The sequence below is a fragment of the Artemia sp. Qi Xiang Cuo genome, chromosome 4, assembly GCF_049724085.1.
Source record: "Artemia sp. Qi Xiang Cuo chromosome 4, ASM4972408v1, whole genome shotgun sequence".
NCBI classification, from domain to species: Eukaryota; Metazoa; Arthropoda; class Branchiopoda; order Anostraca; family Artemiidae; genus Artemia; species Artemia sp. Qi Xiang Cuo.
This window is the reverse complement of record NC_142797.1, coordinates 17,964,851-18,109,029: the sequence shown is the minus strand read 5'-3', so window position 1 is coordinate 18,109,029 and position 144,179 is coordinate 17,964,851. Positions and strand designations below refer to the sequence as shown.

At 35.1% G+C, this 144,179-nt stretch overlaps 1 protein-coding gene across 1 annotated transcript; it reads left to right on the top strand.

The window, feature by feature from the left end:
• The first annotated feature begins 29,944 nt into the window (after positions 1–29,944).
• LOC148952842 (monocarboxylate transporter 12-like) lies at positions 29,945–135,550 on the top strand. The gene is made up of 9 exons (XM_089088127.1): positions 29,945–30,167; positions 33,703–33,829; positions 35,314–35,457; positions 41,360–41,606; positions 86,426–86,597; positions 106,051–106,255; positions 121,206–121,424; positions 129,470–129,661; positions 135,327–135,550. The coding sequence occupies exons 1-9, from the start codon at positions 30,042–30,044 to the stop codon at positions 135,458–135,460; spliced, it is 1,566 nt and encodes a 521-aa protein (XP_088944253.1). The 5' UTR covers positions 29,945–30,041; the 3' UTR covers positions 135,461–135,550.
• The last annotated feature ends 8,629 nt before the right edge of the window (positions 135,551–144,179 follow it).

The window sequence follows — 144,179 nt, the reverse complement described above, 5'->3', positions numbered from 1 at the left end:
GATAGACCTAGGGTGGGTTAATTTTCCTAAATTTAGGGGAGGGGGCGTGAATCCGTGATTTTTGATGAGGACGGGGTTAGCACTTTTAATAGTGACAAAATAGAAATGAAAAGATAATTGTTTCTTGCTTCAGTGTCTAACCATTTCTCTTCAAAATTTAGCGATTTTAGCTATAACAATTTTCCTAAATTTAGGGGAGGGGGCGTGAATCCGTGATGTTTGTTGAGGAGGGGGTTAGCACTTTTAATAGTGACAAAATAGAAATGAAAAGATAAGTGTTTCTTACTTCAGTGTCTAAACATTTCTCTTCAAAATTTAGCGATTTTAGCTATAACAATTTTCCTAAATTTAGGGGAGGGAGCGTGAATCCGTGATTTTTGTTGTGGAGGGGGTTAGCACTTTTAATAGTGACAAAAGAGAAATGAAAAGATAAGTGGTTATTACTTCAGTGTCTAACCATGTCTCTTCAAAATTTATCAAATTTAGCTATAACAATTTTCCTAAATTTAGGGGAGTGAGCATGAATCCGTGACTTTTGTTGGGGACTGGGTTAACGCTTTTAATGGCGACAAAATAGAAATAAAAGATTGTTTTTATCATAATTGTTTTCTACTTCGTTGTGTTAACCATTTCTCTGTGACATTTTAGCGATTTTAACTATAGCATTTAAATAAAAGGCACTAAGATATTTTCTTTATTGATCTGGCATGCGCTAGAATAAAAAACTGAACGTTTGTATAATAATTCTTTTATTTATTTCTGAGAAAAATTGAATTTAATATAATCAAACTATGATTTTCAGAGTTTAGGTTGCTTTCGACAAAGATTTCTCTTTACATACGGCAAATTTCCACATGGTGACTGATCCATGGCCCTTCTAAATATGATAGAAGCTACTACACCCTGCTTCAATCTCTTTCTACGTATTCAAACTGAATGTTCGTATAACAATGTTTTGAGTTATTCCTCAGAAAATTGACCCCTCCAAATATTTACTCAGAGGAGCGGGTGCTGAAATGTAAAACGTTACTTATTTGACAATCATTTTCACAGTTTTCAAGTTGGGATCTTTGAACACACTCCCTCCTTCTCAGTTTATTCTATGAAAGTGAGCTGTATTTGTTAGAGTTTCAGAAACATTACATATTTATTTAATTTAAACACTTTTTTTTCAGATATAATAATGTTTGGTGTGATTGACATAGAATATATTGGTCTGAAATATTCCTCAACTGGTATTATTTTCGAAGCAGCTTTCTTACTCATAGACAATCAACGACGTGAAATTCATTGCTATAAATGGAACACCAGATACAATATGTATAAGTACGAGAAAAACAGATGGAGTCCAACACTGAATTTTATAAATCGAAATGGCTTTTACGCTAAAACCATACGACCACATAATGAAAATAGCTATGAAATAAAACATGTACAAAAGGAAATTCAAGAAATATGCAGTTTTTTCGATGTGCAAGCTGTTTATGTTAAGGGAAACGTGCCAACTGATAAACTCTTACTAGAAAAATGTGATAAAAACATAGCATTATTCAATTTAGAAGACTTCAAATGTTAGAAATACCTGCATTCAGTACATGACCCAGAAGATGAAGTTAGATATTTCGCTCAATGGATACCGGAAAAGATACCTGACATGGAAAAATGCATCAGATATCCAAAGTCCTAAACTTGCTCCTCGTCATATCAAATGGATTAAGCTTCTTTTTTTTAAATATGTCATTATTTTTTTTTCAAATGTTTTAAATATGTTTAAGCAATAAATATCTTAAGCCTCAACCGTTTTATTCTTTAGAATAGTCCATCGCCATGAAAATTATACTTTCAGATTCAACATGTCAGTGAACACACTTTCAAGTTCAGCATCTTGGAGAACCCTAAATAGTCACCCCCTAAAAAGGTAAGTTAACCCTAAAAGGTTAAAGAATTTCCCTGAAATAACACTTTCAGATTCAGCATGTAGGAGAACCCTAAATGCTCACCCCTAAAAAGGTAAGTTAACCCTAAACGCTTAAAGAATTTCTCTGAAATCACACTTTCAGATTCAGCATGCAGGAGAACCCTAAATGTTCATCCCTAAAAAGGTAAGTTAACCCTAAACGCTTAAAGAATTGCACTGAAATCACACTTTCAGGTTAGGTTAGGTAGGACCCCGACCCACACTACCACAACCCCGAAGTAACCCCCGGCCCCAAAGCCCCCCGGGCCCCCAAACACCCTCCCGACCCCCCAAAACATTTCAAAAGGCGTTATTATATCTTTTCAGAACAAGTTATTTTCTTAATATCCTTTCTAAACCCATTTTACAAGTTTAAGTACCCATATTTTTCACCCACAACTTTACTTTACAGCTTTTGAATGCTCCAACACCAAGCAATACTTTTCAAATGGCATTTCAGAACAAGTTATTTTTTTAATGTCCTTCCTAAACCCATTTTACAAGTTGAAGTTCCCATCCTTTTCACCCACAACTTTACTTTACAGCTTTTTGAATGCCTCAACACCAAGCAATACTTTTCAAAAGGCATTTCAGAACAAGTTATTTTCTTAATGTCCTTCCTAAACCCATTTTACAAGTTGAAGTTCCCATCCTTTTCACCCACAACTTCACTTTACAGCTTTTTGGATAGCTCAACACCAAGCAATACTTCTCAAAAGGCATTTCAGAGCAAGTTCCTATCTCAATGTCCCTCCTAAACCCATTTTCCAACTTGAAGTACCCACCCGTTTCACCCACAACTTTACTTTACGACTTTTTTTTCTTAATGTCCCTCCTAAACCCATTTTCCAACTTGAAGTACTTATCTTTTTCATCCACAACTTTACTTTACAGCTTTTAGGATACCTCAACATCAAGAAATACCTTTCAAAAGGCATTTCAGAACAAGTTCCTTTTCTTATAGTCTTTCCTAAACCCATTTTACAAGTTGGAGTACCAATCCTTTTCACCCAAAAATTTACTTTACAGCTTTTTGGATACCTCAACATCAAGAAATACTTTCCAAAGACCATTTCAGAACAAGTTACTTTCTTATTGTCCCTCCTAAACCCATTTTCCAACTTGAAGCACTTATCCTTTTCACCCACAACTAAACTTTACAGCTTTTAGGATACCCCAACACCAAGAAATACTTTTCAAAGACCATTTCAGAGTAAGTTCCTTTCTTAATGTCCCTCCTAAACCCATTTTACAAATTGAAGTACCCATCCTTTTCACACACAACTTTACTTTACAGCTTTTTGAATGCGCCAACATCAAGAAATACTTTTCAAAAGACATTTCAGAGCAAGTTCCTTTCTTAATGTCCCTTCTAAAACCATTTTCCAAGTTGAAATACCAATCCTTTTCACCCACAACTTTACTTTACAGCTTTTTGGATATCTCAACACCAAGAAATACCGTTCAAAAGGCATTTCAGAGCAACTTCCTTTCTTAATGTCCCTTCTAAACCCATTTTCCAACTTGAAGTACCCATCCTTCTCACCCACAACTTTACTTTACAGCTTTTTGGATAACTCAAAACCAATAAATACTTTTCAAAAGGCATTTCAGAGCAAGTTCCTTTCTTAAAGTCCCTTCTAAACCCATTTTCCAACTTGAAGTAACCATCAGTTTCACCCACAACTTTACTTTAAAGCTTTTTGGATACCTCAACACCAAGAAATACCTTTCAAAAGGCATTTCAGAGCAATTTCCTTTCTTAATGTCCCTTCTAAACCCATTTTCCAACTTGAAGTACCCATCCTTCTCATCCACAACTTTACTTTACAGCTTTTTCGATACCTCAACACCAAGAAATACTTTTCAAAAGGCATTTCAGAGCAAGTTCCTTTCTTAAAGTCCCTTCTAAACCCATTTTCCAACTTGAAGTAGCCATCCGTTTCACCCACAAATTTACTTTACAGCTTTTTGGATACCTCAACACCAAGAAATACATTTCAAAAGGCATTTCAGAGCAAGTTCCTTTCTTAATGTCCCTTCTAATCCCATTTTCAAACTTGAAGCATCCATTCTTTTCACCCACAACTTTACTTTTAAGCTTTTTGGATACCTCAACACCAAGAAATACTTTTCAAAAGACATTTCAGAGCAATTTCTTTTCTTAATGTCCCTTCTAAACCCATTTTCCAACTTGAAGCATTCATCCTTTTCACCCACAACTTTACTTTACAGCTTTTTGGTTACCTCAACACAAAGCAATACTTTTCAAAAGATATTTCAGAGCAAGTTCCTTTCTTAATGTCTCTTCTAAACCCATTTTCCAACTTGAAGTACCCATCCGTTTCACCCACAACTTTACTTTACAGCTTTTTGGATATCTCAACACCAAGAAATACCTTTTAAAAAGACATTTCAGAGCAAGTTTCTTTCTTAATGTCCCTTCTAAACCCATTTTCTAACTTGAAGTACCCATTCTTTTCACCCACAACTTTACTTTACAGCTTTTTTGGATACCTCAACACCAAGAAATACTTTTCAAAAGGCATTTCAGAGCAAGTTCCTTTCTTAATGTCCCTTCTAAACCCATTTTCCAACTTGAAGTACCTGTCCTTTTCACCCACAACTTTACTTTAGAGCTTTTTGGATATCTCAACACCAAGAAATACCTTTCAAAAGACATTTCAGATCAAGTTCCTTTCTTAATACCTCTTCTAAACCCATTTTACAAGTTGAAGCATCAATTCTTTTCATCCCCCAACTTTACTTTACAGCTTTTTGGATACCTCAACATCAAGAAGTCCCTTTCAAAAGGCATTTCAGAGCAATTTTTTCTTAATTTCACTCCTAAACTCATTTTACAAGTTAAAGTATCCATCCTTTTCACCCACAACTTTACATTACAGCTTTTTGGATACCTCAACACCAAGAAATACTTTCAAACGACATTTCAGAGCAAGTTACTTCTTAATGATACTTCTAAACCCATTTTACAAGTTGAAGTACTTATCTTTTTCACACAAAACTATACTTTACAGCTTTTAGGATACCTCAACATCAAGAAATACTTTTCAAAGACCATTTCAGAGCAAGTTACTTTCTTAATGTCTCTACTAAACCCATTTTACAAGTTGAAGTACTTATCTTTTTTCATCCAAAACTTTACTTTACAGCTTTTAGGATACCTCAACATCAAGAAATACTTTTCAAAGACCATTTCAGAGCAAGTTACTTTCTTAATGTCCTTTCTAAACCCATCTTAAAAGTTTATGTACTTATGATTCTCTCCCTAATCTATACATTACTGCTTTTAGTATGAATCTACCCCAAGAAATAAAATCATAAGACTCTTTCAGATCAAGTTACTTGAGTATTATCCATCCGAAGCCCAAGTTACAAGTTTGACCTCCTTATCTTTTTCTCCCACATCTTAAATTTATAGCGTTTTGGATACCTCAACACCAAGAAATACTTTTCAAAGACCATTTCAGAGCAAGTTACTTTCTTAATGTTCCCTCCTAAACCCATTATCCAACTTGAAGTACCTATCTTTTTCACCCACAACTATACTTTACAGCTTTTAGGATATCTCAACACCAAGACATATTTAGTCTAGGCTCGATTAAATTCGATTGTGTTAGGTTAGGTTAGGTTATCCTAACTTCGGTTCACCTAGGTTAGGTTAGGTGAAAGATATGCAAAAATTTAGGAGTCTTGTTAGGTTCGGATAAAACCGAGTACTTTAGGTTCAGTTTAGTTATGCTGGACTAGGTTAGCCTAGGTAACCTAGCCTAACCTAACTTAACCTAACCTAACTTAATCTAGTCTATCCTAACCTAACCATTCACCTAACTTTTTAGTTAGGTTAAGTTAGGTTAGGCTAGGTTAGCCTACGTACGCGCGCGTACGTATGCTAACCTAGCCTAACCTAACTTAACTTAATCTAGTTTATCCTAACCTAACCATTCACCTAACTTTTTGCCTGTCTTTCACCTATCCTAACCGAAGTGAAGCGTACGTAGGATAACCTAACCTAATCTAACCTAATTTAATCTAGCCTAACCTAAGTATTTCTTGGGGTTGAGGTATCCTAAAAGCTGTATAGTAGAGTTGTGGGTGAAAAAGATAGGTACTTCAAGTTGGAAAATGGGTTTAGGAGGGAACATTAAGAAAGTAACTTGCTCTGAAATGGTCTTTGAAAAGTATGTCTTGGTGTTGAGGTATCACCAAAGCTGTAAAGTATAGTTTTTGGTGAAAAAGATAAGTACTTCAACTTGTAAAAAGGGTTTAGGAGGGATATTAAGAAAGTAACTTGCTCTGAATTGGTCTTTGAAAAGTATTTCTTGGTGTTGAGGTATCCTAAAAGCTGTAAAGTATAGTTTTGGGTGAAAAAGATAAGTACTTCAACTTGTAAAATGGGTTTAGGAGGGACAATAAGAAAGTAACTTGTTCTGAAATGGTCTTTGAAAAGTATTTCTTGATGTTGAGGTATCCTAAAAGCTGTAAAGTATAGTTTTGGATGAAAAAAGATAAGTACTTCAACTTGTAAAATGGGTTTAGGAGCGACATTAAGCAAGTAACTTTGTCTGAAATGGTAATTGACAAGTATTTCTTGAGGTTTAGGTATTCTAAAAGCTGTAAAGTAGAGTTGTGTATGAAAAAAATAATTAATTCAAATTGTAAAATGGGTTTAGAAGGAACATTAAGAAGTAACTTGCTCTGAAATGTCTTTTGAAAGTATTTCTTGGTGTTGAGGTATCCAAAAAGCTGTAATGTAAAGTTGTTTGGGTGAAAAGGATGGATGCTTCAACTTGTAAAATGAGTTTAGGTGGGACATTAAGAAAAAATTGCTCTGAAATTCCTTTTGAAAGGTTTTCATGGTGTTGAGGCATCCAAAAAGCTGTAAAGTAAAGTTGAGGGGGTGAAAAGGATTGATGCTTCAACTTGTAAAATGGGTTTAGAAGAGGTATTAAGAAAGTAACTTGCTCTGAAATGTCTTTTGAAAGGTATTTCCTGGTGTTGTGGTATCCAAAAAGCTGTATTGTAAAGTGGCTGATTAGACTGATGGTTAATTTAAGTTTTAAATCGTTATTATCATGGAAAATTATTAATCTACGTTCTATTAAATATAATTTTTAAGGTTTTTAGATGTTTTTTTATATGCAAAAAAGCATTAGTGAACTGATGTGGTGGTCACGGAGTTGTACTAAAGGTTGTTCTCTTTGGGTTTGTTTTATCTGTAGACAGATTCGTTTTATTAATATTAGTTTGAAAAGGTATGAATCTTTGTATTGAGATCCAAAAAGCTTTTAATTAAAAGTGTGGATGAAACAGATGTTTGCCTCAATTTGGTAAATGGGCTTCAAAGGTGCCTTAAGACAGTAACTCGATCTGGCGTATCGTTTGAAAAGTTTTTATTTGTGTTGAGGTAGCAAAAAAGCATTAAAGTAAAGTTGTGGGTGAAAAGGATGAATGCTTCAAGTTGGAAAATGGGTTTAGAAGGGACATTAAGAAAGGAAATTGCTCTGAAATGCCTTTTGAAAAGTATTTCTTGGTGTTGAGTTATCCAAAAAGCTGAAAAGTAAAGTTGTGGGTGAAAAGGGTGTGTACTTCAAGTTGGAAAATGGGTTTAGAAGGGACATTAGGAAAGGAACTTGCTCTGAAATGCCTTTTGAAAGGTATTTCTTGGTGTTGAGGTATCCAAAAAGCTGTAAAGTAAAGTTGTGGGTGAAACATATTTGTACTTCATGATGGAATATGGGGTTAGAATGGACATTAAGTAAGTAACTTGCTCTGAAATGACTTTTGAAATGTATTTCTTGGTGTTGAGGTATCCAAACAGCTGTAAAGTAAAGTAGTGGATGAGAAGAATGAGTATATCAAGTTGAAAAATGGGTTTAGAAGGGACATTAAGAAAGGAACTTGCTCTGAAATGCCTTTTGAAAAGTATTTCTTGGTGTTGAGATATCCAAAAAGCTGTATAGTAAAGTTGTGGGTGAGAAGGATGGGTACTTCAAGTTGGAAAATGGGTTTAGAAGGGACATTAAGAAAGGAAGTTGCTCTGAAATGCCTTTTGAACGGTATTTCTTGGTGTTGAGGCATCCAAAAAGCTGTAAAGTAAAGTTGTGGGTGAAAAGGATTGGTACTTCAACTTGGAAAATGGTTTTAGAAGGGACATTAAGAAAGGAACTTGCTCTGAAATGTCTTTTGAAAAGTATTTCTTGATGTTGGCGCATTCAAAAAGCTGTAAAGTAAAGTTGTGTGTGAAAAGGATGGGTACTTCAATTTGTAAAATGGGTTTAGGAGGGACATTAAGAAAGTAACTTGCTCTGAAATGGTATTTGAAAAGTATGTCTTGGTGTTGGGGTATCCTAAAAGCTTTAAATTATAGTTTTGGGTGAAAAAGGTAAGTACTTAAACTTGTAAAATGGGTTTAGGAGGGATAAAATGAAAGTAACTTGCTCTGAACTGGTCTTTGGAAAGTATTTCTTGATGTTGAGGTATCCTAAAAGCTGTAAAGTAAAGTTGTGGGTGAGACGGATGGGTACTTCAAGTTGGGATATGGGTTTAGGAGGGACATTAAGAAAGTAACTTGCTCTGAAATGCCTTTTGAAAAGTATTTCTTGGTGTCGAGGTATCCAAAAAGCTGTAAAGTAAAGTTGTGGGTGAAAATGATAAGTACTTCAAGTTGGAAAATGGGTTTAGAAGGGACATTAAGAAAAAAAAGTCGTAAAGTAAAGTTGTGGGTGAAACGGATGGGTACTTCAAGTTGGAAAATGGGTTTAGGAGGGACATTAAGAAAGGAGCTTGCTCTGAAATGCCTTTTGAAAAGTATTGCTTGGTGTTGAGGTATCCAAAAAGCTGTAAAGTAAAGTTGTGGGTGAAAAGTATGGGAACTTCAACTTGTAAAATGGGTTTAGGAAGGACATTAAGCAAATAACTTGTTCGGAAATGCCATTTGAAAAGTATTTCTTGGTGTTGAGGTATCCAAAAAGCTGTAAAGTAAAGTTGTGGGTGAAAAGGATGGGAACTTCAACTTGTAAAATGGGTTTAGGAAGGAAATTAAGAAAAGAAGTTGCTCTGAAATGTCATTTGAAAAGTATTGCTTGGTGTTGGAGCATTCAAAAGCTGTAAAGTAAAGTTGTGGGTGAAAAGTATGGGTACTTAAACTTGTAAAATGGGTTTAGGAAATATATTAAGAAAAGAACTTGTTCTTAAAATATATAATAACGCCTTTTGAAATGTTTTGGGGGGTCGGGGGGGTCTTGGGGGGCCGGGGGGGCTTTGGGGCCGGGGGGTACTTCGGGGTTGTGGTAGTGTGGGTCGGGGTCCTACCTAACCTAACCTGAAAGTGTGATTTCAGTGCAATTCTTTAAGCGTTTAGGGTTAACTTACCTTTTTTAGGGATGAACATTTAGGGTTCTCCTACATGCTGAATCTGAAAGTGTGATTTCAGAGAAATTCTTTAAGCGTTTAGGGTTAACTTACCTTTTTTAGGGATGAGCATTTAGGGTTCTCCTACATGCTGAATCTGAAAGTGTGATTGCAGAGAAATTCTTTAAGCTTTTACGGTTAACTTACCTTTTTAGGGGTGACTATTTAGGGTTCTCCAACATGCTGAACTTGAAAGTGTGTTCCCTGACATGTTGAATCTGAAAGTATAATTTTCATGGCGATAGACTATTCTAAAGAATAAAACGGTTGAGGCTTAATATATTTATTGCTTAAACATATTTAAAAACATTTGAAAAAAAATAATGACATATTTAAAAAAAAAAAGAAGCTTAATCCATTTGATATGAGGAGGAGCAAGTTTAGGTCTTTGGATATGTGATGCATTTTTCCATCTCAGGTATCTTTTCCGGTATCCATTGAGAGAAATATCTAACTTCATATTCTGGGTCATGTACTGAATGCAGGTATTTCTCACATTTGAAGTCTTCTAAATTGAATATTGCTAAGTTTTAATCACATTTTTCTAGTACGAGTTTATCAGTTGGCACGTTTCCCTTAACATAAACAGCTTGCACATCGAAAAAACTGCATATTTCCTGAATTTCCTCTTGTACACGTTTTATTTCATAGCCATTTTCATTATGTGGTCGTATGGTTTTAGCGTAAAAGCCATTTCGATTTATAAAATTCAGTGTTGGACTCCATCTGTTTTTCTCGTACTTATACATATTGTATCTGATGTTCCATTTATAGCAATGAATTTGACGTCGTTGATTGTCTATGAGTAAGAAAGCTGCTTCGAAAATAATGCCAGTTGAGGAATATTTCAGACCAATATATTCTATGTCAATCACACCAAACATTATTATATCTGAAAAAAAAGTGTTTCAATTAAATAAATATGTAATGTTTCTGAAACTCTAACAAATACAGCTCACTTTCATAGAATAAACTGAGAAGAAGGGAGTGTGTTCAAAGATCCCAACTTGAAAACTGTGAAAATGATTGTCAAATAAGTAACGTTTTACATTTCAGCACCCGCTCCTCTGAGTAAATATTTGGATGGGTCAATTTTCTGAGGAATAACTCAAAGCATTGTTATACGAACATTCAGTTTGAATACGTAAAAAGAGATTGAAGCAGGGTGTAGTAGCTACTATCACATTTAGAAGGGCCATGGATCAATCACCATGTGGAAATTTGCCGTATGTAAAGAGAAATCTTTGTCGAAAGCAACCTAAACTCTGAAAATCATAGTTTGATTATAATAAATTCAACTTTTCTCAGAAATAACTCGAAGCATTATTATACGAAATTTCAGTTTTTTATTCAAGCGCATGCCAGATCAATAAAGAATATATCTTACTACCTTTTATTCAAATGCTATAGTTAAAATCTCTAAAATGTCGAAGAGAAATGGTTCGCACAACGAAGTAGAAAACAATTATGATAAAAACAATTTTTTATTTCTATTTTGTCACCATTAAAAGTGTTAACCTATTCCCCAACAAACGTTACGGATTCATGCCCCCTCCCCTAAATTTAGGAAACTTGCTATATCTAAAATTGCTAAATTTTTAAGAGATATGGTCAGACACTGAAGTAAGAAACACTTATATTTTCATTTCTATTTTGTCACTATTAAAAGTGATACACCCCTCCTCAACCCAATTCACGGCTTCATTCTCCCTCCCATAAATTTAGGAACATTGTTATAGCTAAAATCGCTAAATTTCGAAGAGAAATGTTTAGACACTGAAGTAAGAAACAATTATCTTTTCATTTCTATTTTGTCACTATTAAAAGTGCTAACCCCCTCCTCAACAAAAATCACGGATTCACGCCCCTCCCCTAAATTTAGGAAAATTGTTATAGCTAAAATCGCTAAATTTCGAAGAGAAATGGTTAGACACTGAAGTAAGAAACAATTATCTTTTCATTTTTATTTTGTCACTATTAAAAGTGCTAACCCCCTCCCCATCAAATATAACGGATTCACGCCCCCTCCCCTAAATTTAGGAAAATTAACCCAACCTAGGTCTATCGCTAATTTGCAGACAAAATTAGCTGACCGCTATTTTCAGACAAACACTGAATTACGTAAAAGCACTGAAAACCTCGATTGCCTATCTTTCTAGCCTTGCACAGTTTGTTTTCATTTTATACTGATGGCGGTAGAATTGAGACATTGCCCCCTCCCTTTTACATAATTTACTTACAACGAAGCTGTTAGAATTGAGACATTGCCCCCTCTCCTCCCTTTTACATAATTTACTTACAACGAAGCTGTTAGAAGCAAGGCTTTGCCCCCTCTCCTCCCTTTTACATAATTTCCTAAATATATTGTTAGACCTTACTTTGAAAATAATCCATTTCACTCCCCCAAAATAGAGCATTACGTCTGTGCTTAATTATTGCATCATTGTGTTATAATTTTGACGGAAGAATAGTTCCTTTGACTTTGGCCGCTGCGTTTGTAAACACAGGGAAAAGGGGTGATAGCTAATTTTAACCACGCACTGGAGTCTTGTGTCAAAACAGAACGGCATTTTCATTAAAAATTGAGAGAAGTCAGTTGTCGCTTTAGCTGGAAATATAGAAGGAAGGAATTTAACGAAATGAGAATTATTTCATTTTGCGAGAATTTGATTGTAAAAACAATGGGGGGGGGGGGTAGGTTTCGAGGGTATATAGAATATATTTTACGTTTTCCATCGAGTATAAAGATTGCAAGGTGGTTAGGTTTGAGGGGGGGGGGTACTTACCTAAATATACTGGAGGGTGACCAAGGAAAATAATTTTATTTTTAAAATAAAAACGGAGCTTACATTGTAAATTTAAGTTGCCATGGCTTCTAATTCATCAAATTTATCCATTGTGTCAAAATACTTTCTGATAATTGAATTACATTGCATGCCCGTTATATACGAAATCTCAAGGTCGAATTGTTATGTAAACACGCCCTCTGATTGGCTGAGAAGGAAACACGTGATCCAACTGTTTCCTGGAAACTCATAACATTCGCTGAGAGCAGCAACATGAAGGACCTGTCATTGACCTGCTCCCATTAGACTCAATAATCCATGAAAGTGAGAAAGTTTCTGTTTTTCCATTCTCACTGACAACAAACAGACATAAATGTGACAAAGTTCCTGTTTTTTCATTCTCACTGACAAAAACCATAAAACATCCATGAAAAAAATCAAATAAATCGACCAACACACATAAGCATCCAAGAAAACAGACATAAATGTGACAAAGTTCCTGTTTTTTCATTCTCACTGACAAAAACCATAAACCACGTGGTTCTATGCCCATGTATGGTGTAGGGTCACGAGTAGAACCCCCCTCTCTACTTCTGGCTCGACTGTTCATTTTTTACCCTCTTTAGACTTTTCATTATTTTTATCTGTATCCTGGGGAGATTTTAAGCCTAAGAGTGTATTTTCTAATCTTATTATTTCATCAATTGCCACCTTAATTTCAGGGTCTTCTAATTGAAATCCCCTCATCTCTTCTTTACCAATCCCAAAAAAATCAATCGGTTACTCGTCTCCTAATAGGGCTAAATATTCTACTTCTACTTCATCAATATTAATTGATCTATTTACTCTAACAAATTGTGAGCTAGGGTGACCCTAATAGTATACTGGGTTTCTGATAGTACTAATATGACGATGTGTAAACAAATCGTTGTCTAATAGAACTACGCGTCTATATATTTTAAATGAAGATGCTTTGATGTTTTAAGACATGTTTGCGCTGCGCAATCTAAAAATATGTGAGCTCTCGCAGCCCATTAATATCCCTTTTGGAAGTGCTTTAGACTTTGTACTAAGGCAAAAAGTTCCCTGTTGTGGTTATCAAACCTTGAGGCTGTACCACTAAGAACCTTTGAATAGGTTGCTACAATTCAAAATCTAGCTGTTGTTTAGCATTGCTGCATTAAAATTGAAGCAATACTTTTTTCCGAGGTATCCGTGACAAGGTAAACTTCTTAGTCTTTATCTGGAAATTCTAAAAAAATACTATTTGGATTTAATAATTCTATTTTTAACTTCTTAAGGACTATACTTTGTTCTTGGCCAAAAATAAAAGGAATATTTTTTCTAGTTGGTCGAATTAAGGGTTCGTCTCATTTTGTGTAATTATGATAGAATCCCCTGTAATAACCTATTAAGCCTAGAAATGACCTAATTCCTGTGACGTTACTTGGTCGTTCTAATTTCTTTATAGCTGGTATTTTTTGTGCTTGCGGTTTCACTACTTTTGTGGCGACTCGAAACCCTAACAAGTCACACTCTTCCGAAACAAATTGAGATTTGTCAATATTAAGCCTTAGATTAAATTATATAGCCTGTTTTAAAGTTAGTTCAATATGTTTAAAATTTTCTTCAAAGTTCCCTGACGTATGTATTGTCAAGTCATCTACATAACTTGATAAAAATGAAGAAAATTTGGGTCCATAAACCTGATTTAAAAATTCATCAAAAGCGCAGGGCGAGAAACCTGACCCTTGTGGCACGCGCTTAAATACATAAGGAATCCCCTTATCTGAGAAACTAAAATATTTTTTGCTTTCTTCAGCTAAGTTTAAGTGACTAAATCCGTTTCTAATATAAATAGTTGAAATGAATTTGGTTTTATTAAATAAATCAGAGACGACCTCTGAAATTCTTCGAATACCCCACTGTGAGTCCTTTATCCCCTTGTGTATTGCTCTTAAATCGATGAGGAACCGACTATTACTTTCATCTCACAAGTTTTTTGGTGGAATTTTCCCATCCTTTTCTGGTTTTCCTATGCAAAATATTGTAGCTGTATATTCAGAACGTCTTTTTTCAATTATTCCTACCCTCACCATTTCGTTTATGTGTTTTTGTAAGCATTCTGTCATTAAAAATGGTAAAGGGAATTGTTTGACACACTTAATAGGTATATCTGGGTCTATTTTTACCTTATATCCTGGAAGGTCATTTTGCCCTACATCATAAGGTCCAGTTGCAAAGGCTCGTTTCAATTTTAATAAGACTGTCTCTACTATTTGTTTTCTTTCTGAACTTAATGGACCTGTTTTAATTCTCTTTAAAAATTTGCTGTCTTCCTATCCTATTTTATCCTCCTCTATAGAGAGGGATCCCTCTTTATTTTCTATTACTCCTGCTGCTAAGAGAGTCGCATCCGTAAAATATTCATTGTTTATCACCTCATATGAACCAACGGTTTTACCTCGTGGTAAGTTTAGAGGTTCATCGCTAGTAACAAAATAAATTATTTTTATTCCATCGTTATAAGTTTGACATAGTGACGGAGATATGCATCATTGTGTCTGAATATTCAGGGTAAACATTATAGTTTCCCCGTGAGCTGCAAAGGGTGCTGAGTGATTCGAAAGATTTACCTTAATGATTTCGAGACAATTGGCCAGAATACAGAGCTGTTTCACTATATATGCCAATCCCCGTCCCAAAATTTCTTCCGTGAAAAACGCAAGGGAATTTATTTCCTCTGTACTTGTATTTCCTAAAGAGATTTTATTATATTTTAAATTTAACGAACAATCAAGTTTGTTTAAATATCATGTCCTATAACTACATTAAATTTCAAATCTTGGGCGACTGAAAATATCCAAAATAATCTTTCATTCCGTTTTGCCTCATTTGTAATGCAGAATGCTACATTTATTTCTCTTATTAGTGGTAAAGTCTCTCCACTTAAAGATTTTACATTTCGGGAGGATGGTTTGAGGCGTTTAAGGACCTCTATTGGGAATTTTTCAAATATTTCCTCCTTTAACAAACTTCTTTGACACCCGCTATCTACAAAACATTTTACAAAATTTTGGTCTGCTATTTTAGCAGTCCACATAAATGGGAAAGAACTTGGTTCAGTTTTATTTTCCTGCAATGTACTAAAACAAATATATTAATTTTTGTTTGAAAGAGGGTTTGTGATTCTATTTTCAGGGTTGGAACGTACCTGCTCTAAGTCCTGTGTGATTAGTTTTTTTTCAATAGGATTTGGTGCCATACATTTGTCTGCACTATGCCCGAATTCTTGGCACCTTATACATGCTAGACTTTGCCAACAGTCTTTACGATAATGTCCGGGTTTTCCACAATTCATACCCTTTGGGGCTTTGCAATCCACTTTCATGTGTCACAGTCTCCCACAATTAAAACATTTTCCCTTATAATTGCCCTTGTTTTTATATTCTACTCTGTGGTTAACTCCAGGTTCTTTAGCGGAATTTCTGTCTCTTGAGTCTACTACCGCTGCACCCAGGGACATATCTAGTGGAGTCCCTATATATTAAATCTATTGCTTCGAATCTTTTTGCCAGTGTTAATAATTCATCTTGGTCGTCCGAGGCCTTAGATTGTTTTAATGCTCTCCTTCCAATGGAAGGGAGCATGCCACCCTTGAAAATTCTTAGCGTAATATCATTTCGCCTTATAGTAAGATAATTTTTTGCATAATCTATCGTTTTACCCCTGACCTGGGAGAAAAATCGATTTGCTATCTCAGATGGCTTTTGCTTCTCAAAGAGCAGCTCTTTTGGTATTTGTGCGGCTGGTTTTTCATGTAAAAAGGCTTCTTTTAGAAGTTTTTCTAAATGGTTTGAATCTCTTATCTTAGTAATGTTTAAACTTGTAGTGAATCTTTGTATCTCTCCTCTTGTATAACAGATAGCTTGATTTATCATAACAGTATCATCGTTCCCTGAACTCCTTTGTCTTGGTTCAAGTGTGATAATGCATGAATGGATTTAATTTGGATATGTTAGTAACGAGATGAGGGGTACTCGCTCCACAAATAGATTTTGAAGCCTGCTTGTGACTGGGGCGTCCCCATATTGTTCTTGTAGAGCATTTATTCTGGCTTGTGTGATCTCTTCTACTCTTATTCTCTCCTCTTGCGCTTGTCGTAGTGCAATTGATAATTCTTTAATTTTGTTTTCATTGGAACTCATGATTGATCTGTTCTTTTCAATTATTAGCGTTGGAAATGTTTTGATCCCTTATAGTATTTTAAGTCACTTAATTGGGTCTATTTATAAATTGTATGAGAATTTTCTCAGTACCTTGATTTAAATTTTCCCTCAAGTTTAGTATTATAATTACACACTCTTGAGGATGATTAATCTATGACCCTATTTAAGTAAATTATAGACGCGGATACTAGAACTCGTAGCAAAGAGAAAGAAAAGGAGAAGAAAGAAAGAATCTCAGGAAGATAAAAGATAACAGTCTGTCTGATCTTCTCTTTTAGGTTAAAATTTCATCTAATGAGCATTTTTTCAAACTTTTCTGTATTTGATAGGTTTGGAAAATTGAACACCCTCTTTCTAGTGAGTAAAAGGACTAAATTGTACTAGAGGATTTTTATTTAATTAATACTCACCCAATTAAACGAAAGTTCTACCGATCTTGAGTACCATTGCTACCAGTTGTACTGAACTCGAATACCACTGTGACCAGTTGTACCGAACCTGAGTACCGCTGCGAGCAGTTGTACCGAAACTGAGTACCGCTGCGACCAGTTGTAAGGTTGCCCCTACTAACAGGGCTAATAAATTTGGTAGCGATATACAAACTAAGGTTTTGTGTAAGAAATTGGTACTCAGAATTCAGTGAAAAATGATTGAAATTACAAAAGAATAGAAAAGGGAAAATATTCTAATTCTATTTATGTTGAATATTTCCAAACCACTTCTAAGTCTTAGGTCTAATGATTTACTTGTTCAGTCCACCAATGTTTACCAAACAAAAAAGGCTAAGTTAATCTTAGGCTAAGCATTGTTTCTACTTAAAAAGGTTACACTTGAACAGCTAGTCAAGGCTTGAGTTCTGGGTTATTAAAATCCTTTAGTTCAAGCTATTGTTGAGCTAAGCTAAGAATAACCGTACTTGCTTTTAATTCATTTTTCATCAACCCAAACCAAGAGATTCTCTTATTATTTCTTGAAAGGGCTGTGTATTGTTTGGACCTTTATTAAGCTTTAACTTTAGCAGGGAAAGCTTAATTGAAAATATCTGGACATAAAGGTTTGGAAATTCTTACGCTGATAATATTGTTCCCTTTTTCCCTTAACCTACCTGTATAAACATTAAGGTCACCTTTGTATAAACATGCAGTACAGGGTTAACGAAATGAAAGAATGATTAAAAAGGGAACAGTGTTCCTCTCAGTATAAACGTCTGGGGATTGCACAAAGGGGGGGTTAATTAATGTTAGTGTCCGATAATTCTAGTTTTTGGATATGAGATCTCTATAAAGTCAAGCTACGTCTCAGGAGACTCTAGGCTGACAAAGGGAAGCACAAATGACTCTTCTAGCTTTCTCCTCTGGGGTCATTTATCCTGTCCTCTTGACACACCCAGTTATTCAAAGATCAAATGTCGTGAACAATATTTAATTTGTCTAATTCTACCCTTAAAATTCTGTTTTGTCCAAATGGTTCAAACCTTGTCTAGTTGGATATACTCCCGAAGCTATAAGCACAAAATCATTAACTCAGATTTAATCGCTAGTTGTAATTAATTTCTTTTATTTACGTATTAAAGTTATTTCTAAATGACAAAAATCTTTGGAGATTTTCTTTTTATTTTAATCTTATCTTCAAACTTTCATTCCTAAAGGGAAATTCAGACAGGCAGTGGTATCTTATCGTAATTACAAAGTAAAAAACTTACTCTTTGTTTCATCCAAAAAAGGACTACCTTGTTTTCGTTCCTCAATCCCTATTTTAAGTTCTCACTATTTTGTTCTTCTTTCCTGTCATTAGCCAGAGACCAGTTTGGCGTAATTCTAATGATGGTTCTTTGTTCAAAAGACTAGTTTCCGCTTTTTCTATAAAAATCCTGTTTTTGTCATGTGATAAAATTCGCATAATGCTTCTTGCCATTGACCCCCTTCAGTTTGAAACGGAGGTCTGGTATTTTCATTTTATGGCCCTTGATTGATCAAAGGTATTCTTATTCAAATGTAATGTTGTTTCCTTACTCAAAGAAAATTAATACTTCGTTTCCTTTATAATTACTCAAAAGTCATACTTTGCTATTTTTACAATTTAGTCAGGTTATGATGGCTTTCCCACATTCTCACACTGCTTTATCTACTATTTCCGTTATCTTTTCTGTTATTTTTTCCAGGTCTTCTAACATTCTATAGTTTTCTAACTCTAGCCATTTTAAACATATATCTTTCAATTTGTACCCGTATTCTTTATTAGTTTTGTTGTCTCGTTTCCTTTCGCATCTAAACCTTCTTTGAAGGTGCTCGAGAGATATTTGAAACGTTTCAAAAATGGCATTTTTTAGTCTTTCAAAATCGTTTGAGTAGTGCGTTGGTAATGCTTTATATGCAATTTGTGATTTGTAGTTAAGGAGGGGCTGTATTCTTGTCACCCAATTTTCTCTCGGCAATCCGCTTAATTCCACCATTTTTTCAAAATTGTATATGTATAAATGTACATCTTCATTTTCTTTCATTGGTTGAAGGTTTACTGCCTGCATTACCTCTACTGCAGACGATTTCCTAGGCTCTTGGGAATTTCTCCCTGCAATCATGTGTTTTCTTTCCTCTCTGTCTGCCTCCTCCTTTTTTTCATTGGCTACTCTATCTCTTTCTCTTTCTTCTCTATCGTCATTCTCCTTTCGTTCTCTAGCTATTTTAATGTTCTTTTCACTATGCTCTCTAACTATCCTCTCTTTCTCTCTTTCTTGTCTATCTCTCTCTCTTTCTTTTCTATCTGCCTCCTCTTTTCTTTCTCTGGCTATTCTATCTTTCTCCTCCTTTCGTTCTCTGGCTAATCTATCTTTCTCCTCCTTTCGTTCTATAGCTAATGTGTCCTTCTCCATGAAATTTAATAGTTGTTGTGTCATATCTATTTGAGGGCTTTTTCGCGAGCCCCTGCTGGAAATTGAGCTTCTACTACTCCTGCTACTTGGCCTACTATGATTCTCACTGTCTTTATTTTCTCTTAATTCGTTTTCTGAGTCTGCTCATTCTATAATATTTTCTCTTACCCGCAACTCCCCAACTTTTTGTACCTCCTCTGAAAAGTTGGTTGGTTTTGTTTTACCCGTATTTTCATATAATGATTTTTCTTAATGTATTATCGCCACTGTTTCTTTTGTCTGGGTTTCTCTATCTGGGAATAATTATTTCTGAATCTACCTTAAACTCTTTTCTTCTTCCATTGTTTGCACCGGAGATCGCTCTATTACTGATTTTGTTTTGAATATTTGCCCTTCACACGTGTCAGAAATGTCTATTTCACCCCTTGAGTGATATATGGTTCTATCTGATGGTGTTTTTCTTAGGGTATTTCCAGCGGGAGTCGCATACAATTGTGTGTCTGAATTCGATTTTTGTTTTACTGCAGTAGATCTTGTCTAAATTCTCCGTTTGTCCGCCATTACTTCAAGGTTTACTTAACGTCTTCTGTCCAAATGAAAATCCTTTTACCAATGTCTCTTTTTATCTTTTCGTGAAAAATTGTTGCGTTTTAATTTGCCGATTCTACGTGGGTAGCGCAGCCTTCCTTGTCTCACAAGTTAATTAATCGCATGGTCTATTGATTCTTACAATTTATTACTTATTATAATCTAACTAGGCACAGCCCAGATAAAAAAATTTCTCTTTGCGATTTTTTTTATATGTAACCATAATAGGCTACTAACAATAGGCTACTATGTAGGCTAACTCAACTTGTCTCTTTGAAAAAGCGGAATTCTTTTACTATCAGGTTTACTGATAGGACCTTTTCTTGCTGCCACCAATGTTCGCGTTGATAGCCACCAATATTATACCGGTAGGCCACGATGCCACCAGTTTTATAGTGGTAAGCTACAATGCCATCAGTATTGGCGTGGTAATGTACGGGTGTCACCACTTATTGGAGGGGAAAGCCCCGGCCCCAAATTATAATGTGATGCCTGTGTCTACCATCCTGGTTCTGCAAATATCGGGTTTGGTACTACCCTATTTACAGTATACCCTGTCCCAGGGTATGATAACGTGATCAAATGACCACTTTCTAAATCAAAGTGTACCCGCCCTGGGTTACCACTAAAAATCTCTAACTCTCTCCTTGGAGGTAACAAACCCCCCTGTCAATATAATAATGACGGTATCTCGTAACTCTGTTCCTACCCTGCCTGGGTTCCGGGAAAATTAGTAGACAGTTTGTAGAAAATACCTTACTTGTATTCTTCCAAACGATCACATATAATAACAAAAAATATGCTTCCCCAAATGGGGTCTAAATGCAGACTAACTCAAAAATAATATTCTGTACACAAACTTTGCATAGGGGTGGACCTTCACTTGGCCCAGCCAATCCTCAATCCCCATTCAAAACTCATTCTACTTTTTCTTAACTTTATCTTTCAATGACTCAAACCAGGAAGTCTAAAATAGAATTTACTTCAAAGCTTACTTATTGCAAAACAAATATAGCTTAGCAAAAAGACTTTAAATTGTCATTATACTATAGGCAAATCTAAGCAAATGTAATTACGGAACGAAAACAGGTCATTTATCTGAAAAGAAAAGAAACAGGGGTAGAACCCCAACACTAATCTTCATCTGCTAATAAAAAATGGCTTAGCTGCTGTTAGTGGCGGGATTTTGGTGATCCAACCTTTTTGAAGATTTGATAAGATAAAGTACTATTTGTTTGAATTCCATCATTTCTTTTGGTTTCTCTGGGTCCGGGTCTATTTGATCATTGATCTAGATGGAATTTTTTATCTTAAAAAGATATGGGACATACTCCTGTCTTGAGACAATCAATTTTTTTGCTATTTGGTGCATACTATTATTGATTATAGCGAATACTCCAATTTAACCTTGTAATGAAGCTATTATCTACGTTTCAGTTTTTGTTTTTTTGCCAGAACTAGAGGTGAAATAAAACTTTTTACATATTAGCATCATGTTTTTTATTATTTATGGCACTAGGCTTCACTAGGTTAAATTTCGGTTGTATATTTATCTGTATGACTTTGGAGTAAGACCTACAATATTCTGAAAGAGAATGAAAAATAGCGGAAACAGTAGTTTTGAAATATGAAATTTGAAGACGTAAGGGAATATTGCAGTTTCTGAACGTTCAGATAGCCCGAAGGCTAAATTACTTACAAACAAAGAATCAGTTTTGCATAAAAAAAATAGTATATATTTGTCTAATCCTAATTTAATTTTTTTTTCAGTCACGAGCGATAATCAGCATTGCAAGTTTCTAAAAGCCACTACCCCTCTGGGTCACCTCAAGTTTATCTATATGGTTACAGTCTACTTGGTAGCTGCAGAAGTGACCACTATAGGCGATGATTATCCCTTTTTACTCAGCAAGTTAGCAAAAGAAATAAATCCTGTACAGTTGCAGCATGAAGCGCCGCTATTTTACTGAGACCCGGCTGATTTCACTGTGGCTTTACCAACTTTACCATGAGTTTACTGTGAATAAAAGGTAAAACAATAGGCAATATAAACTACTGCCCTTAAAATCAATTAGCTCACCATCCTCCAACCTTCTTTTTTAAGGCTAGTAACCCCTCTGTCCAAGTATTTTTCACGTAAATCAGCATTTCAGGAATACTGGCTAAATTCTAGAGGATTTTACTGGTTTACTCATTACATACATATATTCTTACCGCAAATATTGTGGTTCAGAGATAAAATGAAAACCAAAGTTTGGTCTGTGACTTGATGACTTTACAATCCTACACCCATTTGATGCATATCATGGCTCAGAGTTTTGCGGAAACATAATGTGACTAAAACCCCATTATTTTTCTTGTTTCCCATGCAAAGCTTCACAAGTTAAGTCAGAACCAAGGACCAAGTAACCCATGCTTTATGCATAACCCAAGTTTATCTATATGGTTACAGTCTACTTGGTAGCTGCAGAAGTGACCACTATAGGCGATGATTATCCCTTTTTACTCAGCAAGTTAGCAAAAGAAATAAATCCTGTACAGTTGCAGCATGAAGCGCCGCTATTTTACTGAGACCCGGCTGATTTCACTGTGGCTTTACCAACTTTACCATGAGTTTACTGTGAATAAAAGGTAAAACAATAGGCAATATAAACTACTGCCCTTAAAATCAATTAGCTCACCATCCTCCAACCTTCTTTTTTAAGGCTAGTAACCCCTCTGTCCAAGTATTTTTCACGTAAATCAGCATTTCAGGAATACTGGCTAAATTCTAGAGGATTTGACTGGTTTACTCTTTACATACATATATTCTTACCGCAAATATTGTGGTTCAGAGATAAAATGAAAACCAAAGTTTGGTCTGTGACTTGATGACTTTACAATCCTACACCCATTTGATGCATATCATGGCTCAGAGTTTTGCGGAAACATAATGTGACTAAAACCCCATTATTTTTCTTGTTTCCCATGCAAAGCTTCACAAGTTAAGTCAGAACCAAGGACCAAGTAACCCATGCTTTGACAGAGTGGGACTATCAATGCCCTAATTTGGAGCACCCTGATTTGTTATCCATGTCATCTTTACTTTGCCGACTTCGCCTAAAAAGCCAATTGAATTCACAGCCTTGTTTGAATCTCAACACTTTGGCAAGTTAGAATCTTAAACGGTCAAGGAGGGTTTTACATTATTACTGGGGTTTAAAAGTGCTTTAATATTTGTGCTTCCCTGTATTTGAACTTGTACATTTTTGCGATCTTTATCACTAAGCATGGTGTCCTATTTTGGCCTTGGTGGCCTATCAGTAAGCTTGTGGCCTATTTATTTATCATGCTTTTTTGTTGCAGTGTAAGTAATTTACCGCCCATTGGACAAGTTTTTTACTTCTCAGGGTGGCCATTAAACTAACATTGTATCTATTTCATTTGTAATTAATCTCTTTCTCTTTCTCTCTCTCTCTCTCTCTCTCTCTCTCTCTCTCTCTCTCTCTCTCTCTCTCTCTATCTCTCTCTCTCTCTCTCTCGCTCTCTCTCTCTCTCTCTCTCTCTCTCTCTCTCTTTCCCTCTCTCTCTACAAATAAAAATGTCAGCGTTTAATAATGAGTATGCCTACAGTTTTGATAATGATTACTAACGGGTTTTCCCTATATTAATAGACTATAATTTGATTTTTATGCTGATTTCAAAAATATAACAGTCATTAAGTTTAATGCTACCCATTGAAAGCTAGGAGCCTAAGAAAATTTGAGTGATTTTCGAAAATGGGGGGAAACACTCACCAAAAGTCAATTTTTTCAAAAGATCTCAATGAAAATCACACCATTAGAATGCACAAAAAATGCGGAATTTTTCATTTTTTCCAAAAAGAAAGATTGCGGATGCGTGTTTATTTGTTTGCTTTTCCAGGGGCAATCGTATAGAATCAACGGTCCTAGAAGGTCGGGAGAGGGCTTTTTCTGAGTCCTCTCTTTTTATTTGAGTTGCGTTTTCTCTCTTGTTATTGCACCCAATTACGGTTTTGCCCCAAACAGGACCAATTGGCTATCGATTAAAAATTCTGAGAAAGAAAATCCATTTAGAAACTATATATTGAGCTTCCCAGTTGTATAGGAAAAAATGTCGCACGGTAGCGCATTCGTTCCTGAAAAGTCATGTAATCCATTCAAGATAAATGATTAATATGGACATTTATCTTAATTTTGATTCAACCAAGTTGATTCACAAGATTTTACATGCAATTATGTTTAATAATGAATAATTGCGCATTAGCTATTGTGAAGGATGGGTGGTGGTTTATTGTGGCGACGGGAGGGGGGGGGGGAGATGCCTAAGAAACCATATTTCAAGGCCAAAATTTTCTAATTCTCCATGGTCCTTCAGACAAATATAGAAAGAGATATGGGAGAGGACTTAATCTCTTGTCTTCTTTAATTTAGACTAAGGCTGAATAATGGTGCTGCAGGGTGACACCTCCCTTCTTATTGGAGAAAAGTGTTTCTGTCATCTAATTTAATACTTCATTTCACTAGACTGATATTCTTCATATTTTATATAATTAAAGGCGTGCTCAGTGATGCGTAAGTGCATATCAACTATTATGAAAGAGTGGCGGTGGGTTACTTTGTAGGCGCGTAGGGGCAGATGCCTCAAAGAGTGGTATAAATTGATACATAATCCTTCTGGATTTCCGGGGATGTTTTTGCCCAACTCCTTTATTATTGGTGCTAGGGGTGGGGGGTAATAATGCCTTTCCGAGTGCGACAATCCTTTTCCATGTAACATAAAATATTTCATTTATCTGCCTACAGGCACGGGGATGGAAAAGGCGAGGCGGGTCATCATTAGCATGACCAAGAAATTCCTTGGGGGAGGGGGTGCCAAATCCTACAGAGTCTGGTTTTTAGTGATTTTAAAGGGTAATATTTCTCTTTTCCTATTTATATATTAATTAAAAAACTTTTTCCAAAAAATCATTTTTTAAAAAAAAAGTAAAGAATTCCATTAAACGAAAATTGAACAAAACTCAAATAAAATATTCTACCAACCTTAAAACTACCACAAATCAGAATCGATAAATAAACGAAACCCAAAACAAACATAAATTACAATAATTAAACGAATCAAACTCAAATCGAGCAGAAATTAATATAAGTTGGGCGCAAAACCCCTATGCCTTCATAAGGCCCTAACAAAATTTCCACTTTACTGAAAAAAATATAAATGTTTTTACTTTTATGACTTTAATAAATCAAATAATATTAACATTTTGATTACTAAATACCAGTATATGTATATTAAACTGAAAATGCACATTCATTGTATTTTTTCAGGAAAGTGCAAATTTTGTTCTGGCCTCTGGAAGGCATAGGGGTTTTGCGCCCAAATTATGTTAATTTCTGCTCGTTTTGAGTTTGACTCGGTTAATTATTGTAATTTCTGTTCGTTTTGGGTTTCATTTATTTATCGATGCTGAATTGTGGTAGTTTCACGCTTGGTAGATTATTTGATTTGATTTTATTTTTGCTCAATTTTTGTTTAATGGAGTTCTTTATCTTTCTTTGAAAAACTTATTTTCTGGAAAAAGTTTTTTAAATTAATTTCTGTTCGTTTTATATTGACATAGTCTTTTAGGGAAAAAGAAAATAATACTTTAAATCTTTTCGTTTTTTAAGACTTTATAGTTTGGCCTGCTATTTGTATACTGGAGAAAAATTTTCAGCATTTTTTAACATACACCCTTTTTAAAAATCTAGACACAAATCGTACTGTTTAATTTAGTTTCATACCTCCTCTAGTTGACCTGAAATGGAAAACTTGATACCATTCGCAAAAAAAATATGTTTACTTTCTTTGATAGCTTGGATACACTTACGCTATTTTGATTTGGTCAAATTTTAAGAGCAAAAATGGGAGGGCTGGCGTGGGAGGTGGGGCGTGGGAGGGTGGGAGTGGAAGGGGGGGTTAGTTGCCCTCAAATCACTTTTGACTATTATAAAGGGCATCAGCCCTTTCTATTTTCAATTGAATGAGCCCTTTTCGAAGTTCCTCCGACAACTCCTTCGATACGAAGTGCCCTGGTCTAAACAACTGCAACAACAAAAATAATACATTATATCCACTTCGATCTTTACCATAAAAATGTCAAGCCTTCCAATCACTTTTGACTATTAAAAAGAGCACTAGGCCTTTCAATTTCCAATCGAATGAGCCCTTTTGGAAACGACAACGCTTTCTATAAATACCTTAAATGTCCCCAGGGCATAAATTACAACCCTTACCCTAAGGTCTTTTAGGGTGGTTGTCATCCTCTAAGACCGAACTTCCAGAACTTTCAACTACGTTAAACAACATGGATATCTCAAAATTTTGATAGGACGTGTTTGGGTATATGGTGGGCGTGAAAGGGGTGTTAGTCGCCCTCCAATCACTTTCGACTATTAAAGAGGGCACAAGTCCCACCACTTACCAATTGAATGAGCGCTTTTCGAAGTTTCTACGACAACTTCTTCGATACAAAGTTCCCTGCTCTAAAGGAAAACATAAATAAATAATACTTTGTGCCAATATCGTTCTTATATGCCCCCAGGGCATAAATTAAAACCCTTGCCCAGAGGTTTGTGGGGGAGTGTCCTCCTCTTTACTTAGTCCCAGTTTCTTGTCTCGTTCTTGAGTGTCCCCGTTCTTTACTTAGGCAGCGCGATCCTGCTGCCTATGATTTATGCAACAACTTTCTGTATAAACCTTATATACCCCCATGGCATAGCTTACAACCCTTGCGCTGAGATCTCTGAGGAGGTTATCATCCTAAAAGACCTAATTTGCAGGACGCTCCTCTATGTTGAACAAAATGAATATCTCAAAATTTGATCGGATATGTTTGGGAAAATGGTGGGCGTGAGAGGGGCATTAGTCACTATCCAATCACTTTCAACTATTAAAAAAGGCACTAGCCCTTTCAATTTCTAATTGAATGAGCCCTTTTGAAGAGCCCTTTTCTACGACAACGCTTTCAATAAAACCTTCAATAAACAACGCTTTCAATAAAGCCCTGAGGGATGGGGGGGGGGAGGAGTCATCCTTAAAGACCTAATTTCCAAAACTTTTAACTCCGTTGAATAAAATGGCGGTCTAAAAATATCGATTGGATGTGTTTGGGGAAAAGGCGGGCGTGAGAGGGGGGTTAGTTGCCCTCAAATCACTTTCGACTATTAAAAAGAGTACTAGCCCTTTGAATTTCCAATCGAATGAGCCCTTTTTCAAGTTTCTACAACAACGTATTCAATAAAAACCTTATATGTCCCCAGGACATGACTTATAATCCTTGCCCTGAGGGTTGTGGGGGAGTGTCCTCCTCAAAAATATTTTTTCTATCTGGAAATCAACTACGCTGAACACAATGGCTATTTCAAAATTTTCATTGGATGTGTTTGGGGAAATGATGGGCGTGGGGGCGTACTAGTGACCCTCCAATCACTTTCGACTATTGAAAAGGGTACTAGTCCTTGGGAGTTTCGATCGAATGGGTATGTTTCAAAGTTTCTATGGCCACGCCTGCTATAAACACCGTACGTTCCTAAAGAGCATAGCTTAAAACCCTTCTCTTGAGGGTTCTGAGGGAGTGTCTTCCTTGAAAACATATTTTCTATTTGGAAATCAACTACCCTGAACAAAATGGTTATCTCAAAATTTTGATTGGATGTGTTTGGGGGAATGATGAGTGTGAGGGGGGGGGGGAAGTTGCCCTCCAGCGACTTTAGAATATTAAAAAGGGCACTAGAACTCCCAATTTCCAATCGAATCAGCCCCTTTTGAAGTTTCCTGCTCTAAAGTAAAAAAATAATACATAGTACATTGTGCCAACGTCGTTCTTATATGTCCTCAGGGCATAACTTAAAACCCTTTCCCCTAGGGTTATGAGGGAGTGTCCTCCTCAAAAGCATATTTTCTATCTGGAAATCCACTACGCTGAATAAAATGGCTATCTCAAAATTTTGACTGGATGTGTTTGGGGGAATAATGGGCGTGGGGAGGGGCTAGTTGGCCTCCAATCACTTTCGACTATTATAAAGGGCACTAACCACTCCAATTACCAATTGAATGAGCCCTTTTCGAAGTTTTTACGACAACTCCTTCGATACGAAGTGCCCGGCTGAAGAAAAAAAAAACACATTGTGCCAACATCGTCCTTTACTTAGGCAGTGTTAGCGCGCTGCCTATGATAGTGCTTCAATGCATTTAAAAATATGAGCGCAGTGTACCGTATTTAAACATCAGATGGCTTCTGCCGCGTAGAAGATCAAAAGTCACGTAGAATGTCCATCCATATGAACAATATTATTGTTCAATAATATGAAAAGGGGTGTTATTGTCACAATAATACTCCTTTTCGTCAACTTGAAATTCTGCAGTAAAAAAAATAATAATAAGACCTTATTCAACAAAACTAGTGTTTATCAAAACTTTTGACTAAACATTCAAATTTTGTCCAAAATTTTAATTACGGTCTAACATTGTAATCCTCTGTCAGAAACACTGAAAAAGTGGGACGCTTACAATATATTTATGAATACTGAAATATACAATTAATCAGCAAGAAACCAGGGGCTTATGGGGTCGATACCCCATATCATATCTTGGTTAGGCCTGGGTATGATTTGAAAAATGACTAGAGACTAAGTCTGAAAAAAAAGTTTTTTCAACTGAAGGTATGGAGCAACATTAAAACTTGAAACGAACAGAAATTATTCTTTCTATGAGGGGAACTGCCCCCTCTTCAACTCTCGCTCTTTACGCTATAGTTTGAATTTGTGTCCCAATTCTTTAAGAACGACTGCTGAAACACAAGGACTGTTTAAAGTAGGCCTACTGTAAAATAGAGCGTCATGAACGAGGGTCTTGGGAGGTGGCAGCCCCCTTCATAAACGGAGTGATTTATTTTCTTTCTTCAGTTGTACTTACTTTGGTATAAACTTAGTTGAAAAAAACTTGTTTTTTATTTAATCCCTTTAAGAAACCTTTATTATAGAAATAGGCTGCTTGAAAACCCTTTACCTTATACGTACTTTAACCTTATTACGGCATTACAAATAAAAGTGGTAGATTGTAATATTTAGTAAGCCTACAGTTTAGATATCCAATTGATATTCCCATAATAATAGGCTACTACCAGTAGGTAATCATCAATAAAAACACGATAAATAGATTAGTACTTGTTTTATGTCAGTGCAGTCAATCCATGTAAATATTGGAGAAGGTGGGAATATGTATTTTTCAAAATTTAGGGAGGTGGGGTATATTTGTCTTTTTTCATTGAAAACACAAAAAGGGTGTTTTCAATGAAAATAGCCCTAGACGGTACTTTCCTATGTCTTAAGGGGCTAATTTCCCTCAGTTTTCCCCCCGCCCTATTTACTCCACTGTTCTATGCAAAAAACATTTTATATACTTTTATTGTGTTTAAGACCTTTATCACAAGAACTAGCTTGCCTTAAAACCCTTTAGCTCATAAGCAATTTTACCTTTGCACGGCTGTAGAAATAAAAGTGGTAGACTTGAGTATTTAGTTAGCCTACAGTTTAAAGTGCTAATTAATGTTTTCCCATATAAATAGGTTATTATCATTAAATAAACATTAATAAACATACTTTAAATTGGTACATACGTGCATAAAGGGAAAGTATATTCCAAATTCCAAAACTTAGGCATTTATACGAAAATTCAGTTTTAATACTTTTTATTATCAATACGACTTAAGAATTTTATTGCAAAAGCACCTTTACTTCATTTTTGATAACATACCACTTAGGGAAAAACTAAGGGTTCAAATGAAATATATCTTATCAGTTGATTCCAAAAATTTACGATTTTTGGTTTTTATTTCGATTTGAATGTTTCTGTAAAATAAAAGAGTCATTCCTATATTTAATGATTTAATGACTTGAGGTTTTTTTGTCGAATTTATTTCCTCTTCTATAGGATTAGCAGTTTATTGCTACATTATCGACGAAAGCCATAAACTAGTGATATCAGTTCTTTTCTTAAGAAAAGTATGTCTAATTACAGTTGGAAATACTAGTATGCAATGGCCTTAGATTTGTGATAGTTACTAGGATATTATCAGACACTTTCAAAAATTATAAACTGTTTTCACCTGTTTAGATTTAATAAATTAGTTTCGAATTATGAATAAGGTATCAAATGGTGAAAAAGGAAAAACAGAGTTTGAAAAGGACTTTGAGGAGGAGAAGCCCGTCCCACCAGACGGAGGATGGGGTTGGCTTGTTTTGATTGCTGCTACGATGACTATGGTAAAATCACATTCTTTATATTCATCAATAGCTTATTATTTAACAGGCTTATAGGCTTTTACACTAGCAGTGTTAGATTCATGAGTGAGTTAAGTGGGGTTAGAATTTAGCTTGAGTTTAGAATTTATATCTCTATATTTGGAAGTTTGATTTGTGAATTTGTGTAATGGTTGTGACTTATTTTAGGAATAGACTCGCCGAATATAATTTAAAACTGCACGATAGTAGATTGGTCCTAAGCCAAGTGGGTGGTAGTTGACCCCCTCCTCCCGTCTAGATCCATAACTGCATAGCAACGATACAAACAAACAAAGACACCTGGCTTCTTTTTTGTGACAACAATAAGCCTAATTGCGAGCTTCAAGGACCGCCATTCTCATTTTCGCAAAAACAAAATTTTTAGTCTCCAATTCCAAAGCTTTCCACGACATTTCATCTTCATTTCCAAATTGACATTTCATGTCAATGAAATGTCTTCTTTCCATTTCATGTCTTCTTTCCAAATTGACATTTCATCTTCTTCATTTTAAATTGTAGATTAATTTTGTTGCATGGAAGCTTTTTGCAATCTGGGCTACAGCATTCAAGCTAATGATGACGAGTAAATGCCACTTGACATTTAGTTCCTGGGAGCAGTTTGAGGCTAAAATTGCTATAACTTTTCTTATTCTAGGGAGATCACAACATTAGAAACATTAAACATGAGAAACATTATGAACATTCTATTAAATATCCTGAGTAGAAAAAAAAGTACTTTTCGAAACTATTTTGGCAATGCTGTTATACAAAATGTGTCACTAATTGTGATGATTTTCTTATGAAAAATTTACAGATAAAAAGATTCAAAATCAATATAATAGCTTTCACTAAAAATTTTATAAATCCAAAACTAAATTTAATTTCCAAATATATATTTTATTTTAATTTGTGTTTAAGCATACTCCAATTCAAACCAGTTTTGGATGCCGATATTTTTTGCAACAATTACAATAAAAACGTCATTAAATAGCAAAACTTCATTGCAAAGTCGGCGAAAGATAATTTCTGATTAAACAAAATATAAACGCTAGTTAAACAAAATTGATTACCGATGTTTTCACTCTTTTTTAGTTTTACAATTAATTTTGTGTCACACCAATTCTGAACGGAAGAGTGACGCTGTATGGCAATTTTTTTATTCCAATTTACCATAGTATTTCATATAATCTTTGTTAAAACCTTTCAATGCAGTAATATTTATTTGATTTTTCAATGATTTTTCAATGCTCGTATGATTTTTCAATGCTTTAATTCAACAGTTTAATTGGACTTACCAATACTTTTATTGCAACTTATTGTTGAACTATTTATTAACGAAGAGGCTCTTATTGAAGTCTCTGGTGGATATTTCGAAGATTCATGATTTCTAAGTCAGCATTGAACATTTGAGTCTCAAAGATTTGGTCAGACTTTGGCCTGATACTGCACAAAATGTACAAATGTAGCAGGCTACTGTGAGAAGGTCAGTTTTGGGTTAAGATGCTAACTAGAATTTAGGTGGGCCTGATTTTGTTTTTTGATTAATTTAGTAGGAAAAGCCTCTTCACTGGATGGTAGACATAGCAAAGTCTATCGTCTCCAGAAAAAGACGTTTTATTCATAAGATTAGGAGTGTTCAAAGGACATAATTCTCATTATTAGTGGGGGTACTAGTAAGCCTCATAAAAGGGCCTGGAATTGGTTCCAGAGATGACCCACCACATTCACCCTACGCGGGATAGGCGATCAACCGCTTTTTAGCTAATTAGGATGTATCATATTAATAGTGGTTCTGGTAGAATTACCAATACCTCTGCATTCAGCTTAGGTCAATTACAGCAACCAGAGTCAGTTAGGTTATATAAACCAAAAGTTGGTGTCTACAGTTTTCGGAATCTGCTCTTCATAATTTCACACTGTTTACAATATCTCAAAGAACAAGGAACAACAGCACTTACACTTCACACAAAAGCATCCCAAAAGCATCCCTGTTTCGAGAAATTTGCATTTCCTCCTAGAGTCTGCTCTGTGTTAAGGCTAAAGTAGTACAAGGGATTTAGCTTAGGTGCTGACTGAATCTGCAAGAGAAGATGAAAATAGCCTCATAGTCTCTACAATTAAAGACAGCCTCAGTTAGTGGGGTTCACATGAGAAAACGAGGGGTATGTTTTAACCACTGCAAAACTGATCATAGCTTTAAAGTTAAAATAATTCAAAGCCGAAAGATGAAAAAAATTACACTTGTGGATAACAAAACTAACAAGCAAAGTCGAAATAGGTTACTAGCTAATAAAATGAATAACACACAACTTGTGACTTCACCATGCGAACGAAAATGTGATGTTTTAAGTACTCTTTAAGGCAGTTCATTTTCCATAAAATTGTCTTTATTTATTATAAAGTCTTTATAATATTATTGTCTTTATTTTATATATATATATATATATATATATATATATATATATATATATATATATATATATATATATATATATATATATATATATATATATATATATATATATATATATATATATATATATATATATATATATATATATATATATATATATATATATATATATATATATATATATATATATATATATATATATATATATATATATATATATATATATATATATATATATATATATATATAAATAAATAATATATATATATATATATATATATAGTTTGGTTACCCTTTCACCGTTACTAGGAAAGGGTCATCCAATTTTAGTTTTGCGTTTTTATTTTAAGGTTTGGTTTTTTATATTTTTATCAGTTTTATTCTGCACTGAGGGCGGTCAAGCGGAGGTCTTGACCGAAATATTTGCATAATTTTTCAATTTTTTTCACTGGCTGTTAATTGTCCTCGTTTTCTTCCTTTCTTCGCGGTTTTATGTTTATATATATATATATATATATATATATATATATATATATATATATATATATATATATATATATATATATATATATATATATATATATAAAGGTTACCCTTTCACCGTTACTAGGAAAGGGTCATCCAATTTTAGTTTGGTGTTTTTATTTTAAGGTTTGGTTTTTATATTTTTATCAGTTTTATTCTGCACTGAGGACGGTCAAGCGGAGGTCTTGACTGAAATATTTGCATAATTTTTCAATTTTTTTCACTGGCTGTTAATTGTCCTCGTTTTCTTCCTTTCTTCGCGATTTTTTGTTTATCATGATTAGCCAGTGCGGTCTCAGAAATTATTTATATATATATATATATATATATATATATATATATATGTACTATTTCTGAAGAATATCATAGTTCAAACAATTAAAAGTAGTGATAAACAGTAAGTAATATCCTTTTCTGATGCTATTTACATGAGTATTGCATTCTATATTAACCAAAAATAGCCTTTCTTAAATCCCAACAAACATATGTGTAATAGTATGACTTTCAATCATGTCTAAACTATTAACTTTAAATGCCATCTATAAGCATAAAATGTACGTTTCTCGTTTTTTCTTTCAGATGTTTATTCCAAGTACTATTACGACTTTCGGCGTATTTGTCCCCGACCTGCGGTCAAAATATGACGCATCAACTTCTCAAATCTCATGGATTCCTGCAATTTCCTGCGCAGTTTGGAATTTAAGCGGTATTTTCACTTTTTACGTCCAATTCTACGTTGCTCCCGTGTTTCTATTTGACACGCTGAAAGAATTTAGTGCTCAAACTTAGGGGTTTTGAGTTTTGTTAGCACAAATAATTCTGACTAGTAATATTATGCCGTTGTATTATTAGTATTCTATCTTTTATATTTTAATTGTTAACCTAATAGAAACAGAATTCTTCGAAATAAAAAAAAAGAGCAAAACCTGCCACATTCCTTAAAGTAAGAGGAACCATGCGAAGGTTCTAAGGTTGGCAGAATGAATATTTTGTCAAATTCCAATTTGTAATTGGAAATGACAGACAGCTACAAAAAGAAGCAGAAAACAGTAGTATCATTTAAAAATGGAATATCTAAATGATGCAACAGTTTGTTATGTTCCACAAAACTTCTACTGTGTAAATCATCTGACAAAATAAGTAGCAATCCAGACAACAGACGATCCACTTAAAGCTTGTTAGTTCTGGTACGCTACTTGATTTTTCGATACGAGTATATATAACAGTAGATATAAACTTTGGTATTTGGGTCGGTCCGTTTTGGGATTCAAAATTGGGGTAGTAGTTCCATAATTAGAGAACTCGAAGGCAACTAAAGTTGAGATAGCAGGTTGCTAGATCAGGTAATTTAGGGAAAAATGTTATAACTTATATTTTTGCTCTTAGGGGTCCTAGGAGGTAATATGTACACAAACGTTTGCCCCCAGTTTTCTTCCCTCTTTTAATGGAGGATCTATCATGTCATCTATTACACTTACTAATTTCCCTGTACTGAAACTGACAAATAATGCTACCCCAAGTATATATATTCTCTACTGGGTAGCATCATGCCACCTATTTTACATCATTCGTTTTCTTGTGCACAAAAAATTATCAATCTACATCCCCAACATTAAAAACAATGAAAATTTGGGGTACAAAAATTAGAATACTACTGTTCAACTTTGGTTCAAAAGAGGCCTGGCACAGGCACCAAAGAACCGATTTTATTTTTTGGATTCGGATATAAATATTTAATTAAGCATGTAAAACATACAATTTTAAATCGAATACGTGGCTAATTAATAACTAACAAACAAATACAAACATGTTTGTATTGTTAGGGCCGAGGTTCCCAGCACCATCTGTTGGTAATGATATTCGTTAGAATGCGAAAATCGGTTAGAACCGAATTTATTTTTAACAGTAAGAGTCTTGCTTTTTTTTTAATAATCTCAGTTACAATGAAAAATTGTGGAATTAAGAGGGTATTAAAATTAGGTAATAGCGTATTAGGGTATTTAGTAGCTTACTACGATTTAGGGCATTAGGTATATGTATTAGGGTAATATAAATTACTTTACCTACTTTTCTCTGTTCAATTTTCTATTTAGCTGATGAATTAGCCATATTTTTTAATCTTTAGAATCTTTTCTATGACCTAGATTTTCTATCACTTACTATGTTTTTCTAATTCCGCTTTATTTTCAGCGCCATTTGCTGCTGGATGTTTATCGCTGTATTCACACCGTCGACTAACAATTTTTGGATCTGTTCTTTTGGTAATTGGTCTCATAATTGGAGCATTTGCGGAATCCTTAATGGTTGTCTACATAAGTTTTGGTGTTTTAGCTGGTAATTATTTTTTCATCGTGTTGATGACCGGTCCAAATTGGACCAATCATCAGACTTACTGATCATATTGGATTGGCTGGTCCGATTTGGATCGACTGATTTGAATGGATCAGCTTCTATTGGTGAATGGATTGCAGTTGATGATCTGCTAAAATAATGTTTATTTTCAATACGGAAATCTGTTTTTATTCTGTTAAAAATCCAATGTGGAAAATTGTTCTATCAAAATCTTTTAAGAAGATGGCTTCTTTTTCAAATTAATTAAAAAAAAACTTTTTCCACAAAATAAATTTTTCAAAGAAAAGCAAAGAACTCCATTAAACAAAAAATAAGCAAAAACAAAATCAAATAATCTACCAATCGTGAAACTACCACAAATCAGCATCGATAAATAAATGAAACCCAAAACGAACAGAAATTACAATAAATAACCGATTCAAACTCAAAATGAGCATAAATCAGGTATCAGGAATGGAAAACGAGCAACGTAAGTTGGGCTCAAAACCCCCATGTCTTCCCAAGGCCAGAACAAAATTTGCACTTTACTGAGAAAAATATAAATGTTTTTACTTTTATAACTTTAATAAATCAAATAATATTAACGTTTTGATTACTAAATATCAGTATATGTATATTAAACTGACAATGAACAATAATTTGTTTTTTTTCAGTAAAGTGCCAATTATGTTCTGGCCTTGGGAAGGCATAGGGGTTTTGAGCCCAAATTATGTTAATTTATGCTCGTTTTGAGTTTGACTCGGTTATTTATTGTAATTTCTGCTCGTTTTGGGTTTCATTTATTTATCGATGCTGATTTGTGGTAGTTTCACGCTTGGTAGATTATTTGATTTTATTTTTGCTCATTTTTTTGTTTAATGGAGTTCTTTACTTTTCTTTGAAAAACTCATTTTGTGTCTTTTCACATAGTCTTTTCTGGGAAAGAGAAAATAATGTTTTAAATCTTTTCGTTTTTTTAAGAATTTATAGTTTGGCCTGCTATTTGTATGCTGGAGAAAAGTTTTCAACAATTTTTAACAACTTACACCCGTTTAAAAATCCTGACAGAAATAGCAGTGTTTGATTTAGTTTTATACCTCCTCTAGTTGACCTGGAATGGAAAACCTGATACCTTTCACAAAAAAAATCTATTTACTTTCTTTGATGGCTTGGATACACTTACGCTATTTTGATTTGGTTAAATTTTAAGAGCAGAAGTAACCCAGAAAGTTTTTACATAATATCCTCAGTCGTTCTTAGGATACTGCTGAGATGTCTTATTGGGAATTAGCATTAACACACTGCATTTTGATTTAATCTTAAGGCAACATTTAGTTTTTAAACATAAAAGCAAATGGAAGGGTGGGCGTGGGAGAAGTAGGCAATCACTTTCGACTATTAAAAAGGGAAATAGGCCTTTCGATTTCCAATTCAATGAGCCCGTTTTGAGTTTCCACGACAACACTTTCTATAAGCACCTTATATGCCCTCAGGGCATAAATTACAACCCTTACCCTGAGGGATGTGAGAGTGGTTGTCATCCTCTAAGACCTAATTTCCAGAACTTCTGCAACGTTGAACAAAATGACTATCTGAAAATTTTGATTGAATGTGTTTGAGAGAAGGTTGGGCGTGAGAGGGGGGTCAGTTACCATCCAACCACTTTCAACTATTAAAAAGGGCACTAGCCCTCTCAATTTCCAATTGAATGAGCCCCTTTTGAAGTTTTTATGACAACTCTAACTACAAAAACCTTATATGCCCCCAGAGCATAACTTACAACCCTTGCACTGAGGGCTCTGATGGGGTTATCATCCTAAAAGACCTAATTTCCAGAACTTTCGACTACGTTGAACAAAATGGATATATCAATATTTTGATTGGATGTGTTTGGGGAAATGGTGGGCGTGAGAAGGGGGTTAGTTGCCCTTCAATCAATTTTGACTATTAAAAGGGCACTAGCCCGTTCGATTTCAAATCGAATAAACCCTTTTTAAAGTTTCTAAGACAAAGATTTCAATAAAGACTTATATGCCCCCAGGGAATAACTTATAACTCTTGCCCTGAAGACTGCGGAGGGAGTGTTCTAATCAAAGGTAAAATTTCCTGAACTTTAAACTGTGTGTAAAAAATAGCTATCTCAAAATTTTGATTGAATGTTTTTGGGGAAACGATGGGCGTGGAAGGGGTGTTATTTGCCTTCCAACCGCTTTCAACTACTAAAAAGGGCACTAGCAATTTCAATTTCGAATCGAATGAATCCTTTTTGAAGTTTCTACGACAACGCGTTCTATAACAAACTAATATGCCCCAAGGGCATAAATTACAACCCTTGCCGTGAGGACTGGGGGGGGGGGGGTGTCATCATCAAAGACCTAATTTCCAGAACTTTCAACTACGTTGAACAAAATGGCTATCTAAAAATTTTGAGTGGATGTGTTTGGGGAAAAGGTGGGCGTGAGAGGGGGGTTGGTTGCCCTCCAATCACTTTTGACTATTAAAAAGGGCACTAACCCTTTGAATTCCCAATTGAATGAGCCTTTTTGAAGTTTCTACGACAACGCTTTCTATAAAAACCTTATATGCCCCCAGTTCATAAATTACAGCCCTTGCCCTGAGGGCTGTGGGGGATTGTCCTCCTCAAAAACATAATTTCTATCTGGAAGTCAACTACGCTGAAAAAAATTGCTATCTAAAAATTTTGATTGGATTATATTTGGGGGAATTGTGGGCGTGAGAGGGGGGGGGGGCTAGTTGCCCTCAAATCACTTTTGAATATTAAAACGGGCACTAGACCTTTGAATTTCCAATCGAATGAGCCCTTTTTCAAGTTTCTACGACAAAGATTTCAACAAAAACTAATATGCCCCCCTGGCTTAACTTATAAGCCTTGCCCTGAAGACTGTGGGGGGAGTGCCCAGCTCTAAAGTATGATTTCCTGAACTTTAGACTGCGCGGAACTAAAGGGCTATTTCAAAATTTTTATTGGATGAGTTTGGGGAAATGGTGGGCATAGAAGGGGTGTTAATTGCCTTCCAATCCCTTTCGACTATTGAAAAGGGTACTAGTCATTTCAATTTCCAATCGGAAAAAATACTAAATAATACATTGTGCCAACATCGTTGTTATATGCCCTCAGGGTGTAACTTAAAACCCTTGCCTCGAGGGTTGTGAGGGAGTGTCCTCCTCAAAAATATATTTTCTATTGTGGAAATCAAGTACGCTGAACAAAAAGGCTACCTCAAAATTTTGATTGGATGTATTTGGGGGAATGATGGGCGTGGGGTGGGGGGGGGGGTTAGTTGCCCTCCAATCATTTTTGAACATTAAAAAGGACAATGTCTCTTTGAATTTCCAATCCAATGAGCCTTTTATGAAGTTTTTACGACAACGCCTTCTATAAAAACCTTATATGCCCCCAGGGCGTAACTTACAACCCTTTCCCTGAAGGCTGTGGGTAAGTGGCCTCCTCAAAAACATAATTTGCAATTGGAAATCAATTTTGCTGAGCAAAATGGCTATCTCAAAATTTTGATTGGATGTGTTTCGGGAAATGGTGGGCGTCGAAGGGGTGTTAGTTGCCTTCCAATCACTTTGGACTATTAAAAAGGGTACAAACCACTCCAATTTCCAATTAAATAAGCCCTTTTCGAAGTTTCTATGACAACTTCTTCGATACAAAGTTCCCTGCTCTAAAGGAAAAAAATAATCAATAAGACATTGTGCCAACATCGTTCTTATATGCCTTCAGGACATAACTTACAACCCTTGCCCTAAAGGCTGTGGGGGAGTGTCCTCTTCAAAAACAACATTTCTATCTGAAAATCAACTACGCTGAACAAAAAGGCTATCTCAAAATTTTGATTGGATGTGTTTGGGGGAATGATGGGCGTGAGGGGGGGGGGGGGGGCTAGTTGCCCACCAATCATTTTCGACTATTAAAAAGGGCACTAGCCACTCCAATTTCCAATCGAATGAGACCAGCTTTTCCAAAAAGTTGGTCTATCTTAAAAAAAAAAAAAATACTGCATTAGCTTCAGCATGTCAGGGATCCTTTGTGCATAGGTTTCAATCTCCTATCTACAAAAATGGGGTATTTTGCTTTTTTTTCCCAGAAGAAAGACCACGGGTGCGTATTTATCCAGTTTTTTGTTCGTTTTTCCCAGGGTTTTATTCTTGAACCGACGTTAGACAGGCTTATTTAAGAGCAAAATTGTCAAGTTGAGTATTTCTAATGCACAGAAAATCCAATATTAAATATTGTTAAGTTTAAATTCTAAATATTCCTTGAAATAAAAATGAACTCTTAAAATATAATAAGCAATAAACTAAAAACAAGAAAATTACTAAGAAGCTTTTACAGTATAACTAGCCAATTTGGCTTGTTGTGGTAAAACATACTACGACAACATCATATGCAATGAGGAATCGTAGTTCTAATCTTTTTTTTTCTCGATGAACTGGAATAGAGGGTGATTTTCAATTTTGTTCGCAATGAGGGCCTTCAAGTGACACTGCACCTCCTATTAGAGTCCAACCAAAGTTTGAAGATGGTCATTTTTGTCAAAATGGTTGGAAAGCCCAAAAAACAGGTTTGGGGGTGACTTGATATGCGTAACCCGGAAGTAATGGTGCTCAATTTTGAAAATAAGTCACTTTAAAATGGAGGCTTCAAAAACACATTTCAGTAGCAATGGAGTTCAGTATAGTTCGATTCATTTAACAGTAATTGAGTTTAATGAATACAGTAAGGATATTTAGTTTGTACAATGGGATGAAAAATCCTTCTTTTATGAAGTAGGTTTGGGCACTAAAAAGTCCTAGCACGACTACCTCTACCGTGAATATTCACACAACAGCTACTATAGCTGCCTCTACCGCAGCTAAACCTACCACAAATGCTCCTCCCACGACTACCCCTATCATTCATCTCAGAACGACTATTCTTACCAAGATTACTTTTACGACAACTATCCCCCCACCATGACCTTTCCTGCAAAGACTACCCTTACTATGACAATTCCTACCAGGAATACTGTTTCAGGGTCTACTCCAATTAGAACTGGTGTACTACAAACAATCCTGCAGTAACTACACCTAACTACTCCTACCATGACTACTGATAAAACAACTGGTACTTCCACTGAAACCGTCAAGATTAGACCAGCCATGTCTGCTGTTACCACAACTGCTCTTACTATGATTGCTACTGCTACCACCACTACTACTCCTACTGTGTTACTACTCCGGAAGAAACACATTGGAGACAGAAGACTAGCTTAGGAGGTGGTTTAGTGTATATGACGGTGGGAGAGTGAGTTAATTTTATTTTAGCTGGGATTCGATGTAGAATTGTACATTGAAATAGATATAGATCGGGGAATCGAAGGCGAAACTGCCGATTAGGAGAGTGATAGGGACTTCGAGGAAGCTGTTGGAGCTAAGACAGATGATATCAAATCTGGAGATACTGTTAGCTCTACCCTTTGCAAATTTTTTATTGAAACAAAAATAAACTATTTCAAGCAAAATAAAACAGATAAAGTTAAATTAAGCTACTAAATTGGGGAAGCTACCTCGTTTGGAAGTACGCAAGCTGAAACTTGTGGTAATTTCTGTTCGTTTTGTTATTTTACCACTTTATCGGATATCTTCCTATCTTAGGTCTTAGAATTGCTTTTGCTTTGCAGCAAGGAACTCTTTGGTACAAGAATTTACCATCTTACCAGACGATTTACCATTTTATTGCTATTTTACCATTTGTAGGATATCTTCCTATTTTGAGTATCGGGATTGCCTTTGCTTTGCAGCAAGGAATTCTTTGGTACAAGAGTTTACCACTTTATAAGACAATTTACCATTATATCATTATTTTACCATTTCATCAGATATCTTCCTGTTTTAGGTCTCGGGATTGCCTTTGCTTCGCAGCAAGGGATTCTCTTAGTTCAAGAATATTTTCAAGAAAAGCGAGCCCTAGCGAACGGGATTATGCTAGCAGGGGCTTCAATAGGACAAATGATTGTTCCCATTCTTCTTCAAATTTTTCTGTTGGAATATGGTGTATCAGGAACCATGCTTCTACTTTCTGGCATTGCCATGCAAGGAATTATAGCAGGAGCACTGTTTCAGCCATCCAGATGGCATTTAAGGTAATATTTTACATTTTAAGGTGTTTTACAATTTAAAGTGAGGTTACAATTTAAAGATTTTTTTCATTAAAGGTATCTTTCAGTAAGTGGAATTAATCAACCGACAAAAAACATAGACGTTGGCAGCAAAAAAACGACAAAAAAATTTAAAAAGATAGAAGCCACTATCTTATAAGTAGTTATCTAAGTACCATTTTGCCCACTTTATGTTCCATCCTGTGTTATTTCCACGACTTTACGTTCCCTGGCACCTTTCTATGGCAGATTACTAGACTGATTATTGCTACTGTTGTCAATTGAATATGGAATTATACAAAACCTACCAGACAAGTTTCCAGGCTAACCAGACATGTTTTTGGACCAAGCAGACAAGTTTCTGGGTCAACTCTAGCTTTCTTGGTCTTTATATTCTAAGATAGCTTCCCAGAGCATGTACCTATGGAGTTGGAACCTTTACGGTCCTTCCTGCTATAGCAAGACTTGTCTGGTGGTTATAATCTGGTTTGGTGGGTATAGTCTGGTTTGGTGGGTATAGTCTGGTTTAGTTTTTCAAAGAGATTGAGTATTTGACATTTTGGCAAAAAGGGATAAGGAATTCGCAAATTGGACACTATGAACGATATTAATTAATGTTTTGAATAATAGGAGTGTGAATGATTCTAATTAGTGACTGTATGAAGGTGGGGAAAAAAAAAGATTAAACTGATTAACAGTTAAGATAACCCCGAAGGGGTTGTTAACTCAGGTAATTTGTTATAAATTTGAAACAACATCAGTCTATGAAAATGACTAACGACGATAGAATGACATTGTGAGTTGACCTAGCTTTACCTCTCCGATGTGTCAATTTTGGAGGGAAAATCAAAAATACTCAGAATCGAAAATAAATGGGATCTGCCTCAAGGGGAAGGCTCAGAGGCCATTCGTTCCCCCATTTCTGAGGGCAGAGGTGGGGGGGCGGGGGAGGGTCAATTTTGGAGGGAAAACCAAAAATACTCAGAATCGAAAATAAACGGGATCTGCCTCAAGGCCAAGGCTCAGAGGCCCTTCCTTCCCCCCTTTCTGAGGGCAGGGGAGGGGGAAGGGTCAATTTTGGAGGTAAAACCAAAAATGCTCAGAATCGAAAATAAATTGGATCTGCCTCCCGGGCAAGGCTCAGAGGCCCTTCGTTCCCCCATTTCTGAGGACTGGGGAAGGGAAATGTAACATTGCATCTGGAAAACCAAAAATCCTAAAACTCAACAATACATTGGATCTGCCACCAGGGACCGGATCTGTGATCCAATTTTCCACTCTGGCTGAGGGCCGGGGGGAGGGGGCTTCAATTTTGGAGGGAAAACCAAAAATACTCAGAATCGAAAATAAACGGGATCTGCCTCAAGGGGAAGGCTCAGAGGCCCCTCCTTCCTCCATTTCTGAGGGCAGGGGAGAGGGGGAGTCAATTTTGGAGGGAAAACCAAAAATACTCAGAATCGAAAATAAACGGGATTTGCCTCAAGGGGAAGGCTCAGAGGCCCTTCGTTCACCCATTTCTGAGGGCAGGGGAGGGGGGAGGGTCAATTTTGGAAGGGAAAATCAAAAACACTCAGAAAGTTCATTTTGAATTTCCTTCATTGAAATGCAAGAGTTGGAATATTTCAGTAGTGTTTTGTTGTGCTTTACCTTGTCATAGTTACATTCTCTTAAATTTTCAAAGTTCATTTTGAATTTCTTTCGTTGAAATGCAAGAGTTGGAATATTTCAGTAGTGACTTGTTGTGCTTTACCTTTTCACAGCTACATTCTCAGGATTTTTCGAAGTTCATTTTGAATTTCTGTCGTGAAATGCAAGAGTTGGAATATTTCAGTAGTGACTTGTTGTGCTTTACCTTGTCACAGTTACATTTTCTTGATTTTTCGAAGTTCATTTTGAATTTCTGTCGTAAAATGCAAGAGTTGGAATATTTCATTAGTGACTTGTTGTGCTTTACCATGTCACAGTTACATTCTCTTGATTTTTCGAAGTTCATTTTGAATTTCTCTCGTAAAAAGCAAGAGTTGGAATATTTCAGTAGTGTTTTGTTGTGCTTTACCTTGTCACAGTTACATTCTGTTGATTTTCATAGTTTATTTTGAATTTCTTTCATTGAAATGCAAGAGTTGGAATATTTCAGTAGTGTTTTGTTGTGCTTTACCTTGTCACAGTTACATTCTCTTAATTTTTTAAAGTTCATTTTGAATTTCTTTCGCGAAATGCAAGAATTGGAATATTTCAGTAGTGTCTTTTCGTGGTTTACCTTGTCACAGCTACATTCTCATGATTTTTCAAAGTTCATTTTGAATTTCTGTCGTGAAATGCAAGAGTTGGAATATTTCAGTAGTGACTTGTTGTGCTTTACCTTGTCACAGTTACATTCTCTTGATTTCCCGAAGTTCATTTTGAATTTCTGTCGTGAAATGCAAGAGTTAGAATATTTCAGTAGTGTTTTCTTGTGCTTTACCTAGTCACAGTTACATTGTATTGATTTTCATATTTAATTTTGAATTTATTTCATTGAAATGCAAGAGTTGGAATATTTCACTAGTGTATTGTTGTGCTTTACCTTGTCACAGTTACATTCTCTTAATTTTTCAGTGTTCGTTTTGAATTTCTTTCGTGAAATGCAAGAATTGGAATATTTCAGTAGTGTGTTGTCGTGGTTTACCTTTTCACAGCTACATTCTCATGATTTTTCAAAGTTCATTTTGAATTTCTGTCGTGAAATGCCAGAGTTGGAATATTTCAGTAGTGACTTGTTGTGCTTTACCTTGTCACAGTTACATTCTCTTGATTTTTCGAAGTTCATTTTGAATTTCTGTCGTAAAATGCAAGAGTTGGAATATTTCAGTAGTGACTTGTTGTGCTTTACCTTGTCACAGTTACATTCTCTTGATTTTTCGAAGTTCATTTTGAATTTCTCTCGTAAAATGCAAGAGTTGGAATATTTCAGGAGTGTTTTGTTGTGGTTTACCTTGTCACAGTTACATTCTGTTGATTTTCATAGTTCATTTTGAATTTCTTTCATTGAAATGCAAGAGTTGGAATATTTCAGTAGTGTTTTGTTGTGCTCTACCTTGTCACAGTTACAGTCTCTTAATTTTTCAAAGTTCATTTTGAATTTCTTTCGTGAAATGCAAGAATTGTAATATTTCAGTATTGTCTTTTCGTGGTTTAACTTGTCACAGCTCCATTCTCATGATTTTTCAAAGTTAATTTTGAATTTCTGTCGTGAAATGCAAGAGTTGGAATATTTCAGTAGTGACTTGTTGTGCTTTACCTTGTCACAGTTACATTCTCTTGATTTTTCGAAGTTCATTTTGAATTTCTGTCGTGAAATGCAAGAGTTGGAATATTTCAGTAGTGTTATGTTGTGCTTTACCTTGTCACAGTTACATTCTATTGATTTTCATAGTTCATTTGGAATTTCTTTCATTGAAATGCAAGAGCTGGAATATTTCACTAGTGTTTTGTTGTGCTTTACCTTGTCACAGTTACATTCTCTTAATTTTTCAAAGTTCATTTTGAATTTCTTTCGTGAAATGCAAGAATTGGAATATTTCAGTAGTGTGTTGTCGTGGTTTACCTTTTCACAGCTACATTCTCATGATTTTTCAAAGTTCATTTTGAATTTCTGTCGTGAAATGCCAGAGTTGGAATATTTCAGTAGTGACTTGTTGTGCTTTACCTTGTCACAGTTACATTCTCTTGTTTTTTCGAAGTTCATTTTGAATTTCTGTCGTTAAATGCAAGAGTTGGAATATTTCAGTAGTGACTTGTTGTGCTTTACCTTGTCACAGTTACATTCTCTTGATTTTTCGAAGTTCATTTTGAATTTCTCTCGTAAAATGCAAGAGTTGGAATATTTCAGTAGTGTTTTGTTATGCTTTACCTTGTCACAGTTACATTCTGTTGATTTTCATAGTTCATTTTGAATTTCTTTCATTGAAATGCAAGAGTTGGAATATTTCAGTAGTGTTTTATTGTGCTTTACCTTGTCACAGTTACATTCTCTTAATTTTTCAAAGTTCATTTTGAATTTCTTTCGTGAAATGCAAGAATTGGAATATTTCAGTAGTGTCTTGTCGTGGTTTACCTTGTCACAGCTACATTCTCATGATTTTTCAAAGTTCATTTTGAATTTCTGTCGTGAAATGCAAGAGTTAGAATATTTCAGTAGTGACTTGTTGTGCTTTACCTTGTCACAGTTACATTCTCTTGATTTTTCGAAGTTCATTTTGAATTTCTGTCGTAAAATGCAAGAGTTGGAATATTTCAGTAGTGACTTGTTGTGCTTTACCTTGTCACAGTTACATTCTCTTGATTTTTCGAAGTTCATTTTGAATTTCTCTCGTTAAATGCAAGAGTTGGAATATTTCAGTATGGTTTTGTTGTGCTTTACCTTGTCACAGTTACATTCTGTTGATTTTCATAGTTCATTTTGAATTTCTTTCATTGAAATGCAAGAGTTGGAATATTTCAGTAGTGTTTTGTTGTGCTTTACCTTGTCACAGTTACATTCTCTTAATTTTTCAAAGTTCATTTTGAATTTCTTTCGCGAAATGCAAGAATTGGAATATTTCAATAGTGTCTTGTCGTGGTTTACCTTGTCACAGCTACATTCTCATGATTTTTCAAAGTTCATTTTGGATTTCTTTTGTTGAAATGCAAGACTTGGAATATTTCAGTAGTGACTTGTTGTGCTTTACCTTGTCACAGTTACATTCTCTTGATTTTTTGAAGTTCATTTTCAATTTCTGTCGTGATATGCTAGAATTGGAATATTTCAGTAGTATTTCGTGATGATATATCTTGTCAAATTTACATTTTCTTTATTTTCATAGTTCATTTTTGATTTCTTTTATTGAAATGCAAGAGTTGGAATATTTCAGTAGGGAATTGTTGTTCTTTAAATTGTCAAAGTTAAATACTCTTGATTTTTAGAAGTTCGTTTTGAATTTCTTTCATTGAAATGCAAGAGTTGGAATATTTAAGTAGTGTTTTGTTGTGCTTTACCTTGTCACAGTTACATTCTGTTGATTTTCATAGTTCATTTTGAATTTCTTTCATTGAAATGCAAGAGTTGGAATATTTCAGTAGTATTTTGTTGTGCTTAACCTTATCACAGTTGCATTCTCTTTAATTTTTCAAATTTCATTTTGAATTTCTGTCGTGAAATGCAAGAGTTGGAATATTTCAGTGGTGACTTGTTGTGCTTTACCTTGTCACAGTTACATTCTCTTGATTTTTCGAAGTTCATTTTGAATTTCTGTCGTAAAATGCAAGAGTTGGAATATTTCAGTGGTGACTTGTTGTGCTTTACCTTGTCACAGTTACATTCTCTTGATTTTTCGAATTTCATTTTGAATTTCTCTCGTAAAATGCAAGAGTTTGAATATTTCAGTATGGTTTTGTTGTGCTTTAACTTGTCATAGTTACATTCTGTTGATTTTCATAGCTCATTTTGAATTTGTTTCATTGAAATGCAAGAGTTGGAATACGTCAGTAGTGTTTTGTTGTGCTTTAACTTGTCACAGATAAATTCTCTTAATTTTTCAAAGTTCATATTGAATTTCTTTCGCGAAGTGCAAGAATTGAAATATTTCAGTAGTGTCTTGTTGTGCTTTACCTTGTCAAAGCTACATTCTCATGATTTTTCAAAGTCCAGTTTGGATTTTTTTCGTTGAAATGCAAGAGTTGGAATATTTCAGTAGTGACTTATTGTGCTTTACCTTGTAACAGTTACATTCTCTTGATTTTTCGAAGTTCATTTTGAATTTCTGTCATAAAATGCAAGAGTTGGAATATTTCAGTAGTGACTTGTTGTGCTTTACCTTGTCACAGTTACATTCTCTTGATTTTTCGAAGTTCATTTTGAATTTCTGTCGTAAAATGCAAGAGTTGGAATATTTCAGTAGTGAATTGTTGTGCTTTACCTTGTCACAGTTACATTCTCTTGATTTTTCGAAGGTCATTTTGAATTTCTCTCGTAAAATGCAAGAGTTGGAATATTTCAGTAGTGTTTTGTTGTGCTTTACCTTGTCACAGTTACATTCTGTTGATTTTCATAGTTTATTTTGAATTTCTTTCATTGAAATGCAAGAGTTGGAATATTTCAGTAGTGTTTTGTTGTGCATTACCTTGTCACAGTTAAATTCTCTTAATTTTTCAAAGTTCATTTTGAATTTCTTTCGCGAAGTGCAAGAATTGGAATATTTCAGTAGTGTCTTTTCGTGGTTTACCTTGTCACAGCTACATTCTCATGATTTTTCAAAGTTCATTTTGAATTTCTGTCGTGAAATGCAAGAGTTGGAATATTTCAGTAGTGACTTGTTGTGCTTTACCTTGTCACAGTTACATTCTCTTGATTTTTCGAAGTTCATTTTGAATTTCTGTCGTGAAATGCAAGAGTTGGAATATTTCAGTAGTGTTTTGTTGTGCTTTACCTTGTCACAGTTACTTTCTATTGATTTTCATAGCTCATTTTGAATTTCTTTCATTGAAATGCAAGAGTTGGAATATTTCACTAGTGTTTTGTTGTGCTTTACCTTGTCACAGTTACATTCTCTTAATTTTTCAAAGTTCATTTTGAATTTCTTTCGTGAAATGCAAGAATTGGAATATTTCAGTAGTGTGTTGTCGTGGTTTACCTTTTCACAGCTACATTCTCATGATTTTTCAAAGTTCATTTTGAATTTCTGTCGTGAAATGCCAGAGTTGGAATATTTCAGTAGTGACTTGTTGTGCTTTACCTTGTCACAGTTACATTCTCTTGATTTTTCTAAGTTCATTTTGAATTTCTGTCGTAAAATGCAAGAGTTGGAATATTTCAGTACTGACTTGTTGTGCATTACCTTGTCACAGTTACATTCTGTTGATTTTTCGAAGTTCATTTTGAATTTTTATCGTGACATGCACGAGTTGGAATATTTGTTTAGTGTTTTGTTGTTCTTTAACGTGTCACAGATAGATTCTGTTGATTTCACTAGTTAATTTTTAATTTCTTTCATTGAAATGCAAGAGTTGGAATATTTCAGTAGTGTTTTGTTGTGCTTTACCTTGTCACAATTACATTCTCTTAATTTTTCAAAGTTCATTTTGAATTTCTTTCGTGAAATGCAAGAATTGGAATATTTCAGTAGTGTCTTGTCGTGGTTTACCTTGTCACAGCTACATTCTCATGATTTTTCAAAGTTCATTTTGAATTTCTGTCGTGAAATGCAAGAGTTGGAATATTTCAGTAGTGACTTGTTGTGCTTTACCTTGTCACAGTTACATTCTCTTGATTTTTCGAAGTTCATTTTGAATTTCTGTCGTAAAATGCAAGAGTTGGAATATTTCAGTAGTGACTTGTTGTGCTTTACCTTGTCACAGTTACATTCTCTTGATTTTTCGAAGTTCATTTTGAATTTCTCTCGTAAAATGCAAGAGTTGGAATATTTCAGTATGGTTTTGCTGTGCTTTACCTTGTCACAGTTACATTCTGTTGATTTTCATAGTTCATTTTGAATTTCTTTCATTGACATGCAAGAGTTGGAATATTTCAGTAGTGTTTTGTTGTGCTTGAGCTTGTCACAGTTACATTCTATTGATTTTTCGAAGTTCATTTTGAATTTCTTTCGCAAAGTGCATGAGTTGGAATATTTCAGTAGTGTCTTGCCGTGGTTTACCTTGTCACAGCTAAATTCTCATGATTTTTCAAACTTCATTTTGGATTACTTTTGTTGAAATGCAAAAGTTGGAATATTTCAGTAGTGACTTGTTGTGCTTTACCTTGTCACAGTTACATTCTCTTGATTTTTTTAAGTTCATTTTGAATTTCTGTCGTGAAATGCAAGAGTTGGAATATTTCAGTAGTGTTTTGTTGTGATTTACCTTGTCAAAGTTACATTCTGTTGATTTTCATAGTTCATTTTGGATTTCTTTCATTGAAATGCAAGAGTTGGAATATTTCAGTAGTGACTTGTTGTGCTTTACCTTGTCACAGTTACATTCTCTTGATTTTTCGAAGTTCGTTTTGAATTTCTTTCATTGAAATGAAAGAGTTGGAATATTTCAGTAGTCTTTTGTTGTGCTTTACCTTATCACAGTTACATTTTCTTAATTTTCATTGTTTATTTTGCATTTCTTTCATTGAAATGCAAGAGTTGGAATATTTCAGTAGTGTTTTGTTGTGCTTTACCTTATCACAGTTACATTCTCTTAATTTTTCAAATTTCATTTTGAATTTTTGTCGTGAAATGCAAGAGTTGGAATATTTCAGTAGTGACTTATTGTGCTTTACCTTGTCACAGTTACATTCTCTTGATTTTTCGAAATTCATTTTGAATTTCTGTCATGAAATGCAAGAGTTGGATTCTGGTTCAAATCTGAAACTTTAGACGTTTTTTGGATCGAAAAATAAAACTCTTTCTATAAAATCTGATCTAAAAAAGGGTTTTTGACCGTAAACTCTAGTCTTTTTTTCGTAAGAAAATTATGGACAATGCAATTCGGTGGCTCAGAGGTGAAAATTAAGTACAGTTATGGATAGCAAATTAAGCAATCTCTATTAAATCTGAGCTAATAGGTTTTTTTTGCTGTAAACTCTAGTTTTTTGTACGAAAATTATGGAAAATACAATTATCTGGTGCAAATCTGAAACTTTAGTCTATTTTTTGATAGAAAAATAAACTATTTCTGTAAAATCTTAGCTAATAGGGGTTTTTGACCTTAAACTATAGATTTTTTTTGTAAGAAAACTATGGAAAATACAATTCGTTGGCTCATAGGTGAAAATTAAGTCCAGTTATGGATCGAAAAATAAACTATTTCTGTAAAATCTGAGCTAATAAGGAATTTTGCCCGTAAACTCTAGTTTTTTGTGAGCAAATTATGGAAAATACAATTCTCTGGCTCAAATCTGAAACTTAATTCTATTTTTGGATCGAAAAATAAACTATTTCTGTAAAATCTGAGCTAATAATGGTTTTTGACCGTAAACTCTAGTTTTTTGTAAGAAAATTATGGAAAATACAATTGTCTGGTTGAAATCTGAAACTCTAGTCTATTTTTGGATCGAAAATAAAACTATTTCTATAAAATCCGATCTAAAAAGGGTTTTTTGACCGTAAACTCATCTGAGTGCAATCATCTCTGGAGATCTCAATCTCGCATAACCACCAACATAAGAGTTGTATTTTTTCGCTATTCCAAAGAAATTTAATTCCTTACTGTCATGACAATGCATGCATACATTTCCAATAGTGCTACCACTTGTACTTGTTTCATAGTTTAAATACTTCTCCTTGTCGGCATTCAATGCTACAATAACCTTGTTATATGAACACACTTTATTAAAATGCTCCATCTCCACTTTTTTTTAAAGATATGACTTATGTGTTTATCGTACCACTGCGTAAAAAATACTGATTTAATACATGCAATAGACTAGGTAGTGTCAATAACCGGATCATAGAATACCAATGGGAAATCCACATAGTATCTCTGACCAATAGTAGAGTACAATTGTTCGAGCCGTAGGCATATTTTGTCATTTTAAGATACGTACAAGAAAAAAGATAAAAAAAATAAATAAAGTTGAATAATTTCGAAGTTTAAAAAAAAAATAGTTTGTTTTTATGGAAAAAATATTGAATTAGAATCATCAGTCCTCATCATTATGAGTATCCAAAACTGGACTTAAGTCTCACATTTGAACTAGAGAATTGTATTTTCAAGAATTTTCTTACAAGAAACTAGATTTTACGGTCAAAAACCCTTATTAGCTCAGATTTTACAGAAATAGTTTTATTTTTCGATCCAAAAATAGAATTAAGTTTCATATTTGAACCAGGGAATTGTATTTTCCATAATTTTCTTATAAAAAACTAGAGTTTACGGCCAAAAACCCTTATTAGCTCAGATTTTACAGAAATACTATATTTTTCGATCCATAACTGGACTTGATTTTCCCCTATGAGCCAATGAATTGTATTTTCCATAATTTTCTTACAAAAAACTAGAGTTTATGATCTAAAACCCTTTTAACTCAGATTTTATAGAAATGGTTTTATTTTTCGATCAAAAATAGACTTAAGTTTCAGATTTGAACCAGAGAATTGTATTTTCCATAATTTTCTTACAAAAAAATAGATTTTACGGTCAAAACCCTTTTTTAGCTCAGATTTTAAGGAAATAGTTTTATTTTTCGATCCGAAAATAGACTTAAGTTTAAGATTTGAACCAGAGATTTGTATTTTCCATAATTTTCTTACAAAAAAATAGAGTTTACGGTCAAAAAACCCTTTTTAGCTCGGATTTTATAGAAATAGTTTTATTTTTCGATCCAGAAATAGACTAGAGTTTCAGATTTCAACCAGACAATTGTATTTTCCATAATTTTCTTACAAAAAAATAGTGTTTATGGTCAAAATCCCGTATTAGCTCAAATTTTACAGAAATAGTCTGTTTTTCGATCCAAAAATAGAATTAAGTTTCAGAATTGAGCCAAAGAATTGCATTTTCCATAATTTTCTCACAAAAAACTATAGTTTACAGGCAAAAACCCTTATTAGCTCAGATTTTACAGAAATAGTTTATTTTTCGATCCATAACTGGACTTAATTTTCACCTATGAGCCAACGAATTGTATTTTCCATAATTTTTTTACAAAAAAAAACTAGAGTTTACGGTCAAAAACCCTTATTAGCTCAGATTTTACAGAAATAGTTTATTTTTCGATCCAAAAATTGACTAAAGTTTCAGATTTCCACCAGAGAATTGTATTATCCATAATTTTCTTACAAAAAACTAGAGTTTACAGCAAAAAAACCCTATTAGCTCAGATTTTCTAGAGATTGTTTAATTTTCGATCCATAACTGTACTTAATTTTCACCTCTGAGCAAACGAATTGCATTTTCCATAATTTTCTTACAAAAAAAAACTAGAGTTTACGGTCAAAAACCCATTTTTAGCTCAGATTTTATAGAAAGAGTTTTATTTTTCGATCCAAAAAACGACTAAAGTTTCAGATTTGAACCAGAATCCATCTTTTGCATTTCATGACAGAAATTCAAAATGAACTTCGAAAAATCAAGAGAATTTAACTGTGACAAGGTAAAGCACAACAAGTCACTACTGAAATATTCCAACTCTTTCATTTCACGACATAAATTCAAAATGAAATTTGAAAAATTAAGAGAATGTAACTGTGATAAGGTAAAGCACAACGAAACACTACTGAAATATTCCAACTCTTGCATTTCAATGAAAGAAATTCAAAATGAACAATGAAAATCAACAGAATGTAACTGTGACAAGGTAAAGCACAACAAAACACTACTGAAATATTCCAACTCTTGCATTTCATGACAGAAATTCAAAATGAACTTCGAAAAATCAAGAAAATGTAACTTTGACAAGGTAAAAATAAACAATTCACTACTGAAATATTCAAACTCATAAATTTCAAGGAAAGAAATCAAAAAAGGACTATGAAAATCAAGAGAATGTAACTTTGACAACGTCAATCATAACGAAATACTACTAAAATATTCCAAATCTAGCATTTCGCGACAGAAAATCAAAATGAACTTCAAAAAATCAAGAGAATGTAACTGTGACAAGGTAAAGCACAACAAGTCACTACTGAAATATTCCAACTCTTGCATTTCAACGAAAGAAATCCAAAATGAACTTTGAAAAATCATGAGAATGTAGCTGTGACAAGGTAAAGCACGACAAGACACTACTGAAATATTCCAATTCTTGCACTTCATGAAAGAAATTCAAAATGAACTTTGAAAAATTAAGAGAATGTAACTGTGACAAGGTAAAGCACAACAAAACACTACTGAAATATTCCAACTCTTGCATTTCAATGAAAGAAATTCAAAATGAACTATGAAAATCAACAGAATGTAACTGTGACACGGTAAAGCACAACCACACACGCCTGAAATATTCCAACCGTTGCATTTCAAGAGAGAAATTCAAAATTAACTTAGAAAAATCAAGAGAATGTAACTGTGACAAGGTAAAGCACAACAATTCACTACTGAAATATTCCAACTCGTGCATTTCACGACAGAAATTCAAAATGAAATTCGAAAAATCAAGAGAATGTAAGTGTGACAAGGTAAAGCAAAACAAGTCACTACTGAAATATTCCAGCTCTCGCATTTCACGACAGAAATTCAAAATGAACTTTGAAAAATCATAAGAATGTAGCTGTGACAAGGTAAACCACGACAAGAAACTACTGAAATATTCCAATTCTTGCATTTCACGAAAGAAATTCAAAATTAACTTTGAAAAATTAAGAGAATGTAACTGTGACAAGGTAAAGCACAACAAAACACTAGTGAAATATTCCAATTCTTGCATTTCAATGAAAGAAATTCAAAATGAACTATGAAAATCCATAGAATGTAACTGTGACAAGGTAAAGCACAACAAAACACTACTGAAATATTCCAACTCTTGCATTTCACGACAGAAATTCAAAATGAACTTCGAAAAATCAAGAGAATGTAACTGTGACAAGGTAAAGCACAACAAGTCACTACTGAAATATTCCATCTATTGCATTTCACGACAGAAATTCAAAATGAACTTTGAAAAATCATGAGAATGTAGCTGTGACAAGGTAAAGCACGACAAGACACTACTGAAATATTCCAATTCTTGCACTTCGCGAAAGAAATTCAAAATGAACTTTGAAAAATTAAGAGAATGTAACTGTGACAAGGTAATGCACAACAAAACACTACTGAAATATTCCAACTCTTGCATTTCAATGAAAGAAATACAAAATGAACTATGAAAATCAACAAAATGTAACTGTGACAAGGTAAAGCACAACAAAACACTACTGAAATATTCCAACTCTTGCATTTTACGAGAGAAATTCAAAATGAACTTCGAAAAATCAAGAGAATGTAACTGTGACAAGGTAAAGCACAACAAGACACTACTGAAATATTCCAACTCTTGCATTTTAAGAGAGAAATTCAAAATGAACTTATAAAAATAAAGAGAATGTAACTGTGACAAGGTAAATCACAACATGGCACTACTGAAATATTCCAACTCTTGCATTTTACGAGAGAAATTCAAAATGAACCTCAAAAAATCAAGAGAATGTAACTCTGACAAGGTAAAGAGCAACAAGTCACTACTGAAATATTCCAACTCTTGCATTTCAAGACAGAAATTCAAAATGAACTTCGAAAAATCAAGAGAATGTAACTGTGACAAGGTAAAGCACAACAAGACACTACTGAAATATTCCAACTCTTGCATTTCACGACAGAAATTCAAAATTAACTACAAAAAATCAAGAGAATGTAACTGTGACAAGGTAAAGCACAACAAGTCACTACTGAAATATTCCAACTCTTGCATTTCAACGAAAGAAATCCAAAATGAACTTTGAAAAATCATGAGAATGTAGCTGTGACAAGGTAAAGCACGACAAGACACTACTGAAATATTCCAATTCTTGCACTTCGCGAAAGAAATTCAAAATGAACTTTGAAAAATTAAGAGAATGTAACTGTGACAAGGTAAAGCACAACAAAACACTACTGAAATATTCCAACTCTTGCATTTCAATGAAAGAAATTCAAAATGAACTATGAAAATCAACAGAATGTAACTGTGACAAGGTAAAGCACAACAAAACACTACTGAAATATTCCAACTCTTGCATTTTACGAGAGAAATTCAAAATGAACTTCGAAAAATCAAGAGAATGTAACTGTGACAAGGTGAAGCACAACAAGTCACTACTGAAATATTCCAACTCTTGCATTTTACGATAGAAATTCAAAATGAACTTCGAAAAATCAAGAGAATGTAACTGTGACAAGGTAAAGCACAACAAGTCACTACTGAAATATTCCAACTCTTGCATTTCACGACAGAAATTCAAAATGATCTTTGAAAAATCATGAGAATGTAGCTGTGACAAGGCAAACCACGACAAGACACTACTGAAATATTCAAACTCTTGCATTTCACGAAAGAAATTCAAAATTAACTTTGAAAAATTAAGAGAATGTAACTGTGACAAGGTAAAGCACAACAAAACACTAGTGAAATATTCCAACTCTTGCATTTCAATGAAAGAAATTCAAAATGAACTATGAAAATCCATAGAATGTAACTGTGACAAGGTAAAGCACAACAAAACACTACTGAAATATTCCAACTCTAGCATTTCACGACAGAAATTCAAAATGAACTTCTAAAAATCAAGAGAATGTAACTGTGACAAGGTAAAGCACAACAAGACACTACTGAAATATTCCATCTATTGCATTTCACGACAGAAATTCAAAATGAACTTTGAAAAATCATGAGAATGTAGCTGTGACAAGGTAAAGCACGACAAGACACTACTGAAATATTCCAATTCTTGCACTTCGCGAAAGAAATTCAAAATGAACTTTGAAAAATTAAGAGAATGTAACTGTGACAAGGTAATGCACAACAAAACACTACTGAAATATTCCAACTCTTGCATTTCAATGAAAGAAATTCAAAATGAACTATGAAAATCAACAGAATGTAACTGTGACAAGGTAAAGCACAACAAAACACTACTGAAATATTCCAACTCTTGCCTTTTACGAGAGAAATTCAAAATGAACTTCGAAAAATCAAGAGAATGTAACTGTGACAAGGTAAAGCACAACAAGTCACTACTGAAATATTCCAACTCTTGCATTTTACGACAGAAATTCAAAATGAACTTCGAAAAATCAAGAGAATGTAACTGTGACAAGGTAAAGCACAACAAGTCACTACTGAAATGTTCCAACTCTTGCATTTAACGACAGAAATTCAAAATGAACTTCGAAAAATCATGAGAATGTAGCTGTGACAAGGTAAAGCACAACAAGTCACTACTGAAATATTCCAACTCTTGCATTTCAACGAAAGAAATTCAAAATGAACTTTGAAAAATTAAGAGAATATAACTATGACAAGGTAAAGCACAACAAAACACTACTGAAATATTCCAACTCTTGCATTTCAGTGAAGGAAATTCAAAATGAACTTTCTGAGTATTTTTGGTTTTGCCTTTCAAAATTGACCCTCCACCCTCCCCTGCCCTCAGAAATGGGTGAACGAAGGGCCTCTGAGCCTTGCCCTAGAGGCAGATCCCGTTTATTTTCGATTCTGAGAATTTTTGGTTTTCCCTCCAAAATTGACTCCCCCTCTCCCCTGCCCTCAGAAATGGAGGAAGGAGGGGCCTCTGGGCCTTGCCCGTTAGGCAGATCCCGGTTATTTTTTATTCTGAGCCTTTGTGGTTTTCAATCCAAAATTGACTCCCCCTCCCCCCTGCCCTCAGAAATGGAGGAAGGAGGGGCCGCTGAGCCTTGCCCTTGAGGCAGATCCCCTTTATTTTCAATTCTGAGCCTTTTGGGTTTTCCCTCCCAAATTGCCCCGCCCCCCGCCCCTGCCCTCAGAAATTTTGGAACGAAGGGCCTCTGAACCTTTCCCTTGAGGCAGATCCCATTTATTTTCTATTCGGTGGATTTTTTTTTGTCAAGCCAAAATTGACCCTCCCCCCCTCCCCAGCCCTCAGAAGTGGGGGAACGAAGGGCCTCTGAGCCTTCCCCGTGAGGCAGATCCAGTTTATTTTCGATTCTGAGTATTTTGGGTTTTCCCTCCAAAATTGACCCTTCCCCTCCCCCCCTCCTCTGCCCTCATAAATGGGGGAATGAAGGGCCTCTGAGCCTTCCCCTAGATTCAGATCCCATTTATTTTCGATTCTGAGTATTTTTCATTTTCCCTCCAAAATTTACACATCGGAGAGGTAAAGCTAGGTCAACTCACAATGTCATTCTATCGTCGTTAGCCAATTTAATAGACTGATGTTGTTTAATATTTATAAAAAATTACCTTATTTAAAAAACCCGTCAGGGTTACCTTAAATGTTAATAAGTTTAATCCTTTTTTTCCCCACCTTCATACAATCACTAATTAGAATAATTCACACTCCTATTATTAAAAACATAAATTCATATCGTTCATAATGTACAATTTGTGAATTCCTTATCCCTTTTTGCAAAAATTTCAAATACTCCCTCTCTTTGAAAAACTAAACCAGACTATACCCACCAAACCAGACTATACCCACCAAACCAGATTATACCCACCAAACAAGCCTTGCTATAGCAGGAAGGAACGTAAAGGCCCCAAATCCATAGGTACATGCTCTGGAAAAGTGCCATGGAACGTAAAGGCCCAGAAACTTATAGTTGACCCGGAAACTTGTCTGCTTGGCCCAGAAACATGTCTGGTTGGCCCGGAAACTTGTCTGGTAGGTTTTGTATAATTCCATGTTCAATTGACAACAATAGCAATAATCAGTCTAGTAGTCTGCCATGGAAAGGTGCCAGGGAACGTAAAGTGGTGGAAATAACACAGGATGGAACATAAAGTGGGCAAAATGGTACTTAGATAACTACTCTTATAGGAGTATATTATGGTCGAACCGACTTAAAGCACAGTTTATTTTACTGAACTAAGTAATTAAAGGTAATATTGATCTTAATTAGTAAATACTATGTTTCAAAGACATTAGTGTTCCATTAAATACGGGAAAAATACGGCAATAAAAACTAGAAGATAATATTTCATATTTTGACATTTTTTTTAATATATTTCATTTATTAACATTTTATTAGCATTTTGATCTAAGGTTGCAATTTAAAGATTCTTTCCTCATTAAGGATATTTGTCAGTAAGTGTCACTAATTAACCGACAAGAAAAAAAAATAGACATTAGTGGCAACAAAAGAAAGATAAAGAAAGAAAAATAGGTCAGGAAAACCTACTATATTGACTTAAGATATTTATGACACATGAGAAACCTTAATTTGGTCGATAGGTGCCTATTAACAAATAGGAACATGTTATGGTTGAGCCGACCTACAAATAGAAACATGTTGTGTTCATTGCTGCCTGATTTACAACTAGCACAGTCCATTTTACTGAGCTAAGAAATATGAGACATCTTGATCTTAATTGGTATATGCCATGTTTCGAACAGATTAGTCTTCCAGGGGGAAAACACGGAAATAAAAACTAGAAGGCAACATTTTATATTTTAACGTGTTTTAGTATTTTAATATTAAAAAAAAACATTATATTTTTCTGAGCTAGCACAGTCCATTTTACTGAGCCAAGAAAATTAAGAAATATTGATCTTAATTGATATTAAATAAAAAAAAACAAGTTTTTTCAACTGAAAGTAATGAGCGATATTAAAAATTAAAACGAACAGAAATTATTCCACATATAAATGAGACTGTCCGCTCCTCAACGCCTCGCTCTTTACACTAGAGTTTTTATTGTTTTAAAAAATAGAGTTATAAGAAAGAGTAACAGTTTAGCGTAAAGAGTGAGGTGTCGAGGAGGGGACAGTCCCTTTCATATACGGAATAATTTCAGTTTAAAAAACTTGTTTTTTTTAATTTAATTTCTGATCGTTTTTTAGTTAATGCAGCTTTTATTTTGGCTCACCGTCATTGAATAAGGAAACAAAATTTGCAAAAAAATTTTACTCTTCTTTTTCTAAATGGCTGTCTCTAAATTTGGTTCTGACGTAATTCACAATTTAACTTACGTAACGAACTTCTATATTCGTATATTTTTCTTCTGGCAAAAAATACGTTGCAGATATAGTTGCAGATTTTTTCAGATATGAGCTTGAAACCTATGTAATAGGGTTTTCTGATACGCTGAATCTGACGGTGTGATTTTCATTAAAATTCTTTCACTTGTAGGGGATGTTTCCTCCCTCTTTAAAAAATCAGGTAAATTTTCTCAGGCTTGTAGCCTTTGATAAGTAATACTACACTTAATAAAATTTATATATTTAGAATCAGCATTATAAGCCCATTGTTTTGATACATTTATTGACATCAAAATTCCGTTTTTAAAAGTTTCGATTACTATTGAACCGTATCGCTTGTTTGTTTTTTTTATTGTTTTTTTCATTACGTATATGTTATTATGTATATGAGGGGGTTCTCCCCGTAGTCAATACCACGCTCTTTACCTTAAAAGTAAAAAAAATTTAATTCACAAACCTCTGAATCACAAAGGCCGTTTAATTAGAATAGATAGCTCTTTTGAAAGCACTAAAAAAAACTGTAGCGTAAAGAGCGAGGTATTGACTTGGGAGAGAACCACCTCATATACGTAATAATTTCTGTTAGTTTTAAGTTCTAATGTTGCTTCTTACTTTCAGTTGAAAAAACGGTTTTTTTTATTTAATTTCTGATCGTTTTTTAAATAATGCTTGGAAATCCGGCGCCCCTTCATAGAAATGTCCCTAACCCCAAAAAAACATCCTCTGCAGAAAAAGATTCTCCCGAGTAACCCTCTCCGCCCGCCCCCCCCCCCCCCCCAGAAAAAAATCTTTCCTGAAAATGTCTGTATACTTCCCAATAACCAATACAATATGTAAGCAATGGGCAAAGTTCATAACTTGCAGCCCTTCCCCTGGGAACTGTGGGGGATTAAGTCAATCTTAAAGACCTATTTATTGGATTTTCGACTATGCTGAACAAAAGAGCTATCTCAAAATTTTAATTGGGTGACTTTGAAAAAAAAATGAGTGTGGGAGGGTGCCTAGTTGCCCTCCATTTTTTTGGTCACTTAAAAAGGGCACTAGAACTTTTAATTTCCGTTCCAATGAGCCCTCTTACGATATTCTAGGACCACTGGATCAATACGATTACCCCTGGGAAAAAGAAAAAATAAACACGCATCCGTGATCTTTCTTTTGGCAAAAAATACAAAATTCCACATTTTTGTAGATAGGAGCTTGAAACCTTTACAGTAGGGTTCTTTGATACGCTGAATATGATGGTGTAATTTTCATTAAGGTTCTATAACTTTTAGGGGGTCTTTCCCCCCTTTTTCGAATATGAGGCACATTTACTCAAGCTCGTAACTTTTAATGGGTATGACTGAATTGGATGACACTTACATATTTTAAATCAGCATTAAAATCTGCTTCTTTTGATGTATCTATTGGTATCAAAATTCCGTTTTTTAGAGTTTCGGTTACCATTGAGCCGGGTCGTTCCTTACTTACAGTTCGTTACCACGAACTGTTTGAAATGATGTTTCAAACAGATTAGTTTTCCAGGGGGAAAAATAAAAATTAGATTTGCCATAGTTTGTTAAAGACTATAAACCACAAATATTGAAATTTTTCATTTATCTTCTACACGTGCTGCCAGTGGGACCAATTTTAGGGAAGGGAGTGAAGGGGGACATTCTGGCATAGGTATTCTGAGTTAGAGCCCACGCTTTTATTTTTTTGTTTTTTTAAATGCTTTTTTCATTTCATAATTTAGTTGTATTTAAAAAAAAAATAAAAGACTGCAAAAAATTACTTTAACAAACCCCCCCCCCCCCCCTTAGTCATTTGCACACTATTAAGGACTCGAGCTTGAATTCAATTTTAAAAGATTCAGGCTCATTTCATTGGCTACAACAATAAAAAAATATATATTTTATTTGATGATGCAAGGTTAACATTTCTATGCAATTGTTTACATTTCATTTTGGTGAGCACTACCCCTTCTGCTCGCAGATCATTTACAAACTGACTATGCCTTTGAAAATTGCTTTACCTGATATGCAAGTGTAAAAAAAAGTAATCATAGGCAGCGCAATAGCGCTGGCTCAGTGAAGAACGATGTTGGTACAATGTATTATTTATTTATTTTTTTCATTTTTTTTTCTCCATACCCGGGCACTTCGTATCGAAGGAGTTGTCGTAGAAACTTCGAAAAGGGCTCATTCGATTGGAGATTGGAGTAGCTAGTGCCCTTTCTAATAGTCGAAATTGATTGGAGGGCAACTAGCCGCCCCCCACGCCCATCATTCCCCCGAACACATCCAATCAAAATTTTGAGATAGCCATTCTGTTCAGCGTAGTTAATTTCCAGATAGAAAATATATTTTTGAGGAGGACACTCTCCCAAAACCCTCAGGGCAAGGGTTTTAATTTATGCCCTGAGGGCATATAATAACGATGTTGGCACAATGTATTATCTATTATTTTTTTCCTTTAAAGAAGGGCACTTCGCATCGAAAAAATTGTCATAGAAACTTCGAAAAGGGCTCATTCAATTGGAAATTGGAGTGGCTTGTGCCCTTTTTAATAGTCGAAAGTGATTGGGAGTAGATAGTACATATTGAATTCTATGGAAGCTATAGCTAGGAATTCTAACAGCCTTATGGAATTCTATGGAAGCTATACACCTTTTCAAAGAGATTCAGAACTCCCTCACATGGCCTTATACTTCTATGGGATATCTTGTGCTAGTTGGGTTATTGACTTACCAAGGCCAACCAGACAGGTTTCTAGTGGGTATAGTCTGGTTTGGTGGGTATAGTCTGGTTTGGTGGGTATAATCTGGTTTGGTGGGTATAATCTGGTTTAGTGGGTATAGTCTGGTTTGGTGGGTATAGTCTGGTTTGATGTGTATAGTCTGGTTTGGTGGGTATAGTCTGGTTTGGTATTTCAAAGAAAGTAAGTATTACACTTTACTTTTTTGTTTTTGTTTGTTTTTGTTTTGTTTTCTAAATCGAAAACTAGAGAGTTTCAAATTGCGTATTTATGAATTGTTTTGATTGACGTTTTTTCACAAATGTATAATGAATTCCAAAATTGGAAACTATGAACGATATTAATTCATATTTTCAATAATAGGAGTGTGATTGATTCTAATTAGTGATTGGATTGTGTGAAGGTGGAGAAAAAAAGGATTAAACAAAGTAGAAGTTAAGGTAACCCCGAAGGGGTTGTTAATTTTAATGCAAGATTCATTTTCTAGCTGAATTCTATGATAACAACATTCTTGCTTCATTACACCCAGAACACTTCAATTTAAGTGATTTGTTAACTCTTTTCAGTATAACTAAACCCACTCCAATTCTTCGGTATAGCCTGAGGCTATATCCAAATATTTTGTGGCTAAGTTATTTTGCATTATATTTTTTTTTTTTACTTAGTCCTATTTCTCTAGGAAATTGAATCGTTGATGGAGGAAATCGTTGGATAAATTAAAGCACAACAATAAAAAACCGACAAAGCATCAAAGCAAAACGACCAATTTCGGGAAAATCCATGTCAGGTAATATTTCCAAGCTAGCAAATTCTTTTGTAGGCAAATTTTCACTGACTATTCAAATCCACTCAACTAGTTAATTCTCAAGTTTTACTAGCTTGTTTTTTTTCTGTATTTCACATCCCATTAATATGCTTTGAGGATTGTTAGCTAACAATTATTGTTTGCTTTCATTATGTTTCAAGGGCTAACAGAAAATCGCTAGCTAATAAGGTTAGTTAACAAGTTGGCGGTGGAAGGCTGTCTATATTTTGTTCTTCCTTGCGCGCTTCGGATGTAATATTAAAGTGAAATGCGTTATAGGACCAAATTTTGTGTTGTTTACTCTTATTTCTCTGAAACTACTACGCATACTAAAATCCAACTTTATTACTAAAATTGTATATAAGTTTATTTTAAACTAAAAATCTTTTGAAAAGAAAGCAAGGGTTTTCTACTGCAAGTGTTGAAACGAACTAAAATTATTACTTCACAGCCTATGTACCTTATATCTATAAAAAAAAGCACAAATAAGCTGAAAGATAATAGAATAATATTTATCTATGTTTGCATAATCATACAAAAGTAGCACTTTACTGAGCAAACAAAACAATATATTATTTTTTGTACAGAAAAAAACACGAAGTGCTTTAGAATTTTTTTATGGTTATAAAAAAGAAGCATTCTTGTTTCTTATACTTGAGTTTTGCGCTTTTGGAAAAGTGTTTATTCTTCATATTCCTAAAAACATAGATGTAAATATCATGAGTTTCCTTATTTTAACTTGTTTTACAGGAAAATGTTGCATAGGCTGCGAAGCAACAATTTTTGCATGTGGCAAATTTTCTCAGGCGCCTAACTTTTGACGGGTATAACTAAACTTGGTGCAACTTATATATTTGAAGTCAACACACAAATCTAATTCTTTTGCTGTATCTTTTGGTATCAAAATTCCGTCTTTTAGAGTTTCGGTTACTATTGAGCTGGGTCGCTCCTTACTCTCTTTTGATAGTACTAAATAAGTTTCAACAGAGAACTTTCAAAAATTTAGATATCTCTTTTGAAAGTTCTAAAGAATTTTAGCGTAAAGAGTGGGGATTTTCCTTCATGGACAATCCCCTTCCTCCATACAAAATCCCTCCATGGAAAGATGTTCCCACGTAAATTCCTCCCCCGACCCCCTCCCCCATCAGAAAAAGTCCGCCACTTTTAGAGGGTATTTCCCACTTTTTTCGAAAATGTGGCAAATTTTCTCAGGCGCCTAATTTTTGACGGGTATAACTAAACTTGGTGCAACTTATATATTTGAAATCAACACACAAATCTAATTCTTTTGCTGTATCTTTTGGTATCAAAATTCCGTCTTTTAGAGTTTCGATTACTATTGAGCTGGGTCGCTCCTTACTCTCTTTTGATAGTACTAAAGAACTTTCAACAGAGAACTTTCAATACTTTAGATATCTCTTTTGAAAGTTCTAAAGAACTTTATCGTAAAGATTGGGGATTTTCCTTCATGGATAATCCCCTTCTTCCATACAAAATCCCTCCATGGAAAGATGTTCCCACGTAAATTCCTCCCCCGACCCCCTCCCCCATCCGAAAAAGTCCGCCACTTTTAGAGGGTATTTCTCGCTTTTTTCGAAAATTTGGCAAATTTTCTCAGGCGCCTAACTTTTGACGGGTATAACTAAACTTGGTGCAACTTATATGTTTGAAATCAACACACAAATCTTATTCTTTTGCTGTATCTTTTGGTATCAAAATTCCGTTTTTTAGAGTTTCGATTACTATTGAGCTGGGTCGCTCCTTACTCTCTTTTGATAGTACTAAAGAACTTTCAACAGAGAACTTTCAAAACTTTAGATATCTCTTTTGAAAGGTCTAAAGAACTTTAGCGTAAAGAGTGGGGATTTTCCTTCATGGACAATCCCCTTCTTCCATACAAAATCCCTCCATGGAAAGATGTTCCCACGTAAATTCCTCCCCCGACCCCCTCCCCCATCAGAAAAAGTCCGCCCTGAAAACATCTGTATACTTCCCAATAACGAAAACTTTAGTAGAATAGATCCATGCAGTTCTAAGATGCCCCCGTACAAACAGGTTTTTTCTAGTAGTTACAGATCATCACACTCTTTGCCAAGAGGAACGACGCAATTTCAAAGTTCAATGTCTTTTTTTTTTTAAAGATCATCACAATCTTTGCCAAGAGGAACGACGCAATTTCAAAGTTCAATGTATTTTTTTTTTATTTCAAAAAACCGGTGTCTCTTCTTTTTTAATCGCCTATTATTTTCTGTATATAATAATGTTACATATTTGATTATCAATCATTTTCGAAATTAGTAAGAGAATTGAATTCAAAGAGAATAGTTTTTATTTGCAATGATATTAGTAGATGAAAAAAAATGAGGGGTGCTTTTACATTATTGGAGATTAATGATGGAGCTAACAACAGTGATGTAATTACTTCTTTAGTTTACGAGATTTGAGAATTTTTTTTGCGAAGAGGTATTAACGTAAAAGTATTGCGATGGTTAAGAATGCCTTACGGGGTAATTAAAGAACGGGGTGCTTACATCAGATACTTAATAGATTTGACGATTACAAGAGACATTGCTAGAGTCAAATTTATTTGGTGTTGGTGATATTATGACCCTCCAAGTCCCCTGACGAAAGGGCTGCACAGTGTATCGGTATCGGACGTATTATTTTTGGGCGTAGTGCTATCGCAGGTATCTATACAGATTTTTAGTAGCTCGTATAAAAGATATTACTCATATCTACGTTCTTCCTATAAATTCAACCATCAGCAACTTCGATTTTAAATTTTACAGGCTTAAATTCCAATCTGCTTAAACTCGTAAAAAAAGCCAGTCCTGGATAGAGCCTAAGCTATCTATATTTTAAATACGATGCATAAAAAATAACACAATTTGGTCTGTTTGTTTTTTATTCAGAATATTAAAGGGGGCACCGTTCCCCCCTCCCCAACACCACACCTCACGTAGTATAAAATAAAAATAAAATTGTTTGTATTTTTAAATTATGAACGTCAAGATTTTAAAAATTATATGATTAAATTTCAATATGCATAAACTCTTAAAAAAAGAACGCCAGTCGTATATGTAGTCTAGGCTATCTATATTTTAAATACGTTGCATACAAAAATAACACAATTTTGACTATTAGGTCCATTTGATATTAATTTTCAATACGATGAATAAAAAAACACAATTTTGACTATTAGGTCCGTTTGATTTGGTCTGTTTGATATTTATTCAGAATATTAATGAGGGCGCCGTTCCCCCTCCCAAAAACAAAAGCTGACGGAGTATAAAATTTTCTTATTTATTTTTAAATTATAAACATCACTATTTTAAAAATTATATGATTAAATTTAAATCTGATTAAAGTCTTAAAAAAACGACAGTCCTAGATAGAGCCTAAGCTATCAATATTTTAAATACGATGAATAAAAAACACAATTTTGACTATTAGGTCAGTTTGATATTTATTCAGAGTATTAATGGGGGCGCCATTCCCTCCTCCCCAAAACCAAAGCTCACACAGGATATAAGAAAAAAATTTTATGTCTTTTTCAATTATGAACGTCACGATTTTAAAACTTATAGGATTAAATTTCAATCTGCTTAAACTCATAAAAAAGAACGCCAGTCGTATATGGAGCCTAGGCTATCTATATTTTAAATACGTTGCATAAAAAATAACAGAATTTTGACTATTAGGTCCATTTGATATTAATTTTAAATAAGATTCATAAAAAATAAAACAATTTATACTATTAGGTCAGTAAGATATTTATTCAGAATATTAATGGGGGCGCCATTCCCTCCTACCCAAAAACCAAAGCTCGCTATTAAAAAAATAAAAAATTGAATATCTTTTTAAATTATTAACGTCACTATTTTAAAACTTATAGGATTAAATTTCAATCTGCTTAAACTCTTAAAAAGGAACTACAGTCCTAGATGGAGCCTAAGCTATATATATTTTAAATACGATGTATAAAAAATAACACCGTTTTGACTATTAGTTCTGTTTGTTTTTTATTAAGAATATTAAAGGGGGCACCGTTCCCCCTCCCCCAAAACCAAAGCACACACAGGATAAAATAAAAAAAATGTATGTCTTTTTCAATTATGAACATCATGATTTTAAAACTTATTTTATTAAATTTCAATCTGCTTAAACTCGTAAAAAAAAAAAAGCCAGTCCTGGATAGAGCCTAAGCTATCTATATTTTAAATACGATGCATAAAAAAGTAACACAATTTTGACTATTAGACCCGTTTGATATTAATTTTAAATACGATGCATAAAAAAATAACACAATTTTGACTATTAGTTCCTTTTGATATATTTTCAGAATATTAATATTCCTCACCCCCCCTCCGCAATACTAAAAACCATACCAACACAATAAATATATTGTGCATATTTAAAGGAGACGCATTGCTCTTTAATCAATTTTTATTCTTAAATATGATATATTTCTGCAGGCTTGTTAAGAACCGTTTTAGCCAAAATACCCTATACCTGAACAGCTGTCAAAAAGCGGTTGAATTATGTGTTAGATATGTGGTCCGCTTTCAATCATAAACTCAAGATGATAAGATAGTTAACAGTAGTTATACGAAAATTTGAACTTAACGTGAAAGGCGAGGTGTTGAGGAGGAGGGAACCCCCCCTCATATACGTAATAATTTTTGTTCATTTTAAGTTTTTATTGTTTCTCCTTACTGTCAGTGGACTTGTTTTTTTAATATTTCTAATGCACTAAAACATAGAGCACTACAAACATCAGAATCAACTTTATAGGGACAATTTATCTTTAAAAGAGGGTTTATTATTTCCTTAATAAATTTTTACTCTTTTTTTTTTTTAAGGAGGAAGTGTATTAATGAAATTACTCTCCCCCTGAAAAACGACCGAGATGGAACGATACCACATCGATGCAAGCTACCAAAATACATGGTGAAAATATCACTTTACAAATTGACAACGATTCGAGTGAAACAAGAAAACAGTTAAGGACACTTCTAAAAACACAGAAAAAGGACAAACATACCCTTCTGTATAATGGTAGAGATGTGAGACGCTTTAGTCTATTAAATCACGCAATGAAATACCCTGTGATATCGTTATACCCCGTTATATCGTTATGCTAAGCATTCCAAAACACAAAAATGCTTCAGCGACCAAAGAGATTTTTTTTTTTTTTTTTTTTTTAATGTTTGTGATAAATTTGTTTTTGAAAAAAATTGCATTAAAATGTTACACAATTAAAAAAAGGTTAATATTTTTTTTTTAGTTTTTAGTTTACATTTGAGAATTAAGTGCATTAAATAATTAATTAGAATATTTAATTAGCTGTTTGGGTTTTCAGACACCATAGCTAGTTGAAACTATACATAAATATCTTCATTTTTAACCTAATTGCGTATAGTTTAAATAATTCTAGGAGGATGAAGTATTTTTCAACTTAACAACTGCATTAATAACTTCCAAGATGATAGGACAGTATGACACAGAATTTATCAGTTACCGAGAGTTCAATAACTCCCCTCGCAATGACTTCCAAGGGTTTTATGACTCCTCCCCACACTGAATTCAGATGGTTTTAAGACTCATCTCACTAGTCATAACTCCATTCAACCTTGAGCGAAGGTATAAAAGTTTGATGAAGTATTTCTCTGCTTAAAAACTACATTAATAGCCTCCAAGATGATAGGACTGTTTGACACCGAATTTATCAGTTTGAAAAAATCATCTTGTGGTGTTATATTCGAATGTGCTTTTTTATTATTGTCTATGGATCTCGAAGAAATTGACTGTTATCATTGGTTAGTGAACTCTAATCTGTTTGAGTATGATAAAAGCTTGTGGAGTACTACATTACGTTATATAAACAGACTGGGATTCTATGATAGAGTGATTACACCACTTAATAATACTAGTCAGGAACTGAGAAATGTCCAGGAGGAAGTCAGTGAAATTTGCAGCTTTTTCGGAGTTGAAGCGCTCTATGTAAAGGGCAATGTACCTACAGATAAAGTTTTAATTCAAAAGTGTGACCCTAGGATTCCACTTTTCAATCTAGAAGCGTTTACGTGTCCTAAATTTGAATGGGGCTATCACCGTCCTGAAGACGAGGTTAGGTTCTTCGCACAGTGGATACCTAAGAACATACCTGATCGGGATAAATCCATAAGACATGTTAAAAACTATCCTATATCATGGGACCATCGCTTGTGGATGTTTAAGAGTGAACTCTAAGTACTATTTTTATGTAAACATTTGTTGTTGTTGTTTTTTTCTCAAAAAAAAATCTGTTAATACATTTAAGCAATAAATATCTTTAAGCTTAACCCCTTCATGTTCTTTAGAATAGTATTTATTCAGATGACTACTGACTCAATACGAGATACAACCTGATAACCAAATTCAATATTTGTTATCTACCAGAAACTTCATGGAAAATGAACAGCTCAACATTAACTTTTTTACCGCTTGATCATTTTCAGACTTAAAAGATCAAAATATATAAAAACTTTTTCTATCTTCTACGGAAAAATTTAGAATAGAACTTTAAATTTATTTATGTGTTGATGAACTTAAAAACTGATGTGGAAGATTTTTATTTTTCTCTGGAGAAATTAGAATTGAAATGTAAGTTCTTTAATAAAATTAGGAATTGAGTTAACTTATCAAGATCACAGAATAACTTTTTCTATCTTCTACGAAAAATTTGGATCACTACTTTAAATTTTTCCATCTCTTTGAGAAAATCTGAACTGAAATGAAGAATTTTTAGTTTATCTGGGAAAAAAATAGAATTGATCTGTAAGTTATTTCTTTTTTCATTGAGAAAATTCAGAAGAGAACTTGAACTTTTCTTCACCACATTGAGAAAATTAGAAATTAAATGAAGCTTTTTATCTTCCTGGAAAATATTCACATTCATAGTATAACTTTTCTTATCTTCTACACTAAAATTTAGAAAATTACTTTAAATTTGTTTATGTCTGTCGGAAAAATTACAGAATTAAAGTGGAGCTCCTTATCGTCATAGTGAAATATTCATGATCAATGTGTAACTTTTTATATCTTCTACAAAAAATTTGGATGAAATCTTTAAATTTATATCTTTGGGGGAAAAATCTGAATTGCAATGTAAACTTTTTATATTATTTGGAAAAATATAATTGATCAATAACTAATTTCTTTTTTTATTGGGAAAATTCAGAAGATAAGTTAAACTTCTATTCGATTCATTGAGAAAATTTAAAATTGAATTAAAACTTTGTATTTCGGGAAAATATTAACACTGGAGTTTTTTATATTCATTTAAAATATTCACGATCAAAGTATAACTTTTTCTTGCAAAATACAAAATACTTGTTACAAAACCAAAAGATTTCTAACAATATTAAAAATAGTTCTTACAGAATATAAAAGTTCAAACAAAATCCAAAGCAGTTCTTACACAACAGAAATAATTCTTAAAAAATACAAAAAGTCTTAAGAAATCCAAATTATTTCTTACAAAACAAAAATTATTCGTAATAAATACAAAAATACTTTACACAAACCCACAATAGTTCTAACAGAATATAAAATACTTGGTGCAAAATACCAAATACTTGCTTCAAGACACTAAATTTCTAACAACATCCCAAATAGTTATTATATCATACAAAAAATTCAAACTTATTCCAAAAATAATTCTTGCAAAGCAGAAACAATTCTTGAAAAATACAAAAAGTTGTAAGAAAATCGAAAATATTTCTTAAACAACAAAAACTATTATTAAAAATAGAAAAAACCCTTTACACAAATCCAAATTAGTTTTAGCAGAATTAAAAATAGCTTCTGCAAAATATGAAATACTTGTCACAAAGCAAGAAAATTCTAACAACACCGAAAGTACTTCTTACAGAATACGAGAAGTTCAAACAAATTCCAAAAATATTTCTTAAAAAACAAAAATCATTCTTAATAAATACAAAAATATTTTAGAAAAATCAAAAATAGTACTAACAGAATAAAAAATAGTTGTTGCAAAACTTGAAATACTTGTTACAAAACAAAAATATTTCTTAAAACATCAAAAATAGTTCTTACAGAATATAAAAAGTTCAAACAAAATCAAAATTGTTCTTATGAAACATAAATAATTCTTAAAAAATGTAAAAAGTTTTAAGAAATCCAAAAATAGTTCTTACAAAACAAAAATTATTCGTATTAAATACAAAAATGCTTTACACAAATCCACATTAGTTCTAACATAATAAAAAAAATACTTTGTTCAAAATACAAAATACTTGATTCAAGACACTAAATTTCTAACAACATCCCAAATAGTTATTATAGCATACAAAAAATTAAAAAATATTCCAAAAATAATTCTTACAAAGCATAAACAATTCTTTCAAAATACAAAAATTTGTAAGAAAATCAAAAATAGTTCTTAAACAACAAAAACTATTCTTAAAAATAGAAAAAATCCTTTACAAAAATCCAAAATAGTTCTAAAGAGTTAAGAATATCTTCTGCAAAATATGAAATACATGTCACAAAGCACGGAAATTCTAACAACACCGAAAGTAGTTCTTACAGGATACAAAAATTTCAAACAAAATCATAAAATAGTTATTAAAAAACAAAAATTATTCTTACGAAATACAAAAATATTTTAGACAAATCCAAAATAGTACTAACAGAATAAAAAATAGTTGTTGCAAAATTCGAAATACATGTTACAAAACAAAAAGATTTGTATGCCTTTCCTTGGCACCTTTCCAACCGAGCGGGGACTCCCCACTGGTTCATACACAGTGCAAAAAAGTGAGCAGTACTAACCCTCCAACGTTTTCAACCAGACTAGTTTTTTAGGGACCACTCGGGGGAGATATTTAACGGTGACATAGCTTTATTTCATTTTTTTACGGTACATTTAGACCAGGTTCCGGGGGCGCCCGGACCCTGGGGTAAATGAACCTTAAAAAAATGTAATAAAGCTATGTCGACGTTACATATCTCTCCCGAGTGGTCCCTAAAAAACCAGTCTGGTTGAAAAAGTGGAGTTTTCGTACTGCTCACTTTTTGCAATGTGTAGGAACCAGTGGGGAGTCCCCGCTCGTTTGGAAAGGTGCCAGGAAAGGCATACAAATCTTTTTGTTTTGTAACAAGTATTTCGAATTTTGCAACAACTATTTTTTATTCTGTTAGTACTATTTTGGATTTGTCTAAAATATTTTTGTATTTCGTAAGAATAATTTTTGTTTTTTAAGAACTATTTTCGGAGTTTGTTTGAACTTTTTGTATCCTGTAATAACTAATTTCGGTGTTGTTAGAATTTCCGTGCTTTGTGACATGTATTTCATATTTTGCAGAAGATATTCTTAACTCTTTAGAACTATTTTGGATTTGTGTAAAGGATTTTTTCTATTTTTAAGAATAGTTTTTGTTGTTTCTGCTTTGTAAGAATTATTTTTGGAATATGTTTGAATTTTTTGTATGCTATAATAACTATTTGGGATGTTGTTAGAAATTTAGTGTCTTGAAGCAAGTATTTGGTATTTTGCACCAAGTATTTTTTTTGTTCTGTTAGAACTAATGTGGATTTGTGTAAAGTATTTTTGTATTTACTACGAATAATTTTTGTTTTGTAAGAACTATTTTGGATTTCTTAGAACTTTTTATATTTTTAAGAATTTTTTATGTTTCGTAAGAACAATTTTGATTTTGTTTGAACTTTTATATTCTGTAAGAACTATTTTTGATGTTTTAAGAAATATTTTTGTTTTGTAACAAGTATTTCAAGTTTTGCAACAACTATTTTTTATTCTGTTAGTACTATTTTGGATTTGTCTAAAATATTTTTGTATTTCATAAGAATGATTTTTGTTTTTTAAGAACTATTTTTGGGATTTGTTTGAACTTCTTGTATTCTGTAAGAAGTACTTTCAGTGTTGTTAGAATTTTCGTGCTTTATGACAAGTATTTCATATTTTGCAGAAGCTATTTTTAATTCTGTTAAAACTATTTTGGATTTGTGTAAAGGATTTTTCTATTTTTAAGAATAGTTTTTGTTGTTTAAGAACTATTTTCGATTTTCTTACAACTTTTGTATTTTGCAAGAATTGTTTCTGCTTTGCAGAATTATTTTTGGAATAAGTTTGAATTTTTGTATGCTATAATAACTATTTGGGATGTTGTTAGAAATTTAGTGTCTTGAAGCAAGTATTTGGTATTTTGCACCAAGTATTTTATATTCTGTTAGAACTATTGTGGGTTTGTGTAAAGTATTTTTGTATTTATTACGAGATAATTTTTGTTTTGTAAGAACTATTTTGGATTTCTTAAAACTTTTTGTATTTTTTAAGAATTATTTCTGTTTTGTAAGAACTGCTTTGGATTTTGTTTGAAATTTTATATTCTGTAAGAACTATTTTTAATGTTTTTATAAATCTTTTGGTTTTGTAACAAGTATTTTGTATTTTGAAAGAAAAATTTATACTTTGATCGTGAGTATTTTCAATGAAGATAAAAAACTCCAGTGTGAATATTTTCCCGAAAGACAAAGTTGTACTTCAATTTTAAATTTTCTCAAGGAAGTGAAGAAAAGTTTAACTTCTCTTCTGAGTTTTCTCAATAAAAAAGAAATTAGTTATTGATCAATTATATTTTTCCAAATAATATAAAAGGTTCCATTTCAATTCAGATTTTTCCCCAAAGACATAAATTTAAAGCTTTCATCCAAATTTTTTGTAGAAGATATAAAAAGTTACACATTGATCATGAATATTTCACTATGAAGATAAGGAGCTCCACTTTAATTCTGTAATTTTTCCGAAAGACATAAACAAATTTAAAGTAATGTTCTAAATTTTAGTGTAGAAGATACGAAAAGTTATACTATGAATGTGAATATTTTCCAGGAAGATAAAAAGCTTCATTTAATTTCTAATTTTCTCAACGAGGTGAAGAAAAGTTCAAGTTCTCTTCTGAATTTTCTCAATGAAAAAAGAAATAACTTACAGATCAATTCAATTTTTTCCCAGAGAAACTAAAAATTTTTCATTTCAGTTCAGATTTTCTCAAAGAGATGGAAAAATTTAAAGTAGTGATCCAAATTTTTCTTAGAAGATAGAAAAAGTTATTCTGTGATCATGATAAGTTAACTCAATTCCGAATTTTATTAAAGAACTTAAATTTCAATTATAATTTCTCCAGAGAAAAATAAAAATCTTCCACATCAGTTTCTAAGTTCATCAACACATAAAGAAATTTAAAGTTCTATTCTAAATTTTTCCGTAGAAGATAGAAAAAGTTTTTATATCTTTTGATCTTTTCAGTCTGAAAATGATCAGTCGGTAAAAAAGTTAATGTTGAGCTGCTTATTTTCCATGAAGTTTCTGGTAGATAACAAATATTGAATTTGGTTATCAGGTTGTATCCCGTATTGAGTCAGTAGTCATCTGAATAAATACTATTCTAAAGAACATGAAGGGGTTAAGCTTAAAGATATTTATTGCTTAAATGTATTAACAGATTTTTTTTGAGAAAAAAAACAACAACAACAAATGTTTACATAAAAATAGCACTTAGAGTTCACTCTTAAACATCCACAAACGATGGTCCCGTGATATAGGATAGTTTTTAACATGTCTTATGGATTTATCCCGATCAGGTATGTTCTTAGGTATCCACTGTGCGAAGAACCTAACCTCGTCTTCAGGACAGTGATAGCCTCCTTCAAATTTAGGACACTTAAACTCTTCTAGATTGAAAAGTGGAATCCTAGGGTCACACTTTTGAATTAAAACTTTATCTGTAGGTACATTGCCCTTTACATAGAGCGCTTCAACTCCGAAAAAGCTGCAAATTTCACTGACTTCCTCCTGGACATTTCTCAGTTCCTGACTAGTATTATTAAGTGGTGTAATCACTCTATCATAGAATCCCAGTCTGTTTATATAACGTAATGTAGTACTCCACAAGCTTTTATCATACTCAAACAGATTATAGTTCACTAACCAATGATAACAGTCAATTTCTTCGAGATCCATAGACAATAATAAAAAAGCACATTCGAATAGAACACCGCAAGATGATTTTTTCAAACTGATAAATTCGGTGTCAAACAGTCCTATAATCTTGGAGGCTATTAATGTAGTTGTTAAGCAGAGAAATACTTCATCAAACTTTTATACCTTCGCTCAAGGTTGAATGGAGTTATGACTATTGAGATGAGTCTTAAAACCATCTGAATTCATTGTGGGGAGGAGTCATAAAACCCTTGGAAGTCATTGCGAGGAGAGTTATTGAACTCTCGGTAACTGATAAATTCTGTGTCATACTGTCCTATCATCTTGGAAGTTATTAATGCAGTTGTTAAGTAGAAAAATACTTCATCCTCCTATAATTATTTAAACTATACGCAATTAGGTTAAAAATGAAGATATTTATGTATAGTTTCAACTAGCTACGGTGTCTGAAAACCCAAACCGCTAATTAAATATACTAATTCATGATTTCAGGCACGTAGGGCTCAATAGTAACAGAAACTCTAAAAAAAAAACTATTAACCGATTTGAACTTGTGAAACATTTAATAACCTTTAATTTATAAATCACAATGTACAGAAACATTAAAAAAAAAAAAAAAAAAATATATTTTGTCGTTGAAGAATTTTCGTGTTTTGGAATGATTATCATAACGAAATCACGGGGTATCACGATATCACCGGTTATTTAATTGCGTGATTTAATAGAATAAAGCGTATCACATATCTACCTTTATAAAGAAGGCTATGTTTGTCCTTTTTCTGTGTTTTTAGAATTGTCCTTAACTGTTTTCTTGTTTCACTCGAATCGTTGTCAATGTGTAAAGGATATTTTCACCATGTATTTTGGTAGCTTGCATCGATGTGGTATCGTTCCATCTCGGTCGTTTTCGGGGGAGAGTAATTGCATTAATCCACTTCCTCATTAAAAAAAAAAAAGAAGAAAAATTTAGTAAGGAAATAATAACCCTTCTTTTACAGATAAATTGTCCCTCTAAAGTTGATTCTGATGTTTGTAGCGCTCTATGTTTTAGTGCATTAGAAATATTCAAAAAAATTTCCACTGAAAGTAAGGAGAAACACTAAAACTTAAAATGAACCAAAATTATTACGTATATGAGGGGGTTCCCTCCTCCTCAACACCTCGCCTTTCACGCTAAGTTCAAATTTTCGTATAACTACTTTTAACTATCTTATCATATTGAGTTTCTGATTGAAAGCGGACCACATATCTAACACATAATTCAAACGCTTTTTGACATCTGTTCAGGTCGAGGGGATTTTGGCTAAAACGGTTCTTAACAAGCCTGCAGAAATATATCATATTTAAGACTAAAAATTGATTAACGAGCAATGCATCTCCTTTAAATATGCACAATATCTTTAATGTGTTGGGATGGGTTTTAGTATTGCGGAGAGAGTGAGGAATATTAATATTCTGAAAAGATATCAAAAGGACCTAATAGTCAAAATTGTGTTATTTTTTTATGCATCGTATTTAAAATTAATATCAAACAGGTCTAATAGTCAAAATTGTGTTACTTTTTTATGCATCGTATTTAAAATATAGATAGCTTAGGCTCCATCTAAGACTGGTGTTCTTTTTACGAGTTTAAGCAGATTGAAATTTAAGCCAATAAGTTTTAAAATCATGACGTTCATAATTGAAAAAGACATACAATTTTTTCTTTTATCCTGTGTGAGCTTTGGTTTTGGGGGAGGGGAACGGTGCCCACTTTAATATTCTGAATAAAAAACAAACAGAACTAATAGTCAAAACCGTGTTTTTTTTTATACATCGTATTTAAAATATATATAGCTTAGGCTCCATCTAGGACTGTCGTTCTTTTTTAAGAGTTTAATCAGATTGAAATTTAAACCTATAAGTTTTAAAATAGTGACGTTCATAATTGAAAAAGATATTCAATTTTTTATTTTATTAATAGAGAGCGTTGGTTTTGGGGTGGGAGGGAATGGCCCCCCATTAATATTCTGAATAAATATCTTACTGACCTAATAGTATAAATTGTGTTATTTTTTATGCATCGTATTTAAAATTAATATCAAATGGACCTAATAGTCAAAATTCTGTTATTTTTTATGCAACGTATTTAAAATATATATATCCTAGGCTCCATATACGACTGGCGTTCTTTTTTATGAGTTTAAGAAGATTGAAATTTAAGCCTATAAGTTTTAAAATCGTGACGTTCATAATTGAAAAAGACATAACATTTTTTTCTTTTATCCTGTGTGAGCTTTGGTTCTGGGGAGGTGGAACAGCGCCCCCATTAATACTCTGAATAAATATCAAACGGACCTAATAGTCAAAATTGTGTTTTTTATGCATCGTATTTAAAATATTGATAGCTTAGGCTCTATCTAGGACTGTCGTTTTTTTTCGAATTTAAGCATAGTTTAATTTAAGCCAAAAATTTTTAAAATCGTGTATTTTATAATTGAAAAAGAAATAATAAAATTTTATCCTACGTCAGCTTTTGTTTTGGGGAGAGGGAATGGCCCCCCCATTAATACTCTTAATAAATATCAAACTGACCTAATAGTAAAAATTGTGTTTTTTTTATTCATCGTATTTAAAATTAATATCAAATGGACCTAATAGTCAAAATTGTGTTATTTTTGTATGAATAGTATTTAAAATCTATATAAATTATTCTCCATATAGGACTGGCGTTCTTTTTAAGAGGTTAAGCAGATTTAAATTTAAGCCTATTAGTTTTAAAATCGTGACGTTCATAATTGAAAAAGACAAACAATTTTATTTTTATTTTATCCTACGTGAGCTTTGGTTTTGGGGAGGGGGGAACGGTGCCCTCATTAATATTCTGAATAAATATCAAACAGACCAAATTGTGTTATTTTTTATGCATCGTATTTAAAACATAGATAGCTTAGGCTCTATCCAGGACTGGCTTTTTTTACGAGTTTAAGCAGATTGGAATTTAAGCCTGTAAAATTTAAAATCGAAGTTGCTGATGGTTGAATTTATAGGAAGAACGTAGATATTAGTAATATCTTTTATACGAGCTACTAAAAAATCTTTATAGATACCTGCGATAGCAATACGACCAAAAATAATACGTCCGATACCGATACACTGTGCAGCCCTTTCGTCAGGGGACTTGGAGGGTCATAATATCACCAACACCAAATATATTTGACTCTAGCAATGTCTCTTGTAATCGTCAAATCTATTAAGTATCTGATGTAAGCACCCCATTCTTTAATTACCCCGTGAGGCATTCTTAACCGTCGCAATACTTTTACGTTAATACCTCTTCGCAAAAAAATTCGCAAATCTCGTAAACTAAAGAAGTAATTAAATCACTGTTGTTAGCTCCATCATTAATCTCCAATAATGTAAATGCACCCCTCATTTTTTTTCCTCTACTAATATCCTTGCAAATAAAAACTATTCTCTTTGAATTCAATTCTCTTACTAATTTCGAAACTGATTGAGAATCAAATATGGAACCTGATTATATACAAAAAATAATAGGCGAGTAAAAAGAAGAGACACCGGTTTTTTGAACTAAAAAAAAAAAAGACATTGAACTTTGAAATTGCGTCGTTCCTCTTGGCAAAGAGTGTGATGATCTGTAAAAAAAAAAGGCAGTGAACTTTGAAATTGCGTCGTTCCTCTTGGCAAAGAGTGTGATGATCTGTAACTACTAGAAAAAACCTGTTTGTACGGGGGCCTCTTAGAACTGCATGGATCTATTCTACTAACTTTATGTAAACAATGGGCAAATTTCATAACTTGCAGCCCTTCCCCTGGAGACTGTGGGAGATTAAGTCATCCTCAAAGACATAGTTATTGTATTTTCGACCATGCTGAAGAATATGGCTATCTCAAAATTTTAATCGGGTGACTTCGGAAAAAAATGAAGGTGGGAGGGGGCCTAGTTGTCCTCCCTTTTTTGGTCCTTTAAAAAGCACACTAGAACTTTCAATTTCCGTTTGAATGAGCCCTCCCACGATATTCTTGGACCACTGGTTCGATACGATCACCCCTGGGAAAAATATAATATAAACACACATCAGTGATCTTTCTTCTAGCAAAAAAAAATACAAAATTCCACATTTTTGCAGATAGGAACTTAAAACTTCTGCAGTAGAGTTCTCTGATATGCTGAATATGATAGTGTGATTTTTTATTAAAGTCTTACGACTTTTAGAGGGTATTTCCTACTTTTTTCGAAAATGTGGCAAATTTTCTCAAGGCGCCTAACTTTTGACGAGTATAACTAAACTTGGTGCAACTTATATATTTGAAATCAACACACAAATCTAATTCTTTTTGCTGTATCTTTTGGTATCAAAATTCCGTTTTTTAGAGTTTTGGTTACTATTGAGCTGGGTCGCTCCTTACTCTCTTTTGATAGTACTAAAGAACTTTCAACAGAGAACTTTAAAAACTTTAGATATCTCTTTTGAAAGTTCTAAAGAACTTTAGCGTAAAGAGTGGGGATTTTCCTTCATGGACAAACTCCTCCCCCAACCCCCTCCCCCATCAGAAAAAGTCCGCCCTGAAAACATCTGTATACTTCCCAATAACGAAAACTATATGTAAACAATGGGCAAAGTTCATAACTTGCAGCCCTTACCCTGGAGACTGTGGGAGATTAAGTCAGCCTCAATGACATAGTTATTAGATATTTCGACTATTCTGAACAAAATGGCTTTCTAAAAATTTGGATCGTGTAACTTTGGGAAAAATTGATCATTGAATGGTGCATAGTTGCCCCCTTCAGTTTTTTTTTGTCGCTTAAACAGGGCACTAGAACGTTTAATTGTCGTTCAAATGAGTCCCTACAGTAGGGTGTCCGCTACTATCCTAAGCTTCTGCTGAAACTAGCTTCAAATATTGAACCTAAAAAGAGCCCTACTGTAGAAGTTTTAAGTTCCTATCTGCAAAAATGTGGAATTTTGTATTTTTTTTGCCAGAAGAAAGATCACGGATGCGTGTTTATTTTATTTTTTTTCCCAGGGGTGATCGTATCAAACCAGTGGTCCAAGATTATCGTGGGAGGGCTCATTCAAACGGAAATTGAAAGTTCTAGTGTGCTTTTTAAAGGACCAAAAAAGGGAGGGCAACTAGGCCCCCTCCCACCCTCATTTTTTTCCGAAGTCACCCGATTAAAATTTTGAGATAGCCATATTCTTCAGCATGGTCGAAAATACAATAACTATGTCTTTGAGGATGACTTAATCTCCCACAGTCTCCAGGGGATGGGTTGCAAGTTATGACATTTGGCCATTGTTTACATATAGTTTTCGTTATTGGGAAGCATACAGATGTTTTCCGGGCGGACTTTTTCTGTTGGGGGTGGGGGTTGGGGGAGGAATTTACGTGGGAACATCTTTCCATGGAGGGTTTTTGTATGGAAGAAGGGGATTGTCCATGAAGGAAAATCCCCACTCTTTACGCTAAAGTTCTGTAGAACTTTCAAAAGAGATATCTAAATTTTTGAAAGTTCTCTAAAGTTATTTAGTAATATCAAAAGAGAGTAAGGAGCGACCCAGCTCAATAGCAATCGAAACTCTAAAAAACAGAATTTTGATATCAAAAGATAGAGCAAAAGTAATAGATTTGTGTGTTGATTTCAAATATATAAGTTGCACCAAGTTTAGTTATACCCGTCAATAGTTAGGCGCCTGAGAAAATTTGCCACATTTTCGAAAAAAGCGGGAAATACCCTCTAAAAGGGGCGGACTTTTTCTGATGGGGGTGGGGGTCGGGGGAGGAATTTACGTGGGAACATCTTTCCATGGAGGGATTTTGTATGGAAGAAGGGGATTGTCCATGAAGGACAATCCCCACTCTTTACGCTAAAGTTCTTTGGAACTTTCAAAAGATATATCTAAAGTTTTGAAAGCTCTCTGTTGAAAGTTCTTTAGTACTATCAAAAGAGAGTAAGGAGCGACCCAGCTCAGAAGTAATCGAAACTCTAAAAAACGGATTTTTGATACCAAAAGATACATCAACAGAATTAAATTTGTATGATGATTTGAAATATATAAGTTGTACCAAGTTTAGTTATACCCGTCAATATTTAGGCGCCTGAAAAAATTTGCCACATTTTCGAAAAAAGTGGGAGATACCTTCTAAAAGTCGCGGACTTTTTCTGATGGGGGAGGGGGTTGGGGGAGGACTTTACGTGGGAACATCTTTCCATGGAGGGATTTTGTATGGAAGAAGGGGATTGTCCATGAAGGAAAATCCCCACTCTTTACGCTAAAGTTCTTTAGAACTTTCAAGAGAGATATCTAAATTTTTGAAAGTTCTCTGTTGAAAGTTATTTAGTACTATCAAAAGAGAGTAAGGAGCGACCCAGCTCAATAGTAATCGAAACTCTAAAAGACGGAATTTTGATACCAAAAGATACAGCAAAAGAATTAGATTTGTGTGTTGATTTCAAATATATAAGTTGCACCAAGTTTAGTTATACCCGTCAAAAGTTAGGCGCCTGAGAAAATTTGCCACATGCAAAAATTGTTGCTTCGCAGCCTATGCAACATTTTCCTGTAAAACAAGTTAAAATAAGGAAACTTATGATATTTACATCTATGTTTTTAGGAATATGAAGAATAAACACTTTTCCAAAAGCGCAAAACTCAAGTATAAGAAACAAGAATGCTTCTTTTTTATAACCATAAAAAAAAATTCTAAAGCACTTCGTGTTTTTTTCTGTACAAAAAATAATATATTGTTTTGTTTTCTCAGTAAAGCGTTACTTTTGTATGATTATGTAAACATAGATAAATATTATTCTATTATCTTTCAGCTTATTTGCGCTTTTTTTTATAGATATAAGTTACATAGGCTGTGAAGTAATAATTTTAGTTCGTTTCAACACTTGCAGTAGAAAACCCTTGCTTTCTTTTCAAAAGATTTTTAGTTTAAAATAAACTTATATACAATTTTAGTACTAAAGTTGGATTTTAGTATGCGTAGTAGCTTTAGAGAAATAAGAGTAAACAACACAAAATTTGGTCCTATAACGCATTTCACTTTAATATTATATCCGAAGCGCGCAAGGAAGAACAAAATATAGACAGCCTTCCACCGCCAACTTGTTAACTAACCATATTAGCTAGCGATTTTCTGTTAGCCCTTGAAACATAATGAAAGCAAACAATAATTGTTAGCTAACAATCCTCAAAGCATATTAATGGGGTGTGAAATACAGAAAAAAAACAAGCTAGTAAAACTTGAGAATTAACTAGTTGAGTGGATTTGAATAGTCAGTGAAAATTTGCCTTCAAAACAATTTGCTAGCTTGGAAATATTACCTGACATGGATTTTCCCGAAATTGGTCATTTTGCTTTGACGCTTTGTCGGTTTTTGATTGTTATGCTTTAATTTATCCGACGATTTCCTCCATCAACGATTCAATTTCTTAGAGAAATAGGACTAAGTAAAAAAAATAAATATAATGCAAAATAACTTAGCCACAAAATATTTGGATATAGCCTCAGGCTATACCAAAGAATTGGAGTGGGTTTAGTTATACTGAAAAGAGTTACAAAATCACTTAAATTGAAGTGTTCTGGATGTAATGAAGCAAGAATTTTGTTATCATAGAATTCAGTTAGAAACTGAATCTTGCATTAAAATTATCAACCCCTTCGGGGTTACCTTAACTTCTAATCAGTTTAATCCTTTTTTTCTCCACCTTCATACAATCCAATCACTAATTAGAATCATTCACACTCCTATTATTCAAAACATTAATTAATATAGTTCATAGTGTCCAATTTGCTAATTCCTTATCCATTTTTTAAAAAATTTAAAAAAAAACAATTCCAAAATACGCAATTTGAAAATATCTTGTTTTAAATTTAAAAAAAAAACAAAAACAAACAAAAAAAAAAAAGTAAAGTGTAATACTCACTCTCTTTGAAAAACCGAACCAGACTATACCCACCAAACCAGACTATACACATTAAACCAGACTATACCCACCAAACCAGACTATACTCACTAAAACAGATTATACATACTAAACAAGATTATACACACCAAACCAGATTATACCAACCAAACCAGATTATACCCACCAAACCAGACTATACCCACCAAACCAGACTATACCCACCAGAAACCTGTCTGGTTGGCCTTGGTAAGTCAATAACCCAACTAGCACAAGATGTCCCATAGAAGTATAAGGCCATGTGAGGGAGTTCTGAATCTCTTTGAATAGGTGTATAGCTTCCATGGAATTTCATATGGCTGTTAGAATTCCTTGCTATAGCTTCCATAGAATTCCATATGTACTATCTACTATTGGAAGGCAACTAACACCCCTTCCACACCCACCATCTCCCGAAACACATCCAATCAAAATGTTAAGATAGCCATTTTGTTCAGCATAGTTGACTCCTCCATAGAAATTAAGTTTTTGAGGGGAACACTCCCCCAAAGCCCCCAGGACAACGGCTGTAAGTTATGCCCTGAAGGCATATAAGGTTTTTATTGAAGGCGTTGTGGTTGAAACTTCAAAAAAGTCTAATTCGATTGAAAATTCAAAGGATGTATTTTCCCCAAATACATCCAATCAAAATTTTGAAATAGTCATTTTATTCAACGTAGTTTTTGTTTCTGGAAATTAGGTCTTTGAGGATGACAACCCCCCAACAGCCCTCAGGGCAAGGGTTGTAAGTTGTTATGGGGGGCGTATAAGGTTTATATAGAACGCGTTGTCATAAAAACTTCGAAAAGAGCTCATTTAATTAGGTATTGAGAGGGCTTGTACCCTTTTTAATATTCGAAAGTGATTGAAAGGTAACTGAAACCCCTTCTACTCTCAGGATTTCCCCAGATACATTCAATAAAAAATTCTATACCGTCATTTTGTTTCATGCAGATTGAAGTTCAGGAAACTATGCATTTGAGCAGGACACCCCCCCCACAGTCTTCAGGGCAAGGGTTATAAGGTATTACCTGGGGGTATATAAGTTTCATTGTAATCTTCGTCATAGAAACTTCAAAAAGGGCTCATTCGATTGAAAATTCAAAGGTCTAATGCCCTTTTTAATAGTCGAAAGTGATTTGAGGGCAACTAAGCCCCCTCTCACGCCCACCTTTTCCCCAAACACATCCGATCAAAATTTTTAGATAACCATTTTGTTCAGTGTATTTGATTTCCAGATAGAACTTATGTTTTTGAGGAGGGAACATCCCCACAGCCCTCAGGGCAAGGTTTGTAAGTTATGCCCTGGGGGCATATAAGTTTTTTATAGAACGCGTGGTCGTAGAAACCTCAAAAAGGGCTCTCGATTGGAAATTTAAATGGCTAGTGCCCTTTATAATAGTCGGAAGTGATTGGAAGGCAACTTACACCCCTTCCACGCCCACCATTTCCCCAAACATATCCAATCAAAATTTTGAGCCATTTTGCTCCACGCAGTTTAAAGTTCAGAAAATCATACCTTTGAGCAGGACACTCCCCCCACAGTCTTCAAGGCAAGGGTTACATGGGCGTAGGGAGGGGGTAAGGGGGGGGGGCAGCTGCCCCCTAGACCTTCAAATGTGCATTAGATATGGATGGAAAAACAAATGGTTGGAAAAGCAGTTGATAAAACGCCCTCCAACACACTATCAACTGCCCCCCTAGACAATATGCCGCCTATGCCCATGATGGGTTATAAGTTATGCCCTGGGGGCATATAAGGTTTTTATTGAAATCTTTGTCGTAGAAACTTGAAAAAGGGCTCATTCGATTGGAAATTCAAAGGACTAGTGCCCTTTTTTAATTGTCGAAAGTGATTTGAGAGCAACAAACCCCCCTCTCACGCCCACCTTTTCCCCAAACACATCCAATAAAAATTTTAGATAGCCATTTTATTTCACGCAGTTTATAGTTCAGGAAATTATACCGTTGAGTAGGACACTCCCCCACAGTCTTCAGGGCAAGGGTTATAAGTTATGCCCTGGGGGCATATAAGTTTTTATTGAAATCTTTCTCGTAAAAACTTGAAAAAGAGATCTTTCGATTGGAAATTCAAAGGGCTAGTGTAGTGCCCTTTTTAATAGTCAAAAGTGATTTGAGGGCAACTAACCCCCCTCTCACGCCCACCTTTTCCCCAAACAAATCCAATCAAAATTTTTATATAGCCATTTTATTCAACGTAGTTGAAAGTTTTGGAAATTAGGTCTTTAAGGATGACAACCCCTCCCCCACAACGCCCTCAGGGCAAGGGTTGTAAGTTATGCCCTGGGGGTATATAAGGTTTTTATAAAAAGCGATGTTGTAGAAACATCAAAAAGGGCTCATTCAATTGGAAATTAAAGGCGCCAATGCCTCTTTAATAGTCAAAAGTGATTGAAGGGCAGCTAACCCCCCTCTCACACCCACCATTTCCCCAAACACATCCAATCAAAATTTTGAGATATCCATTTTGTTCAACGTAGTCGAAAGTTCTGGAAATTAGGTGTTTTAGGATTTTTGAATTAGGTTTTTGAGGATGACCCCCTTCTCAGAGCCCTCAGTGCAAGGGTTGTAAGTTATGCCCTGGGGGTATATAAGGTTTATATAGAAAGTTGTAGTAAAAATTTCAAAAAGGGCTCATTTGTTTGTAAATTGAAATGACCCTTTTTAGTAGTCAAAAGTGAGTGGAGAGTAATTGAACCCCCTCCCACGCCCACCATTTCCCCAAACACATTCAATCAAAGTTTAGAGATAGCCATTTTGTTCAACGTAGTTGAGTCGTCGTAAAAACCCCTATGCCTTCTCAAGGCCAGAACATAATTTGCACTTTACTGAGAAAAATACAAATGAATGTGCATTGTCAGTTTAATATACATATACTGATATTGAGTAACCAAAATGTTAATATTATTTGATTTATTAAAGTTATAAAAGTAAGGACATTTAAATTTTTTTCAGTAAAGTGCAAATTATGTTCTGGCCTTGGGAAGGCATAGGGGTTTTGAGCCCAACTTATGTTAATTTCTGCTCGTTTTGAGTTTAGCTCGGTTATTTATTGTAATTTCTGTTTGTTTTAGGTTTCATCTATTTATCATTGCTGATTTGCGGTAGTTTCACGCTTCGTAGATTATTTGATTTTAGTTTTGCTCATTTTTCGTTAAATGGAGTTCTTTACTTTTCTTTGAAAAACTTATTTTGTGGAAAAAGTTTTTTTAATTAATATCATAAAATAAACTACCTATTTCAATATCATTGACTTGTTCGTCTTGCCTAAAATTAATGTATTATTATTAAATATATATATGAGCTATCTCGTGGTGTATAATAATCAGAACATACAGAAGAAGAAATCATTCACGTTTATTACAATATGTTGTAAGGCACGATGAACTGATTTTTCGAAAGTTCTTGAACTTTAATTCGATTTTTTATTTTGCTGATTGAAGAAAAAGTTTCTTAAAACGAAATTTTCATTGAAGAAAGAAGACTTTCATTGAAGAAAGTTTCTTACTACTCGATCACTAACATTACCAACATTAAGCAATTCCCCCCATAGCGCTTGTGAGGGACATGAATTCGATAAGTGAAATGAAATCCCTTATATAGTGAAATTAATTTAATTATTTAGGTATCCGGATATTACAATTTTACCTTTGAAGTATTCAAAACTACCAGGAACTGACAGAACAAAGAAGAATAATCAATTAGACTGTGGAGGTATTGACACTGAGGAGCATGAGAAAGAAATAATGAAAAGGAATTTTGACTTGGCTGGAAGTCTTGTGGATATCCATAACATGGTGGGTAATAATTCTTGGGAGCCTTGTATTTTAAATTTTAAATTTTTTAAGTGTTTTTGTCTTCTTTAAAACATCTAAGTACCAAGAGCAATGGGAACTTTTCCTCATTGAATTGGTGATTTCTTCGATTATTTTTATGTTTAGCGCTGAAGACGCCTAGTTTTTGACAGGCGAAATATCCGTCGTGATTGTCGTTTTTTCTTTATTATGGGCATTGACCCGTTGTTTCGTTTTCTTCTCGAGATTTTTCTCTCCTTTTCTTGCCGAAATCTAATGGGGTGGGGGATGTCCCCTTCCCCTCAAGTGACAAGACTGCTTCGTGGCCATGGGAACCACGGTGTCCATGGACAATTGTAGATGACCCCTCTCAAAGCCTAATATATTTTATAGTTGGTATAGACTAAACACGAATAAGAATACCTACTTTAAGGTAACAAAATTGGCTATAATTAAAAACAAATTTATAATTTTCTGAAAAACTCATGTCGGCAAAAATTTTCTCAACAACCCCCAATCCTCAATTTATTTTTAAGTCAATTACAAAGAAAAAAAAAGACGCTAACAAAGCAAAACCTGTAGGGCAGTAACGTTTATGCATCGAAATTAAACGACCCCCTTCCGTTTTAAATTCTCTTCGGGCAACTTGGCCGATAATAAATGTATGTGTTATTCAAGAAAAACTTGGGCGTTAAAACTTGTGTCAGGTGTTGCTTTTCCAAGATATAGTTTGTCTCTATTTTTTTCTTTTTCAAAAAGCTTTCAAAAATATGCAATTATTATATGTAAACAAAGATTCAAACAAAATATTTTCTTTTTTGGAATCTGTTAACTTCAATATGATCTTTCTTCTTGGAAATCGTACTCTAAATATTGATTTAAGGCCATTATTTCTAGCCCGTCTCGGTATTAAGAATTTGCCATGGTATTTCTCAGAAATCTGTATTATCATTTGAGCCCTAAATCACTCATCTTAGCATAACCATTGATCGCCTACATTATCCAATATTTTCCCGAGAAAAACGGCAAATAAAAATTTTTCAAATAAATATTGGTCTTCTAGAAGAAGTACATTCATATGCCATGCATATTAATTGTTGTGATGGTTTTACACAAGTTCTGTTGTATGGCAACAGTACAGTTATAAAGAGTTTTCTCTAAAAAAAAAAAAATAAAGCATATTCAAGAACGGGTAAGGGCATTAAATTAAAACTTTCAGGGAATCATGAGGGAGATGTTAAACTAAATTAATAGACCCTATGTGCATCCAAGTTGTCAAAAGGGTATATCTGCGATATTTAAATAGCGGCAAAGGGTATTAAGTTGAAATATCGTGTCAGGTTATGTCGTTGGGAGAGGGTGAAGTTAAATCAAAAGACAGTATGTACATACACTTTTAAGGAATTTTTAGGGGAATTTTTAATCAAAAAAGACATTATGTGCATGTAGGGTGACAAAATGGCTATCTGCAATATTTCTGGAACGGCTGAGGGTGTTAAAATGAACCTTCAGGAATTGTTTAGCGGGATGTTGATCAGTAGTAAGGGATGACATTGAAAATTTCAGGGAGTCTTAGGGTGAGGGGGTTAATTTGACCTGAAATATTGACTTGGGAGAGGGAACAAAGGTAACTGAAGATACACTGTTTATCAAGGTCATTGCAATATATATTTGTTTGATGTTGACGACTTGGGGTTTGAAATTAAAAGTCAAAGGTGCTATTAGGAAACGCAAGGGAAAGAATAGGGTATTTCAACTTTGGCTTTGGGGGCAGGAGAAGAGGGTAAACAATTAATGCATCTGATCCACAAAGATATTTTCGCACGATGAGCTGTTAAAGGACTTCATAATATCTGCACAGTTAAATAGCAAGGTATATCAAAAGACGATATGTCTTTTCATGCTATCAAAATCTTGTATGTGCAATATCTCGGGAAAGATTTCAGGGTATCAAGCTGAAACTTTCAGAGGGTTTTAGGGAGGCGAACAAGCGTGTGCGCGTTGAGATCTGTAGTGGTAAGAGGTTATAGCTAAATCAAGACACACTATATGCATCCAGGTTATAATAATACATTAGCTGAAAAATCTCGGAACAACTTGAAGGATGGAGTTGAACCTTTTATGTCATCGAAATCACATATTTGCAATATCTCATAAAGGGCATGGCGAATGAAGTTAAACCCTCTAGGTACCGTTGGAGAAGGAAAGGAGGAGAGTAGGGTAAGGAGGCTTCAAATTTTGAGTTGGGATAGACAAGGGGCTAGACAATTTATTCTGATCCATCAAAATGTGTGTTTACGCTATGAACTCCAATGGGGCTTAAAATCCATGCACAGTTAATGATCCAGGTCAAAGACACAAAAGAACTTCTGAAAAACAACTTTTTATCAAGCGAAACGTTTAAGGCAGTGTTGACAAGGGGGGGGGGAGGGCAACTGGACGTTGAGTTATAACTTGGAAGGAGAAGATAAAATTAAATCAAATGAAACCATGTGCATCCAATTTATCGAAATACGATATTTGCAATAGCTTGCGGGTTAAACTTCCAATTTTCAGACGGCTTACGAGGAGGAATGGTGAAGGAACAGGTGGATTTCTAACTTTTTGATGGGGGGGGGGGCAGCTAAAAATGTCAATTCTTAGATCAATCTAAACATTTTTGCACTCTTAGCTTCAATGGGAATTAGAATCTATTAACGTATAAGTAGGAAAGTAAAGCACTTAAGCACAAAAAAGTTGTAAATATTCTTAAAATTAAATAACAATAATACACTGTCAATAAAAAAAAATAAAAACCATTTTCAAAAAAATATGTTTTTCAAAAAAAAAGAGCTGTAGTTAAACCTAAAACGAGTGGTAATAAAGTCCTACACTAATTCAAAATTAAAATGAACATAAATTACAATCAATATAATAAACAAACTAAAGAGGAACATAAAATAAAGTAAATAATCAACATACATACATGCGTGTATTTAAAAACCAGTGGCCGTATACACAAAAACAAATAAATAAAAAACAATAAGGAAAGAACAATAACACTCAACAAATTTAAACTACAGCTTCTTTCCGCGCCATTAGACTATTCTCTATAAAACAACCTAACACAATAATTAGGTCCCTCGAAGTAGTCCCCAAAACACCCGGGAGCAGCGGTACATCCTCATGAAAAAATCTATCCATAAAATTCTCCAAACATTGGCATCTACTTAGAAAATGGTCTATCCGATCCCCAAACTCCCTACATGAGGGGGCAGGCACGCCTACTTCCTGAGCCATCCTCATCATAAGACTCCCAGTGGCCTTTACGCAGTGGTATGTAATTTGCCCGCACCTGCAACCGCTACTTAAGGGTTCTCCACGGTAGGTTCAGCTTCAAATAAAACTTCTCCCCATACACATCTTTAATCTGTCTTTAAAAATGCAGGCTACTAGACTTTTCCAGACCCGTTAGCCAAACCTGAATCTCTTGGTCCCGAAGGCGCGATGCAAATTTACCGAGGAAATCTTCAGGTTTACCTAGAGGACCCTGCCCCTCATTCCATGCACATGATAAACCAGCATTATCCAACAGTGCTTTAACTTGTTTCGGCCATGCTGCCTTTTTGGTAAAACTCAACATCTCTGTGCAGGCCGCTTCCGCCAGGCGGTTATCAGGTAAGTGCGTAACCTCTAACCAAAACTTAATCATTTGTATAGTCCTCATATGACGTAGATCCTGCAAACCCAAATCACCCCTTAGGACCAAACTACTAAAATTATTTTGGAGGCCTATAACTCTTTTAAAATACATAAACTGCAGAGATTCCAGTTGTCTTACCGTAGTAGTCCCCCACAACTCATATCCATAATGGGCAACAGGTAGGACTTATTCATAAAAAGGTACTTGTGCATCTTCATATTTTTTATTCCCATGATATATTTTTGTCGAAGTAGAGCACAAGCAGCTGCCTTACCACGTGAAATCATCAATTTAATGCGCTAGGTCCAATTCCCATTTGCTGCGACCACGAATCCCAGGTATTTATGCTTTGGGGTCACTTTTATTGCCTCATCTTTATAAGTAAAGGAATAATCCTGAGGTCCATTGGGCTTCCTACTTTGGAAGATGACAATCTCTGTGTTAGTTGCGTTCAGCTTCAACTACTTCGATTCTAGGTAAGATTCAGTTAAATTCAGAAGAGTTTGGAGTTCCTCGGCTGATTTAGCCACTAAAGTTGTGTCGTCAACGAACAGCAAAAAATAAAATAGGGTATTTGCTAGTGACAAAACTGGGGCCCATTTCAATTCAAGGAATTCTGTAAAATCATTGATATACAGACGAAAAAGTTTCGGTGACAACGTGCATCCTTGGTGAATTCCTCTGAAGGTTTTAAATGGTATAGATACACCTTTTTTAACAATAAAAACCACAGATAAAGTTATCCCATACATGTTAATTAATAACATAATAAAAGGCCTGGGTAGGCCTATCTTAACAAGGTAACGGAATCAAATAGGTCTATCAATACTATCAAATGTCTTTTCAAAGTCAAAAAACGCGACGAAAAGCCTACCATTTCCCCTGCAATATTTCCCAATAAGAGTCTAGAGTATAAATGCACGATCTGTAGTTGAATAATCCTTTCGGCATCCTCCTTGTGTCTCATTGACAATATTTTCAATTTCTAGCCACAGCCCTAATCTACCATCTAGAACCTTTTCCAAAAATTTACTAATTTTTGGTACTAGACTAATAGGGCGATAGTTACCATGCTTCATCCGGTCACCCTTTTTAAATAACGGCATTATAACCGACATATTCCATGCTGTTGGCCAACTACATGAAACCAGGACCGCATTATACAAAGTTAATAGAACTGGCAGCAGGTGACCGATTAATTTCTTATACATTGTTGACGGAATTCCATCAATACCCGGCGAAGATCCTCCACGGTGGCTCTTAATGGATTGTTTTAACTCACTCTCTGATATTTCCTGAATTAGCTGGTAAGAATGCTCTGGGAGGGGGAATTCACTGACTACTGCATCTATCGGCTCAGTACACACTTGCGGGTAGATGGGTGCCTGGCCAGCTGAGTCTCTATGATTCTCCAGGTCTACAAAATAAGTCGACCAAGAGTTAACTTCTGGGATCATTTTTGATTGGTCACGTGGCCCACGTAAGTACTTCCAGAATTCATTTATACTGGCCGATCTATAAGCTTGAAAACACTTCTCTTGTTCTTTAGTTTCATATAATGCTTTCTTCCTCCTTACTAAAGCCTTGTGTTCTTTTCTAGCTAATCTAAATGTTGATAGGGCTTTTTGTCGTTGCTCTGGGTCATTGGCAATTTTTACCTTATTTAATAAGCTGAATAGGCACAACTTACTAAGTTTACAATCACTATCAAAAGGATTTATATTTGGTGGCATTAGTTTCAGGACCCGAGCAACCTCTTCATGGAGGAGTTTTGACAGGCAGCCAGTAATAATCTCAGGGTCCAAAGAGAGCTCACATAAACCCTTTAACTTATCCAAAATCTCTTCCAAGTAAAACCTATCTTTCAGTGTTTTCGTTTCTTCATCAGTCCAATCTTGTCGTAACCGCCTTATAGCTTGAGCTTGGGATATACGGCTAGAATGAGGAAGAGAAGGAAAATTAAATATTCTTGAAAGTTGGAGAGAAATTCTTATAGAATAATGATCCGAACCCAGCACGTGGAGAACCTCAAAATCAACAACGCAGACAGCGAAATCCACATCCACCAATGCGTAATCTATAACACTGAGATTTGGCCCGGAAAAGCAAGTGCCCTTACTTCTACCTCTGTCCTTATAAAATCTTCAATTACGAATTGCTAAACCATTCTCCTCGTAGTATGGCCATAAATTTCTTCCCCAAATAATAATTCTTCTAGACCGATCGTCACTGCTCCGTGGCATTCCAAAGACCTCAGGGAGGACCTCCGCATTATCATCTGAAAAAAAATTCAGGAGTTATCTCTAATACATTCGAAGTATAGGCATTAAAATCCCCTGCTACAACCAGACGGTCCCCCGGAAACTTCTGTTGAATCAATCGCGTTTCTTCATTTAGTATAGTCCACGTGTCTTCAGACGAGTAAGAACTATTTTGTGGTGCTAGATATACAGAACCGACAATTAAAAAAGTACTCTCAAACTTAAGTCTACCCTACACTATTCTCTGATTGGGTCGCTAGTCTCACTGCAGAAGAAAATGACGTTTGGCTAAAACACATAACCACACCACCACAATACCGATTATTCTTAGAAACTTTTCTATTCACTGCATAAAAGGAATAATTATGTAAAGAGGGCACTGCAGATCATCCTCACAATTATGCCAAGACTCAACCACACAAAATATATCCAGTTCCCTGAATAATGCTAATGATGTTTTTTTCTCTTTAAAACCTTGAATGTTCTATTACCCAATCCTAAGTTTGCGACAAAAGGAAAAAGGTATATGGCCACACCGGTCCTAATCCTTGTTCTCATCACTCATATTCTCAGAGGAGTCACCAGCCCCTTCTTTTAGGGGTGAATTCAAACCAATTGACTTGTCGGCTGGTGCAGTTTCACTGCAGCTCTCAGTCGTGCTGTTTTTACGGACACATCGATTTCCGGTCTTATGGGCACTATCGGGACTAATGATGATTTCTAATCTCCTCTTTGCTTTCCCACGAGTAACCATTTTGTGCTTTTGGTCAGGCCAAGCCGCGTTCTTGTTGGCGCTGTCTCCAAAACTTACAGTTTGAGAATTTTGAATTCCCGGGGCTTGGGGGTTAACCTGCTGAGTCTGCGATCTGGGCACAGTACTAGGTTTATCAGCCAGCATTTCCACCCTGCCTGTAACTTGGTCATAATAAAATGTTTGGCCCTCAATCAAAAGGCGTGTTCTTCTTAATTTGGCGTCTTGTCCACGCGACAAAGCCTCATTCAGCATTGGTTTAAGCTCTTGGCGAGATTTACGTTCCAAATAGGTATAATCTGGGGCTCCTGAAATACGAGGCTCGTATCAAACTTTTTGAAAGCCGGCCACTACTTAGGATTATGTCGCGAAGTTCTCGATTATTAAATTTCACCAAAATAGGGCGCACCGCACCTGGTTTACTTTTTCCCAAGTGAAACACATCCTTCAAATCACGCCCAGTCAAACTAAGCTGGGGTAAATAGCGGTTTATTGCCGCCATAATTGCTCCTACTAGTCTACTTGGAAGTGGGTTTATTGACTTCAAATTATAAATGATCAGATTTTGCTGTTTAATTTCTCTTTCAAGTTGCTCTAACCTTTTCTTTTCCTCAAGTAGTAGGTTCCGCAGCTGTTGCAGCAATTTCGGATCTTACTACATCATCATGTCTGCCTGTCTCAGTTTTGAGGGCCGCTAATTCCGATTCGATCGCAGAAACGCTATTGGCAACATCTTGAATCTGATTTAATTTAGCATCCATTTGCGACAATTTTTCAAGCATTGCTGCGATCCCGGTTGATTTAGCCATTTCCAAAATTATCGTTCGACCCTTTCCAAAAATAATATGTTAAAAACTAAAAGCAGGAAACGAAAACTTACTCGTAAGGGGGACAATTAAATCCCCCCGCTTTCCAACAATGTCTTGCAATAATCACGTCCGCCAATGCTATAATGCTTATACAAAGAACGAAAAGTTACTTGCAACTTTAATCCTCTACTAAGATAAAGATAATACGTACAGCTATAGATGAATAAATGAATCCTAATGCTAACAGATATTAAAGTGAATAATCCAATCAGAGTTAAAACGAAAAGAAATTACCACAAGCAGAAATAGGACTACCCCCCCCCCCCTAACCTTCTAAAGGCCATAGAGTAGTTTGCGCTCCACTGGGGAAATCTAGGTACCTGGAGAATTCTGGAGAAGGTAAACAGGAAGGGTATGCGAAAGCACAGGATGGTTGGCCCCCAGCCTCCCATTGCACTTCCTGGTGGAAGGACCAACAAACAGAGATCAGCACCGCCGGTAGGGACTGTAAAGTCCAATGCTGTATTCTTTACCTTTTACCTTTTAGTGTTGGTGTTGATATTACGACAAAAACACACTACTCAAAATACAAATCATTTTCAGTAAAACGATTTATAGAGAAATCAATAGCCTTTAAATGGAATTAAGGAGTGGTACTCCTACTCCTTTTTGTGGTGATTTCTGTTTGTTTTAAGTTTAACTGGACTATATATATATATATATATATATATATATATATATATATATATATATATATATATATATATATATATATATATATATATATATATATATATATATATATATTACCTTTATGTTTGCTGTAATTATTTACTTAAAATTCTGTTTTTTGGGGGGTTTATTTTTTTTGGATAGAAATATCCGCTCGTTTTATATTTCAATTATTATTGGATTTTATCTCTGATCGTTTTAGGTTTAAATATAGCTCTTTACTTTCCTATGAAAGTTTTCGATTCTTGGTAATGCTTTTGAAATTAATCTTATTAAATGTTGGCCGACAAACGTCTGCAAACAAGGTAGCTGCTATATCAGCTAATCTTAATTGTCAAATTTTATTGTGAAGACAAATTTAGGGGAGTTTCACAAAATAGCCTAAATAACTCGATAGTATAGTATATATTTATAGTATATATATAGTATATAATATATATATAGTATATATATAGTATATTATATAGTATAGTATATAATATATATATAGTATAGTATAGTATATATATAGTATACTATTATTCTATAACTATACTATTAGATACAACAGTATAGTATATCGAAATAACTCGAAAATAGCGTCAGTTCGAAATGATCGCTGTACCATAGGAGTAATCATAGTTGAAAAACAATAGAATTTCCCATCTTGATCAACAGGGAGAATCACTTTTTCGCATGAGAAGCTGTGATGGGTCTCTTTTTCACCAAGGAGAATCTACCAAGCCAATACAGCTGTGTTGCCACTTATACCGCACTGGGCGGTATAATACCGCAGATTGGAGAAAAATGCCGCACTTTTTTCTGATTATACCGCATACCGCAATTATACCGCGAAATGGCTTTGATCAGCGTATTTATACCGCGAAATGACTTTTATCACTGAATTCATACTGCGTAATGTCACCGTACGGGAAAAGGGACAAATGTTTTCTCTCTACTTCTAATGACATATGGCCTGATAGGCTACTGCGGAACTCGGGAGACTTCAAACTAGTAATTAATATGCTTCCAAAAGCAAATATTTTACATATCAGTCAGGTGCCTGAATGAAAGTAATTTTCAGCCATTAATATGGTAAAGGTGTACAGACACTGCAAAGCAGACCGAATACTATACTAGATTGAGTAAGTCTCAGGCTATCCTGTCTTGCTTCTTTTGGTCATTATCTTTCCATTTTTACAGCCCAATAGACTGAACAGTATACAGTAAAAGAAGTTCTTGTAAATATGTATGAAATTCAGAATGCAGAACTATGATTAAGAAATAAAAATGATATTTCATTTAGAACTTCATACTGTATTCAAATATAGGTTAACATTCATTTCCTGTAGAACATGTATTCCGAAATTTAGAAAATTATCTATTTTTTAATTTTTACCTGATTTCTTATTGCATATCATTCATTCAGATCGAATGTGAATGAAAAGTTGCAGAGTTGCTGTCCAGAGTAAGCTGGCTATAAACCACTTATTCCTTCTTGTAGCCTAGGCTGTTCCATGGTTCCATTGGGCAACCCATCTGTAACCTTTATTGTCAAGGGTTAATGAAAATACATGGATTGCTTTATGGAGACAAGGGTGTCACTACCTTCTTTGCTTTGGGGCGAGGTAAGGAATAAAAATATGCAGACAAATCAAACACCGAACCATGCTGAGGATTTTTTTAAGCAAGAAAATAATATGCTCTCTCGAAAAGTTGTAAACTGTAGAAAAGCATCGCTACAAATTGCATTATTCTTTACATTAATTTTTTTGAATATATTTTAAGGAAGTAAGTTGTGCAAAAACTGCTTCTGTAGCGCAAAGCGTCTAAAAGTACAAACGGAAAAAAATGGGCATTGGTTCGAGAATGTCGTTTTGCATATTTGCTGAGCCAGTAAAAACTTTTCAATCTAGCATTCTCGTCTTTTGGAGTGCGTCAAACTGTCTACTTTCTTTAAAAAGAACTTTGCCTTAAAACGTAACGTTTTCTGGGTCATCGTTCGGAAAGATACGGATGGATTTCCGCATGTATTTCAGCAATGTGTAAAGGAACCATAAGCTGATTCAGGAGTGATAACTGTTATTTCGGTTAATCTTAATGGCAAAAGTATGTAGCAAAGTCAAAATAAGGGAATTTCCAAAATGGCCTTAAAACCCTCGAAAATTTTGTTGGATTCAAATGAAAACAGTACCATTGGAATCACCATAGCTGAAAATTTATTCAGGAGAATTACAGTCCCTCATCATGAGCAAAAAGGAAAATCCCTTTTTCGTATTGCAAGCAGTGATGCGTCTCTTTCTTTTCTTTTTTTCACTAATGGTGACTGTGCCAAACCAGTGGTTGTAGAATGTTGGGAGGGGCTCGTTTGAAAAGAAATTACCATATCAAGTACAAATAACAAAAAATAATATCAAAATAGCGTGCAATTTTTGACAAAACTGCATCTTCATATGCAAGATACATACGTATCAGTATCCGTATATAGCTTACGTAATTTGACAAGATGACGTATAACACACATATCTTTTGAATAGTTGCTTCTCTGAGTTAAAATGTAATATTTGAGAGTCTACATCACCTCATTCCCTAAAAATCGTCGTATTCCTTAAAATGTCGCAATAAACAGGTGCTCAGAGTATTCCTTTGTTTTACAACAAAAGATATCCATTACTATCAAACAAATAGTTTAAAATATTTCACTAAATGCAATCACTAAAAGTCCTTACAAACAACAAAAATTAACCAACTAACCTAACATGGGCTCTCTTGAACTAAAGTCTAACCAAGTAACGGCTAGACCATATTCGTAAATAAATTTTGTATCTGTAAAGGCCCGTGGAGTATTTTTACAGATAAGGACAGATTTTGGTATTGAAGGAACATGTTAAAAAGAATAAAAACAGAAAAAGGAACCACAGCAGAACAGCTGAAGTGTATTATGCGAAAAAAAACTACTGCAACAAAAACGAGGTAACATATTTAGTGGAGGAAAAATGGTCAAACATCGGGGAAATTGCGACAAAATTTGTTTTTACACCAAAATGTTTAGAAAATCAACTGAATTACACAAAAAATCCACCAAAACCCCCCTTACACAAGTGTTTCAAATTTACCCATGAAGGGGAAATGAGGGGGAAATCGATTTTTGTGTTTATAAATATTTTGGAGTTTAAATAGTCGTTTCCTGTCAAATCAATCGTGCCGACTCTAAATCTGAATTCAGGTTTCCATTTTTCCGTACCCTTTTACCCTTTTCCATCCTAAAAGGAAAGGGAAGGGGGTTAAAACTCGAAATTAAGAGGTTGTCGTATTTTTTGATCGTTTCCTATGAAATGAATGGTGGCGAATTGGAAAATGAAGTTAAAAACTTGATTCTACGTAGTCAAGTACCTCATCTCACCTAAAAAGGTTGTGCAAACTTGACCTATATGAACTAGTCATATTAATCATTTCTTGTCTATTCGCCATTTCGTATCAACCTAGGGATAGTACCTTAGAATATGAGTCTCGAACAGCTTAATTGCAAACCAGTAATCTAGAATCCCCTTTCTCCTTCCGTTTGCGGTTTCCATTCCTTAGTGCCTATACACTGGTTGTGTATGAGAATACACAGCCAGTATTCTTGTGTACTGGTTGCGTTTTTCAAGCATATTTGTGATTTGTTTGTAACCGATCGTTAAGCCGGCATGAATTAATATATTTAATAAAAGATGTTGCATTATTAAAGAAAAATGAGAATAAACAAACGGAATAAAAGTTAATAAAAGAAAGAAAATAAGCATAATTTTGTAAACATAAGAGGTGATCGTATATTGTAGCTAAACCTGCAGCAACCGCAGGTTTTTTTCCGAGGGTTTATGGGAGGAGGAGCAGATCATCTTGCACAGCAACCTCGAGGGGAATCGAATTCAAACTCTGGTGAAGGACATGGGATCAACGTCGCCAACATAGTACAATTGTACCGTTTTTGGCACAATTCAGAGGTCCTGGCACATTACGCAACATTTGAAAATATTTCGCACAACACATATTTTTTATTACATTTAGTTTTACTTACTACTTTCTGGCTCGGATATATGGTCAAGTTTTTGTGTATCAAAAATTTTCCTTAGCTGATCTAAGTTTTCTTTAGCTGATCTAATAACTGCAGCCACCTTCAAGTACTGCAGTACTTGTCTCCACCAAAGAAACGGTAGGAATACCGTGTGATAGTGCAAGGAAAGCCGCTCTCGAAGAAGTGCTTCAGTTTTGTGCCAACAGTGAAGAGCCTGTACCTCTGAGGATCATCAAACAGTTCGTAGTAACGAACTGTAAGTAAGGAGTGACGCGGCTCTATAGTAACCGAAACTCTAAGAAACGGAATTTTGAAACCAATAGATACATCAAAAGAATTATATTTTTATGCTGATTTTAAATATATAAGTTCATCAAGTTTAGTCTTGCCCATCAAAAGTTACGCGCCTGAGAAAATTTGGCTGATTTTAGAAAAAAGGGAGAAAGACCCCCTAAAAGCTATAGAACCTTAATGAAAATCAAACCATCATATTCAGCGTATCAGAGAACCCTACTGTAGAGGTTTCAAGCATTTATCTACAAAAATGAGGAATTTTGAATTTTTTGCCAGAAGAAAGATCACGGGTGCGTGTTTATTTGTTTTTGTTTTTTTTCCCCAGGGGTGATCGTATCGATCACCCCTGGGGGTGATCGGAAACTCTAAAAAACGGAATTTTGAAACCAATAGATACATCAAAAGAATTAGATTTTAATGCTGATTTCAAATATATAAGTTCATCAAGTTTAGTCTTGCCCATCAAAAGTTACGCGCCTGAGAAAATTTGGCTGATCTTCGAAAAAAGGGAGAAAGACCCCCTAAAAGCTATAGAACCTTAATGAAAATCAAACCATCATATTCAGCGTATCAGAGAACCCTACTGTAGAGGTTTCAAGCATTTATCTACAAAAATGAGGAATTTTGAATTTTTTGCCAGAAGAAAGATCATGGATGCGTGTTTATTTTTTTTTCCCAGGGGTGATCGTATCGACCCAGTGGTCCTAGAATATCGTGGGAGGGCTCATTTGAACGGAAATTAAAAGTTTTAGTGCCCTTTTTAAGTGACCAAAAAAATGGAGGGCAACTAGGCCTCCCACGCTCATTTTTTCCCAAAGTCACGCGATAAAAATTTTGAGATGGCCATTTTGTTCAGCATGGTCGAAAATATGATAACTATGTATTTTAGGATGACTTAATCCCCTGAAGTCCCCGGGGGGAGGACTGAAACTTATGAACTTTACCCAATGTTAACATATAGCCTTGGTTATGGGGAAGTATACAGACGTTTTCGAGGGGGATTTTATCTAGCAGGTAGGGGGTGGGTTGGGGGTTATATGGGAGGATCTTTCTATGAAGGAAGTTTTCATGGGGGAAGGGACATTACTATGAAGGGGGTGCCAAATTTCCCAGCATTATTAAAGAAAAAGATCAGAAATTAAATAAAAAAACAAGATTTTCAACTGAAAGTAAGGAACAACATCAAAACTTAAAACGAGCAGAAAATATTACGTATATGATTGGGTTCACCCCGTAGTCAATACCTCACTCTTTAAGCCAAAGATTTTTTAGTAATTTCATAAGAGCTATTTATTCTAATTAACGGCCTTTGTGATTAAGAGGTCATTTTAAAGAATTGGAACAAAATTCGAACTTTAGCTTAAAGAGCAAGGTATTGACTAGGGGGCGAACCCCCTAATATACATATTACAAAGCTGTGAATATAGAAGTTCGTTACATTAGTTAATTCGTAAGTTACATATAATTATTACTAATAAAAAAGTTAGTAAATAAAATTAAACAACTTTCGAGAAAGCCATTTAAACAAATAAAATTAAAATTAATATACAAATCTTGTTCTAATTATTCATATACGGTGAGCCAATATCAAAACCTGTATTAATTCAAAAACGTTCAAAAAATAAATAAAAAAACAAGTTTTTTAACTGAAAGTATAGAACGACGTTAAAACTTAAAACGAACAGAAATTATTCCGTATATGAAAGGGTTTGTCCCCTCCTCAACGCCTCGCTCTTTACGCTAAGGCTGGACTTTTTCACAACTCTATTATTATTAAGAAATAAAAAACATCAGCGTACAGAGCGAGGCATTGATGAGGGGACAGCCCCTTTCATATACGGAATAATTTCTGTTCGTTTTAAGTTTTAACGTTGTTCCTTACTTTCAGTTAAAAAAAACTTGTTTTTTTTTATTTAATTTTAACAAAGATGGTTTGTATTCTCTCTGAATCTGACTGTGATAGTTTGGCTCACAGCTTTCATCAAGCTAAGGATTTGCTAGTCAGTGAGTATGGCGAACAAGACTATCCAATTCAAACGGGAAAGAGACACTCGTAAAATTTAGAAATACGGTTGACAGGATATTACGAGAATTTCACCAAGAGGTGGAAGCGGATAGTGAAAACTGAGAAAGGGATCAACTCATCAAAGTTGTTGGATGGATAATAAGAAGTGAAACCAAATCTATTACGACAAGCAACGATTTCTACGAATTTCTTAGCGAATTATTGTCAGTAGAGAAGTGTTTGCACATCGTGTGCCCATCTCTTTGTCTAGTGCTTTCATCAATAGGGATCGAATCGCCTATTCTAATATCTTCTATCGGACCGGCTATAATGGATAGTCATGCAGACCACGGGGTTTAATGTCTCCTATACAAATAGGACTGGCTTCGCAGCTGCATTACTATTTTTCGTCCCGATTTTTAATTGACACACTGCACAATCTCGGCTTCTGCTCTTTGTACTCAGAAGTAAAACAAATTTGAAAGCGGTACTGCAGTAAATCCAATGTTGTTGGAAGAGTCCGAAGAGAAAGCACATTTTTATCAGTATTTAGGAGACGACGTCAATCATGATATTGCTACTACCGACGGCCTGATTATACTATCAGGTATATGATGATACTATCGACGCCACGTCGCAGCCACGGGCTTTTGTTTTGCTTGACAAGCAGTAGTGACACTCATGTCAATGAATGGAAGGTTGAAACGCTCTGGCGCACCTCTGGCTTTTTCGAAAGCTCATACATGAGCTGGTCGACCTTTATGTGGCCAATGCACCAAAACCTACCTCATCCGAGAAAGTTAATATTAGTTTTTTGCCAATTATTAACCACAGCCCAAGCGATATCTCCTGTGTTTATTCTACACTTATGCATGCTAATGAGCGCTAGTCGAGCTGCAAAACTCTAGGTATTACCTTTGACCAGCCACTTTACTGGAAGGCAAAGTGTATCGTTGATGCAGAGCCTGCCACAAGTGCTTTAAGAAATGCTATTGTTGTCCTAGGTAGATTCCGCACCCGCATCAGTTTCCTAGGAGCCGCTGGCTCCCTTATGGCTGACTCGGGGCTTTTGGAAATCATTAGTCAAGTATACGCGCCTAACACTGGGCGAAGTATGTTACAAGGCAAAGCTGTCTCTCGTGCTTTGCGAGGCCATGGTCTGTTAGAGATAGCCCTTTATGTGAACCTTTTATTATCAGAACTGAATGGCAGAGTTTTGATGGTAATGACATACTGCCAGAACCCCTTGAAAAGCCAAGACAGACGCATGAGTTGCTCTTTGAGGGAGATATCATTAACGAAACGCAGGTATCGGAAGCAGAAGAGCTTATCCGTGAAATATTTCATAGTGTAAAAGAACGATTATCCGAGTCCAGAACTGCCCGTGCTTCCGGCCACAATATTTACATCAAGTCTACTTGGCTGTTCGTGCAGTCGATTTTTTAGTTGAAGAAAGACCACCCCGAGCATTACAGAATGTTACAAGAATGTTACTTGTTCATCCGGAGAACTGGCAACTGCTGGGTGGCACTTCCTCCTAATTTGGTGATCGAACAAACGTTAATGAGAAGTATGAAAACGAGTGGTGGTCTAACGAGAGGTAGAGGCATGAATGAATTGAAGCAGACAATTCGGACATCTGCTATGCCTACTTTAGTTCTCGTTAACGAGCGCATGCTGAACCTGACTGGCCTTGCAGAGTTGACTATTGAAAATCCCGCTGAAGCGATATCTTCTAGGTAAACTAGAGATCTGGTGGACATAGACAAGATAGTTCGATATATTGAGCCCCCAGAACCCTTCTGGCAGGATTCACAGCTGTTGAACGGGTTTTCTGTTGTCCGTCCTTTATCATCTGTAAACGTAGACGATGCCAAATCTGTGGGAGAAAAGATTTTGAAAGAAATGGAAGCGAAATAAATTGACAAATATATTTCCAAGAGAAAGGAGAAAGCTGTAACTCTGGCTGAGAAGTCATCTGTGGTGATATATAGCAAAAGATAACTTGTCGAACCAGCTTTAATCTTCCAATGTCTTGTCGCAGTAGCTAGCACCAGTGGTTCTGACTTGAACAAAGTTCTGTCGTTCGAGCTCTGTAATTTTCCACCCTCGCTCTTTAGTTCATTCGAAGTGATGAGGACAGCCAATAAAGAATCTCTGACAAATATACTGATGAAAATTGAGAGATCGATGGTTCAGTGACACTGCCAACCTCCCAGAGAGTTCTGGGTGGTGGATGGCTAGTCCACAAAATAACGTGGACTACCGGATCCACATACTCTACGGTGGCAGAATCTTCCGTAGATTATGTCAAAAGGCATTTTGGCCAGGCAGTGGTAGTTTTTGACTCTTACACTGATACACCAAAGACGAAAAATTGCACACAGCTGAAAAGAACTAAGGGTTTGTCGTGCCCAACGATTGAATTATCTCCTAGCATGAAGATCTTCAAAAGTAAGGAGGAATTTTTGAGCAGTCCCAAAAATAAAGAACGCTTCATTGACCTACTAACTGAGAGGCTGGCGAACTCAGGATGTCAAGTTTTATATGCTCAGGATGATGCCGATGTCTTATTTGTACAAACTGCAGTCAGGTGTGCTGAAACTTTGTCGACCACTTTGATTCGTAATGATACCAACCTATTAGTCATTCTGCTGTACATTGCCAAGCTTGATGCATTTGATGTCTTTATGCAGACAGACACGCATGAAAATAACCAACGAGTGCATAATATAAAAAAAAGGACCAAGAACAAACTAGGAACGAAAGCAGCAGAAAATCTGCTCGTTTGCCACGCAATGTCAGGCTGCGATAAAACATCTAGACTTAATGGCGTAGGGAAACCAGCAGTGATTTCCTTGTCACTTAAAGATGGTATTTTAAGAATGCTTGTAAGATCTTCATGACACTAGGGTCCAACCACCAGGAGATCATTAAAGCTGGAGAGAAAGCTTTGCTCCGCATATATAAAGAGAAAAGTAATGAGAAGACCCTGAAGGATGTCCGGGTGCGACTATTTACTGTGTAGGTTGAAAGTTCAAATGCTTTCGTTCAGGCTTCTGCCAACTTTGGCTGCCGCAAAGTACTACTTTTACATGTGCTATATGCAAATAATGAAGTGGAAAGACACGTCAAATTTGCTTAAGCCCGAAGAGTTGGGTTGGTGCCTCTCTTCGTCATGGAATATGTATCTTCCTATTATGACAGATGCTTTACCAGCACCAGAAAACCTGCTGAAGATGGTGCGGTGCCAGTGCACCAGCGGGTTCGAGTCTCATATGCAGCTGCCGTCAGAACGGTTTACTCTGCAGCTTTGCCGGCGGGGAGTGTAAAGGGGCGTTATGTGCTAATGTTACAGCAAGACAGGATGAGGACGATAATAAATACGAGTAGGAAGAAGAATTAGCTTTAGGTTGTGCTTTAGAATCAAAATGTTCTAAACATTCCGTTTAAAATCAAAATGTTTTTTGATTAATTAACCTGAGTTCTAAACGTTCCTTTTTATAATTGATTGATTTGAAGTTTTGACCTCGAATAAAGGATTGGTTTTCAAAAAGTCTTACTTATTAACCCCTCATATTACACGGCCCTCAGAGTTGAAAATCAGGTAAATAGTAAAAAAAAGTGTTTTTTGACCTCATATTTGGCAATACACTACTTTATTATCTGCGTACTTTACCCAACAAAAATGATATGTGTACTTTACCTACAACTCCCCCCCCCCTTGTGACATCGTATTCAGATTCGTCATGGTTGATTTGATAGGAAACGACTATTTAAACTTTAAAACGTTTATAAACACAAAAGTCACTATTCCCCCCTCATTTTCCTCCATCAAGGGTAAATTTGGGACACATGTGAAAGAGGGATTTTAGTCGATTTTTCTGAACATTTTGGTGTAAAAAAAATTCTGTTGAAATTTCCCCGGGGTCAAACCGTATTTTTACTCCACTAATTAGAAGATGTGAGAAATAGATTTAAAATGGGTAAGGGGACCGCTGAAAGGAACAGCGCTCATGCACACATAAGAATGGTTACAAAATTGTCTTGGGGTAATTATTTTAATAAAGTTTTTCAGCTACAAATGACAAAGAAAACGAAGATGCTTAACTGACCAAGGCTATCGAAAAGTAAAGTTGGACAGAATCAAGGAATTTCGGTTCGTTTTAAGTATTAATGTCTCTCTTCCCTTTCATTTAGAAAGTTTTTTTTTTTTTTTTTTAAATGCTTCAATGTTTGTAACTTGATCCAAATAAACCTCAGCTATTTTTCCAAAACTCAGAATAAAAAAAGTCATGAAGTTTCCTGAATTGCATTGACGAAAATCTGCTTAAAATTGGCAATCATTGAAATTCCAATATTTGTCGGTAGATCGTGCGACCCTGTTTTAGATGGTAAGTAATTCCAAAAATCGTTAAATCTCACTATCAATTGACAAGCGTGGAAGCACTGTATGAAACCAACGTTCTAAGCGTGAAAGTTTTCACTTTAAGTAAACACCTAATATATAACTCACATGGTGTGATCCAACCGTAACTGTAAGGTCTTTTTCTTCTCTATCTTAGTTCATTACTTCTAGTTATTTTTCTTGTCTATTTTCTGAAGGCTTTTGCAGCAAATTTTCCTGAAGTTATAACCTTTCCATCTAGTTATCGTTAAATTGTTGTACATTAAACTGTTTATAGTATTGTTGGATTATTTGTGTTTATTGTTGCTCAATCTGTCATTTTATTATTGCTATAGATTTAAATTATATAGATTTAATTATTTGATGCTATATTTGGGACGAGTTTGACTTCCCATGCTTATTCTTTTTATACTTTATTTGTTGTTGTTTTTTGTTGCATTATAATCTCATTACATTATATTATAATATATTTTCTCAGGGTAGCATGCATTCGCTGTCGCAAATGAAAGCAAACGAATTAAAAAAGCGCAGACGTCCAATCCCACCAAGCAAACGAGTTCGTCCACCTCCACGACCACTCTGGCTATGCTGGCTACCTCATTTTCCACCTCTTCACGCTTTGTTTAATTTTGCTCTGGTGAAAAACGTTTTCTTCGTTTTATGCACTGTTTCCACCGCTTTTGGTAAGTATTCTTTCCTTCTGTCATATGCACATAGGCCTTTCAGGCCTTCAGCACAAATTTGAAATTTTTATTGTTTGTACAATAACTACTGGATTAATCTCCGTGTTTTTACATGTTTAGCCTGAATTTGTGTTTCTTCACCAGCCTGAAAATGTTTTACCCCTTCTTCCCGAAAATATGCCAGCATAAGTTAGACAATAAAAAAAGGAAAAAAAAGTAAAAAAAAAAGACATGATTAGGAAACCATACTAGGGACATTTTCTGCCAATGCAATCAATTCTCAAGGTTCGTGGATTTTATGTGGAGTTCATGTTGCATCTTTTCTCCTCTATGTATATCTCTTTTTCTTTCCTTCGTCTTGGGCACTTTTTTTATGTTTGTTGTCTTTCTTTTTTTCGACTTGTGTAACCAGTGTGGTCACAGAACGTAATTACTGCATGGGTACCTGGAATTCTCATAAGCTTTTCTTTACTATCCCTGGGGAAGATCTTTTTGCCAGCATGTACACAAGAACTTGCTTCAGGAAGAGAGCAAATTCTAAGAAACATTAAAAACATAAGAATGAGTTTAGAATGCATTATAGACTATAAGAGAAATCATATAAAGCCTTTTTTGGGGGGGAGGATGGGGGGGTTGAGCTCTATGCACATTCCTGTTCTATGATTGATGCGTTTTTATTGTAATTGCTGATTTCAAATTTTTGAAAGTTTCGAAGTATATATCAAGTTTATTACTTTATGGATGGGATGGGATCAGAGGCGTCATTAGCCAAAATATCTGGAGGGGGCATTGTATTTTACCCACTGGCTGGTAATGTTTACCGACTGATTTGGTTGATATTGCTATTAAACTTATTTCATTTTTTGGTTTTCAACCGACTAAAACTGATTTTCTCTCATTGGTTTTACGTCATGTATTTCCATCAGCCCATTTATCCTAATAAATACAAATTTGATTCACTATTCCACCAATTCAATTTTTTTTACCAACAGACTGAAAACATTGGAGGGGGGTACCCTCGCCCTAGGCATAATGCCCCTGGATATGGCACTTCTTTAAGGAGTAAAGTTTTGAATGAATTGCTTTTAATGAGGCCAAGGCAGCAACGCACTGCTATGCTGGTCACGGATTGGTGTTGTAGTGAGTCGTTAGTTAGCAGCAAGAGTTACAGTGTATTTAAAAAAGAACACACCAATAATAATGTTTTTTGTAAACCCTATTATAGATTATCTACAAATCACACGCAAATTATTTCTCTATTACTTATGCAAGCAGCAATGCCCGGCTAAGTTTAAAAAACTGATGCACTGAGGAGTCGATTGACCTTACTTCTAAGTAAAAGAAACTAAAAAAAAAGTATCGATTGACTCCATTGCTCTATTGCGTTATATTAAACGAAAATGTTCCTACTGGAAATTTATTAAAATTGTCATTTTTTATTTTATTAAAGTATGATATATAATTTTACTATCTTAATTAAGAAAGACATATGGAAAATTCATTAAAATCTATAAAAAAATTGTTGTTAACAAGTAGTTTGTAAGAAAAAAGAATTTTTTGGGGTATCTAAGACTTACTTCGAAGTAATTCAGCTCCATTTCCTAACTATTTTATTAGCGCAAAAAGGAGATTTAAAACATTTTGGAAAAAAACGAGGGATTCCTAAGCATCTCAGTCAAACAGGTTGAACAAATCAATAAAGGATGCTGATATAAATAAAAACGTGGGTGACGAATCTTAGTTTGGCTAATTTAAAATAATGCTTAGTTCAGACGCATCGGATTTTGACAAAATCCTTAAAGTACCAAGGACACTATAAATAAAATCCGATTTTTTAAATAGGTAAAGCGGAAACTTACACAATAGTATGGGTCTTTCAAAAATTAAGAAAACCCGGGACCTCAATTTTTAATGAAAAAGAACTCCATATCCAGTTAGGTAGCTTTACACTTAGCGGGCGCTAAGTTTTAAAAATAAGGAACATGCGTGAGAAATCAGCAGAAAATGAGCGAAAAAATATATCATCAGATCTCTAAAGGTAAAACTTTCCGGATTGCTGCAACAAAAGACGAAAACTGCCATCGGTCTAAGCTATATATTAATATGAACATTATTAACTTTATTCAAGATTTAAACATTCAAATTATTAGTTACTTGACTTCCCTACAAAAGGATTTTTTCTAGAAAGATAAATTAGGCTATCCTATTCTGTTATATGTATTCCTTTTGTTGACTATTGACTTATCAATAGAATCCTTACTTTTTTCAGATTTAAAAATGCTACTTTTGCTGTTTAATTTTTGCATATTCCCATTAGCCTAAATTCTGTTCCATTTTGTTCGTTTTGACTGAACGTTATGGTTGTATCACACAATTGATGTTGTATTGCTCGACGATCAGCCAAAGACAAATTGGGTGTTACAAAAGTTTGGTTAGGCTTGTTTGTAAACCAAAAAAGTTTCCAGGTGCCTCTTTTCAAAATTCAATTGTGCCAACAACGGGGAGAATTTGGACACCGAAACAATTTTACTAGTCGTATAACAACAAAAAGGAGAATCACAGGAAATCCCGGTTTTCAGGCAAGGATAGGCTGAAGATGGAGCGGGGAGGGGGGAATATTTTCATTTTAATGTTCTTGAAAATTTAAGGATTGTGTCACTGTTTTCAATTTGACTCTAATAAACAGGGTCTTGATAAAAATGTATACATCAAAACAATCGAATTTTGATGCTTAGTCAAAATATGTAAAATTCATCAAATTTATTTTTACCTATCAAAAGTTACGAGCATGAGAAGATTTGTGTAATTTTTAAAAAATGGAGGAAACAACCCCAAAACATCATGTGATCTTAATGAAAATGACAACATCAGATTCAGCATACCAGAGAACCCTACTGTAGAGGTTTTTTTTTTTTTTTTTTTTTTTTTTTTCCAAGGATGGTCGTAACGAACCAGTGATCTTAGAAGATCGGGAGAGGCTCCATTTGATTGAGAATCATAAGTTCCGGGGCCCTTTTTAAGTGACCAAAAATATCGGAGGGCAGCTAGCCCCTCTCCCATGCTCATTTTTTCCCAAAGTCGGCCGATCAAAACTTTGAGATGCCCATTTTTCAGCATAATGGAAGAATCTAGTAACTATGCCTTTTTTGAGGATGACTTGACCCGAAATAGTCCTCGGGGGAATGGCTGAGAGCTGTGAGCATAGGACATTGTTTACATATAGTATTGGTTTATTGGGAAGTATACAGACGTTTTTCAGAGGGGAGGGGGGGTCGGTGTAGGGGGGTTGCATGTGAGGATTGTTCCATGGAGGAATATTTGTGGGTTAAGGAAATTTTCCATGGAGGGGAGCCGGATTTTCCAGTATTATTTAAAAAAGATCAGAAATTAAACAAAAAACAAGTTTTTCAACTAAAAGTAAGGAGCAGCATTAAAAGTTAAAACAGACAGATATTATTACGCATATGATGGGGAGTCACCCTTTCCTCAATACCTCACTCTTGACGCTAAAGTTGATTTTATAGAAATTTTAAACGAGCTTATTATTCTAATTAACGGCCTTCGTGATTCAGGAGTTATTCTTAAATAACTGGAACAGAAACTCAAACTTTAGCGTAAAGAACGAGGTATTGAGGAGAGAGTGACCCCCTTCATATGCATAATAATTTCTGTTCGTTTTAAGTTTTAATGCTGCTCCTTCCTTTCAGTTGAGATTTTTTTTTTTTTTTTTTTTTTTTTTTTTTTTTTTATCAAATTCAAAAGAAGGGCAAAGCTAGTCAGGCGAAAGGAATGAATTCAAAAACCGTAGAGTGTGCTCTTTTGTGAAGATTAGATAAAAAAAAACAAGTTCTTTCAACTGAAAGCAAAGAGCAACATTAAAACTTAAGAGGATCCGAATTTCTTCCATATAGGAGGGGGGTTACCCCCTCCTCAACACCTCGCTCTTCACGCTAAATTGTTTTAGTGCTTTTAAAAAGCTTCTTATTGTTCTAACTAAACGACCCTTGTGTTTCAAGAGTCGTTTTAAAGATTTGGGACAAAATTTAAAGTTTAGCGTAAAGAGCGAATTAATTTAAAGTAAGGCTCTGTAAGCCTTTAAGGTTTTCCGATCTTCAACCTAATAAGGTATCTTGAAAACGTAAAGCTGAAAATAGTGAAAAAACTTTAATGGACTTTGTCAAAAATTAATTGGAATTGATTTCTGATGAATGGAAATTAATTGGAATTGATTAATTGGAATTAAATCAAAAATTAATTGGAATTGATTTCTGATGAATGCATTTCATTGGGCTGACGCCCAATGAAATGCATTCTTATTAAAGAAAATAATTTTCATTGGTTGTCAATGCTGAAAACCATTTGTAATCGATTGCGATAATCTGTATTTTAGATGGGGTTAGTATGGCAGATTTTGCCTATCTGAACAATGTTATGTTAGGGATTTTAAATAGTAAAAACCTTAACGACTTGTTTGTGTTTATTCAGATAAGGAAGGTACTTGTAAAGTGGTTTACAGTGGATTAAATTAATAATTTACCGTTTATTGCGCTTCTGAATGTGAGTAGCTCTACTCTAGTCAAGTAATAATAAAAGTTCTGAGGTAATACCCTCCAAAAATTTATGTCTAGATATTTAAAGTTTTGTTTAAAACAAAATTCTAGGTTATGTATGTTGTTGGAATAAAATATAAGTCAAAACTAGCTATATTTCACAAGTAAATTTTGAAAACTTTAAATCAGCATGCCCAAAACAAAACGATATACCCAATAGCGTCAGTTGCGGGAGAACGGAGGTGGAGGTGGCATCTTTTTTTTGCCCCATTAGGTTTCGACAAACACCCCTTTGGGGTATTTTCATCAAAAATGCCTTCCTTTTTGCATTTGTATTGAAAAAAACGGAAAAAAAGACCAATTTGCCCCCTAGATATTGAGAAATGCATTTTACCCTCCCCTAAATTTTAGTGGATTGACGCCACTGTATGCATCTGACGTTTTTACAGCCCAAATGAACTCTTTTGGGAGTCCATTGGACTCCCAAGCGTCCAAATGAACGCTCTTGTTGGAACAAATTTTTTATATCAATCTTATTAAACGATATAGTCTGACTTCTAACCCGAAGGTCGTGGATTCGGCTCTTGCAGTAGCCAGATTTTTCATAGGAACGTGTTCTCCATAGTCAATTTTTTCCGAAATTTTTCATACGAATCACGTCACAAATATTTGAAGATGTTTAGTCATTTCAATTGAAGATGAGTGTATGTGAAAAGCACATTGTAATTGTAAAATTTTAAAAAGCACATTGCAATTTTATTTGATTGATGCTATTGTAGAATAATTCATCGAGTTAAATATGTAACAAATTTGACTAACGATTCCTCCTAATCACGCTTTACGACTCTCGCTTTAATCTTCAACACAACCACATCCCTCATCCATACAAATCATTATCTAAGAGATTCCCTCCTTCCTCTCCGAAAGTATAGCTTTTGGAGAGCTAAATAAATTAAATAAAAAAAAAAAATGAAAAAATAAATTAAATAAAATAAATAAAAAAACAAAAATGAACCAATATAATAATGATAATAATTCTCAAAACAAAAACAAGAAAAAATCTCAATTATTAATTAACTCTATTTTTTGAAATTCAATAATATATTTGTTCAAATTATTTTTAAAAGACCCAAGGGAGCTCCTACATCTCAGCTCTTGTGGAAGCACGTTCCACACTTTCGCCAACGCATCATCCGGTGCAAAATCCAACCGTCCTGTAGGTGTCCGTCTCATCAAAAGGTTTGAGGCAGATCTCGTGTTCCTAGGATGTTGTTCCAACTGGAATAGACTGTGGAATGCTGATGGAAGTAATCCGAACCAAAATTTGGAAACAATAACTGAGTATGATAAATGATAAAGTGATTCACGGGAAAGAAAATCGTCCATATTTCCAATTATTTTCAGGGCACGTTTGTGGATTGAATCAAGCCTTTTCATGTGGGGTGTGATTTTGACAACCAAATTGACGAACAATACTGCAGATGAGGCTTGATCAGTCCATTATAAAGTAGACGAAGGGTTTTTTGAGGGAATGTGGGTTTCAGTTTCCTGATAATCCCAAGATTACGTGAGAGCTTCAGATCCACAGCGTGGACTTGATGTGCGAAGGATAAGTTTTCGTCAAGGAGTACACCTAGGTACATGGCATAGCCAGGTTTTGGTTGTCTGATCGTTCCTTGAGAAGTCATTATTTCCCACACTTCTGGGTGAAGAGTTCTAATCCTTGAGAAGAAGAAAACGCAAGATTTGTCAACATTTATTACAAATTAATTGGCATCCATCCAAATGTAAGTTTCTTCTAAGATGACTTCAAGTTTACTCTGGAGCGCTGACATGTCGGTGTCACAGGAGGCCATTGTAGTGTCACCCACGAATGGCACAAGTTCATCAAATTCTTTATCGTTGCTCGAAATTTCTAGGTCGCAACATAATTTGCAGCACCGTGAAGTCCTGGAATTAGGGTTCAGAACGTGACTTAGGTCATTCACATGAACCAGGAATAACAGTGGGCCTAAAATTGAGCCTTGCGGCACACCGAAGTTGACAACGGTGTCATTCAACGGATCTTCTCCTATATAAACACGTCGGCTACTAAGGTAAGACCGGAACCATCGTATAGCCTCTCCTCTAACTCCAATCTGCTCTAGTTTGCTCAATAGAATTCCATGATCAATACTGTCAAAAGCTTTTATTATTTCAAGCAAAATAGCAGCTGGCACAAGTCCCAGGTCAAGTGCTTTATTAATGAATAGGCTCAGTGATGCCAGATTTTCTTCCGTCGAATGTCCGGGTCTGAATCCAAATTGTCGTTGGTTAAAAAATCCCTTAGCTTCCAGAAAAGAGTAAAGTTGGTACTTCATAGGTTTTTCAAACACTTTGGAAAACACCAAAAGAATAGATATGGGTCGAAAATTAGACGGTTCGTCCTGAGGGCCACCTTTTTGGAGGGGAACTATTCTTGCCTTCTTGGCAAGAATAGTTCCTGCCTTCTCTAAGGAGAGGTGTACCAAATGTTTTAAAGTTTGTAATACGGACGGCAATACTGCTTTCAACACTTTAGTACGGACGCGGTCGAAACCAGAGGCAAATGCTCCCCTCAAACCTTTGGCAATCATCGAAAGGTCTGTCGAAGTTACAGGAATGAGTGCCATCGACTTGACATACGCTGGGTCCAAAATGTCCTTGTAGGACTTTCTGGGGGATAGCACTGTTTTAGCCGTTTTTTCTCCAATTCTGGCGAAGAAGGTACAAAGAGCTTTTGTAACTTGTGCTGGTTCAGTAAAGGTTTCCCCATCAACCGTAATTCTGGATGGTAGTTCAGGCCGTTGGCTATTCGGTCGTAACACTGAATTAACTTTCTTCCACACTTCCTTCCATCCTTCCCACTTTCGGCTAGCCTTTGATTAAAGTAATCCCTTTTAGATTTTCTAAAAACTGACCGTAGGCATTTCTTATAAATTTCATAAATCCGCAGGCTAGCTACACTTGGTAGATTACGATACTCCGCCCAAAGATTATTCTTTTTATTGATACACCTGAGTAAACTTTCTGTTTTTTTCTGTATTGGTGCGTTTTTCTTCCATGTTTCTTTATTTTTCTTTAAAACAGCATTCCTCATATAGTGCTGTAAATGTACTGTAAAAATTTCAAATCCTTCATTCAGATCTTCCTTCTCCATAACGCTATCCCAGGTTGTTTTTTCCAATTCCTCGTTAAGTAACCGTAAATTTTCTTTACTCAGATCTACAACCGGAATATCATCTCTAGTTTTTGAAAATGACCTTGTTGCCTTTGTTGTTTCGAAAACGGTGCATAAGGGGAAGTGGTCCGACATGTCACTGATGATTGCTGAAGACGAGAATGGAGGTAGAGTAGAGAAAATATTGTCTATAAGTGAATGAGTACATTCAGTTACTCTCGATGGGATAGTTGTCGACGAGTAAAGATTAGATCCAGACATAAGAGTGAGAAGTTCTTTAGCGGTATTGGCTAGGGGATAGGCTAGGTTGATTGTGAAATCACCCATGATGACCACATCATGATTCTGTTCTTCAAGCATTTGGAGTGTTTCCAATAAATATTCCATAAACGAAGAAACAGAACCTGACGGTGATCGGTAAATTTCTCCAACGATAAACTTCCGTTGTGAAGGAAGTGACATATCAAGAAAAAGTGACTCAAAAATACCTTCTATATTTCGAGTCAGTTGGCCATTAACACAGATTGGGTATTCCCTCTTTGTATAGATTGCCAATCGTTCTCGTGCTGACTCTTTTCTATGCACGAAATTAGATGTATGCCCGGGGATATCTACCAGGATGTCAGTCTGCCTCAACGGGAATGTTTAACGCAGTCCAAGAACGTCAGGTCCTATTTGTCGGCACATGGTCATTACGTCTGTCAGTGACGAACATAATCCTTGTCAGTTGAGCTGAACTATACTGAGCTGAGATTCGGAGCATACCTGGGGCATACTCATTAACTGAATATATTTACTTCGAGGAAACTCAATTTCACTAAAATAAGAACAATCATTTTTATTACTAATTACTCTATCAAAAATTTCTTCCAAATTTAAAAACGACTTTTCTAACTATTCTAACTTTTTTTTAGCTACTGACAAGGTAGTGGGCCTCGGGGACGAAGAAAAGGAATTCAAAACCTACCCAAAGCTCTCTGGGTTAATGTGGTCACATCTTGGAGCAAAGCGAACAGCCGTGAGAAATGCACACACCCGAATGAACTTCATCAAAACTGCAACAAAAAACTGATGTAAACAAACATGGACTACACAAGAAACACATAAAAATGGAAAATGAAACATTTCTGGAAAAACAAATCACTCATTTTGGCAAGCGACAAAAAAAAACTAATTCATCAATGGCAATCTTGCCCGTTTTCGCTGCTGTAGTCCCAATAACAAATAAATAATAATAATAAATAATAAAACAACTCTCAACTATTTTTATCATGTTTTCTCTTCATCTCTTCGACTACATCAGGCAGAATTATCAACAACAACAAACAAAATCAAGAAAAACAAATTACACTAATGATGTTTCAAGCATCAAAGTCGGTATCATCAGGTTCGGCGGGTACTGCCCACTTTAGCGGGTCAAAGCAGTCGTCTTGAAATTTAGTCCATTGTGAATTTGGCAACCTTTTTACCTCTAACCATAGTCTTATTCCTCGCTGGACAACACGAGCTTCTGCAACCTTTTCTGCTGCCGATTTAGAATTTTTTAGCTCGTACCCGAGCGCTAGTAATTCTTTTCTTCGTTTACCGAGCTCAGCTGGCAAGTGTGTCGACACACTGAAACCCGTCCACATTCTGCTTTCCACATTTATTTCAGCTTTCCACATTCTTTCATAATAGCAGAGCGTTCAGTGTTTGAGAGGCTAATAAAGATAGGCTCGATAGCTTTCTGCTTATTTGAATTACTTCGAAGACTCAGCCCAGCTCCAGATTGAGAGGGAACCGTCTTTTTAGAAATACGGTACAATGTAACCATACTCAGCTGATCAGCATCTGCAATTCAAAGCTTAGACTGAAAAAATGTCATTACAATTTCTTGAAGATTTTCTGCTCCTTGCGGAGCTTCAACGCCGTAAATAAGAATGTTGTTTCTTCGACCGTACATCTCCAATCTCAGGGCATTAGTTTTGACATGAACCAACTCAGTCCTTAGCGGTTGATTCTTTACTCTCAGTACTTTATTTTCATTTTGAAGCTTTGAAATCAAACTTTGAAGCTCGTCCATACGGCAGTCGAAATGGTCTTTCATCACTGACATTTTGCTACCAGTTAATACCGATCTTCCTAAATCGAACTAGAAAGGCAATGAGTGAGACTTACGCGCAAGGGCCTCTTTTGTGTAATAAATCCAGTTATCACTCGGGGCCCACTTTCGTCAAAATGCAAATTCTCCGAAAGACCAGCCTGCAGTATCCTTTCAGTATAACGCAGCGTCACTCAAAACACTGCATCAATGCAACCTTTACAGTTTCTAAGAGTAACTTCTATCCCTGACAACTTCAGATTAGGACGTCATTTGGTTCTTTCTCTCTTAGTCAGTTAAAAACAGCGCTTTATATTAGAACTAATTTTTTTGCGTTAGATGGCGCTAAAACGGAAAATTGTAAGATTTCTGCTTTAAACAAGGACACTCCAGAAAAGCAGCTTCAAACTCCTGCACAGTCTATTGAAAATATTAAAAAATCTAGGAACCTTCTTTCTGTCCCCCCAACTTATTTCTGGTACATTTAAAATCACTAAGGATTTTCGATATTTTTAAGTGTTCATGGTTAGATGAAAATAAATCACAGACTTAAACCAATAAAATTAAAGCGCACTTTGTAGAATGAACTATAGAAAATTAGTCTCTCTTCCTCTCTTTGATTGAACTGTGTTCTAGTACTTCCACTATCCCTACATTTTTAAGGGTTCCAAATTTCCATGAAAGAAAATAATATTCTCTGGAATGTCCCTGGAAATAATGTTTGTTAATAAAATCGAAATAAATACGAAATAAAATCGTTGATTTCAGTTAACGTCAATTTCTTTTTTAAAGATCCATTTAGTTTTTCGGGAAAATTTGGCACACAGCACTGCTGTGTGAAAAGAACTGCATGCTAAATATCTTCTCGTAGTCTTAAAACAAAAATTTGTGTCATCATGAATTATATATATATATATTAGAACTACTAACAACATTACATCTTGCTAAAACCTCTGTAAAAAAGATCGCCACAAATTTAGTAAATATAAAAAAAACTCTATTTGTAAACTTAATTATTTTTCTTTGTATCTTTCAAATTAATATAGGAAGGAAATATAGGATAGGAAGGAAATCAATTAGGAGAATTTAGTAAATCGATAATTTTATTATGTATCATTTTTTTTTTAATTCAATACGGTCTGTTAAAATTAATAAATTTGGAGAATTTTCTTTGGAAGTACAGTGAACTTAAGTAAAAAGTTTTTAATAATTAGAAAATACCTTGGTATTTTTCTTGCATAAAACTAACATTCCCAATCTACTTTTTGCAAATATATATATATATATATATATATATATATATATATATATATATATATATATATATATATATATATATATATATATATATATATATATATATATATATATATATATATATATATATATATATATATATATATATATATATATATATATATATATATATATATATATATATATATATATATATATATATATATATATATACTATATATATACAAAAAAGCTAACTACGCTAGAATTCGGCTATTTTGCAATGATAATACAATTTAAAGTCCCGTTTTATAATAATGTTTAATTTCTGTTTATGGTATATACAATTGTATTTGGTAATATTTGAGGTGGGCACCATAAATCTTTTTTTGTTAATCAAGGTCTATCCCTCCCCCTCTTATATGATGAAAATACGATTCAAAGGTCTCCTTTTACCCCCGCTGATAAAAAATACAAAATAATTTCTACTGCGTAGTTGAATAATGTGTTTTGATCCTGGTGTACAGTTTATAAAATTGTCTTTGGTGGTATACGACAGAACAACGAAGAATGAAGAAAAATAATTAAACAACAAAACGAGGGTTTTTTTCAGACAATGAATAAAATAAAAATATAAAAAAGATATTTTGGCAAAGACCTCCAGTAAGCCGCCCTCTGCACAAAAAAACAAAAATATTTTGAACCTCTCTCGGTCTAAAAGGTCTCTCGACCAAAATTTTGCGAATCGCTAATAATTTATGCCCCTATAAGAGGATGGAAATGAGGAAAATGTTAGTTGAATTTTTTTAAAGTGGTTCAACAGATACTCTGCATAAAACCAATGCTTAATATGTGCCATTTTCTGTGCTGATGCCAGGGGCTTACTGATTTAAGGGAGGGTATTTTGGGGGAAAGTAATTTTTCAATTCGGTGCATAGTGTCTGAGAAAGTACATAGTCTCAAGTGTAGATGATGTAGATTTGTTGATCAGGCACTAAAGATAAGAAAGGACCTATTGTGAAGATAGTTTGCTTTTAGTTGGAATAAGAATGCTGAAGGGAGTTTTACTTTTGTTTTTCTGCTATATTTGATGTATAGCGTATAGTGTATGGCCCTGTAGAAAGGCTTTTGAATTCACGATTATTATTATTATTATTATTATTATTATTATGTGTGTGACATTGTGTGCAATTATGTGAGTTAGTTTTATAGTATTTTGTATGCTTTTGTGTTGCAATTGTTATGTTATTTTATTTTTATTTGCTATGGGATATGTTTAGTTATTGTTATACATGTTATTATCATGTGTTTTGACTTTATATGCAACTGTGTTTGTTTTTGCCATGGCCCAAAGAGGCTATTGTTTTGCAATAAATATCTATCTATCTATCTATGGAATACCATGAATAGAATATGACTTTAATATGTAAATTTACATACAAGACATACCCTGTTTGTATTCTACCCATCAATATCTACAGACAGGATGGGGTCAGCAAGATAATAAGACTGTTGTTAATTTTATTTTTAATTCAAAACTAGCCCCATCCCCCCCCCCAAAAAAAATAGTAGTTTCTTTCAGACGCAATTTCAAACAGTTCGTGGCAACGAACTGTAAGTAAGGAGCGACCCGGCTCAATAGTAACTGAAACTCTAAAAAACGGAATTCTGATACCAATAGATACATCAAAAGAATCAGATTTTTATGACGATTTCAAATATATAAATTTCATCAAGTTTTGTCTTACTTATCAAAAGTTACGCGCCTGAGAAAATGTGCCTTATTTTGGAAAAAAAGGAAGAAACACCCCCTAAAAGTCATATAACCTTAATAAAAATTACACCATCAGTTTCAACATATCAGAGAACCGTACAGTAGAGGATTCAAGCTCATATCTGCAAAAATCTGGAATTTTGTGTTTTTTGCCAGAAGAAAGGTCACGGATGCGTGTTTATTTTTTTTTTTTTTCTTTTCTCCAGGGGCATGGGCGTAGGGAGGGGCGGGGGGGCCGCTGCCCCCCCAAGATCTTCAAATTTAAATTAGATATGGCTGAAAAAGCAGATGGTTGGAAAAGCAGTTGATAAAAGGCCCTCCATCACATTATCGACTGCCCCCCCCCCTAGACAATATGCTGCCTACGCCCATGCCCAGGGGTGATCGTATCGACCCAGTGGTCCTAGGATATCGCAGGAGGGCTTATTCGAACGGAAATTAAAAGTTCTAGTTCCCTTTTTAAGTGACAAAAAAAATGGAGGGCAACTAGGCTCCCTCCCACGCTTTTTTTTCCCAAAGTCACCCGATCAAAATTTTGAGATAAACCTTTTGTTAAAAATGGTCGAAAAATATAATAACTATGTCTTTGAGGAGATTAATCCCCCACAGTCCCCGGGGGAAGGGCTACAAGTTATGAACTTTCCCCAATGTTAACATATAGTATTGGTTATTGGGAAGCATACAGACATTTTCAGTTTTTTTTTTGGTAGTGAGGGGAAAGGGTCGGATGTTACTTGGGAGGATCTTCCCATGGAGGAAGTTTTCATGGGGAAAGAATCATTGCTATGAAGGGGGCACCGGATTTCCCAGCATTATTTAAAAAATCGATCAGAAATTAAATAAAAAAAAAAAAAATTTTCAACTGAAAGTAAGGAGCACTTCAAAACTTAAAACGAACAGAAATTATTACGTATATGATCGGGTTCGCCCCCCTAGTCAATACCTCGCTCGCTACGCTAAAGTTTTTTTTAGTAATTTCATAAGAGCTATTTATTCTAATTAACGGCCTTTGTGATTTAGGGTCATTCTTGAAGAATTAGGACAAAATTTGAACTTTAGCGTAAAGAGTGAGGTATTGACTAAGGGGCGAACCCCCTAATCTACGTAATAGAAATATACGAATGTAGAAGTTCGTTACGTAAGTTACGTATATTTATTACTAATAAAAATGTTCGTAAATAAAATTAAACAACTTTCGAGAAAGCCATTTAAGCAAAAAAGTAAAATTAATATGCAAATTTCGTTTTAATTATTCATGTACGGTGAGCCAAAATCAAAATCTGCATTAATTCAAAAACGTTCAGAAATTAAATACACAAATAAAAACAAGTTGTTTTTTAACTGAAAGTAAGGAGCGACATTAAATTTTAAAAAGAACAGAAATTATTCCGTATATGAAAGGGCCTCCTCAACACCTCGCTCTTTACGCTAAAGTTTGACTCTGTCTCACAACTTTTTTTTTTAAATAAAAAACTTTAGCGTAAAGAGCGAGGTGTTGAAGAGGGGACAGCCCCTTTCATATACGGAATAATTTCTGTTCGTTTTAATGCCGCTCCTTATTTTCAGTTAAAAAAAAACTTGTTTTTTTTTATTTAATTTGAAAAAGGCTCATAACTGTCTGTTTATAAATATAAACAGACATTCCAATCAAATAATTTTAAGCTTAAATAAAAAGTAATTTTAAAAACTAGAACCAACAGAAACTACTCTAAAAAGAAGGATTGTAACGCTGAAAACCCCCTCTGTCACTGCTAAAAGATAATGTAATTTACTAAAAAAAAAAATCGCATTTTCAACGATGTAAATTTATTTAAAATTTGTTGCGTTTACTAATTTCATCATTTTCATCATTTTCAGATCCATTAACAGATGATTATTACATAATTAATTATTTAACATAAAGACTTTCATAAAATTCTAATATTTATGTTACCTTTTTAAAATGTTAATTATAATAGTCTTTCAGTTTCTTCCTGTTGAATAATATTAATCTAATTGTAATTACTTGATGAAATTTCAGTTTCTAATGAGATTTTCATATTCTAATTAGTAATTATCTAAAATTTACACCTTCCAAAATTATAATAGTTGACGTAATAAAAATTTTCCAGGTCGATTTGTCTACCAAGAAGTGAATACGTTGGTACCACCAATGGCAAGAGAGATGGGAATTTCTCCCGGAAACTCAGCTGCTTTACTCTCTATATTGGCACTTACTGACACTGTTGCACGGCTCGTAGTTCCAGTTCTATCAGAGAAGATCAAGCACAAAGTTTCAAGAATCCAAATTTATGCTGTTAACTACATTGTAAAGGCAGTTGCCTGCTTAGGTAAGAATGCTGTCCTATTCCCTTATATCATCGTTTTTGTAATGGAGACAGATTTGCTAGATGTTTTCCAAAAAAAACTGCACACGGGTTGATATGGGTACCCGACTGACTGACCGTACCTTAAACAGTAAACTGTACGAAAAATATGGATCAATCCTGCTTTCAAGGGTTATGATGAGAGAAAGGTTGAAATGAATAGTACACGTTCTGCGGATGAACGATGATAGACTGCCCAAGATTATCCTTGTTGGGCAACCGTCTAGGGTCAAACAAAAAGCAGATCCCTCAAGATTGGGGCGGGAGGATGTCGTAAGGGAAGGTTCAAGGAAAATTGAAACTTTTTGGGAGGCTGTAAATAGAAAGGCTTTGAATAGATTGGGGTGGAGGAGGAGTGTGCGTAGCTGTGTTGACCTCAGGCGGCTTGGTGTTGTAGTGAGTTTTAGTAGCAGCAGTAGTAGCAGCAGCAGCTTTTACTTGTCCGATAGCCATGGCTGGGAATACTCCTCAGAGTCAGTTGGCGTTTTCTGTTTTTCATGTCTTGCTGGAATGTTCATTTATGTGTTAAGAGCCGTGAATGCAGGTATTTTGGGTCCTTGGAATATGTGAAGGGTAGTTTGTGGAGGCGTATCCACCTTCTACGACCTCGAATCTGCTTGAAACTTATGGGGCAAGTGATTTTGCGCCAAAGGAAATAAGTGGATAGAGTTTCAGAGATGTCTGCAGCTTATGAGCCCAATCTACCTTCCGCCCTTAAGTTTCCATATTCACTAAAAATTAAGCAGGAGTTTCGTTTCCAGGAAATTTAGCAGGAAACTTTGACAAACAATGAGCACCCAGTGCTCATCTTCCACTCTAAAGTGGTTGTTACTGTAGAAAGTCTCAATGTTTATTCATTTGAAATAGAAACCCAGGTCACCTAGAACAGAAAGGTAAGAATATTACATCCTTCCTCCTTTCCAAACTAGCGAGCTGGTACAAAATATAATAATCAAATTCCATTTTTAAATACTAAACACACTATCATAATACATTACTGTATTTATTTATGAAGAAGCGCGAGGCTCGCTCCTTTTTTTTTTTTTTTTTTCTTTTAAAAATGTTCAATTTACTTTTGAAACAAGGGGGTGGTGGTATTCCTTTAGTTCACGGAGGTTACCATTTCCAGAGGTTAAGCCTCTGGACTGGATTCACAGCGCGACCGGTACAGGTTATGTAGGAGGTATCATGGAGTTCTGTATGGGTCACGTGACTGGTGCTTGGTACAGGTATGGGCCTGTTGAATGTTGGGCTATGAACGCAAGTGAAGGGTTTCAGACGGTTTTCATCTGGTGTTCTAAGGACGGGGGTAGGCATTGTTTCTGATAGACTCAGTGGTGTGGCTGGAGTATCTGTATGGGGAATCTCTTCAGTTGGGGTGGCGTCTGATGACTGAGGTTGCTGACAGACTGTCTTTATGTGGCACCTGTTCCTTCTGTAGGTTGCTCTGTCGTTTGTCTCGACAAAGTAGGATCTGGGATTCACATCTGCTCTTTTGACAATGCCCGCCTGCCAGAGTTTGCCGTGGATTTGGGCCTGTACAGGTTGTCCAATTTGTAGGGGTTTCAGTTGCTTTGACTGTCGATCATAGTACTTGCTCTGGCGCGACTGTTGCTTCATTCGGTTCTGTCGAAATTGCTTGTGGTGAATGGTCTTTGGTGCAAGCAATGCTTTGGTGCATGGGACTATTGATCTGAGATTTCTGCTCATTAGCAATTGAGATGGGGAGGCCAGACCATTAACTGGGGTGTTCCTGTACTCTAGTAACGTCAGCTCAAAATCATTTCCAGCAATATCGGTTTTACTCAGGATATCTTTGGCCGTCTGTACGGACCTTTCTGCCAATCCGTTTAATTGGGGGGAAATGTGGTGAGGATGTGGTCTGAGATATTTCCCAATCTGATATGAATTTTTGGAAGACAAATTATGTAAATTGTGGACTATTGTCTGTAATGAGCATATGAGTAATTCCATAGCGAGCAAAGTGATTTTTCAGGTACGTAATTAGTTGGTGAGCATATGTACTGCTTCCCAATCTATCGACTTCTAAAAATCGACTGTAATAGTCGACAGTAATGAGGAAGTATTCTCCGTTTTTGTAAAAGAGGTCGCAACCAATTTTTTTCCATGGTAAGTCAGGGATGTCATGTGGCCTCAAGGGCTCATTCTGGTTAGAGTTTTGGAGTCTGGTGCATGCATAGTAGGATTTTATGTATTCCTCAATATATTCTGGCATCCTTGGCCAAAAAAATGGCGTAGCAAACATGCTTTTTACTTTTTTTGATACCCAGATGTTATGCATGCAAGCAGTTGAGTATATATTTGCAGGAGTTTTTGGGTATGACCAGGCAATCACTTTTTAGTATAATTTGGTCTATGACCGTTAGGTCATGCCGGACATTCCAGAATGGGATGAGAATTGCTGGGAGGTTTCTTCTGGATGCTGGCCAACCACTTTTGATTGTCTTAGCCAGCTCAACCAATTGAGTGTCAGCTGCTGTCTCTTCTTTGAGCTTTTTAAGTCTGTCAGTGCTGATTGGTTGGATTGACATAACAGAATGCACATATGATTCGATCTCTTTTTGCATCTCTCCATCCTCTTCAGGGAGATGCATGCGTGACAGGGCATCGGCAACTGAAATCTCTTTGCCCGGGTGGAATGTTATGGTGAAGTCGTATGGTTGGATTCTCAGTAGCATCCGCTGGAGTCTCGGTGACGACTTTGATATTGGGTGGTTCAGGATCACTTGGAGAGGCTTGTGATCCGATATGATTATGAACTTCTGGCCATAGAGGTACTGGTGGTAGTGTATGCAGCCGAAGAGAATAGCGTATAGTTCCTTTTCTATCTGCGAGTAGTTTTGCTCGGTGGTGTTCAAAGAGCGTGATGCAAAGGAGATTGACATCCCATTTTGAATAAGGGTGGCTCCTAGGCCAAACTTTGAAGCGTCAACTTGTAGTTCGATGTTCCCTGCTTTTGGATCAACAAATGTCAATGAGCTGCAAATGGATTCTTTGATGTTGGTCAATGCTATATCGTGTTGTGGCTCCCACTTGAGCTGTCGCTGTTTTGCCAGATTACGTAGGGGCTGATTTAGTGATGCTATATTGGGAATGTACCTTGCTAGGTAGTTCATCATTCCCAGTATGGTCTGCAGTTCATCCTTGGTAGATGGGGGTCTCATTTCTTTCAGTGCACGGACCTTTTGTGGGTCTGGGTGGATACCACCTTTTGATATTATGTGTCCAAAGTATGGTATGCTGTCGCACCCGAACACACATTGTCTTAGGTTGAATTTCACAGTCCTTTCGCGTGCTCTGATTAGTGCACTGCGAACATTTGCGTCGTGCTCCTCTATGGTTTCCCCAGATATAATGATGTCATCGACTATGACGGAAAAAACTTTAATGCCTTCAAATGCCTCTTCCATACGGCGTTGAAATTCATCCTGCGCTGAAATCAACCCAAACGGCATGCGTTTGAACATGTATTGGCCGTATGGAGTGTAAAATGTTGTTAGTTGAGGTGATTCGTTGTCAAGGACGAGAGACCAATATCCATGACGGGCATCCAGCTTGGTGAAAAATTTAGCACCGGAGTGTTTTAGTATTGCTTCGTCGAATGTGGGCATTGGGTGGTGGGGTCTTTTGATGGCCTTGTTCAGGTTCTCTAGGTCAATGCAGACCTGGAGGCTTTTGTCAGGCTTTCCAACCACAACTGCAGCATTTACCCAATCTGTGGGGTAAGTAACCTTTTTGATGACCCCTAGTGCCTCCATCCTGTCTAGTTCCTTCTTGAACCTGTTTTAGAGAGGTATTGGGATGCGTCTGGCTGGTACATCCTTAGGTTTAGTTCCTTCTTTGAGTGTTATGTGACACTCACCTTCGAGCTGTCCTATACCTTGAAATGCGTCTTTGAATTCCTCAATTAATGGGTATGGTTTTGTCACAGTAAGTATCAGCTTAATTAATTTTAGTTTCTTGCTGGTTTCGAAGCCTAGGATTGGGACGGGGGCGTCTTTCACTATGAAGAAGGGCTGTGTCTCAGTGCATCCGTTGGTATATGCGCAGTTAAGGCTGCAAACGCCAAGTGTTTGGATCTTCTGTCCTCCAAAATTAGTAAGAATTTGTAGTGTCTTATTGACTTTGGGCCTTGGTTTAAGGGTGTAAAAAAATGTTTCAGGTATGATGTTGGCCTGTGCACCCGTGTCAATTTTGAAAGTGATACTGATGTGTTCGTTGATTATGAGCTTCACATATGGTTGATAATCCCCTTTGTTCATCTTTATGGTGTCAATGAAGAACTCATCATTGCTGTCTGGCTGATGCTCATTTGTTTGATGTCGTTGATTTATTACATTCACCACCTTTTTGCTGCTTTTCCAAACCTTTGCAAAATGGTTTGGTTTGTCACAGTTACTGCATATTTTTCCTTTTGCGGGGCATTTGTGGGAAGGTGAATAATCCCCTCCACAGAAATAGCTTTGTCTTACAGATGGAGCATGGTTTGATTTCTTTGCCCTCCTGACAAAATCCACTTCATGCTTTATGCATGTTTCTTGATAAGCTTGGCTGCCACATGTATCAGGCTGAGACATTGTCCTGAGCTGCACCTGGGTTTGTATATGTGTTCGCACTATAGTAATTGCTTGTGACAGAGTTAGATTGGAACCTGCTTGGAGGAGTTTCTCTCTGACTTTTGCTGAAGAGATGCCACATACAAGTCGGTCTCTTACCATTTCATCTCTCATGGCTGATGTGGAATATGCACATTCACGAGCTAAAAGATTCAGATTAGTTATGTATTGATCCACTGGTTCACCATCTCGTTGATCACGTTTATGAAAGAGATATCTTTAAAACACTGTATTGCACTGAGGGAGGAGATATTCACTGAACTTGTCCATGTACGGTTGAATTTTGTCCTGTTCATCAGCTGTAATTGTAAAGGTACTAAAAATGTCTCGCCCTTTATCTCCAAGCCCGATCAGCAGGAAGGCGCATTGCACTTTTTCTGTCTTTCCGCTAAGGGGTCCTTGGAACATCAGCTTTGCATGATTCTTAAATCTTGTCCATGCCTCTTTAAGGTTAGCACTTGTCCAATCCATTGCAGGGTAGGAGATGTTGGCTTCCATGTTGTTTTAGAGGATCTGACACCATGTAGAAAGTCTCAACGTTTATTCAATTGAGATAGAAACCCAGGTCACCTAGAACAGAAAGGTAAGAATATTACATTACTACTTTCTGCAGCTCTTTGAACTGCTTTTCATTAACCATCTGAACGTGAAGTGTTATGTTTCACTATTCAAATTCGAATTCTAGTCGCATCTTGGTTTTACCCAAGCCTAGTCAGCTATTACAACGCAATAATTGTTGATGATGCTTGAGGTTAAACTATTGTACTAGCTGATTATAGTATATGTAAAGCGTACATCTCTCTGACTCACGCTGCTCTGCTACTCCATGAAGCAAAACGTGGGGAAAACCTATGGTGTATCAGAGATCTCCGAGATGTGTATTAACACCTTAATGGTTACCTAATACTCTTACTATCGTTAAAACAGAGAGCCCTCAAGTTTACTACTCGTCTGTTCACCCAATATTCCTATTGTCTTTGAGAAAGGTTCTCGTCAAGGAGCAGTTTTTTCCACTTTACTCTTCGCAGAGTTTTTTATACTCTAGGAGAGTTTTTGATACTCAAAAAAGTCAACATATTTTTTTATACGTAATATTTTTTTCCCTCCTCCTTCATTCTCTTAGACGGTGCTAGTCTATTATACGGTATAATGAATGTGTTCCACGCTATCCAGCACATTAGTGAAGTATTTCCCTAGCTGAAATCCGAGTAAGCAAAGCTGGGACTTGAACTTAATGCCAAAAACTCCGAAGTTCTATTCTTTAACTGAAATAAAGCTCAACCAGTAGAAATTCCTCTTAGAATCAAAATGATCAAGGAAGCTCATCTCATAACTCACTATTGGCTCCTATACCAAGGCCGTATCCAAGTATGGGGGGGGGTACCCCGGTTTACCCGGTACATCCCATTTTATGTATCCTTTATCACGAACAAGCTATCTCATAAATCACTATTGGCTCCTACACATTGACTAATCCATACATTCTCCTATAACTCCAATACATCCCATTTTATGTATCCTTTATCATGAATAAGCTATCGCATAACTCACTATTGGCTCCTATACATTGGCTAATCCATACATGCTCCTAGAACTACAATACATCCCATTTTATGTATCCTTTATCACGAATAAGCTATCTCATAAGTCAATATTGGCCTTCTATACATTGGCTAATCCATACATGCTCCTATAACTCCAATACATCCCAGTTTATTTATCCTTTATCATGAATAAGCTATCTCATAACTCACTATTGGCTCCTATACATTGGCTAATCCATACATGCTCCTAGAACTCCAATACATCCCATTTTATGTATCCTTTATCACGAATAAGCTATCTCATAACTCAATATTGGCCTTCTATACATTGGCTAATCCATACATGCTCCTATAACTCCAATACATCCCATTTTATTTATCCTTTATCACGAATGAGCTATCTCATAACTCACTATTGGCTCCTATACATTGGCTAATCCATACATGCTCCTAGAACTCCAATACATCCCATTTTATGTATCCTTTATCACGAATAAGCTATCTCATAACTCAATATTGGCCTTCTATACATTGGCTAATCCATACATGCTCCTATAACTCCAATACATCCCATTTTATTTATCCTTTATCACGAATCAGCTATCTCATAACTCACTATTGGCTCCTATACATTGGCTAATCCATACATGCTCCTAGAACTCCAATACATCCCATTTTATGTATCCCTTATCACGAATAAGCTATCTCATAACTCAATATTGGCCTTCTATACATTGGCTAATCCATACATGCTCCTATAATTCCAATACATCCCATTTTATGTATCCTTTATCACGAATAAGCTATCTCATAAATCACTATTGGCTCCTACACATTGACTAATCCATACATGCTCCTATAACTCCAATACATACCATTTTATGTATCCTTTATCACGAATAAGCTATGTGTCTGCAGCCATTTAATTTCAAACTTTGTTAACTACATGGTTTTTTCACAATATTCTCGCCTTTACATAGCATCTCTGTATAAAATTCCTGCAAATTCTGATAAATCAAAAATTCTTTTATTTTACTGCCGCTTCAAGAGATAGGCCAATATTCTTCGCTTCCCCATTTGTGAACTCCCAATTCCTATCTTGTTAGAAAATGATCTAACGACCTCTTCTTAACGGACCGCTAAGCCAACTCGGTGTATAATCAGAATTTTCATCAGAAGAGTAAGCCTCCGTCTCTTTTAAGGGACCGTCAACAGTTTTCAAGGAGGCCCGCGGCCACCAGTTTCTTAAGTAGGTGACATCACACTTGTGTTGTACTAAGACCACTCAGTATTAAGGCCATTATTTATAAAAGGGATTTTTTTTTTTTAGCATACTTTTCGCAATGTAAAAACTAAGTTTTCTTCTAGACAGTTTAAAATACCTAATTACTAAAACCGTACGCTGTTTAGAGTTAACACAATAATTGTTGAAAGCAACAATATTTTGGAAACTTCTCTGCTACTACCTTTCTACTACTTCTATTTCCTACAACTATTTATTTGATCCTACCTTTGAAAATAACTATATTTTTGAGCCTAAGAACTACATGAAACTTATTCATGTTAGGTGTGTGTTTTTTTTTTTTTTTAATTCTATTTGAACAACCCTTTGTCCTTTTTATTAATTTGTTTATCTGTATGTACATGTAAAAACGTAGCATTTATATGCAAAAGAGTAAATTTACGAGTTTTACGCGCTTTCTCACGCTAAATTTATGAATTTAAAGCTTTCTTAAACTACAGTCTTGAAGATATCAAAAGTGAACTTAATAGCTTTAGCTTCTGAATGTCCAAATGACATGCTTATTTAGCACCTTTTATTTTATAGGGATAGCTTTTGCTACTGATTATGTTACCCTTGCTACCTTCTGCTGCATATATGGTGTTGGAATGGGTGGCAACACCGGTATATCTATGATAATAATGGCAGAAAATCTTGGACTTGAGCTACTTCCAATGGCATTTGGTTTATCCTTAGGCTTCAACGCTATCATATATTTTGGAGGACTGCCTTTAATTGGTAAGAAATGGTATAATTTTCCAGGAAAATTCAGTACTTTCTTGGTTCTGAGCTTACATATATATATATATATATATATATATATATATATATATATATATATATATATATATATATATATATATATATATATATATATATATATATATATATATATATATATATATATATATATATATATATATATATATATATATATATATATATATATATATATATATATATATATATATATATATATATATATATATATATATATATATATATATATATATATATATATATATATATATATATATATATATATATATATATGATATATGATATATATATATATATATATATATATATATGATGATATGATGATGATGATGATGAGTAGAGAGAGAGAGAGAGAGAGAGAGAGAGAGAGAGAGAGAGAGAGAGAGAGAGAGAGAGAGAGAGAAAGAGAGAGAGTGTCAAGAAAAGACTGTAGCGTCTTATCTTGCTAAGCCACCAAAATTGATTCTGCTTCTATCACCTTGCCATGAGGGTACCAGCACCACATATCCAATCCAGAAGCATGAGATCATTGAAAACTGTAATCATAAGCAGCGCAATAGCGCTGCCTAAGTAAAGAACGATGTTGGCACAATGTATTATTTTTTTTTTCTTGTGACCAGGGCACTCCGTATCGAAGGAGTTGTCGTAGAAACTTCGAAAAGGGTTTATTCGATTGGAAATTGGAGTGGCTTATGCCCTTTTTAATAGTTGAAAGTGATTGGAAGGCAACTAAAACCCCTTCTACACTCACCATTTCCCAAAATATATCCAATCAAAATTTAGGGATAGCCATTTTGTTCAGCGTAGTTGATTTCCACATAGAAATTATGTTTTTGAGGAGGACAATCCCCCACAACCCTCAGGGTAAGGATTGTAAGTTGTGACCTGGGGGTATATAAGATTTTTATAGAAAGCTTTGTCGTAGAAACTTCAAAAAGAGCTCATTCGATTGGAAATTCAAAGGGCTAGTACCCTTTGAATTTCATGATTGGAGGGCAACTCACCCCCCTCTCACGACCAACTTTTCCCCAAACACATCCAATCAAAATTTTGAGATAGCCATTTTGTTCAACGTAGTTGAAAGTTCTGAAAATTAGGTCTTTGAGGATGACACCCCCCCCCCCTCCTTAGCCCTCACGGCAAGGGCTATAAGTTATGCCCTGGGGGCATATAAGGTTTTCATAAAAAAGCATTGTCGTAGAAACTTCAAAATGTGCTCATTCGATTGGAAATTGAAATGGCTAGTGCCCTTTTTAATAGTCGAACGTGATTGGAAGGCAACTATCACCCCTTCCACGCCCACCATTTCCCCAAACACATCCAATCAAAATTTTGAGATAGCCATTTTGTTCAATGTAGTTGAAAGTTATGGAAATTATATCTCTGAGCAGGATACTCCCCCCACAGTCTTCAGGGAAAGGGTTATAAGTTATGCCCTGGGGGCATATAAGGGTTATATTGAAAGCTTTGTTGAAGAAACTTCAAAAAGGGCTCATTTGATTGGAACTTCAAAGGGCTAGTGCTCTTTTTAATAGTCAAAAGTGATTGGAGGGCAACTAACCCTCCTCTCACGCCCTTCTTTTCCCCAAAAACATCCAATTAAATTTTGAGTTAGCCTTTTTGTTCAACGTAGTTGAAAGTTTTGGAAATTAGGTCTTTAAGGATGACCCCCCCCCCCCCCACACACACACAGCCCTCAGGGCAAGGGTTGTAAGTTATGCCCTGTGGGCATATACGGTTTTTATAGAACGCGTTGTCGTAAAAACTTAGGGCTTATTCGATTGGAAATTGAAATGACTAGTGCCCTTTTTATCAGTCGAAAGTAATTGGAGGGCAACTAACCCTCCTCTAACGCCCACCATTTCCCGAAACACATACAATCAAAATTTTGAGATAGCCATTTTTTTTTCAACGTAGTTGAACGTTCTGGAAATTAGGTCTTTGAGGATGACAACCCCCCACAGCCCTCAGGGCAAGGGCTGTAAGTTATGCCCTGGGGGCATATAAGTTTTTTTATATAAGTTGTCGTAGAAACTTCGAAAAGGGCTCATTTGATTGGAAATTGAAAAGGCTGGAGCCCTTTTTAATAGTCGAAGCTGATTGAAGAGCAACTAACCACCATTTCCCCAAACTCATCCAATCAAAATTTTGAGATGTTAATTTTGTTCAACGTAGTCGAAAGTTCTGGAAATTCTGTCTTTGAGGATGACCCCTCCCCGTCACAGCCATCAGGGCACCGGTTGTAAGTTATGCCCTGGGGACATAGATGGTTTTATAGAAAGTTCTGTCGTAGAAACATCAAAAAGGGCTCATTTAATTGGAAATTTAAAGGGCTATTGCCCTTTTTAATAGTCAATGTGAATAGTCGAAAGTGAATGGAGAGCAACTAACCCCCCTCTCACGCCCACCATTTCCCCAAACACATTCAATTAAATTTTTGAGATAGCCAATTTGTTCAATGTAGTTGAAATTTTCGGAAATTATGCATTTTAGGATGATAAACCCCCGAGAGCCCCTAGGGCAAAGGTTGTAAGCTATGCCCTGGTGGCATATAAGGTTTTTATAGATAGTATTGTCGTAGAAACTTCAAAAGGGGCTAATTCAATTGGAAATTGAGAAGGCTGGTGCCCTTTTTAATAGTCGAAAGTGATTGGAGGGTAACTAACATCCCTCTCATGCTCACCCTTTCCCCAAACACATCCAATCAAAATTTTCAGATAGCCATTTTGTTCAACGTAGTTGATAGGTCTGGAAATTATGTATTTGAGGATGACAACCCTCCCCCCATAGCCCTCAGGACAAGGGTCGTAAGTTATGCCTTTGAGGCATTTAACATTTTTCATAGAAATTTTTGTCATAGCAGCTTCAAAAAGGGCTCACTTGATTGGAAATTGAGAAGACTAGTACCTTTTTTATTAGCCGAAAGTGATCAGAGGGCAAATGTCTCCCTCCACGCCTATCATTTAGTCAAACACTTCCAATTAAAATTTCTATATAGCCATTTTGTTAAGCCTATCAGAAAGGTCTGGAAATTATGTCTTTGAGGATAACAAATCCCCCCAGCCCTCAGGGCAAGGGTTGTAAGTTTTGCCCTGGGGACATATAGGGCTTTTATAGACAATTTTGTCATATAAACTTCAAAGGGGGCTTGTTGGATTGGTAATCAGACACTCTAGTGCTCTTTTTAAGAGTCAAAGTGATCGGAGGGCAGCCACCCTCTCCCCCCTACACACACGTCATATTGTCCCGAAATGCGTCTAATCAAAATTTTGAGATAGCCATTCTATTCAAAACAGTCTAAATATCACATAACAAGGCTTTGGGGGTTGAAACAAACCCCAGAGACTAGGGGCTAGGGTTGTAAGTTATGCCCAGTGGGTATTATAAATGGAACCCAAAACAAGCAGAAATTAAAAGAAGTCAAACTCAAAACGAGCAGAAATTAATCTGAGTAGGGTTCTAAACCATATAATTTCTAAGAGCCAGAATATGATTTTTACTTTACTGAAAAAAAATCTTTTAAATGGTTTCACTTTTGTAACTTTAAGAAGTCAAAAATTAATTAAGATTTTAAGGAATAAATATCAGCATATGTATATTAAACTGACAATGCACATTTTTTTCAGTAAAGAACAAATTATATTTTGGCTCTTAGAAATTATAGGGTTTAGAACCCTACTCAGATTAATTTCTGCTCGTTTTGAGTTTGACTTATTTTAATTTCTGCTTGTTTTTGGTTTCATTTATTTATTAATACTAATTTGTGGTAGTTATATGCTTGGTAGATTATTTGATTCTATTTTTGTTCATTTTTGGTTTAATGGAATTCTTTACTTAAAAAAAATAAATTATTTTGTGCAAAAAGTTCTTTTGATTAATAACACCAAGGGGGTTTTGACACATTTGGCCAACTGTGTAGTTCAATGTCAGCCGCTCAGAAGACCAACAGGTGGTTCATGTACGTGTTTTATAGACTGATCAACATCGCGTGCATCAACAGTTTGTTATTTCATCTACTCCTTCACTATCTCCAAATCTGGTGGAAAACCACTTCCACGAAAGGCTTTCGTGAATGTACTGTTCAAAGAGTTGGCCCAGTCGTATGTGGCCACTCGTTTAGAAACCTCAGGTTAGCAGCGCTGGATAAGACTCAACATCAGTCAAACAACGGAAATGACTGGTGAAATACGTTTAATGAGGTCTCTGGAACGAAAATTACGACCTATAGCCTTTACCCAGCGTGCATTCGCCGAATCACTACCAAATTTAGCAGCCACTGGAAAAGGCCTTTCTGGAATGAACACCTTGTGAAGTCATGCACATGTCACTTCAAGAAATGACACCATTCTTTTGTGCTGTTTAAAATATTTTTTGAAAACCTGATTCTCATAATTCTCATTTACTTTTAAAATATACTTAAATGATGAGCTTTAGGAGTAAATGTTTCTTCAAGTAGTAGTTTTTACGAAAGCTTACCATCTACGTAGCTTTTTGGGAAGCTTACCTTTCTAGGGTTAAAGGATTTGAGTCTCCTGAACTGTTTGGACAAATTGTAAGTGTAATGACATGCCATTAGGAAAAAAAGAAGTGGTTTCTTCGTGAAACCGTGCTATGATGATAAGGGATTAAAATCCACAATTATAAATGATAGTCCTAGGGAACAGTAATTTTCTCGGTGAAAGGAAAGACAGCTCTCCCGCCTTCCCACTAATTTCTTCTAATAAAAGGTCGCTTATTCAATTTACAAATTTGAAAATCTAGTGTCGTTTTAATAATCAAAAGTGATTTACGGCAACCCACCCCTTCCCGTTTAGTATATTAGATCAAATTCCGATATACAGTCTGGTATCACAATTGCCAAGACATGGTCAACAGATAGACAATAACAATAAATTTTCAGAGAACTCATGGAGACACAAACGAAATAACAACTTCGATGAATATTTCCACTTCAAGAACATTCATTCATGTTTAAGTGTAGTTTTACTGCTAAAATTAAATGTTAAAAAAAATGTTAAAATGTTAATTTTTCCAAATAAAAGTAAAGCACGATATAAAAACTCAAAACAAACAGGAATTTGTTTTCTGTAAGGGAGCTGTCTTCCCATCAACCCTCACTCTTAGGCTAAGTTTAACTGGTAATTACCTAAAATCATTTTAGAGCTCTGAAAATATGGTCAGTTAGCAATCAAAGGTGTTGTATTTACCAATTGCCGTTCAAAAACTTTTGCACAAGAGGCCCTTCTCCCCCCCCCCCCCAAAAAAAAGTAAACCCCTATTCCGTTTTAGCTACTCGTAACACCCTGCAACCAATTTTAACTGTTATTCTTTAACGAGTTGGAGGGAAAATGTGTTCCTACCCACCAAGTTGAGTTTCAACTGGGTATCGTTTGCACAGATGCTTCAACATGAGTTGTAAATAAATTTACCGTCACCAATGCTTCTGATTTTCAGTTGTTCAAGCAAGAAACAAAACATAAAACAAGATATTTTCCGGCAGAGTCTCTGGAGATTTCTAGCCTCTGATTTGTAGCCATTTATATCAAGTTTAGACTTTAATTTTAGATTTTTTTAAATATTTCATTAATCCTTGAAAATACGTTGTAAATGATTGTAATTTCAGGAGCTATCAGAGATGTTACTGGGAGCTACCAAGCATGTTTCATTGTGATGGCAGGTTGTCTTATATTCTGCTTTTTAATATGGCTTATTTTACCCTTGTCAGATTGGATTAAGCGAAGAAAAGGACAAGCTTAGGCTTTTTTAAATTTATCACAAGCTAATATTTTTTGATTGAAAATGTTTGCGTATCTGTTCTTTTTTTTACAATAAAAGATTCGTTAATAATCCAAATGTTTTTAAGACTTGAATTGCGTTTTATAGGACAAAAGGCTTTGGTCTTTCTTTCTAGTTTTAGAATATAGAAAGCTGTTATAATATAAGAAAGCTATAAGTTAGCTGTTAAGTATAAACCTTATGAGACCGAAAGTTTTCATCTTCGCTTATATTTGTGTGAAAGACCAAATTTCTTCAATTTTGAAATCCTTGATTCTTTTTCAAAAAAAAGGATGGATCAGTGCTACCCCATGCAAAAAAGTGATTGTCCATGTCGCTCAGGGTGAGGGGCTGTAACTTTCCTGTATGGGAAGTTCGAAAATGGTGATTCCAATGTTGCAGTTTTTATTTCGATCCTACACTATTTTCGAGGGTTTGGGGGCTATCTTTTGAATTCCCGTAAATTTGTTTCTGCAATAAACTTTTACCCTTAAGATTAACTGAAATCGTAGTTATTATTTCTGAATCAACTTCAAATGGCAATTATTTGTTACTTGACATATTTTTTCAAAAAGTGTCTTAAAATTTTCTGCTACTATGGGCAGTGGAGGATCCAGGGGAGGGGTGAGAGGGGCGCGCCCCCTAACATAGTCTAAAGTAGTATAATCTACTTAATTAACGCAAGTTTGCGTTAAATAAACTTGCTCCTAACGCACAGTTTATCGGATCAACCTATTTTGCCCCCCCCCCTAAAAAATCCTGGATCCGCCACTGATATGGGCTGAATTTCGTTCTTTACGAGGTTTCAGGTACCACTGCAACCATGATAAATAGAAGTGAATTTGAACGAGAAAGAGCTATTAACTAATAAATGAAAGTGAAGAAGAAAGTGGAATTTATTTTGTCTTTCTAAATAAAATTATAGCTTTTCTAGAGTTGTTAGTCTCATAGTGTCTTATAGTGCCAAAAGTTTTAAACAGATTGGAGATACAATCGTTTTGACCCCTCCCTTCTGCTCCCTCTTCCTAGTCGGCTTTCAAAAGTTCACTTTCTCTCCCCAACACTCCCTGAAAATTTAAGGGCATTCCCCGGCCCTTCAATATATGACAGATGTATTATTTTAGTAGCCTAGATATTCATAGTGTTTTTTCATTTAACTCGCCCCTCTAATAAAAAATTTAAGATCCACTTGACCCTGAAATCCTCTGAAAGTTTTAACTTGATCTCCCAAGTCTTTCCCAAGAAGCTACTCATATGGTGGTCTAATAACCTTGATGTACATATTTTCTTTAAGCTTACCCCCCCCCCCACCTTATTCATAGTTCAATGTCCACTTGATATCCCCCCTCCAATACGCCCAGAAATTTTCAACATGATGCCCCTAGCTGTTTCCGAGATATTACAGATACATCATTTTTCTGCCCTTGGTAACACATAATGTTTTCTGGTTTACCTTGTCAATTAAACACGTATAGATTGTAAGTCCCATGGGAGTCTTCCTGAAGTCAAAATTATTAACCAAGTGTCGGATGATCATAAGGAGGGACCTGGCTCAATGGTCACAGAAACTCTAAAAAACGAAATTTTGATACCCATAGACGGATCAAAAGAATGGGATTATTGTGCTGATTTCAAATATATAAATTTTATTAAGTTTAATTTTACCCATCAAAGGCTACGAGCCTGAGAAAACTTGCCAGATTTTCGAAGAAAGGTGGAAAAAACCCTAAAAGTCATTGAATCTAAATAAAAATCACCCCATCAGATTCAGCATAGCAGAGAACCGTACTGTAGAGGTTTCAAGCTCCTATCTGCAAAAATACAAAATTTTGTATTTTTTTTTACCAGAAGAAAGATCACGGATGCGCGTTTATTCGTTTATTTGTTTTTTGTTTGTTTGTTTTTCCCAGGGGTAATTGTATCGACCCATTGGTCCTAGAACATCGGGAGAGGGCTCATTCGAACGGAAATTAATATTTCTAGTGCTCTTTTTAAGTGACTAAAAAGATTGGAGGGCAGGTAGGCTCCCTCCCCACCCTTTTTCCCAAAATCGTCAAATCAATATTTTGAGATGGCCGTTTTGTTCACCGTAGTCGAAAGGCCCAATAACTGTGCCTTTGGATATAAAATGACCCCCCTCCCCTACAGCCCCAGGGGAAAGGTCTTTAAGGTATACAATTTGCCCATTGTTTACGCATAGTATTTGTTATAGGAAAGTATACATACATTTTCGGGTGGGGGGGGGACTTATTTTCTGAGGGGGGGTTCTCCACCGGGGAATTTTCCTTGGGGAGTGAAATTTCCTGGGGGTGAACTTGTCAGGGGAAATTATACACTGGGGGAATTTGCCAGAATTCCGATAAAAATTCTTTTTATACGGCTTGCTTTCTGTTTTCCGTCTCAATGTTGCGTTTACAAATCTGACAATAAAAGGTAAAAATTGGGTTATGGACTTGGTACAGTTGCTCGGATACCCATTCAAGACGATGAGAACAGAGGTGTACAGCTTTATGACAGGGGATAGAGCTCCAAAAGCCGTAGCAAATAGTCTGCTGAACTTCCGAGACATTGGCTTCGAAGCCATGAGCTTATATCTCAACGGGACATCCACGAAAGTAAAAGTTGGCATTGTACAAACTTTCGCCTCTGTTGCCAAAAAAGGAAAAAAAAAGAGCCACAAAAAAATAGTTTGGGGAAACTGAGCTGCTTAAACGAGCTCTGCGTCCTGCAAATTCAACACAGACTTCGTCCCTCTGTGAGCTGCTGAAGTAAGAGTTGATGTCATGAGTGTCATAAGGTGTTATCGACAAGAACAAAATGAGACGCTAGCAGATTTTGGAATTAGAGTTTACGATGGGATTCTTAGGTACATACCCGAAGCTTGTCCGTCTATTCATTTGGATGGTGACAGGTGTGACGGTCTTAGTGACGATAGAACCCATGATGACTACTCGTTCAACCTCAAAGAAGTATCTCGCTGTCGAGAAAGAAGAAATCCTAAAGTAAATATTTCCAGCCCGTTCACTTCCTCCAGCAAAGTTGCAACACTCTGGGACGGGATTCTCAGTAGTCGCTCAGCCAAAGGTCGACTCTTGAAAGTTTTTCTCGAAGTCTGGGAGTACAATTTTTCGACCCGTCTGATGGTTCATATCGATGGAGGTTTCGAGAATTGACATAGAGCTGTTACCGTTACGCCTCATGGAAGCTCTGTTGATGACGATATCTCGTCTTGCCATGAGGAGACAGACACTTCGATATTACACCACACGGCAGTTGCCGCAAGACGAAAGAGCACACTTGTGATAATACAAGCCAACGATACTGATATCGTCTTACTAGCTGCATACTACTTCCAGTATATTGCCAGTCTTGGCCTCAAGCAGCTCTGGGTTAAGTTTCCGTCCTACTGCATACCTATTCATACGGCAGCACAAAAACTAGGAGTAACATTTTGCAACGTCTAGCCGCTTGTACACAGTTGGAATGGATGTGACACCATAAGCTTTCTGTATGGAATTGGAAAGGTCCGCTTTTTTCGAGCTACGAGGTCTTCTGAACTTTGTTTGGGTCTTTAGATGATGAAGTTCGAGCCCTTGCAGAGAATTCATCATCTGCGCAAAGTGATGGTTTAGTCAAGGTCTGTAAGCAGCTTGTGGTTACAGTGTATGGCAGAAGTGCGACTAACTTCAATAGTCTGAATGATCTTCGAGCACTGTTGTACTCAAGATTGGAGGATTTTTGGCGTTTACCACCAACTGATATCTCGTTTCTGCTTCATTTGAAAAGGTGCATTTTCCAGTCACTGATTTTGATCCAAAGCCACAAGCCCTGTATTGATTTACCTCAGGCTACCGATAAGGGCTGGAGAATTGAAGATCATGAACTAAAGCCAGACCTAGTTTCTGTGATGCCACATGGGCTAGCATCGCTTTCTTTTTGCAACTGTGACAAAACGAAGTGAGGCTCGCACTGCAAATGCTCCAAAATAGGTTTCCGTGACAGCGTATGCAAGTGTGGAGCTGACCCCCAAAAATGCCTACTCTCCGATGTGAATCAGAACGAGTCCCAAGACGAAGATGAAGAAGAAAAAGAAATTTGAGCCACCGTTTCATGTTCAGTTTTAGATATTTGATTTTTTATTTGTTTTGATATTAAACGGCTAATGCAATACATTAAAGCCTTACTTTCAGCTGTCCATGACAGTTACCGTTTGCGACATTAATGATCGCTGATCCGTTCCAGCTAACTAGACCATTGATCCCTGCTATGTTGGTAATTAGAGAAAACAATACATTAAGTCAGCCTGTGTCAACTCTGCACGACACTTTAACACGACTTCGTAACCTTGAGGCTCGTATATGAGCCTACGTAAGCCAGATTGTATCTACTACTACAGAAAAAATAAAGAGTTGCTCAAGAATTAAGATTTTTTGAAAGGAGGCACATGGTTTGACTCGTAATGACGAGCAGAATTAAAATAAAGCATAAAAAATATACCAAATTCGCGCAGGCGATCGCATAAATAGGCATATGTTTTTTTTTTTTTTTTTTTTTCATGGTTAAAACTATTAGTTGTATACAATGTAAGTAAATGATTTGTTTCAGAAAATAGCTATCTATCGTTTTACGATATAAAAATCACGGGTTATCTTCAAAACATATCGAGTAAAACGCCACTATTCCGAAAATTTTCTTTTTTTGGGGGGGGGGGATTCTCTTGTTCAAACGCTTGTATATTCTTGCAGATTCAAGTCTCGATTTTGTTTTTATTAACAACGTGTAAAGGTCATTCTGATGGTTCAAATGATTTTCAGTTTGATTCATTTTTTTAACAGCAAAAAAAAAAAACTTAAAAAAAACTTGGCCATTGTGGGCTAAATTCTGAAAGCTATGACGTTATTTAGAAAAAAATAAATAGTTGCTCAAGGATTAAGATTTTTTAAAAAAGAGGTACAAAATTTGACTCGTAATAACGAGCAAAATTAAAAAAAAGTATACTTATGCAAGAAAAAATTCAGAAAAATCGAAAAAACTAAATAAAAGTATATTTAAAGACCTTGTTTTCAAAATTAAATAAGGGTTTACAAAAAAAATAAAGGTTGCGGGAAAAAAATAAAAATACCAGGTGAAAGTAGACGTTCTTAGGATTCAGAATATGTCAAGTTTGTGTAATTTTCAGTGTATTTTGCCGTGTAAAACAATTAAGAGCGGTATTACTTCGTTATAGGCCTAGTTCGAATTTATAGGCCAAAATGAAGATGTTTTGCTCGCGTGCGAACTTGTGCACCCCGATATTCGTTATCAGCGCCCCCGATTGCCCTAGACTCCACCCTCAAACCAACTGCAGCGAATGTGAGCCACCCCTTGAAAGATAACGGTCCCTGGATCACTGACTGTAAGACTTTAGTTGCCTAAGTATTAATCATAATGACCGTGAAATTTCCAAGAAGTATAATAATGATTTAAATACGCTGTTAAGAAAGGCAAATCAGAAATTCTTTGCCCAGAAATTCAACGGGGCTAGCAGAAACTCTGTTAAGACGTGAAAAACTGTCTGATCTAAACTGTCTGATGAAAATGCTGATTTAAATATAATGAATCCTCTGATTTTGAGGAAATGGCTACTTGTTTTTCCTGAGTAAACATCCAACGAGGAACTGACGAATGATGATTCCTATGAGCACTATTTGAGCACTATATGAGCACTATCACTCTCCCAAGTGATACTAGTTTTTACTTAGGTAAACCCAAAGAGTGTGGGTAACATATAAGAGTGGAAACTGGCGCTAGTGTCGGCAAAAAGCCTATCAGTGCCATCTAGCGTTTGGCAAAACTTGGCATTTCTTAAGCTTTGTAATCGTTTTTCTGTCAGGAACTGAGATCAGATACTTATTACTACACTAATTTTACCAACTATACAAATTAAAATTACTTATCTTATCATTGAAGTGAAAAAATACCATGTGTCGTCAAACGCTAGATTGTGTTGAGGGTTTTTTGTCAACACTAGTGTCATTTCCCACTTTTGTAAGTTACCCATACTCTTGGCAAACCACTCATACTTACCCATACTTGGGCAAACCAGCGACTAGGAAGTAATTTTTATTGTTTACGAAACGAGAAACGGTGCCTTTGTTCAAAGATGGTGGCTGGGATGATTACGTCAACTACAGGCCATTTTTTTACCAATATCATGTAGAACTAAAAAATAATTCAGGAAAGGATTGAGCGACTTTTCGAGAATAAGAAATATTTTTATTGGAACCAATTGTGGTTTTAGAAAAGGCTATTCAACTAAACTGGTGTAGCAGTTTTTGACACCTTTAATGAATGACACTTTGGATAGTAAGTTAAAAGTTGCTACTGTGCTTCTAGACATCTTGAAAGCTTTTGGATCACCAAATCTTGTTAGTTAATTTGATAATTATATGTTGAGAGGGAGGACGTTAACAGCCTCATATATGTCAAATAGGAATTTATTTTTCTTAATTAATGGTGAAGAATTAAGGCTTTGTAACGTTAGGCATTAGGACCCCTAGGGGTCTCCTCATAGACAATTATTACTAGCTACTTACATTAATGATGTATTTGTTGCGGTTTCTAGTGTATAAAATAAGATCAATGGTAATACTGAGATCTCTAAGCCCAGTAAAGTGCTAGTATTATTCGCGGATGATGCCTCTTTTACAGTAAAAAAACAAAACATGTAACGCATAGAGCCCACTTTGCTCTTTACTTAGGCAGTTTTATTGCACTTCCTATGACTCGTAGGTCTGAAAAGGGATTTTTGATATATTGTCTGTAGATATGGCAAATATTGAAAAGTAGTTGCGTGTCAATAAGTTAAAATTCAATTGTAAGAGTCATGCTACGTGATATTCGCTTGGGCTGTGAACTATTATCTTTGGTTAGAAAAAATTAATTGATGTCAATGCAATTGTGACCTATACAAGTTTTGTGAAATATCTAGGGGCTATTTCAGACGAGGTTCTACTTTTGTCCAAGTATATTGAATGTAGTGACAAAAAAAATTAGTGCTCTACGAAAATTTTTAGTACTTTTTTCCATTGTGAGTTTGACTGTCCGATGCTTTCTCTTTAGTCCTCCTGCGCATTTTGTATTGTTGTTCTGTATGGTCGTGGACTTTTATGTCCATCTTTGGCCATCCTGTGATTCGTGTTTTAAATAATTTTATTTCCCCTATTTCTGTCAGTTTGAGCTATGAGAACTTACTTAGCTTAGGTGTCCTGCCAGGTGCTACTCGGCGTAGAGAGTAATATCTGCCTCCTCTATCCACTTTGGTCCATTTTTTTTTTTTTTTTTTAAGTAACAATGGGTTTATTAAAAAAAAAAAAATATATATATACATCATCGATTCCCTGAAGCAATGCTTGTGCGGGAAACCATTGCAAGGGTTTGCGCTTTACTTGGTCTGATATTTGCCATCGGTTGGAACTCGGATACGCTGTCGAACCAACACTTTTTTGGTTGGCCGCGAGGTCGCTTCCAACTGGCTTTGACAGGGTCAAAATCGAAGATCATCTTTGCAGGTAAGTGGAAGGGGCATTCGAAGTAGATGCCCAAGCAACCGTAAGGTACGCTCGGCTGCTTTGGTAGAAAAACGGGACTGCTTGGTGAGATGCAGCAGCTTCTTGTTACTGACAAAGTCGACCCACCGCAGACCTTCTATCCTTCTCAGACTCTTCAACTGGAATCTATCGATGGTCATTAGGGTTGCGGCTGATACTTGCCAAGACTCAGCTTCATAAAGCATAACAGAACCGATGAGGGTGTTGAAAATTCGAAGTTAGGTTGAACGACTGATATTCTTTTTTCGCCAAAGGTGACGGTTCAACCTGCCCATAGCAGAAGATGCCTTGGATAGCCTTGCTTGCAGCTCAGGGAGAAGGAAGCCATCTGAATAAATCGTGGATCCCAGGTAGGTAAACTTTTGGATAACTTCTATAAAGAAGTTGTCCAAAATTTCTGAGCTATGAGAGGACTAAGATTATGCCAAGGACTGGCCTGTTTATCTTTTATTAATTTTAAAAAACTTTTTCCACAAAGCAAGTTTTAAAAAGAAAAATAAAGAGCTCCGTTAAACCAAAAATGAGCAGAAATAAAGCCAAATAATCTTCCAAGCGTAAAACTACCACCAATCACCATCAATAAATAAATGAAACCCAAAAGGAACAGAAATTACAATAAATAACCGAGTCAAGCTCAAAACGAGCAAAAATTAATATGAGTAGCGCTGACAACCCCCATACCTTCTCAGGACCAGAGCATAATTTGCACTTTACTGAAAAAAACAACAAACAACAAATGACCGTGGACTGTCAGTTTAATATCCATATATTGATAATTATTCCTTAAATTTTAAGAATTTTTATTTATTAAAGTCAAAAAAGTGAAAACATTTAAAATGTATTTTGTGTCTACGATAAGACTCAGTTTATAAATTATATTTTACACGGTTTAAGACCCCAATTCTTTCAATATTGTTTTTGTAACCTTGACAGAGTGTCATAGTTACAGATTAGAAATCAGAGTCAATTTAGGAGACCACGGATTTTGTCTACGTATTTTTGTAATCTTCCTCCCAACGTGGGGAGTTTCATTCCTGAGAGTCTGTGTTGAGGTTGACTGGCCAATCTTTCGTGTGCTACTAAAATACCACTGCCTAAAATGCTATAATTTA

Excerpts from the sequence above, each read along its gene's own strand:
- LOC148952842 (XM_089088127.1), top strand. The coding sequence starts at position 30,042 with ATGAATAAGGTATCAAATGGTGAAAAAGGAAAAACAGAGTTTGAAAAG. Across the intron at positions 86,598-106,050 it reads TTGTGGATATCCATAACATG|GGTAGCATGCATTCGCTGTC; the intron begins GTGGGTAATAAT and ends ATATTTTCTCAG. Across the intron at positions 106,256-121,205 it reads CACTGTTTCCACCGCTTTTG|GTCGATTTGTCTACCAAGAA; the intron begins GTAAGTATTCTT and ends AAAATTTTCCAG.